At 40.6% G+C, this 144,179-nt stretch overlaps 6 protein-coding genes across 9 annotated transcripts; 4 read left to right on the top strand and 2 right to left on the bottom strand.

Annotated features, from left to right (window-relative positions):
• The first annotated feature begins 7,518 nt into the window (after window positions 1-7,518).
• Window positions 7,519-25,665, top strand: TFAM (transcription factor A, mitochondrial). The gene is made up of 7 exons (XM_059055220.2): window positions 7,519-8,046; window positions 8,616-8,734; window positions 10,006-10,076; window positions 10,487-10,636; window positions 14,733-14,828; window positions 19,981-20,037; window positions 21,810-25,665. The coding sequence occupies exons 1-7, from the start codon at window positions 7,946-7,948 to the stop codon at window positions 21,936-21,938; spliced, it is 723 nt and encodes a 240-aa protein (XP_058911203.1). The 5' UTR covers window positions 7,519-7,945; the 3' UTR covers window positions 21,939-25,665.
• Window positions 25,666-37,921: 12,256 nt separating this feature from the next.
• On the top strand, window positions 37,922-38,621 carry ZNF487 (zinc finger protein 487). The gene is given in 2 exon segments (XM_059052821.2): window positions 37,922-38,238; window positions 38,240-38,621. Coding segments are annotated over 2 exon segments (699 nt in total).
• A 215-nt stretch (window positions 38,622-38,836) lies between these two features.
• Window positions 38,837-39,737, top strand: LOC131750316 (zinc finger protein 300-like; the record flags this gene model as incomplete). The annotated part of the gene is given in 2 exon segments (XM_067022885.1): window positions 38,837-39,186; window positions 39,188-39,737. Coding segments are annotated over 2 exon segments (747 nt in total), but the record flags the coding sequence as incomplete, so codon positions are not given.
• A 6,261-nt stretch (window positions 39,738-45,998) lies between these two features.
• Window positions 45,999-62,499, bottom strand: ZNF239 (zinc finger protein 239). 2 transcript variants are annotated; one of them, XM_067025131.1, is made up of 4 exons: window positions 61,636-62,499; window positions 55,658-55,783; window positions 51,163-51,216; window positions 45,999-48,950 (listed from the first exon to the last, which is right to left on the bottom strand). In XM_067025131.1, exon 4 carries the CDS (start codon window positions 48,691-48,693, stop codon window positions 47,473-47,475), a length of 1,221 nt encoding a protein of 406 aa, XP_066881232.1. In that variant the 5' UTR covers window positions 48,694-48,950; window positions 51,163-51,216; window positions 55,658-55,783; window positions 61,636-62,499; the 3' UTR covers window positions 45,999-47,472. The 2 variants fall into 2 exon arrangements, with proteins under 2 accessions (XP_066881232.1, XP_066881231.1); XM_067025130.1 differs by having other exon boundaries at window positions 51,163-51,299.
• ZNF485 (zinc finger protein 485) lies at window positions 59,890-85,617 on the top strand. The gene is given in 14 exon segments (XM_067022892.1): window positions 59,890-59,944; window positions 62,203-62,782; window positions 64,119-64,146; window positions 76,323-76,409; window positions 78,230-78,322; window positions 78,324-78,357; window positions 78,835-78,874; window positions 78,876-78,925; window positions 82,483-82,524; window positions 82,527-82,816; window positions 82,818-82,896; window positions 82,899-83,157; window positions 83,159-83,336; window positions 83,338-85,617. Coding segments are annotated over 14 exon segments (2,028 nt in total). The 3' UTR covers window positions 83,551-85,617.
• Window positions 85,618-109,998: 24,381 nt separating this feature from the next.
• ZNF32 (zinc finger protein 32) lies at window positions 109,999-114,771 on the bottom strand. Of its 3 annotated transcripts, none has more exons than XM_059055219.2 (3): window positions 114,674-114,771; window positions 112,186-112,325; window positions 109,999-110,939 (listed from the first exon to the last, which is right to left on the bottom strand). In XM_059055219.2, exons 2-3 carry the CDS (start codon window positions 112,253-112,255, stop codon window positions 110,188-110,190), a joined length of 822 nt encoding a protein of 273 aa, XP_058911202.1. In that variant the 5' UTR covers window positions 112,256-112,325; window positions 114,674-114,771; the 3' UTR covers window positions 109,999-110,187. The 3 variants fall into 3 exon arrangements, with proteins under 3 accessions (XP_058911202.1, XP_058911201.1, XP_066881233.1); XM_059055218.2 differs by having other exon boundaries at window positions 109,999-110,981; XM_067025132.1 differs by lacking the exon at window positions 114,674-114,771 and adding an exon at window positions 114,513-114,632 and having other exon boundaries at window positions 109,999-110,981.
• Between the last annotated feature and the right edge of the window lie 29,408 nt (window positions 114,772-144,179).

Consider the following 144,179-nt stretch of genomic DNA (forward strand, 5'->3'; position numbering starts at 1 on the left):
TAAGCTGCCTAAAAGTTATTTGTCCACCTTTTGCTAACAAACTCCTCAGCATATTACACACAGCCCTTCACAACCTAAGGCCACTCAACCTCTTTAGACTCGTCTCATACTACTCCTTTTCACATATGTTTTGTCTTAAGGACACCATGCCCTCATGCATATCTGCGGTTTGCACATACTGTCTCCTTTCTCTGGAAAGCACCTCCACCCTTCCTCACTTGAAAAAAACAGTTCAAATGTCACCTACTCTATGAAGCCATTCCCTACTCTCCCAGCAGATTTAAACAGATGGATCATGCCTTAGTCACCTTTGTATTTTTAGAACTTATTGCAGTATCTAGCATAGTACTGGCTTCTACCAGGAATGGAGTTTTTTTTATATATATTTAAAATGATAAATATTACCATTTTATTTTAGAAAAAAATGTAAAACAATACAGGTCTATATAAAGTAAAAATTGAGTACCATCTACTCATTCCTGCAATACTAAGGTATAAACACCATTAAACCCAATTTTGTGTGTATTATTTTGCACACTTTTTATGCATGCACACACATGCATATGTGTGTGTATAGTTTTAAAAAATTCAAGCCTGAATGACTGAATGAATGAGGAAATAAAGGAACTTCAGATGTTATTTTTAGCAACTCACAAATTAGTTAAATAAGTCAAGAAAGAGTCTTTTTTTTTAACGTTTTTTAAAATTTATTTATTTATTTGCCTGCGCCGGGTCTTTGTTGCAGCATGTGGGATCTTTCAGTTGTGGCATGTGGGATCTTTCAGTTGTGGCATTTGAACTCTTAAGTTGAGGAATGTGGGAAGTAGTTCCCCGACCAGGGATTGAACCCAGGCCCCCTGCATCGGTAGCGTGGAGTGTTTCTTAACCCCTGGACCATGAGGGAAGTCCCAAGAAGGAGTCTTTACAGGGATAGAAAAGAAACAGTAAAATGTAAGGGAATATTAAAAAAAAACAAACAGGGGGCTTCCCTGGTGACACAGTGGTTGAGAATCTGCCTGCCAATGCAGGGGACACGGGTTTGAGCCCTGGTCTGGGAGAATCCCACATGCCGCGGAGCAGCTGGGCCCGTGAACCACAATTACTGAGCCTGCGCGTCTGGAGCCTGTGCTTCGCAACGAGAGGCTGCGATAGTGAGAGGCCCGCGCACCGCGATGAAGAGTGGCCCCCGCTTGCCACAACTAGAGAAAGCCCTCGCACAGAAACGAAGACCCAACACAGCCATAAATAAATAAATAAATAAATTTAAAACAGGGTGGGAAACAGGAGAAAAGCATCAAGTAGGATTTATAAACAAACAAACAAACAAACTAGGAATTCCCTGGCGGTCCAGTGGTTAGGACTCCACGCTTACGCTGCAGGGCCGCACAGATTCTATCCCTGGTCAGGAAACTAAGATCCTGCAAGTCGAAAAGTGCAGCCAGAAAAAAAAATATATATATATATATATATTGCAACCTCATGACTGAATTGCCTATATTACGCTTACATAGAGTCAAATATAATTTCAAAGCTGCAAACTGTGGATTCATAGGTGGAAATTTTTAACAAGATGCAACAAGGAAGATAATCCTTCCTATATATCTCTCTCTGAATACCAGTTTTCATACCTGTACAATACAAATAATTCCACTTTGTAGGATTTATGAAAGGATTAGAAGCAAAATATATTAACATGCTTGCCATGTAGTTGAGTGATAAATTATAATTATTACCATTTGTATTGATCCAGTGTTTTACAATGTGAGGGCAGACAATGTAGGTTATCTTGTTTATTAATAGCATTATTCCCTCAATATAATCATTCTGAATTTCTTCCACTCTTCAAGTTGGCTTTCAGGAATATGCAGCAATATGAATTTGGGTTTTATAATTTGCATAAAATTATAGTTATCCTTTTTACTTGTCCTTCCTCCTGCTGACTCATAGAATCAGCTTTAAAATAGAAAACCTATATTTATTTTGCATAATACTGCTATAGCAATGGCTAAAAATAACTCTGATACCCTCTTAATAATTAAGGTTGCATACCTTGTTCTAATTGAGAAGTAATTCATAAACTAATTTAGATATCTCAGAACTATTAACATGCAATAGATCTTTCTTTAGAATTTTTCTCTCCTTACCATCCTTTTGTATACTGTTGGATTTTTTTGGTTTGGTTTTGTTTTTGCTTTTGTTTTGTTTTTTATGTTTTGGCTGCACTGCGCGGCATGTGTACTGTTTTCAAAGGCAAACTGCTGTGAGATGATAATAGACCCTAAGTGAATGAAAATCGTTTGAAGGAAAAAATTATACATGTAGTTTTTTCACATACTTTATTAAAATCTTGATTTACAGGAAAGATAAGCTAGGAGATATTCAGATTATAATTTTTTTCTTATATTGCTGCAAAGAATTGTTATACTTTTATAATTTGTGTGTGTTTATACTTTATTTCCCCAAACTGTAAACTTGTTGAAAGAGGAACGATGTCTTATCCTTTTTGTACCACTTCCAATGCCTATCACAGTGCTATTTAATTGCTGATGAGTACATTGTCTTTAGATGTGGTGTTTACAGTATAACCTTATTTCTAGAAATATATTTTACTTATGAGTTCAGAATTACATCTATTCCTCATGCTAAACCTACTAGGTGATTGTTCCTGTTGTAGCTGGATTATTTGTCCATTATAATTACAAAAGCAAGACTGCTTTCTCTTAAGAATATTTTTTTCTTCAAGTGATAACTATGGATCTCTTATTCACCAGGGAATTATCGTGGTCTCTGACTGCTGCTGCTGCTATTTATTGGTGCTACTTTCAGCTTTACTAGTGTGCAATATCAATAAACCATGATCATTGCTTTCATATATATGTTCCCAAATTTTACATTGCTCCCATCTACACACATAACTGTCCCTTCTATTGGCAAATGACACTTCTAACAGGTAGCTGCTGTTTTCTGTGGTGCCAAATTTGTATATAAATAATTTGTGTAAAACTAATCTTTTTACATTTTTTAATCTCCCTCTCTCTCTTTCTCTCCCTCCCTCCATCCATCTGTCATGCTCAATGTACTATGCTAGTATTATAGGGGACAGAAAGAAGCATAAGACTTAGTCTTGTCCTCAAGTATAGCTTACTATCTATTGAGGAAAAAAATATGTACACATAAAAAAGATTAACAACCAGAGTGCTATATGATATGTCACAAGTAAATAATATGAGTTCACATAGTCTAGAAGATCCAAAGAAGATACTTGGGGCTGGAATGATGTGGTGTGTTGACTGAGTCTGAGGGATAGTCTGATATAATGGGAAAAGTGCAAGACAATGAACTGGAAGACCAGGTGTTCATTTCCACATCTTATTAATTGTTGTAACATTGTGACATGGGCTTTCTGAACTTAATTTCTCTCATTTGTAAATTGGGAACCATGATCATGACAATACTTGCTCTGTCTACTTCTTCAATTCGTGAATCATATAATCAAATACAGTTATATAAAGATGTTCTGAAAACATTAAAGAACAATTCCAACCTAAGTGTGTGTTGTTTTAATTTTTCATCACCTACCATAGTGTTCATGCTCAAAACATCACTAATAATTAAGAAATGTTAAAAGTTCAATAGGAAGAGAGGAGCAATGCTGGTATATAATTTGTATGTTATTTAATTGGGAGAGAAAATGACAAAATAAAAGACAGGGCTGTGAGGCAAATATGACTTTTTTGTTTGGATACAATCCATACTATACCTATAATTATTTAGAAGCTAATAATAAGTGTTATGAATAATGTAAGGATAATGATAACCATTGTTGGGACTTCCCTGGCAGTCTAGTGGTTAAGACTCTGTGTTCCCAACGCAGGAGGCACAGGTTCCATCCCTGGTCAGGGAACTAGATCCCACCCGCCACATGGCACAGCCAAAAAAATAAAAGATAGCTATTATTTATTGAGCTTTTTACTCTGTGCCAGGGACTGTAGTAAGAACTTTTTATACACTCTCTAATTTAATCTTCATAACAATCCTAAGAATCAACTATCACTGTTCCCATTTCACAGAGGGGAAAACTCTGGGACAGAGAGATTGTCATTTAGCAAGGTCACACAGTAACAAGCACGGGATTTGAACTTGGATCTAACTTCTAAGTCTGTATGCTTGTCCAGTAATTTCCATAATTTTGGCATATCACACAAAATGCAATGGTAAACTCAGAGCCAAATTGAAGTGCTTTGATGTATTTATTAACAGACAAGACATGGATATTTAAATAATAAACTATTTCAGGCAAAAGTGCAGTGAGGAATGAAGCCTCAGAAGAAGGAGAAAGGCCAGTTCATGGAGGACTTGTATGTCATACATGAGAATTTAAACTTGATTCTGTGGGTAATCATGAGTCATTGAAGGTTTCAAGTACAGAAATGTGATCATTGCCTGCCTGGCACAGAGTTGCTGCTCCATTCATAATTCATGAACAAATGAATGAATGGGATTTGCCTTTTAGAAGGACTCACCTGGTGACAGTGTGAAATATGGTTTGGAGGTAAGTAAGACTGAAAGTAGGCAAACTGGGGACTTTCCTGGCAGTCCAGTGGTTAAGAGTCCACACTTCCACTGCAAGGACCATGGGTTCAATCCCTGGTCCGGGAACTAAGATCCCACATGCTGCACAACGCAGCCAAAAAAAAAAAGAAAAGAAAGAAAGTAGGAAAACTACTGTAAGATTTTGGGAAAAGAGAGCAGAGCCGGGCTTCCCTGGTGGCGCAGTGGTTGAGAGTTTGCCTGCGGATGCAGGGGACACGGGTTTGTGCCCCGGTCCAGGAAGATACTACATGCCGCGGAGCGGCTGGGCCCGTGAGCCATGGCTGCTGAGCCTGCGCATCCGGAGCCTGTGCTCTGAAATGGGAGAGGCCACAACAGTGAGAGGCCCGCGTACTGCAAAAAAAAAAAAAAAAAAAAAAGAGATAGAGCCGTTGTGAACCAGTGGCATACAGGAGCTGACTGGTACTGGCTTAAAAAGCCAATTATATATATATCTCTTCCCAACCTCAGGTTCAGTGACATTCAGTTGGTGGTTTGAAATCAGCCATGCGAGTATTTATTTACACCACAGATCTCAGCAAACACTACAAATTAGGGCTCTCTTTTCGGAGAGCTGATCTACCAACACACTACTGGCCTGATCAAAATGTGATGGAAGAGGAGGAAATACTTACTAGAGCGGCTAATGAAATAGAATCAGCAATACTTATCATTAGTTGGTTGATGGGTGAGGAGTGTGAATGAGGGAGATTATATAATAGTTTATCAAGTTATTGGCTTCCATGATTCCAGCGGGATACTGGTGCCTCTTACCAAGAGAAGGAGTTCAAGATAGGGGAAAGATAGTGAATTCTGTTCAGGGAAAACTGAGGTATCTGTGAAACATGATGGTAAGGATGCCAGTGTCTATATATTGGGGTTGGCCAAAAAGTTCATTTGGGTTTGCCGTAAGATTTTTATGGCAACGGAAAAACTCGAACGAACTTCTTGGCCAACCCAATAGATGTGAGAGTAAAAGGAGAGGTCTGGATTCAATATGAAATTGGGAACCATGAGGATGTAACTGATAGTTGAAGTCAGTTGGGACTGAAACACTGGGAGCAGATGAAATTTTAAAACAAAATAAAGGGATAGAACCCTGGAAAAGTCTGGAAAAGTCTTCAAGCTTTATAAAGTAAATATACATGAGGCCATATGCCTTTTTGTTCAAAGACAGTGTTAAGTAGGTAGAATTATATTTTCTGTGTAAATGCTGAGTTTGGAATAAAATGATCACTGCAGTGTATATGAGTTTTAAAGAATATTGGAATCTGATGAAAACAGAAATGTTATAGATCATATTTATAAGAACTTTATAGCAAGATTTATGAAAATGACACATTAAAACAAGTTTTTAAATATCCAAAAGAAGTTTAACTTTATATCAAACATCTGAAAGAATAAAAATACTCTAGAAAAATATAAAGAAAAATTATTTCAGAAATTAGCTAAAATGTAATTATAAGGAATTCTAGCCTATACTTACCTCTATCTTGACACTGTACTGCAACTCTTCCTCTCTTTACCTCTGCCACTAGTTTTCACTGCAGGTGGGGAGAATGCTGTGTCTATCTTTGTTTGGGGCCTTGTACATAGCATGTACTCAGAAAAAAACAAACAATAAAACGCAGCCCTGTTTCTTCCATGACAGGGTGAGAGGTTTGAACAGATGAGCTGGAAGGTCCCTTTCAATGTTGAGAGTCTGTGAAAAGGAAGTGGTGATAGTTGCTTACCACTTAAAAGAAGTGGGCTTAATCTTTTATGGCACCGAAGGACCAATGTTTCAAAGCTACAGACTCTCAGCTCAATATTACACTGGTAAGAATTTTCTAACAAAGATATCCAACAGAGGAAAGGCTGTTTCAGGAGGTGGCTATCTTTGAAATAAATGGAACTTGAGAGCTAGAAGGACCCTTCCATAGCTTTAGTTTAGGTCTTCCCAATCTTCTTCATGCCATTGTACACATGGGAAATGGTTGTACAGCACATCTATCAATATCTCAAGGCAGGACTTCCCTGGTGGCACAGTGCTTAAGAATCCGCCTGCCAATGCAGGGGACACGGGTTCGAGCCCTGGTCCGGGAAGATCCCACATGCTGCGGAGCATATAGGTCCGTGCGTCACAACTACTGAGCCTGCTCTCCAGAGGCCGTGTGAGCCACAACCACTGAGCCCGCGTGCCGCAACTACTGAAGCCCACGCGCTCTAGGGCCTGTGCCTCGCAACGAGAAGCCACTGCAATGAGAAGCACGCGCACCACAACGAAGAGTAACCCCCGCTCACCACTAGAGAAAGCCCACATGCAGCAACAAAGACCCAACACAGCCAAAAGTAAATAAATAAATATTTATTTAAAAAAAGAAAAAATTTCAAGGCATACTTGTCACACGTTCTCAGGGCTTTGGTTGGGAAAACGCTGACTTAGTCCAGCGTCCTCAGCTGCAGTGGGGGAATTAAATCCCAGGGAGGGGATGCGACATTCCCGGATCAAGAAATTAATGCTGAGGCTAGAACTCTAGTCTGCACAACTAACTAGCCAAAGTCTGCTCCCCACAAATCAAGCAGGGGTTGGATGTCAAGCTTGAAGACTGCGTCAGCGGTAGTCACAGTGGATGGGGTGATGGTCCGGATCGGTATTACTTTAATGTGGTCCCATTACCACTGGCATTAGAACTTGTTAAACCTTGAGGAACCTGGGACCCACACAGACATACTGAATCTGCTGCAAGGCCTGGGAATATGCATTTTAAGGTTTGCAACCATGCCTCAACACCCCTCCTCGGCAGCCATTTTGGACTCTGAGCTCCAGCTCCTGCTTGAACTGAGGGACTCTGCTGGGCGCGTAGCACCCAGCAACCTGACCTCAGAGAAGCGTGGGTGGCACAGCTGCACTGTGGTAAAATTGTCTGTTACGTACTAGTCCTTCCCGTCGTCACAGGCCAGCCAGTACCGTGTCCGGGTGAGGCCACCGCCGTGCCTCCATCAGCCTCCTGGGCCAGCGGCTGAACAGTCTGCGGAGGGCGGACTGCGGATGGGGGCAGAGGCGGCTCAGCAGCGCCCCCTCGAGGCACTGCTGAGCAGGGCGGCGGTTTCCCTTCTCCGCCCGCGAGTTCCTCGTACTTCTTCGTAGTCCCGCCCACCAAGGAACCCACTACAGCGCCTGCGCCGTCTTCCTTGCCCCGCCCCCATCCAAACCGGAAGTTAACCGACGTCCCATAGTGCCTTGCGAGTGGCGGGTCTGATAGTAAGTTTGGCGGTTAGCTCGTGGGTTCAAGTCGTCCTTGTTGGGGCTGTTTTATTGTGCCCGGGCGCTGTACGAGATTGGGGCCTGCTCAGTGCTTCGTCTGCGGATGCAATGGCGCTTCTCCGGGGCGTATGGGGTGTGCTGAGTGCTCTGGGAAAGTCAGGAGCGGACCTCTGCGCGGGATGTGGCAGTCGACTGCGCTCTCCTCTCAGGTAGGACTGCTCGCCTGCGCCTCCGGAGGCGGCAGGGCTCAGGACCCCCTGGGGTTGGAATGTAGACGCTTTTCTCCGCTTTCTGCCCCTCCTAAAAGGTCAGGGCCGAGTTGGCCCTGTGATTCAGACCTCGACCTTGCCACGGGGATGGTGGCTTTGAGACCAGGCCTTACTGCATCAGTACCCCGTGCCTTGCTTCCGGCTACCTTTCCCCTCCCAGCCCCTTTTTACTGTCTAACTTTGAAGCACCCGGTTCGGCGTCCCCTACGAAGTCGCTCCAAGAATCTCCTGCCTTCATCTAGGCATTAAGGAAGCGGGGCCCAGGAGCTGGAGTGTACACGCTTTCCTCAGTTGTCTGCCCTTCCTAGGAGATAAGGGCTTTGAGACTTAAGTTTTGCAAGCTTTTGCCTCTGGATAGGACAGGATTTTAAATGTCATTATCGTTCTTGTCGAAGGTGTCAGATATATAGCATCTTGATGACATCTTGTTTGGCATCTGTGTTCAGATCCTTACGAATATGGGCACTTAAATGCTTAACATTGGTTATTTTCTTTTTATTTGTATGTAGTTTTGCGAATGTACCAAGATGGTTTTCATCTAACTTCATTGGTTATCCAAAGAAACCTATGACTTCATACGTTCGATTTTCTAAAGAACAGCTACCCATATTTAAAGCTCAGAACCCAGGTGAGGAATTTGGTCTATATACTCTTCTTTGATGTAATAAAGAGGCCACTGAGCAGTTTAATTGGAAACTTGATTTTCACTACCAAAGTATCCATGAATGCAGAAACATAACCATTCTGTTTGTTGTTCTGTAAAATAGGAGGTATAACATATTTTTTACCAAATAAAAATGCTTTAAATGTAATTGAGAACTAGTGAAAGGTATTTTTAAAATAGCATGCAGAGTGGAAAGCACCCAGGGAAGAGGATGAAAAAGCTGAATTTTGGGCCTTTTTGCCATTGGCCCAGAGGACCATTGATGAATCATTTTACCTTTTGCTTAGCTCCTGCTTCTGCCACTGGCAATTATTAATAAAGTTGCGATGAAATAACTTATGTGGACATGTTATGTAAACTGTAAAGCTCTACACAAATTACTGTTAATTTCAGGAGCTTTTTCACTGAAAGTTAGTTCTTGAGTTCTGAAAGATTTCCAGTTAGGAGGTTTGTTGACTCCCTAGAAAGGGTGTGGGTCTTTATTTAGGTTACAGTGTAAAGATAATGACTAAATTAGTAATTGCTGACCTTTGCTTATGATTTCTAAAGCCTTTTCACATGCAGTACATCACAGGGCACCTGTGAAAATCAAATGAGCTGTTAGTAGTCTTACATTATAAAGAACTGGTTTAAGAGACATGCTTCAGTACTCACATCTTTTAAAATGTAGGAGTTGAAACTAACAAGTGGTTTGTTAAATCATTTTTACCCTGTCATTCCAGTTAAGATGAGGAAGGCAATGGGGAATAATGAATTGGTTTTAGTATAATTTAGTTTGTTTGCAAATGGTATTTCTGTAATTGATATACACAAGGTGGTGGTACATGAATCAAGACTATATTTTGTTGTTTAGTCAGGTTTAATGAACTTGATAATTCCTGAAAGACTTGAAAAAAATGTTTTGATTGAAATGTGAAGTAAAAAACTTGTAGACACTGATTACGCAATGACTTAAGCTAGTAATCAATTTCTGAGGACCATTTTGGTGGTAAGTGATAATCCCTAATTATTAGATAACAGACTTTAACAATGTTAGAAAATATTAAATTATTTATCGTATTTAAATTAGTTGGTTAGAGAAAAGCTAAATCATTGTATTAAGTTATGTGTGGTATAGAGGTATCTGTAAAAATACTTAATTTTAGAGCTAATGGATTATGCTTTCCTGGAAGTCTTTAGAAATTGATCCTGAGACAAAATTGTGACATCAATTTTTACTTTATTTCATTTCATAGATGCAAAAAATTCAGAACTAATTAAAAAAATCGCTGAGATATGGAGGGGACTTCCTGATGCAGAGAAAAAGGTAAGCATATAAGTTTTCAACATTGCTGACCATTTATTCTGTAGTTAAGAACAATTGTCATGTCCTTTAAGGAACCAGATGACCCAGAGTTTTTTTTTTTTTAACATCCATTGTCTACAAAGGAACATACGTTCTGATCCACATAAATGATGAGAATATGGATGTATGGGAGTGGTGATGAAGGGTTGGCAGCAATTTGAAGTTGAAGGCTAATTACTGGACTCTCACCTCGGTAATCATGTGTATGAAAAATATGTGACTTATAAATGTGATCTGAGAGCACATTTTTCACTTGGTGGTTCAGTCTGTCTTTACCAAAAGTCATGCAGTTGTCTTTCCCTGACAGGTGTGCTATGTTTAATTAGTCAACAACAGTTTATTGACTTCTTATATGAGTTTTCTATTTCTAGATATACGAAGATGCTTACAGGACAGACTGGCAGGCATACAAAGAAGAGATAAATAGAATTCGAGAACAACTAACTCCAAGTCAAATGGTATCTTTGGAAAAAGAAATCATGCAGAAACGTTTAAAAAAGAAAGCGTTAATAAGAAAGAGAGTGAGTATCATTGAAATATTCTTTTCCTGTGGCAAATAATTGAAATATATATATCTATGAGTATAGGTGTTTTTGTCTTATTTTGATGATATGGTAGAATGTCATCAAGTATACTCTAGTTAGGAAAAAACAGGATAGTTCCCTTCTGCCACTAGGACCACTTGCCTTTGAGTCTGTTTTGGAAACACTTTTTGCTACTTCTGGATGCATCTGAATTTAAGATATATAGTTAGGACTGGCATGAAAGCTGTATGAAACAGCCAAATTAGGAATAGGAAGAATCTTGCTTCTGGGTCTTGTCTAGAATAACCTACTGATTTGAATTGTTCTGTAGGTAATGGTGAATTTGATTCTGAATATTGCTGAATAGACTGAATTAATTAATTAACTCAGCAATGTTTAAAAAGTGCCTATTGGGGCTTCCCTGATGGCGCAGTGGTTGAGAGTCCACCTGCCGATGCAGGGGACACAGGTTCGTGCCCCGGTCCGGGAAGATCCCACATGCTGCGGAGCAGCTGGGCCCGTGAGCCATGGCTGCTGAGCCTACGCGTCCGGGGTCTGTGCTTCGCAACGGGAGAGGCCACGGCAGTGAGAGGCCCGCGTACTAGAAAAAACAACAACAAAAAAGTGCCTATTGTATCTAATCAAATAAGAAGTGCCTTTAGGATGAAGTCCTGTTTTTCCTCATTAAAAACCCCACGTTTCAAAATTAGTGGTTTCCAGCTTAAGGTATTAATCCATATAAATTCCATTGTTTGATAGTTAAACTACATCTTTCTGTAGTATTAGGTGTCAGGTGGAGAACTTGCTGGTCCAGTACATATACAATAGAAAAGGGTCATCAGAGTTAAAACTATTTCTCTGGAAAAGTAGATTCTAGGGCTTCCCTGGTGGTGCAGTGGTTGAGAGTCCTCCTGCCGATGCAGGGGACATGGGTTTGTGCATCGGTCCAGGAAGATTTCACATGCCGCGGAGCGGCTGGGCCCATGAGCCGTGGCCGCTGAGCCTGCGTGTCCAGAGCCTGTGCTCCGCAACGGGAGAAGCCACGGCAGTGAGAGGCCCGCGTACCACACACACACACAAAAAAGTAGATTCTAGCCTTTAATGTGAGGTGCTAGGATCTCTCTCCCCAACCCTAATGTCTTAAGCCCTCCTAGCACTCGGGTTGAGGACTCAGCCAATTTCATGTCAGTGATAGTAAACTGAGACGGCTGATCAAATTAGTAAAAAGAAGCCAGAAAAGATACTAAGAATGAGAAATAACAGTCTCTGCATAGGGATGGTATTTGGAGGGTTGAGAACTAGGGTTTACTCTCCCTTTTTTGCTCTCCCTTTCTCCTTAATGCACCCAAACCAGTACTTAAGAGTGAGGAGGACCAGAAATGAGGATTGGGCGGATCAAATATTTCTCCTGTTCCTTTCTCTGTTCTCCTCATATACCCTACATGTGTGTTATACCTATTGTAGTTGTCCCATGGTTGTTGGATATTCTGTTATGTTTTCTTTTCAGTCTTTGTTCTTTTTGCTTTTGGGTTTTCGAGGATTTTTTTTTTTTTTTACTGCGCCATGCAGCTTGTTCCCTGACCAGGGATCAAACCCATGCCCCCTGAAGTGGAAGCTCAGAGTCCTAACCGCTGGACTGCCAGGGAATTCCCTCTGTTAGTGTTTTTTATCTCTAGCACTTATTTTTTTAAAAAAATGATTGTGCACTTATTTATTTATTTATTTTTGGCTGCGTTGGGTCTTCGTTGCCGTGTGCAGGCTTTCTCTAGTTGCAGCGAGTGGGGGCTACTCTTCGTTGTGGTGCGCGGGCTTCTCACTGCGGTGGCTTCTCGTTGCGGGGCACCGGCTCTAGGTGCGCGGGCTTCAGTAGTTGTGGCACATGGGCTCTAGAGCGCAGGCTCAGTAGTTGTGGCTCACAGGCTTAGTTGCTTTGCAGCATTCGGTATCTTCCCGGACCAGGGATCGAACCTGTGTCTCCTGCATTGGCGGGTGGATTCTTAACCACTGTGCCACCAGGGAAGTCCCTCTAGCACTTCTTTTTGGTTCTTATGATTTCCATCTCTGCTTACAATGCCCATCTGTTCTTGCAAGCTGTCTAGAATCCTTAGCATATTAATCACAGTTGTTTTAAAATTCTGGTCTAATAAATTACAGCATCCCTGTCATGTCTAGTTCTGAGTATTGCTTTGTCTCTTCAAATTAGGTTTTTGCCTTTTAGTATGCCTTGAAAATTTTTCTTTTTCTTTTTTTTTTTTTCTTTTTTTTTTTTTTGTGGTACGCGGGCCTCTCACTGTTGTGGCCTCACCCGTTTCGGAGCACAGGCTCCGGACACGCAGGCTCAGCGTCCACGGCTCACAGGCCCAGCCGCTCCGCGGCATGTGGGATCTTCCCGGACCAGGGCACGAACCCGTGACCCCTGCATCGGCAGGCAGATTCTCAACCACTGCGCCACCAGGGAAGCCCTGAAATTTTTTCTTGATAGCTGGACATGATGTGCTGGGTAAAAAGAAATGCTGTATATAGGCCTTAGTAATACGGTAGGGCATGGGGATAAGGGAAGCATTCTACAGTCCTGTGCTTAGGTCTTGGTCTTTTAATGAGCCTATGCCTTGGCACTGTGAAGTTTACAAGTGTTTCTCAGTTTTTTCTCCCCTTTGTAGGTGGTACAGGATGGCTAGAATAAGCTGTAGTCAGGTATTTCCTTTCATTGAAGTCAGTTAGGCTCTGATAGTACCAGCAGGTTAGGTTCTGATTAACTAGTTTACCCTGAGGGCAGGCCTTGTTAAGAATAATAAAATGCTCAGGCATTTCAAAATGTTTCCTTTTCCTCTCATCCTGCTGAAAGCAAGAGGGGATTTTTCTTGATATTTACTGTTGGAATCTGGTCAGGTTCCTGGGGATAAACCTCACAATGTGAGGTCCTTCCTATGACTGGGTAACTCTCAGAGTTGTCTGCATGGAGCCTCCAGCAGTTTGTTAACTGCAGTTCAGTTTCCTCCCCAGCACTGGTTTCCATTCCTGAGTCTCTGCTCCGGTAAGCCTCGACTCCCTGTGTTCACCCCTCTGTGTCTGTCTCTTCAATCTTGGGGGCAGCAGTTTGCCATGTGTCCTCTCTTCTGTGCATCCAAGAGGATTTGTTGATTTTCCAGTCTGTTCAGCTTTATACTTGTTAGGATGGAGTGGTGACTTCCAGACTCCTTACATGTGGAACCAGAAACCTGAAGTCTGAGTGTTTCCATTCTTTCTCTCTGTTGGAATTTTTCTTTCCATTAGATTCCCAGTTCCAACTAGTTAGAGAGTGGGTGAGAAGTGTGGGAACCAGGAATTTGCAGGTGAAGCACCCAGGAGAGAAATCCCTAGCAGTAGCTCTAGAAACAAAAGGGGAAATGCATAGTTAAGTTGTAAAATGCCTAGTTTCCTGACTGAGAGGTTCAGGGCCAAGAAAGTGATCTCTGCATGTAAATCAGAGAAGCCCTACTTTTACTTATGAATGAAAGTTGGGTTTGTTATTGACTGTAACCAAATTGCCATTAAAAGCTCCATCATTTTTCAAATTACTATCAAATTCAGCAACTAAATAAGTTAAGATGATGCAGTATCTTTCATTAGATAATGCATGCCACTGACCCCTTTTGATACCTAGTAAAAAGAATTGAAATTAACATATCTGTTGAGGGTTAAAGGTTGAGAGACATGCAAGGAAGGAAATGAAATGAGAGATTATTAAACAGATACTCTAATGTTCTTGAGTTGTGGTGGAGACTTGTAGTGCTTTGGCCAAGGAGATGGTGGTGTACAAAAAGATGTTGTACATATGTGCTCAGTTTTTCAGTTCATGGAGACCATTAAAATAATATGTAAAGGAAATGTTTTTCTATGAAAAATAACTCACAAAATTTATTAGAATTTTCAAAACAGTACTAGAAAAATTCTGACCCCAAGAGGGAACAATCACATACTTTATATAAGAATCATAATGTTCACTTTAAAGAACATTCTGTAATGCATAGTAGTGAATGAAGTTTTTCTGTAGGTGAAATTAAGTCTCATAGAGGTTAAAACTTTATCTCACTCTTCCATTTTTATTACTTAGGAGTTAACAATGCTTGGAAAACCGAAAAGACCTCGCTCAGCTTATAACATTTTTATGGCTGAACGCTTTCAGGAAGCTAAGGATGGTACATCACAGGTAAAACAGAGATGTGTTTATTTTTTAAATTTTTGTTTATTCCAATTTTTAAAATACCTAGACAGGAAATTTTAGGGGTGCCACATGTCACATGGTGAAGAAAAGTGGTAAATTACTGTAAACAAATACTATACAAATAAGGCCCTCTTTCTTGTATCTCTTTTAAAGTAGAATCCTTTTTCTTACCATATACAAGTAATTTGAATATGTAGTTGCCTATATATACATAGAGAGAGAGAGTCAACTTTTAAAATTCAAAAAACATATAAAATTTTCAGCTTTATAGGGTTGTTAAAGTTCTGGAGACTTCTTATCCAGCAGTTCTTAACTGTTTTACAGTCACTGGGAAAGTAGGGTTGAGGTTAATATTTTGTACTGGGATTTGAGTGTAACCTATGGCTTCATGTTATATCCTTTAATAAAATTTTAGTTTTGCCCACAGGAATCTATTACGCATGTGAATGTCATATGAATGTGCAGGAAAAAAAAAAAAGCTTGTCATTCCTTCTGTGGCTTAGTGTTTCGTTTATTTCCTTCTTAGAGGCTCCAAATTGACAATTGTATTTTTCCTTTTATAATAAGCCATGGTAAGAGAAGTTGTCGGTTCAGATTCCTAATTCTTGTTAATCTGAGATGAAGGTTTTTTGCCACTCAGCCTCTTTGGGTTACTTAGATCATTTTACAAATCCTGTTGAACATATGATTAAATAATGTATATATGTGATGTACTTTTTCCTGGCTATATACTTTTACTGATTTACTCCCCTTGGGATTTTAAATTTCGTTTCCATGGCCCTGCATTACTAAAAAAGCAAGCCTATTTATTTTTTTAGTTGGAATTTGCTCAGTCACTAACTTACCTTGGATTTATTGATAGTCTTCTTATTAGTATAAGAAGGTTATATGCTTGAGAATCCTGAATCAGTCGTTTTCAACTCTGACTGCATCTTGGAATCACTTCAGAAGCTTCATGGCTGGGCCTTATCCCTGGAAGTTAAAATTAACTCAATTATATCATTTTTATTCATGTAAAAAATACATCCTCATAGTTTAAAGAATCAAAATAAGGCTTGTTATGAAAGATACTAGTTTTACCGTGCTGTCGTATTCCTTACTCCAGAGTTAATACATTCTGTTTTAGTCGATTCTTGTGGTATTTACCTCCATATCTCTAAATAAGGTTCCGTATCGTTACTTCCTGATTTTTTTTTTTTTTTTTTGCGGTACGCGGGCCTCTCACCGTTGTGGCGTCTCCCATTGCTGAGCACAGGCTCCGGACACACAGGTTCAGTGGCCATGGCTCACGGGCCCAGCCGCTCCGTGGCATGTGGGATCCTCCCGGACCAGGGCACGAACCCATGTCCCCTGCATTGACAGGCGGACTCTCAACCACTGTGCCCCCAGGAAAACCCCCTGATTTTTTTTTTTAAATTCTAAGCATTACATATATTTTAGGCATTACCTCTCACTATTTGATGAACATTTAACTCTTTCTTATTCCAGTGTTCACATTTCGATCATCCTGCCTCCCAATATAGTTATCATAATTTTGTTTAGATCAATATTGAGTACTTAACATTATTATGATAATGTAAACCATATTCATAGCTGAGGTGTTCCATTTGCTATGATTATTTTTCATTTCTTGCAAAACTTTCCCTGAAATTGATTATGTCTTGTTTTTGTATTTGCTTAGTTTTTTATGTACTATCCATAATTCCACCCAAATTCTTCAATATTCACTAGCTTTGAGTACATTTAGATGCATTAAATATTCTGTCAGTTTCAATCTGGGACCTCTGATATGTTCCAGTTTGGTTGTTGCCTTCTATGCTTAGTGCATAGCTGACATCCTGGATCTTCATCATCATCCTTGTGGTGCTTTTGCTTCTTCTGTTGTCTTTCTTGGTTTACTGATTCTATTACAGCATCTCCACCAGTAAGAGTACATGGGAGATTAATTTTTTGAGTTCTTGCATGTCTAAACATGTCTACATTTGTTTGATAGTTTGACTTGACATAGAATTCTAGGAAATCATGTTCTTTGAAAAATTTAAAAATATTGCTTTTTCTGGTAGCTTTTTAAATTGCTTTCGAGAAGTATGAAGCCATTTTGATTGTTGGTCTTTTGACTGTGATCTGTTTTCTTTTTTCTCCCCTTCTCTTTTTTCTTTGTTCTGACTTTCTGGAACTCTTATTATTTGTTTATGCATCTTCTGAACTGGTCCTCTAGTTTTCTTAGCTTTTCTGTATTGTTTTCTCTTGGCCTTTTTTGCTTTTCTTGCTGGGATATACATTTTCACTTAATCTCCCTGTTTTCAACATGTTACCATTGCCCCAACTGTACTGGGTATCCACAGAATAATTATTTTACCCTTTTAAGAGAATGAATATCATAGAATCTGCCCATGGTGGGGATTTAACCTCTTTTTTAAACAGATTTTCAGTCGATCCTCATGTTTTAGCCTAATTTATACCTGTCTGGTGCTGCCAAATTCCTGAGCTACTTGAGAATTCTGCATTGTAAATCAATTTGCCTTTTACTTTTTTGGGTTTAGGTATCATTTCTCCACCTGTTCTTCAACTTCCAAATGCTGTGTTGGTACTGCCCTCTCCTGTTGTCTTTGTTCATGTGGTTTTTATGCCTTAAGAAATTTTAGTTTAATTTTAAAAAATAAGTAAACCACAGAAATTTATTGCTTACAGTTCTGGAGGTTAGGAAATCCAAGATCAAGGCACCATCATGGTGAGGGCCCTTTTCTGGTTCATAGCTGGCACCTTCTCACTGTGTCCTCACATGGTGGAAGGGCTCATTTAATGGGGTTTTAAGAAGCAACAAAAGTAAATGTCTTTCCATCCCTTTAATTTTTTTTCATGATTTATTTTTTTAAGTGAAAATTCATGCAACTTCATAAATTATTGTTTAATGCACTGAGTGTGAAACTTTATGGATTAAATATATTTTTTGAATTTATTTATTTTTGTCTGTGTTGGGTCTTCATTGCTGCACACGGGCTTTCTCTAGATGTGGCGAATGGGGGTTACTCTTTGTTGCAGTGTGCTGGCTTCTCATTGCAGTAGCTTCTCTTGTTGTGAGTGCGGTCTCTAGGTGCGTGGGCTTCAGTAGTTGTGGAGCATGGGCTTAGTTGCTCTGCGGCATTTGGGATCTTCCTGGAGCAGGGCTCGAACCCATGTCCCCTGCATTGTCAGGCAGATTCTTAACCACTGTGTCACCAGGGAAGTCCCTATGGATTAAATATAAGCAAAAATATATGTTATGAAAGAATTGAGAGCATTAAAGCAATTCTTTGCAAAGCTAAGAGAACAGTTATTTAGTAACTGTCCCTGAGTATACTAAATGTGTTTATAAAGGTAAGTTTAAAATATTCAAAACATAGGCTCAGATACTATCTGGTACCTCATTTTTTCTTCATAGGAAAATAAAATTCAGTCAAAGTTCTGGTCAGAATAGTAAAGTTCATTGTTTTAACTCTACTTCTCCTTAAAATCATTGATGATATTCTCCTAGCTTTAAACAGGTACTTTTCAAACCATATCCCTCTTTCCCTCACATTCTCCTTCTCCTATCCCTCTGTCTCTTCTCTGCCCCTTATTCTCCACCCACCCATTTTACCGTTCAGTCTTTGCTCTCTGGTAGCAACAGCACAAGCTGTGTGAAGCGTACTCACTCTCCTCTCTGCCTCTCCTCGCACTATGGAATCCCTGCATCCCTTTAATTTTATAGATGAAGAACTAAGCCTAAGGGAGGTAATATGACTTTTTCCAAGTCACATAGTTAAGTTCAGCTAAGTAGAGTAAGAACTGGTGTTGTATTTTTCCTCTGACTATACCTAAATATGTTGGCACAAATTTTAAAAGAAAACATTAAGCTACAGAGAAGAAATAAAACACTTAGTCTTTGAAGTTCGTTTATGACAGAATGTGGTTTATACTTGAATATTAATGTTTCTGAATCCAAAAAGATAAATATCTGCACAGGAAAAGGAAGCATCAACAAAATGAAAAGTCATCCTACCAAATGGGAGAAGATATTTGCAAATGATTTAAAGAATTCATACAACTCAGCAAAAAAAACCAAAAAATCTGATTAAAAAATGGGCAAAGGATCTGAATAGACATTTTTCCAAAGAAAGACATAGAGATGGCTAACAAGTACCTGAAAAGGTACTTAACGTCACTAACAGGGAAATGTAAATCAGAGCTACAATGAGATATCAACTCATACCTGTTAGAATGGCTATTATGAAAAAACCCAGGAAATAACAAGTGTTGGTAAGGATGTGGTAAAAAGGGAACCCTTGTGCTAAAACACTAACTCAAAAAGATATATACACCCCCGTGTTTACTGAAGTATTACTTACAGTAGCCAAGACATGGAAGCAATCTAAGTGTCCATTGATAGATGAATGGAAAAAGAAAATGTTTATATGCAGTGGAATATTATTCAGCCATCATAAATAGGGAGTCTTGCCATCTGTGACAACGTGAATTGTCCTTGAGAGTATTATGCTAAGTGAAAAAAAATCAGAGAAAGACAATGTATAATCTCATTTATATGTGGAATCTTAAAGAGCTCATAGACACAGATAACAGATTGGTGTTTGCTAGAGTTGGTGGGTGGGGATGGGGGTCAAAATGGGTGAAGGAGGTCAAAAGGTACAAACTTCCAGTTATAAATAAATAAGCCCTGGCAATGTAAGGTACAATATGGTGACTGTAGTAAATACTGTACTGCACATTTGAAAGTTGCTAAGAGAGTAGATCCTAAAAGTTCTCATCACACACAAAAATTTGTAACAATGTAAGGTGATGGATGTTAACGACTTACTCTGATCATTCTGCAATATATACAAATACCTAATCATTATGTTGTACACCTGAAACTAATGTTATGTATCAATTATATCTCAGATTTTTAAAAGATACCTTTTAAAATACCTTCATACCATTAATTTTTGTACATTTTAACAGTTGAATAATTTTTACTTAGAAAAAATGTTAAGAATTGATGAATCTTTGCTTGCGCTTCTTGATATCTGAGTGTTTGTTATTGGAATGAATAATAAAAAAACATTTTTCTTTAATCATTGAAATCCCTATATCTGGTACTTAAAAATATGTTGTTTTACAGGTAAAGCTGAAAACTATAAATGAAAGCTGGAAAAATCTCTCTAGTTCTCAAAAGCAAGTAAGTAGTATGGTTTTAGTTTCAAGTGTCTAGTTAGAATATCTATGAGAATATGTTAGAGCAAGGCTTGATTCATGTGAAAACAGCCTTATATTACACAAAGTATTTTAAAATTATTTTCATATTCTTGGAACCAATATGGCTTTTCTCTTTTGGTAGTTTATTTTTTAATTGGCTTCATTTTATTTTATTTTTTAAAATATTTATTTATTTATTATTATTTTTGGCTGCGTTGTGGCACACGGGATCTTTCATTGAGGCATGGGCTCTTCATTGCAGTGCATGGGCTTCTCTCTACTTGGGGCGTGCTGGCTTCTCTCTAGTTGTGGCACGTGGGCTTAGTTGCCCCGCGGCAAGCACATGAGATCTTAGTTCCCTGACCATGGATTGAAGCCACGTCCCCTGCATTGGAAAGCAGATTCTTTTATTTATTTATATATAAATAAATAAGTAAATAAATACACACATACATACATACATAAATTTAGGCTGCATTGGGTCTTCATTGCTGCCCGTGGGCTTTCTCTAGTTGCGGCGAGCAGGGGCTACTCTTCATTGCGGTGCACAGGCTTCTCATTGCAGTGGCTTCTCCTTGTGGAGCACGGGCTCTAGGCACACAGGCTTCAGTAGTTGTGGCGCACAGGCTCAGTAGTTGCGGCTCGTGGGCTCTAGAGCACAGGCTCAGTAGTTGTGGTGCACGGGTTTAGTTGCTCTGCGGCATGTGGGATCTTCCCAGCCTAGGGCTCGAACCTGTGTCCCTTTGCATTGGCAGGTGGATTCTTAACCACTGTGCCACCAGGGAAGCCCCTGGAAGGCAGATTCTCAACCACTGGACCACCAGGGAAGTCCCTGGTAGGTTTCTTTCTTTTTTTTTTTTTTAAATTAATTAATTTATTTTTGGCTGTGTTGGGTCTTCGTTGCTGTGGAGGCTTTCTCTAGTTGTGGCGAGTGGGGGCTACTCTGTTGTGGTGCATGGGTGTGTCTCATTGCGGTGGCCTCTCATTGCAGAGCAGGGGCTCTAGGGCACAGGCTTCAGTAGTTGTGGCGCATGGGCTCAGTAGTTGTGGCTCGCAGGCACTAGAGTGCAGGCTCGGTAGTTGTGGCACATGGGCTTAGTTGCTCCATGGCATGTGGGATCTTCCCAGACCAGGGATCAAACCCGTGTCCCCTGCATTAGCAGGTGGATTCTTAACCACTGTGCCACCAGGGAAGCCCCCTGGTAGTATTTGACTGCAAATAAAATTGGTATTTAAAATGGTGTCACTCATAACTTAGTGTCGCTGTATCCAGTTATGGTCACACCCTGACCCTGTTCCTTTTCCATACTCCAAGCCCTGAAATTGTAACAACTTCATTAATATTTAAAATCTTTATCTCTTACCTTTTTTCATCTAATTTTTTTTTTTTTTTTTTTTTTTTTGCGGTATGCGGGCCTCTCACTGTTGTGGCCTCTCCCGTTGCGGAGCACAGGCTCCGGACGCGCAGGCCTAGCGGCCATGGCTCACGGGCTTAGTTGCTCCACGGCATGTGGGATCTTCCCGGACCAGGGCACGAACCCGTGTCCCCTGCATCGGCAGGCGGATTCTCAACCACTGCGCCACCAGGGAAGCCCTCATCTAATTTTTTATCTCACGAAAACATTCGTTTCCAATCCCCCTTTATACATGTAGAATAGTAAGGTAATTTCTAGAGTATATATAGGAAAGCATTCCAGAAATTAATTGCAAAAATTCCTCTAAAGAAATCATTTTAACGATTACACTTTTTCTCAGGTATATATTCAACTTGCTAAAGATGATAAAGTTCGTTATTATAACGAAATGAAATCTTGGGAAGAACAAATGGTTGAAGTTGGACGAGATGATCTTGTACGACGCTCAGTGAAATACACAACAAAATAGTGACCCTGAGAAGTATTAAAATAGAAGATTGAATTATGTTCATAATGGATAGACACAAGAAACCAATTAGGTCTCAATATCCAAAGCTGTTGTAAAATTAAAATGGATACAAGTTGGTAAACATTTATATTTAATTTCTTTTCTTTAGCCCATTGACTTCTGCCAGCCAATTCAATACATTTTGTATTGGTGTCTTGCTTTGGAAAACCCAAACAGATAAGAGTTCATGTGGAATGTATTTTGTGTTTAGGAACCACTGAGCATCAAAATAATCCATGAAATGTAACCGTGAATCATTTTACCTTTGATAAAGGTAAATCAGACTGTGAAGTTTTTTTATACTCGATGACTATGGAAAGAATATTCGTGTTTCCTTATATTATGGAGGCAGGAGTTTCCTTTTCAAAAGTGTCTCAAAGTTTGTAGAAACCATAATGTTCTGTGATATAATTGTTCGTTTTTAATAGAGCATCCAGAACTCTTGTTGGCAAATTCCAAATCCTAGGTATAATTCATATTGTAGTCAGAGTTGACGGCTGTACATGCAAGAGATTTCTGGTGTCAGTTGCAACTTTTATAAAAGGGATAGAGAAATTCATAAATGTTTTCCTCATTATCTTTTTTCCTAAATTAAAAACTAAAAAATTATGTACCATATCTATGCATATTGTTTTATATTGCATAGAGTAAACATTTAAGTGTTTCCTAATTATATGTTTTAAGGTGAGACATTCATTTTACAGCTTTCTGGGGTTTTTTTTTTCTTTGTTTTTTTAAAGTAGGAATTTGTATTCTGAATTATTTTTTTCTCTTATGTGAGTATATTTATCCAGAAAGTAGAGAACTTATTTGATATAAGTTTTAAAATGAGAGATCTAAAAAAACATAAGTCTCCTGTCTCTAGATTGGGAGCCTGTAATTTTTAAACATTTTGCATAACGTATAAAAGCCTATGTATGGGACCCAGCTCTGGCCTGTTGGCAAAATCCAGCCTACTGCCTGCTTTTCATGACCTTGTGAGGTAAGAATTGTGTTTACAATTTCAAATGGTTAAAAACAAAGAACATTTCAAGGCACATGAAAATTAATACGAAATTCAGTGTCCATAAATAATGTTTTATTGGAACACAGCCATACTCATTCTTATTGTTTATGGCTGCTTTTGTGCAACAGTGACAGAGTTGACTAGTTGTTACAGAGATGGATAGCCTGCAAAGACTGACCTGTACAGTGTGGAATGAGATGCTCTTAAATTATTTGCTATGGCTCAGTAAAATAAACCTTAAGAATTTGCCAGTTAGCATATAAACCTTACCATCCTTTAGCATTTGTTTATCAGAGAGTCAAGCAAAGGTTTTCAAAATCCTCACCAGCTTTTTGAGCAAAATATTCAACTGTCATCATCAGTTCACAGGAATAAGATAACTCAATTTATATTATACAAAATATTATGCCAAAAAATTGTGTATTTTAGATCTCCAGAAACAAATGAAGATTTTTGTAGTTTGTGGATAGAAAATAAGTTAAAAGTCATGAAAAAATGACTTTTCACATACCGAATTTGGCAAAGGTAGGGACTGTAGAGAAAAATATAGCTTAAGAGAAGCCTAAGATTTAAATATATGAAGCTGAGTGTATTCAAACAACTTTCCCCTGTGGATAGGAATACAGGACAAAGTCCTACCATTAGATAGGTAGATAGGCACCGTGGGTCTGAGGCTAGAGTATTCTGGGGAGTAAGGGTTAGAGAAGAAAAGGACGTGTGCTAGTGTCTGTCACAAGCTTTTCTCAATTAGGTTTCCAGAAGAGAATTAAGCCCTAATTCCCTATGGCATCTAGAATGGTACTGATTTTGTATCATCCTCAGGACAATGGAGAAAATAATCACTCAAATAATTTACTGTGTTCTGTGCTTCAGATGAGCCTAGGGAGCAGATAGGAGTCAGTGTTTGTAATGCATATTATAGAATGGGTGAGGTAGAGAAATGAGTTATGTAAACACCTGCAGGACAAGGGTAGTATAAAACACATCTTCGCAATTACTTTCTGAGCTCTTTTAGCATTTAACTACCTATGTCATTTTATACCAAACACATTCAAATCTTATCTTCCTGAATATCAGTTCAGTGTCTGGTAAGTTCTTAAATATTTACATCTTAATATAGGGAAGAAAAGTATGAAACAGTGAAAGTAGCTAGAGCAAAACCATTTTATGATAATATCATTTTATTTGTTTTTCTTTGTTTCTAAAAGAATGTCATTAATACTTTAAATATTAGGATAATCTGATTTCACACCTTTCTTAATAAACTTCAGTACATGATGAAGACTGGCATGCCATGTATCAAATGCCATCCACTTTAACAATATGTACAAATATTCTATTGTTATAAAGAATAAGAGCTTATATCAATAACCAGTGTCCAGTCATATAACACCTTACTTTTTAGACTTTTCTTAAATTGACCCAACAAATTAAATTGCTGTAAGAGCTAAAGAATAGTGCCAGGGAAAAGATGCTGAGGAAATGAAAGCAGTGTTTATGCTTTTCTGAGCAGTCGGTCATAAAGAGATGTTTATACTTTTGTTCATTAGAGTACCAGTATTAGATTTTTTGAAATAAATTGATGATGGGTATGTGTGTAATTATTTTACTTTCTGATGTTTAAGGGATATTATGTGCAGATTCAGCCTACTGTAATCATGTAATTTTGCTATTGCTTTTGGCTAACTCCTTTTTTGGAAATGCCACTTTCTTTTTTTAAATAGTTGGCTATGAATGTGTATATTTAAATTTCTGAATTAAAATGATATTACTACAAGTAGAGTTAAAGTAACTACAAAACTTTGATTTTTCTGGCATTTACTGTACCTAAAATTAATCACCACCAGGTTGTGCTAAAGCAGCAGGAAGTTCTTATATAGTTAAGTAATCAATATCCATTATTTCTCTTAATTTTATCAATCTTTTTACTATAAGAATTCCCTCAAGAATACTCTTACTTTCCTCTCCTCACAGCCACTCTCCCTCCTTCTTTTCAAAGCTCCAAGCTCTTACAGACAAATTTGAAAATGTTACAAGCACAGACTGCATGTTTTGAAAATTTAAAGCAGTAATACTTTTTTTAATACTTAAAAAAAAATTGAACCTTTGGAAAGAATAAGAAATGAACATATTTATTACTTTGAATTTGTAAAACTTTCCAAACAGAAAGTAAAACTATACAAAGCTAGTATCATCAGTCTCTCACATTGTTCACAAATAAAGTACTTTTGGTAATTGATTAAATCATTGATTATATTTAATGGAAAATACATGAAACTGTTTTCTAGCACATTAAAAAAATACTAAAAAAAATTTTTTTTTATTGGCTAAGAAGCTATATACTTAAAATTGACCCTAAACAAGAATTTTAAATAAGCTAAACATTGAAAAATCACACTAATGTCATTTAAATCATCGTTATATAATGGTGTCTGATTTACATGTGATGTGCAAGAAAATAATTGAATTTACTTTTTTGCCTGTATTAATTTAAGATTTATCCAATTTCATTTCTCCACCCCCACAAGTCATGTATAAGAGGAGAATAAGAAAGGCAGTACAGTTGACCTTTGAACAGTGCAGGAGTTAGGGATGTGGTCAAAAATCCATGTATAACTTATAGTTGGCCCTCTGTATGTGTTTCCTCTATAAACGCAGTTCTGCATCTGTGGATTCAACCAACTGTTATGTAGTACTGTAGTATTATTTACTGTTGAAAAAAATCTGCATATCAGTTAGACTCACACAGTTCAAACCCATTATGTTCAGGGACAATTATACAGCTCTGACATAGTGACTTTTTACTATAGAGACTACCAACCATCAGCCTTCACATTAAAAAGTTGGTTGGTTATACCCAACTCTAAGATTCTGTTTAAATTATTTGTTTGATCTGGAGACAGGGTGGGATCAAGATCGAGTAGGAAGACCTTGAACTCACCTAGCCCAATGAACACATCAAAAATACAACTATGTATAGAGCAATTCTTTGTGAAGGAGACCTGAAGACTAGCAGAACAGCTCTTGTACAACCAAGGCTGTTGTACACAGAGTCTGGTAGGGAGGAGATGCATCCTAGCCAGGATTCGCATCCCTAGCTGGTGATCCAGAAGATTGGGATGTCACAGGCTTGGGATCGTTTCTAAGGAGCAAGGAATTCACACCCCAAATGAAGCATCCCAGTCCTGGGATGCACTAGGAAGACAGCCCTCTTAGTTGGTTTGAAAACCACTGGGGCTTACTGGAGGGCTGTAAGAAACTGAGACTCCACTCTTGAAGAGCACACACAGATTTGCTCCCAGTCCCAGCACAGATCAGCAGATAGAAAACTGTCTGGTGCTCTGGCCAGCCTGCCAGGACACCCCAGGGTACACTCCAGTCTGCACCAGGATCCCACTCCAGTCCCTCCTGAACTGGCACCATTCCCCATTAAGGTGGAGACTGCCATTGTCAACACACATGTATGCACTGGGAAAAAAGAGCCAGCTCAGAGGTGAAACTCCAACACCTTGGCCGCAACCTCACCTCTGACCAAGGCAAAGACTGCCACCACAATTGCACGTGTATGAATGTACTAGGGAAAGAGCAAGCCAGCCTAGAGGTGGGGTTCCAACCCCTTGGGCTCTGACCCCACCTCTGACCAAGGTGGAGCCTGCCATTGCCATCATGCATGTGTGCGTGCACTAGAGAAAAAGCAAAGCCAGCTCAGAAATGATGTTCCAACCTCTCAGCCCCAACACCACCCCTAACCAAGGCAGAGACTGCCATCATGCCAGGAAGAAACTTAACTCCCTTAGGGCTCCTGCTCCAGCCCCTTGGGCTTGGTCCCGCTTTCCAATAGGGTGACAACCACCACTGAGCCTGGGACAAGTCCCAGCTCACATCTGACTCTAGTTCTGTTCCCTTGGACGTTAGCCATACCTCCCATCAAAGCAGTTACCATCAGCACACACCAGGAGAAGACACGGCCTGTGCTCACTTCAGATCCAGTTCCCACCAAAGCCGCTGGGCTAACACAGACTGCATAAGGATGCTCCCACAGAAGGACATGGCTACAAGACCATAATAGGTAACAGTTTCACCTAATTCATAGAGACAAATAGAGAAAGTCAAATGAGAAGACAGAGGAATGTATTTCAAATGAATGGAGGGAAAACCCCAGGGGGGGAAAAATGAAACGTAATTTACCTGATAACGAGTTCAAAGCAATAGTAAAACAAAAGACAGCAATAAAACACACACACACACAACAGAAAACACAACAAACAAAAAACTTGGGAAAAGAATAGAGGAACACAGAAATTCAAAGAACTATGAAACATGAAAAAGAACCAGTCAGAACTGAAGAATAACTGAAACAAAAATACATTAGAAGGAATTAACAGGAGATTAAGTGATAAAGAATAATGTGTAAGCAATCTGGAAGATAGAATACAGGAAATCAAATCAGAACAGCAAAAAGAAAAACTTAAAAATGAGGATATTTCAAGAGACCTCTGGGACAACATCAAGAATACAAACATTCACATTATAGGGGTCACAGAAGGAGAAGAGAAAGGGGTTGAAAATGTATTTGATGAAATTATGGCTGAAAACTTCCCAAACCTGAAGAAGGAAAAAATGTCCAGGTACAGGAATCACAAGGTCCTAAAGAAGATGAATCCAAAAATACCCACACCAAGACATCATAATTGAAATGACAAAAGTTAGAGAATCCTAAAGACAGCGAGAGTAAAACAGAGTCACATACAAGGGAACCCCCACAAGGCTATCAGCTGATTTTTCTGAAGAAACTTTGCAGGCCAGAAGGGAGTGGCATGATATATTTAAAGTGCTGAAAGGGAAAACCTACAACCTAGGATACTCTACCCAGCAAGACTGTCATTCAGAATTGAAGGAGAGAGAACTTCTCAGATAAGCAAAAACTAAAAGAGTTAATCAGTACTAAACTAAGTCTAAAAGAAATGTTAGGGCTTCCCTGGTGGTGCACTGGTTGAGAGTCCGCCTGCTGATGCAGGGGACACAGGTTCGTGCCCTGGTGCGGGAAGATCCCACATGCCGCAGAGCGGAGGGGCCCGTGAGCCATGGCTGCTGAGCCTGCGCATCCGGAGCCTGTGCTCTGCAATGGGAGAGGCCACAACAGTGGGAGGCCCGTGTACCGCAAAAAAAAAAATTAAATGTTAAAGGGTCTTCTCTAAATGGAAAAGAAGAGGCTACAACAAGAATTTATAGGAAAGGATAAATCCCACTAGTAAAGGCAAAATACAGTAAAGATTGAGGATCAAGCTAGTATGAGTAAACTAGTATGAAGATCAAAAAATTGTAAAATCAACTAAACTACAGTAAACATGAAGGGATAAACAAAGATGTAAAATATGACATCAAAAACCAAATGTGGGGGGCTTCCCTGGTGGTGCAGTGGTTGAGAGTCCGCCTGCCGATGCAGGGGACGCGGGTTTGTGCCCTGGTCTGGGAGAATCCCACATGCCGTGGAGCGGCTGGGCCCGTGAGCCATGGCCGCTGAGCCTGCTCGTCCAGAGCCTGTGCTCTGCAACGGGAGAGGCCATGCAGTGGCAGTGAGAGCCCCCCCCCAAAAAAACCAAATGTGGGTACTTCCCTGGCAGTTCAGTGGTTAAGACTCCATGCTTACACTGCAGGGGGCGCAGGTTTGATCCCTAGTCAGGGAACTAAGATCCCACATGCTGCGTGGTGTGGCCAAAAACAAAAACAAAAATACCAAAAACAAATGTGGTGGAGGGGTGTAAAATGTAGATCTTTTAAAATGTCTTTGAACTTAAATAACTATCAGTTTAAAAGCAAGTAGATATAGGACTTCCCCGGTGGCGCAGTGTGTAAGAATCCACCTGCCAATGCAGGGGATATGCGTTCAATCCCTGGTCCGGGAAGATCCCACATGCCGCAGAGCAATGAAGCCCATGTGCCACAACTACTGAGCCTGTGCTCTAGAGCCCAAGTGCTGCAACTACTGAAGCCCATGTGCCTAGAGCCTGTGTTCCGCAACAAGAGAAGCCACTGCAAGAAGCCTGTGCAACCACAACGAAGAGTAGCCCCCACTCACTGCAACTAGAGAAAAGCCTGCGCACAGCAAAGAAAACCCAACAAACAAAAATAAAGAAAATTAAATCTTAAAAAAAAAAGCAAGTAGATATAGTTCAACATATATGAACCCCACGGTAACCACAAATAAAAAACCTACAATAGATACAAAAAAATCTGGAAAGGAACACAAGCATATCCGTAAAGAAAATCATCAAACCACAGGGGAAGAAACTAGAAGAAGAAGAAAAGAACAAAGAACTACAAAAACAACCAGAAAACAAGTAACAAAATGACAATAAGTACATACCTATCAATAATCACTTTATCTATCATCTTTCTATCTATCTACTTCGGCCGTGCCACAAGGCATGTGAGATCTGAGTTCCTTGAACAGCGATTGAACCAGTGTCCCCTGCAGTGGAAGCGCAGAGTCCTAACTACTGGACCACCAGGGAATTCCCTCAATAATCACTTTAAATGTCAATGGACTAAAACTCCAATCAAAAGACATAAGGTGGGGACTTCCCTGGTGGTCCAGTGGGTAAGACCCCATGCTCCCAATGCAGGCAGCCCAGGTTTGATCCCTAGTCAGGGAACTAGATCCTGCATGCATGCTGCAACTAAGAAGTTCACATGGCACAACAAAGACCTGGTGCTGTGTGTGATAAACTGTTTATTTCAGTTTGTGTGTATTTTTACTCATCTAACAATTTTGTGTATTGCAAGCGTCAACTGAAAAAGAATGCACAACCTAAAAGTTGAGAGTTATGTTTTATGAGGCTGACATTCTTAGGACTTCAAGCCGGGGAGGCAGCATCTCAAATAACCCTGAGAAAACTGCTCTGAGGAGGCGAGGGGGAAGCCAGGATATAGAGGAGTTTTGCAATAAAGGGCAGGTAGTCGGAACAAAAGATTACCGTTAATAAAAAAAAAACACTAGGTATCTCAAGTTAAGGAATTTAGCGCTTTTCTACGTATGGGAAGATGCAAGAGTCTGGGCTCACTGAAACCATTCCTTTGATACGCACCTCAGCGATCTGGGGCCAGTATCCTGTGTTTTCTCATGTCTCACTGTGGGGAGTGGCTGCAATCCGATGGCTGCTAGATGGCAGGTATTCTTTGTTTCTTTTCTAAGTTCCCTCAGGGCTCACCGGCTCACCCTCGTAGGTGGCTGCAATGGTTGATGACTATGACATCCTTTGTTCACTGACATGGCAGGCAATATTCCATTTCTCACAAGTAATTTTGAGAAGCTGGCATCATCACACTTTATCATGATGACTACTACCGCCAACACCACCAGCACTGGGCTGCCTTCCTGGGAGAAGCCCTGCTACCACCAGGTTTGTTTTCAAAGTTTGCACTGCGGGTCTCTGGTCTTCTCTTCCACCCGCGTCAGCGTCTGGGCTAGCGCAGCAACCGCCTCACACCAGCTCCCTGGCTGCGATCGCAGTGGCCCAGGTCCCACCCCCAGCTCCGGGGGGGGGGCTCCAGCCGCTAGGCCGGTCTGGGGTAACACCTTCGGGGTCGACAGGCGCTCTGGTGCATGCGCCGCCCCGCGCGCAGCCTCAGTCGGGGTGCGGCGGGCACTGGAGAGCGGTTGGGGCTTGGCCGGTGCGAAAGGCGGCAGAGGTTGCGGGAGGGGCGGGGTTCAGGCCCCTATCCCGGCCAGCGGCAGCTGTTGCGATGGCTTGTTCGAGTCTGGTCCTTGTGCGCATACTGGCGCCTGTGGGTCCCCAGAGAGGCCGCTATAGTGTTGGCGGCCACTGTTCTGAGGCCGCCGCGCACTTGGTGAGGACGGCAGGAAGTCCTCGCCCTCCCACTGTATTAGGCCCGGAAACTGACTCAGAGTGGCTAGCGAGTGCCTCAAGACCGCAGAGCCGGCGGAGGAGGCACGTCCACATCTGCTTCCTCCCTAAAAAACAATTCTGTCTAAACGTTGTGCCCGTCCCTGCACTGAGCCAAAGGACATCGCTGTCAAGTATAACGTGGACCATTTTCTCACGGGGCACTTGTATTTATGGGATTCTTAGTGTCTTTTGGGGGGTCTGGGGTCATAGTTCATAATGCGTAGTTCTGGGGCTGGTATGAACTGTCCAGCCTTTGTGTTTTCAGTGGTTCAGATTTGAGTTTACTGAAGGACCCACCCAAGATTTGGGGGCACAGCGTGTTCCAAGATTTGGGGCGCTCATATAGGTTGCAACTAAAATGATTTTGTCCCTTAGGTTCAGGTCCTGATTCCTAGGAACAAAGCCGATCTTGTGAGGTAAAGAGGAATCCCACCTGGAAGATGGCTCATATGAGTGGAGACCTTCCACCAGGGCTGCAGAACAGAGGAGGATCAAGACCAATCAGACTGTGAGAAGCTGAGGTGTGAGCCAGATTTCAGGAGAGGGGGCTGGGCTAAGGCAAGGGGCAAGTCTGCCCAGGAAATTATACTTCCGACAGAGCGTAGTCTGCGGGAAAGAAATACCACCTACCACTAAGAAAACTTATCTCAGACCTTCCTAACAGCTTTTGACTTCTTTCAGATTCTCTATTCTTTCCAGTGCCTGAGGGGGCCTCACCCTATGCCCTTTATCACACGTGACATTGAGAGACGTGGGTGCTTCCTCCATCCTGACTTCACAGACACAGGAAGTAGTGAAGGAAAGAGCTTCCTGGACTACTTGTTTCTGCCTAGGATGAAAGATGAAAGCCACTGAACCCAAGAGGATGAATGACCAGGTCATCCCATTCTTAGCAACCTAGCCAATAGTCAGATTTTCTGACATAGTTAAGTCAAACCCAGTTTTTATTAAAAGACTGAGAAACTACTGCCAAGGTAGTTCAGGACCAAAAGATGTTCTACAGGAGGACATTTTATCCTGCTAGCGTGTGGAGCTTATACGCAGGAGAATCCAGGAGATGCAAGGCAGATCAGATCTCTTGTGATCTATTCTTTCTTCCTCCAGCCCAACTTTGTAGTTCACTGCATGTTTCCTTGATCCACAGAAAATGAACAGATCTCAGGTAGTTTGTTTATTTTTTCCCTCCTTTGTTTACAGTGTCTTACATGAGACTTTTTAGGGTTAGTAGGTTAGAATGGAAATATAGAAATAGATGAAAGTCAACTTCAGGGATAATATGCAGGAACACATCAGTATCAGGATGAAGTACTATGCAGATATATGCAGGTTATATGCTATTACTAGACTATTCTGTGCTATCGTTGACCAAATTTGTCTGATTTTTCTGATAGTCAGAAAAAATGCAGATGTTCTTTGTTACATGATTTGCATTGGCCCTTAAAGAAATCATCGTGCGAATTCCTCATGAGGCATTAAGAATTCTAAAAAAGATGTTCCTTTCCTAATCTTCCTGTAGGTATCATAGTAAATAATCTTTCAGTGACTATGGGAAATGGGTGCAGCCAGCTGCCTGTAATTGCTCCTCAGGGGAAGCAGGACACTTTGTGCCAAAGGAGAACTCAGTCAATTGAGGTTTCCATGGGCTTCTCATCATGGTCTTGTAGACCTCTTCCTCATGGTCCCGCTTGATCCGGGCATAGAACCAGGGATATCTGCAAGAAAGAATGGATTATGTCACCTTCAGATAATCTTCTGTAGTATTATGTATAGATTGTACAGCCAGTAGGTTAAAGTTGTATTTTCTGGCACATGCTTCCCCAGTGCCCTTTTACGTTTCAAACTGCATCACTTGTTGGATCTGTCTGGTAAGGGCCACTGGTGACCTTGTTATGACAAATGTCATTGATCCTATAGTATTTGCCTTAATTGAGCATTCTATTCAGTTGACACTCATGTTCAGTCCCTCCTAGAAAGTGTCGATTGGTTTCTGATCTCTTCCTCTGTGATTATGTCTTTTCTGTTTTCTCCATGGAGTCTTCTTCCTCTTCTTGCCTCTTATTACTGCTTCTCCCAAGATATCCATTATTGGTCTCCTATTGTCCTCACTCTCCTGGGCTTGCTGAATGATCTCTTTTCCTGTCTGGGGATGCAACATTTGCTGGGATGCTTTTCTGGCTCTCCAGCCCAGACCTCTCCCCTACCTTAGACCCAAATGGCCAACTCTCTGCTGGACATCTCTGTATAGCTCTTCTAAAGGCCCGTCATACTCTGCAATCCAAAAGGAAAGTTGTTATTAACAGCTCCTCCCACTTTCTCCTTTATTTCCCATCAAATGTTATCACCAGCCGGCCCATCATCCAGGTGAAAAACCCAGTATCTATTTCTAAGTGCTGTCCTTTACCTGCTACCCGCACATCTAGTCAGTGATCAAATCTTGTTACATTCAGGTTGTTAATATTTCTTTCTTTTTTTGAAATTGAAATAAAGTGCACACAAATCCTCAGGGTACAACTTGATGAATTTTTCATACACTCTGCAGCTGTATAGCTATCACCCAGCTCAAGATAAAGGCCATTTTCTGTACTGCAGAAGGCTTCTTTTCTCTCTAAGACTGTACTTGCCTCATTCAAAGGTAATTATTATTTTGACTTCTGTTATCATATATTAGTTTTGTCTCATTTTAAACTTCATACAGATAGAATCATGTAATATATAATCTGTTATGTCTGACTTCTTTTACTCAACATTATGTTTGAGGTCATCCATGTGTAGCAGTAGTTTGTTTTTTTTCCCATGGTATGAATATACCAGTTTATCTATTGTATTCTGAAAGGATATTTGGGTTGTTTACAATTCTGGCTTTTGTACACATGTGCACTTGAATCTGAGGGATAGAAACCTAGGAGTGGAATTGATGGGTCATAGCACGCATACATATGTTTAACCTTGATAGATTCAGCCAAACGGATTTTACAAAGTAGTTGTACTGCCTGATACTCCCACCAGCGGTATGTGAGAGGTTCTCTTGTGCCATTGCCTTGTTAGCATTTGGTATTGTTTGTGAAGTTTTCTTTTTCTTTTTTGGTATTTGGTGGGTGAGTGTAGTGGTATCTCATTGTGGTTTTAATTTGCGTTTCTCAGATTGCTGATCATGCTGAGGATCTTTTCATGTTTTCGAACCATTTTGATATCTTTTTCTTTAAAGCGTGTATTCGTTTTGTTTGTTAAAAAAATTGATAGTTTTTCTGTGCTGTACTAACTTGGATGTTTATATGTTCTAGATATGAGTCTTTTGTCAGGTATGTGTTCTACAGATATCTTCTTTAAGTTTGAGACTTGTTCTGAATTTTTTTTTTTTTTTTTTTTTTTTGCGGTACGTGGGCCTCTCACTGTTGTGGTCTCTCCCATTGCGGAGCACAGGCTCTGGACGCGCAGGCTCAGCGACCGTGGCTCACGGGCCCAGCTGCTCTGCGGCATGTGGGATCTTCCCGGACCGGGGCACAAACCCGTGTCCCCTGCATCGGCAGGCGGACGCTCAACCACTGCGCCACCAGGGAAGCCCTGTTCTGAATTTTAATTAAGTCCAGTTTATCAATATTTTCTTTAATGGTTAGTGCTCTTTGTGTCCTGTTTAAAAAAATTTTTGCCCATCCCGAAGTCATAAAGGAATTCTCTTATATTCTCGTCTAAAAATTAGAATTGTTTTAGCTTTCACATTTAAGTCTATGATCTATTTTGAATTGTTAGATACATATACATAAACATGTACATATCTTTTTTTGAGCTATGGCTAGTCAGTTCCCATGGTACCATTTATTGAAAAGACCTTCCTTTCCCCACAGAATTGCAGTGGTGTCTTTTAGAAATCAGGTGACCATATGTGTGTATCTCTTTTTGGATTCTTATTTCTGTTGCAGTTGCCTCTTTGTCTACCCTATGCCAGTACTGCCCTGCCTTATTATTTTAGCGTTATAAAAAGTATTCATATCTCTGGATATAAGTTGTCCACTTTTGTTCTTCAAGATTTACCGCAACTACTTTAAGTCCTTTGTATTTCTTTATTTTTTAAAAATTAATTAATTAATTAATTTGGTTGCACTGGGTCTTAGTTGCGGCAGGCGGGCTCCTTAGTTGCGGCTCCAGGGCTCCTTAGTTGTGGCTTGCTACCTCCTTAATTGTGGCACATGGGCTCCTTAGTTGTGGCATGTGAACTCTTAGTTGCAGCGTGCATGTGGGATCTAGTTCCCTGACCAGGGAATGAACCCAGGCCCCCGGCATTGGGAGCACAGAGTCTTATCCACTGCGCCCCCAGGGAAGTCCCAGTCCTTTGTATTTCTGTATAAACTTTAAAATCATCTTGTCAACACCTGCCCCCCGTCCCATCCCTGCCCTGGGAATCTGCTGGAATTTGGTATTGCATTGGATCTATAGATTGATTTGGGAGTTAGGTTATAATAATATTGACTTGAATTTTCAACTTGTGAACATGGCATTTCTCTTCATTTACTTAGGTCTCCTTTAATTTTTCTCAGGAATGTTTGATAATTTCCATGTGTACATCTTTTACTTCTTTTGTTAGATTTATTCTTAGGTAGCTGAAAAATTTTCTCCCTATTTTGGTGTTGCTAGTATATATAGTCAATTTTTGTATATTGAACTTGTTTTCAGTGACCTTACCATTTATTAACTCTAATATTTTATCTGTAGATTATTTTGGAGTTTCCTTCCACACAATTATGTTATATGGATATTTCTTACTTTTTGTCCCATTTAAAAACTTTAATTTCTTTTTCTTTATTGCTGTGGCTGGGAGCTACTATGGAATAGAATAGTACATACTTGTTTTCATCCCAGTCTCAAGGGAAGCTTTTCGATATTTTATCATTTAGGATGATACTTGCTGTAACATTTTTGGTAGACGTTCTTGGGGAAGTTTCATTCTACTCCTGGTTTGCTGAAAGTTTTTATCATCCAATGGTGTTGAATTTAATTATTGAGTTGATTGTATGGTTTTCTCCTTTATTCTTTTAATGGATTGATATTAACATACTGATTGATGTAATTCTATTAATGTTTTGATTTTTCAAGTGTTAAACCAACCTATTTTTCCAGGAAAAGTTCCCACTTGGTCTTGATATTCTGTCATCTTTGAATGTATTTCATGATAAGTTGTTTAGGATTTTTGTCTTTCTTCATGAGAGAGACTTTTATTTACCTTTTTTATAATGTTTTTGTCATGTTTTGTATCAATTGTATATGGCCTCAAAGAAACATGTTAAGTATTTCCTCATTGTCTATTCTCTGGAAGTGTTTGTTGAAGATTGGTATTATTTATTACTTAGTTGTTTGTAAAAATTCACCAGTGAATTTATATAGGGCCTGGAAAGTTTTTTTTTGTTTTTTTGTTTTTGCGGTACGTGGGTCTCTCACTGTTGTGGCCTCTTCCGTTGCGGAGCACAGGCTCCGGACGCGCAGGCTCAGCGGCCATGGCTCACGGGCCCAGCCGCTCCGCGGCATGTGGGATCCTCCCGGACTGGGGCACGAACCCGTGTCCCCTGCATTGGCAGGCAGACTCAACCACTGCGCCACCAGGGAAGTCCGAAGGCAGGTGGATTCTTAACTGCTGTGCCACCAGGGAAGTCCCCCTTATTTGTTCTTTCTTTCTTTCCTTAGCTTTCATTGAATATAGTTGAGAATTTAGAATTTTTATTTTCTGCCTTTAATAGCAAAGGGCAGAAAATTGACATAAGAAAACTTTCCACAATTATTAGACAAATCAGAAGATGAGTGTAAAGAGATAGGGAGAAGTACTCTAGACTCTAATAACAGTGGATAATTGATTGTATAAGTGAAATTCAGACTAAGTTTTTTAAAAAAAAAATTTATTTATTTATTTAATTTATTTTTGGCTGCATTGGGTCTTCGTTGCTGCACACGGGCTTTCTCTAGGTGTGGCGAGTGGGGGCTACTCTTCGTTGTGGCACACGGCCTTCTCATTGCAGTGGCTTCTCTTGTTGCGGAACACAGGCTCTAGGCGCATGGGCTTCAGTAGTTGTGGCATGCAAGCTTCAGTAGTTGTGGCTTGCAGGTTCTAGAGCGTAGGCTCAGTAGTTGTGGCACACGGGCTTAGTTGCTCCGCAGCATGTGGGATCTTCCTGGACCAGGACTCAAACCTGTGTCCCCTGCATTGGCAGGCAGATTCTTAGCCACTACGCCACCGGGGAAGTCCCCAGAGTGTAAGTTTTAGATGATATGCTAGATGAATAAAGATGTGCCTCTGATCCTGTTGTAAGAATAGCCTGAATGTATACTTCATTTAGGCACTACTATTCATTGTGAATCCCCATGAGAATGCAAATATAGCCTAGGCAATACAGTTTTCCTTTTAACTCTAATGAAAATGAGTACTTTCTGAAATTTAATTTGGTGGTGTTATGTGGAATAGAAAAGAGGAGGATGAGGTTGTAAGCATGTACATTAGTGAGGCTCTTGCTTCAATAATGACTAGGCCCTGATTTAATTGTTCCAAGTCTAATTTTTCCTTGATATCTCCCCTTACCATCATTTGTCTATTAATTTTCCTTGTGATTCTACTTAATATTTATTGAGTTGTTGGGCTGATTCTATTACCTGTGCAGTTCCCTACCCCCAAATTAAGCAGTCATTCAAACATTTTAAATTTATTGTTTGTGTTTATTTCAAATTCCCTAGTTTTGAATGTCACATTTAAAACAAATTGAGGTATAATTGGCATACAACATTTTAGTGTCAGGTGTACAATGTAATGATTTGATATTTGTATATATTGCAAAATGATCACCACAATAAACATTTTTGAGGTGTCAAATTATTGTATTTTGTTGCCAGATTCCCCATTTTTCACTACTGCAAGTTATTTGTTTATTTTTCAAACCTAGAGGAGCAAGGCAGTATGCTCTTGAGATTACTTTCATAGCAAATGACTGGGCTAGAATAAGACATATGAATATGTCTTCTCGTCATAAGAAATATATTAACATGTATAAACTATGGTAAATTATTTTCATTTCTACTTCTGCATAGTTGACCTGATGGAGAAGAGCCAGGGAAAGGAAGACCAGCATTGGTGGAAAGTTGATTTTGTCAACAACAAAACACCGACTAAAGAGAGAAATAGTGTATTAGGAAAAACATTTTCTCTGGATACAAACTCTATTTTATCAAGAAAAATACCTGGTAAATATGACTCATATGGAATGAATTTGGATTCTCTTTCAGAATTAATCATTAGTAATAGACACTCCTTTGTAAGGCAGCTTGATGAATTTAATACACATGGGAAATTACTCCTCTGTACAAAACACAGGTCATTCTAGAGAGAAATCTTCAGAATGTGATAGAACTGGAAAAGCCATTAGTCAAAATGAGGACATATTTCAGCATCAAGATACTCAAACTCTGAAGCTTTCTTCTGAATATAATGAATGTGGGAAAGCCTTCAATGAGGGGGCAACTTTCATTACTCATAAGAGAGCAAGCTCATGGGAGAAGCCCTATGGATGTAATGAACATGTCAAAGCCTTTTCTGATAGACCAACATTCACTGTTCATCAGGGAACTCATACAAGGGAGAATCACTATGAATTGAATGACTGTGAGGGGTGGTCTGTTGGTGAGAAGTCAACTTTAAATAAGCACTATGGAGTTATCATGGGGAAGAGATACTATGAGTATATTGAAAGTGAATAGTTTCAGAAAGAAGTCACTCCTTCAGCGAATTTATAAAGGAGAGAAAACCTTTAACTGTTATGAAGATTGGGAAGTATTCTGCAAGAACCCAAATTTCATTCAGCATCAAGAAACACATATAAGGAAAGAAGTCTATAAAATTAATCAGTGTGCTACTGCATTTTACAAGAAGCCAAAGCTTCCTACATATCAGACAACAGCTGTAAGAGAAAAACTCTGAATGTAGTGAATGTGGGAAAACCTTCAGCCATAAGTCATCTCTCATCCTATATCAGAGGATACACAGAGGGGAGAAATGCTATGAATGCACCAAATGTGGGAAAACCTTTGGGTATAGGTCAGGCCTCGCAGTACATCAGAGAACACACACAGGGGAGAAACCCTATGAATGTAATGAATGTGGAAAAAATTTCTGTGAGAAGTCAAATCTCCATGTACATCAGCAAACACACAGAGGGGAGAAACCCTATGAGAGTAATGAATGTCAGAAAGCCTTCAGTGATACGTCAGCTCTCACAGTACATAAGGGAATACATACTGGGGAGAAACCCTATGAATGTAAGGAATTTCTCCCAGAAGCCAAACTTCATTAATCATCAGAGGACTCACACAGGAGAGAAACCCTATGGATGTCACAAATGTGGAAAATCCTTCTCTGTGAAGTCGAAACTGAGGGAACATCAGAGAACACACACAGGAGAGAAGCCTTATAAATGTAATGAGTGTGGGAAAACTTTCTACCATAAGTCATTCCTCACAGTACATCAGAGAACCCACACAGGGGAGAAACCCTATGAATGTAACCAATGTGGGAAAACCTTCTACCAGAGTCATTCCTCACAACACATCAGAGAACACACTAGGGAGAAACACTACAGGTGTAATGGAACCTTTCACCAGCATCTCAATTTCAGTAAACAGCAGAGAAACAGCACTAAGAAGAAACCGCTGTCATCATCCTGAAACCTTCACACTCTTGTTGGACTCATTGCATAGCAGAAACAACCTGGGGCTGAGATGGGGGACCCAGTATATATGAGAAATCTTTTGCCTAGAAGTGACATTTCATTGAGTAGCAAATAATTAATATTTGATAACTTTATTAATATTTTGAAGATGTTACAGTGTCAAAAAAAGTTTAAAAAGGAGGCCTTTTCTTTTGTAGAATATGTATAAGTATGCTATGTAGAGAAACTTTTCATGATAGGTTTGCTTATTGGAATGCAGCATTGTAGTAGGAAGTATATATATATTTGCTTAATAACTCATAAAGTTTTTATTTCATAATTTTAATATGAATATGAAATGTATAAGTTGTCCCATACTTAATACCTATGTAATTATTTGTTTTAATTGAAATTTTTATTGAGATAATTGTAGATTATAAGATGCAGTTGTAAGAAGTAATACAGACAGACCTCATGTACCCTGTACCCAGTTTCCTCCAGTGGTAACATCTTGTAAAAATATAGTACAACTATCAGCCAGAATAATGCCATTATTGATATAATCCAACAGTTAGTTCAGAATTTCTCAATTTTATTTGTACTCATTTATGTGTAGGTATATTTAGTTCTGTGCAGTTTTATCACGTGTAGGTTTATGTATCCACCATTGGCTGTGGCATCTGTTGACTGTGGTATCTATGACCACAGATATTTCGTGATATTCAGGGGTTATTAGTTTCTCCGGTATTATACTTATGTTTTTCAAAAGAGTATATTTTAGAGATAGAAAAATAACATATGCTGCAGCATTCAGATAATTGAAATACAGGCAACAATACCATGAGCTTGGAGATATATATGTATTTAATTGGATCATCTGTTCTTTCATTTCCAGGATTTGTTTATATAACTTGTATATTTATTTGCTGACTACATTAGGTTACAAATACTTTCTCCTAGACTGTGGCTTATCTTTTAATTTTATTTATGCTATATTATACTGTATAGAAGTTTTAATGCAAATATAACAATCTTTTCTTAGGTCTTTTTGCTCTTTGTTTAAGAAATTATTTTCTAGACTGAGGTTACAAAGATATTCTTCCAAAAGACTGAAGTTTTGCTTTCCATGTTTATATTTTTAAATCTGTCTGGAATTTTTTTTAATGGTATAAATTATTGATCTACTTTCTTTTTTTTTTTTTTGCAAATGGAAAAGTCAGTTGTCTCAGGGCCCCCTTTTTTTTTTTTTTTTTTTTTTTGCGGTATGCGGGCCTCTCACTGTTGTGGCCTCTCCCGTTGCGGAGCACAGGCTCCGGACGCGCAGGCTCAGCGGCCATGGCTCACAGGCCCAGCCGCTCCATGGCATGTGGGATCTTCCCGGACTGGGGCACAAACCCGTGTACCCTGCATCAGCAGGCGGACTCTCAACCACTGCGCCACCAGGGAAGCCCTCAGGGCCACTTTTGAAGGTCTGTATATTCGTTTTCCAGGCTGCAGTAACAAAGTTCCACAAACTGGGTGGCTTAAAATAATAGGAATTATTCTTCCAGTTCTGGTGGCTAGAAGTCTGACATCAAGATGTCAGCAGGGCCATGCAGTCTCTGAAGGCTCTCGGGGAGAATCTCTTCCATGCATTTCTCTCATCTTCTGGTGGTGGCTCTCCATCCTTGGTGTTCTTGGCTTACAGCTGCATAACTCCAATCCCTGTCTCCACTGACACATGCATTCTCCCTTCCTGTGTCTAGATCTCTGTGCCTCTTTTGGAGCCAGCAAGGCCATGGCCCTTAACTGTTTGCTTGCCCAGAACCTCAGGCGCAGTCTAGATGCCTCAAACCTAGCTCCTGCCGGTGCGCAGCACGCACTGGTGGAACTCACCCCCATCCCCCTGCCAAGGACAAAGGACCCTCCATATCCCCTGCCTCTTGTTTATAAAAAAGTACTAGATCTATGGCTAGCACAATTTCAAGAACTTGGCCTTAATAGAATGGGATTAACACTGTTGCTCATAATAATCTATATCTTTGTGGGCATCAAAATAATCGTAGCTTGTTCTGCCCGTATATGTAAATGGCCAACTACAATTGTCAGCAAAGAGATACTACAGACCCAAGTCGACATCTTCCACTCTAAGAATATGGTGCCCTATGTCAGCGTGAAGTCACAGAAGACAGACCTTCGACTATAATCCAATAAAAATGGAACGATGTTCTGACAAGTGGGGATTTGTAAGCAGCTTTTGGCAGGAAAAAGCTCTTTGCAAGAAAGAGCTTTCTGCCGGAGGCCCCTTTTGTCTTGTCACTAACCTTAAACCAGGTGCCCCCATGCTCTACTCATCTCTGGCCCTAGCACACTTTCAAATCTTTTGATCACATAATACCTTGCCTAATCTGTTGGTTCTTTCCATAGATCAAAGAAGTAGAAATGAATAAGTAATTAACACATGACCCGATCTCTTCCCTAGCTTCCCCTTCAGTAATCTTGCGAACGAACTGTGTGAACAAGACAGTATTGAAAGAAAGATCACAAGAAGTCGACAAGCCTGCATGCAGTGGGGGATGGCGATGCCTCTGACCTCCTATCTCAAGGATTAACTGAGATTACTTACTTTTTCCCTTTAAGAACTTCTCATGGCTGAGCAGGATCTTGGGAGGTGGTTTTTGGGGAGTCCACCATCTCCCCAGCATTCTGATTAAAAGCAGCTTTCCTTTCTACCAACATTTGTCTCTCTTGAGTATTGATTTCTGAGCAGCAAGCATCCAGACCTGATTTGGTAACACTGGGACAGCAGCATGAGGTGTGCGGAGGGTGGGGGGTCTTTTTTTTTTTATTGCCTTGTTGCACAGGCTAAACATCTTGGATAACATTGACTACAAGTGGTGAGTAGACATCTTTGCCTTGTTCCCAGTCTTAGGAGGAAATCGCTCTTTATTTCACCATAAAATATGATGTCAGATATATGTTCTTCCATAAATGCCCTTTATTAGATTGAGGATGATTCCTTTAATTCCTAATTAATTGACAGTTTTAAATCATGAATGTGTTGAATTTTTTCAAATGCTTTTTCTACATTATAAAGATATGGTTTTTCTTTTTTAGTATGTTAATAGGATGAAATACATTGATTTTGAATGCTAAGGCAACCTTGCATTTCTAGGATAAATCCTACTCGGGCACGATGCATTACCATCTTTTATAAATTAGAAGTTTCAATTTGCTATTTTTAAAAGAACTTTTGCATCTATGTTCATGAGAGTTATTGATCTATGATTTTCTTTTCTTGTGATGTCTTTGTCTGGCTTTGGCATGTGGGTAATGTTGAGTTGTAAAATAAGTTGGAAAATATTTATTCCTAGAAGAGTTGGTGTACAGTTGTTACTATGTCTTCGTAAATGTTTGGTAGAATTCACTTGTGCCATCTGGCCTGTACTTTTTTTTGTGGGAAAGTTGTCAGCTACAAATCCTTTAATAGGGCTATTCAGGTTTTCTCTTTCTTCTTGAGTGACCTTGGGTAGTTTGTACCTTTCAAGCACTTTTTCTATTTCAATTAAGTTGCTGAATTTATTGGCATAATTATTAATAAAATTCCATGCTGCTTTAGCTGCATCCCACAAATTTTTATATATTCATTCAGTTCAAAATATTTTCAGATTTTCACTGTTACCTCCTCTTTACCCCATGGCGCATTTAGGAGCCATTTATTTCCAAATGTTTGGTGACTCTTCAGATATCAGTTAGCAATTTCTAATTTAATTCTGTTCTGGTGCTAGAATATACCTCGTGTGATTTCCATTCTTTTAAATCATTTGAAACTTGTTTTATAAGCCCATATTATGTGCACTTGAAAAGAATGTGTATTATGCTGTTGTTGGAGTATTCTTTAAATGTTAAGTGAGTTGATAGTCATTTTCTGTCCATTTGTGCTATCAATTACCTGAGTGTTGAAATATCTAACTATAATTGATAAATTGCCTACAGCTATTTCATGTTTTTATTTCATGAATTTTGAAGCCCTGTTATAAATGTATTGGAGCTAGAAGATAACTGCGTTGTTGTTGGATTCACGAAAGTGAAAATACAGGTCTGTCTCCAGGGGCCATTCAGTTTCTACAGAGAAGAAATTTCCCATCTCTTGCTGGAGGGTAAGTCCCTGGTTGACAATGCACAGTGGTTGCAGGGGAGAGCAGGTGTGTATGCAATGGGGGGATCGTCCCGAATAGGACTGGCCGCTAATTTCACTGCTTTCCCTTCATGTCTCACTCCTGTCCTCCACGGAATTAAGCATTTCTGAGTCTGGAGCCAAGCTGGTTCCTTCTTGTCCTTAATGCAAGTAGTATAAATGGTCTCTGCTTCTGCTCTGATACAATAGCTGTCCTCCTTCCATATTTCAAATTTTTATTGAGAACTCCTATTTACTGGTGGTTTTTCATTTGTTCTCTTTATTGCTGTGGTATTATAAATGTAAAAATTTTCTAGGATTGTAATGCTGCCCAGAGAGATGTTTAACAAAAGCACACTTTCTAGTCCTTTCCCCTTAAGCATTTTGCTTAGCTGACCAAACCCTGAATGATTTTCGTAGCCCCTGCCGATCAGTTGCCACACACTCCCTATGTCTTAGCTTTTTCCAGCTCTACCTCTTGAACCTACTTGTTGGTATCACCTGCTCTCAGGTATCAACCCAATGTCAGTTTTACTCTCGCAACTGCTTTGGGCATGTTGCTTTGGACTTTCCCTGGTCCTCATTACCTACAGTTCAGCCTTGCCCTCCATGCTGTTATGTGCCTTTCTCTTAAATGAAAGTACAATGAGAAAGGTCATGGAGCTGCAAAAGTGAACGTCCATATTTCTTTTTATCCCCTAACTCTGGCTATCAGGGTGGGGGATGAGAAAGGAAGAATTTAAAAGGTTATAATTTAGAAGTGTGACTACAGGTAGTGATCACATATTCACCAGTATTTTGACCTTAAGATCTTAAATGATCCACACAGAAAGTAAATAGCACCTACCGAATAGGTAAGAATTTTAAGAATTGTAAAATCTTGTCTCAAGTACTCAACAAGTAATCTGTAACCTAGATTCTTTGCTAAGTTAGTGTTAGAATTATCAATTGAATACAGTTATTGAATTTCCAAACCTCTTTGTTCAAGTACTGGCAAAGGATCAATCCTAGGGCAACCCTTGAATTCTGAAAAGGAAACACTTTGCAACATATCCTTTTTTTTTTTTTTTTTTTTTTTCATTTTCACATCTCTGAAACTGGGGTGTGTCTTAAAAATTAAGTGTTTTCTCTTTCTCAGTCCATTGGCATCTTTAAGATCTGATGAAATGTGACACATCCCCTGTTGTTCTTCCTGCACTTTCATGCAAGTCTCTTTTTCTATTTTTTTCCCCAGACTTCCTTACTACAATCAGTGAAATGCTTCCCAAGGACTCTGATCATGTTTCAGTTGTATTAAGGAAGGTAATGCTTAAAAGAGAACAATAAAAGCTAACCATAATTAAAAACATTGATAACTTAAGGTATGTATAAAAGGAGACTTGGAAAAACAGGCTAATTTATACGCATTTGAAACTGCGACTTCAAATCTACCCTCTGGTCTCAGTGCACACGGATTCTTGTGATCTTATTTGACTCCAAGTCCCAGATAGATTATATAGATCAGCCAATTAGAAGACATATATGATAAATGAGTCAAATCCAGAACAGATGTTCATATATAATCTTACGAGGACAGGAGAAACTGGGAGGCATTCATCATTCTAGAGGTCACTGAAGCAGAGTCACATTACTTGTGATGCCATCTTACAGTATCCAAACAAGTGAGTGTATTACACAGTGCTGAAGGGCAGATGCTGGGTCACCACCCTAACCATTCCATGTGGGCTGCTCTGAGTTGGAGTCAAATATTCTGGGACTATCTCTTGAAGGAAGGCAAGTCTCAATCTGTGGCCCTCCTCCATTCCTTCTTTGAGATTAACTACATTTCTCCTAAGTTAACATGTCACTTCCCTGTTATCTATGTCCAGGTAACTGCTTCAGGTTACCTTTGATCAGGATATACCAGTTACAACCCCACCTTCTCAAGGTAATAAATATTGCATCCATATCCCCCCCACCATTTTTCATGTATGGATATTAGTCATTGGTGGATAATTGAAATATAGGTGACTGGGCAGCCTCCTGAGCACTGCTTGGGGAATCATCAGTCATTGTTTAGAAAATCAGGGCTGCAATTAGGAGTTCATTGTATAGTAAACTTCCACTCTAGTTATGTACTTCCAATCACATTTCTCTCAACTGTTGCACAAGCTTCTTGTTTTAACTTCTTGTTTTAGCTTAACCCTTTGAGGTGTCCTAGCTCCACACCCCAAGTGAATTATATATGTGCATATTTTAAGCCTGGTTATCCCAAACATACTCTCCAAGCCTTCCCAGAGTTCCAAAGAGTAAATTTAATCAGAGAAGAAGTGAGAAAATGCAGAAAGAAAGGAAAACAGTCAAGCAAGACAAAATAACAATAGTTTAGCCATTAAATATAGTCAAGGACCTATAGTTCCTCCTGAAGGGCTATAGATAATATTCTGAGCAATGTCCTTTGAGCTGTTTTGCAGATACTGAATCTGCCACCAGGTGGAAGAAGTTAACTGTATGCTGCCCACAAGCAATTAGACCCCAGACAGGATGGAAACAGAAGGCTGATGATGTTGACTCTTGATTAACTCACCACCAACCAACCAACCAATCAGAAGAATGTCCATGAGCTTATCATGCACCCCACAGTCCCCCCTTCCTCACCCTGTCTTTTAAAATCTTTCCCTGAAAGCCATCAGGGAGTTCAGGCCTTTTGAGCACTAGCTGCTTGGACCCCTTGTCTGGTGCCCTGCAATAAATGGTGCACTTCCTTCACAGCCCAGTGTCAGTAGATTGGCTTTATTGTGCATGGGCAAGCAGACCCAAGTCTGGTTCAGTAACAATGCTGCAAAAACAAATGACTTTTTGGGGGTATATCAAATATTAAGACGAGTTAAGTCTGAAGAGAAAAATATCAGAACTCTCTCTCCAGACTCCTTTATTTGGTTCAGAATGTGGGTGGTGAAGAAAATTAAGGAAATAAGAGAGGTTCAGTGTTGAGAGACAAATTAAATACATTTAAATATATTTCAACTTCATTTAGCATGTTTCAACATGGTGTAGGTACCCTACTTGGCTTTAATTTGGTGGGGGTGTCACCTGAGGTGGCAAGACCTGGAAGCACCCCAACAGACTGGCTGCACCCAGGAAAAAGAACTACGTACGTTCTTGAGCAGTTGCCTTGTGGGGAGGAGGGGGAGGGGGTCCCACATCCTGTAGTGTGTGGGGTGTACTGCATGAGTAGCTCTTCTCCACGTTCTTGTGAGGCCATAGGCTGTAGTACGTGTGTGCAATAACAGATTTCCATGCCCATTATATCTCCAACCACCCCCTCAACCTAAAACTAACATATTCTATAACCAGAATTTAAAGAGGGCTACTCAGGGCTGGAAGGAAATAGGAAAACACAAGGCACGTGATTTGAAGAGAAGCCAAAGTTCCAATTTCTCAGAGAATGTGAACAAAGGAAACATGTTCTGCTTGGACAAATGTAAGGTTCTTGCACTTAAAAATGCTGGGTAGGATACATAGTTCTAGTAACACTGGCTGAACAGCAAAGTACGGACATTTTCACTCTACCCATCTGAGGAACAAGGGCAATCAATTCACTGTGTAGCATAACAAAGTGCTTGGTAGTTAAATACTTTAAATGAATGATTTTCCAGTGAGGGAACTTATCTGAATAACTCTTACTATATCCTGAGAATATAAAAGTAAGAGTGATGTTAAAAATATTTAAGTCTTTAGAGTACAAGCATGCGATTGAAGACCTCATTTAATGGGGATCTTTCCTGTGGACCCGCTGGTGGATGTGCAGGTTGGAGCTCTGGCTGAAGCCCTTCCCACACTTGCTGCACTCGTAGGGCTTCTCTCCAGTGTGGACTCTCTGGTGGATGAGGAGTTTGGAGCTCTGGCTGAATCCCTTCCCGCATTTGCCGCAGTGATAGGGCTTCTCCCCAGTGTGGACTCTGAGGTGGATGCGGAGGTCTGAGCTCTGGCTGAAGCCCTTCCCGCACTCATAGCACTGGTAAGGCTTCTCCCCCGTGTGTGAACACCGGTGGATGTGAAGGTTTGAACTCTGACTGAAGCCCTTCCCACACTCTCCACACTTGTAGGGCCTCTCCCCCGTATGGATGCGCTGGTGGATGTGCAGGTTGGAGCGCTGACTGAAGCTCATACCACACTCCCCGCACTCATAGGGCTTCTCTCCAGTGTGCACTCGCTGGTGGATGTGCAGTTTGGAGCTCTGAGTAAAGCCCTTCCCGCACTTGTCACATTTGTAAGGCTTCTCGCCTGTGTGGACTGAGTGATGAATGAGCAGACTTGAACTCCTCGTGAAGCCCTTCCCACACTTGTCGCACTTATAAGGCTTCTCATCTGCGTGGACTTCGCGGTGGATGAGGAGACTTGAGCTTCTCGTGAAGCCCTTCCCGCACTGATCACATCTGTAGGGCTTTTCTTCTGTGTGGTCCCTCTGATGAAGGACTAGCTCTGAGCGCTCACTGAAGTCCCTACCACACTGACTACATCTGTATAGTTTCTCGGCAGTGTGGATTTTTTCACCTGGGTGACTACCTGGGCTGGTGGTACGTATTTTCCCACAGTCATAATGGGTACAGGGCTTCTCCTCTGTATGAGCTCTCTGATGACTACAACTGATCACCCATGATTTCCAACCACAAATGTCCTTGTGGTTACAGTCAAAGGGATCCAAGGATTCTTTCGACTGGCCAATCTGGCATATTGTCTCACCTCTGAATGAGGGCGAGACCACTTCTTTTACATCAGACACGAGTTTATTTTGAAGGTTCTCTGAACAATGGTTGATGGGAGGACTTTTGCCCTCTGAGATTTTCCTCTCAGTGCTTTCTTCAGTTACAAACAGACTTTTGCTTTCCTGAGGATCTTGGGGCTCATTCTTACAGAACGTCACTGAGGAGTCCTGTGTGGCCATTTGGCTTGGGACTTTCAAAGACAAATATTCTTCACTTTCCATGTTTTTTAAATCATCACTCTGAAGAGTCACCAAACTGTTTTTGTTTCTGGAAATATGAGAAGATGCTTCTCCCCACTTTTGACAAGGGGGAAGATCTAGTTCAGGGTTCCTGTACACTGAAGATTCACAATTTAATCCTGACTCCCAGTTATTGTACTGGCCATCTCTTCCAAAATTTGCCAGGAGGAAAGCTATTCAGGTAAGAGATAACCTAAGTCCTTTCTGTTGATTCTCCACAGGATTTTCATTCAAGTCTCCTAGGGAACAAAGAGAATTCAATGATAACAAAGGGTAGATTTCAAGATTTCAGAACTGCAGTGCCTAAGGTAACTAGCAAAAAGTTCAGTCTTGTCCTTATAGTCATGTCCTTTGGGTTAATGTCAGGAAGGGAGAGGGCTTGGGTACACAAGAAGAAATCTTGTCTCTGCTTTTAAGTAAAGCCAATAAAAGTATTCATATCCCAGCCCTGCAGAAGGCTGTGGATCCCACATCCTTGCCACATTTCATTTCACTTTACTTCATTTTATTTTAATTAAATTTGCATTTAATTGGTAATCTAATAGGTGCTGGGGATACAAAGAAGGAAATAGAAATCCTTTTGCTTGACACACTAGAGTCTACTGGGAAGAAGAACAAATAGGTCAACAATAATACCATGTAAGTGCTACTACAGATGCATGCGCAGCCAGTCATGGGAGCACAGAGTAGGGGCATTCAGCTCAAATCTTGGGGAAGATTTCTGGGAGCAAATGTAAGGAAAAAAAAAAAGTGAAATGTGGAGATAAAATATGACATGTTCGAAGGGCTTGGTGTGTACTCAGAGATCCCCTCTGAGATGTAAAACTATTAAAGGATTACAACTGGGAATGAAACGACTGACTTTGATTATAAACACCATCAGAAATGAGTAAGACTTTAAGGCAGAGAGAGAGAGCTACTGTAGTGAATCAGAAGAAAAGTGATGAGGATAGTTACAGAGAGAAAGGGAGAGATTCATTCTAAATCACATGATGACTAACTAAATTCAAAAGGGAAAGGAGGCACCAAGCATGATCCTCAAGTTCCTTGAGTGACTTTGGTATGGGGGTCCTATACCATAATATAGGGAATCAATCTCCAAGGCTGGAGTGGGGAAGGGTGACAGATAACAAACTCAGAATCTGACTTGTTTAATTTGTGGTGTTGGTGGAACATTCTTGTACTGTTCAGTAAGTAGTGAGATACATTGGTCTGGAACTCCTGGGAGAGAACTGTGCTAGGAATACAGATTTTAGACTTACTATAGACGGTCCCTCCCTGACTTATGATGGCTTGACTTACGATTTTTCGACTTTATGGTGGTGTGAAAGAGATATGCATTTAGTAGAAACGGTACTTTGAATTTTGATCTTTTCCTGGGCTAGCAATATGCTGGAAAATACTCTCTCATGATGCTGGGCAACGGCAGCAGCCACAGCTCCAAGCAATATGCCTATAACCACTCTGTTTTTCATTTTCAGTATAGTATGCAATAGACTTCAGGAGATATTCAACACTATTATAAAATAGGCTTTGAGTTAGATGATTTTGCCCAACTGTAGGCTAATTTAAGTGTTCTGAGCATGATGAAGGTAGGTTAGGCTAAGCTATGGTGTTCGGTAGATTGGGTGTATTAAATGCATTTTTGACTTAACACTATTTGCAATTTACAATGGGATTATGGGAATGTAACCCCATTGTAAGTCAAGGAAGATCTGTGGTATGTATGTTGGTCAAAACAATTAGCGTGAAGATCCTCATATTACACTGAAATGACAAAAAAACAAAAACAAAACTACAACAGTCTTGGAAAAAAAAGAAAGGTTGTCATCACTAGAATACTGGGGAGCTCCTAGTGATAAAGAGCAAATGGATGAGGTCTAATGGAGAAACTAGAAGAAAAACAAATGCACAGCTCAAATTATATACACAAAAAGCCTCCGAAAGAAGTAGGAGAAATTCTCAAGAGGTCCTAGAAATTCCAAGCTCAGAATCAACAATTATGAAGTAAGAGAGGTTTATTCTGGAAAGAGGTTTATCAAATCATGATAGGCATTTCTAAGGGCTCAACTAGTTGCTGCAGCACCACTCTCCCAATGACCCTCTTTCCCACAAAAAAATGAAATACTGGGAGGCTAAGGGTAGCAGCCTCGTATAAAGCTTCAAAAACAAAATAAATTGTCCGCCAAAGAAGGACTCCTAATAGTATTATTTGGGCTGAAGAGGGAAGCAGAAGCTGAGGTAATGCCAAACCTGTACAATGACAGGACTGAAGTACAAAAAGAAGCAACTGACTCCACAAGTACCCAGGATAAAGCCTCAAGAAAACCTGTGAAGTGGAATTTCTGACAAGGAGGACACCCCAGAGCTGGAGGCTGAAGCAGGGCATGTCCCAGATAACTTACTGGCTTAAAGAGGTAACCTCAAAAAAAAAGGGTCTACATCACTCACCATCTGGATTCTTATTACTGGATCCATCCCAAGCCCAGTCAGCAGAGGTGTCCCCTGTAAGTAGAACACACATGCACCAAAAAGGGTTGAGCGTCAGCTGAGGATGTACACTCCAGTATCATACTGTGAACCTAAGACTTTTTTTGGGGGGAAAAAAAAGAGAGACAATTGAGAAAACATAAGGAGACAAAAAAAATGTAGAAAACTAACATCAATAAAGAGAGACACAAACTCAAGAAATAGTAAACAGAGGAAATAGAATTTAAAAGGTTAATTAAAATCCCAGAGATATCTGAGGGGATATCACATCTAAAAAAACGGGACAATCTAATAATAAAATATAAACACATTGCTATGAAGAATAATCAGAATTCTTCTAAATTAATGAAAGGATTGAAAAAGATGATAATCATAGTATTTAATATCTACTATGCTCATCTGAAGCACTCAGACACTGGCTGCATGATCTTATGTGAGAGGAACTATTAGGACACCCATTCTACACCAGAAGAAACCAAGGTTGAAATGATCAAGTAACTTGTGTCATAGCTACCAGGTGTCAGGCAGTCTGATCCTAAGGCCTGCAATCTAGATGGGCTGAAGAGCAAAATGAACATCTGGCTAAGGTGGAAGAAGAGTAAAGGGTAGAGAGATGCAAAGATAAAAGTTAAAAGCCCATCTTGTAGGAGTTTGATGAATATAGTGGAGATAGAATGAAGGGAAAGAAATGTTTTTGAGAATTCAAGATTCAGAGGTCACTAAATGTGAAACCTCAGGACGTCAAGGAAAAAAAACCCAAACAAACCCAGAAAATGCTAAAAGCATCCAGACAAAAAAGCCAGGTTATTTGCAAATATAAATGAGAATTATATTGACAATGAACTACTAAACAGCAATATTGTATACCTGAAGTTAACTGAGCAATATCTTCTAATTTTGGAGGTAAAGTGATTGTGAAATTAGCATTCCATTCTATACCCAGCCAATCAAACATTTCAGTGGGAGGAATAGACACTTTGTCAGATAAGAAAGGATTTAAACAATTACTGAAACAATTATCAGCAATGTACTGTAGCAAAAACTTTTAAAATTACTTTAAGAATAAGATGATATACAGTAAATAGCAGTGAGAAAAGTCAATAAAACACACAAGCTGAATCAATCGTTGATATATAAAAGAAAACAATAATTAACCAAATCAACCAAAACTCTGTAAAACAGAATGGAAAGGAAAAAACCCCAAATAAAATATATTTTAAAAAGCAAGTATTAGTTTTAGGAAAGGGAAAGAACAAACAAAAAAAGGAACTGTAATCATAGTATACTATTTGACTCTGCAGGAACAATTATGAAGTCAAAGCAACTAAGCATTAATCACTGATGAGACTAACAAATTCTTGGAAAGCTGGGCATGTTGGGAGAAATAATGTAAAAGAGCTAAATCCTCATCTATGACGTAAAGAAGTCAATACAAAATATCAAATATTGATAAACTGAAAAAAATTGCAGCATACCATAATATAATAAATTCAAATTAAAACTATAATGAGGCACCATTTTCTACCTGTTAACACTGGAAAAAACCCAAAGCATGATGACACAGCTTGTAAGTGTAAACTGGTATCACCCCCGGACCCCAGAAGGACACTTTAACAATTATGTATCAAAATCACAAATGCATGCACTCAGCAGTCCAACTTGGGGGTTTTATTCTTCAGATTTCCTGGCACAGTTGTGAAGTGATACTTGCTCAAGATTTAGTCACTGCAGACAGTTTGTGACAGCAAATGACCAGAACCTGGGTAAAGTGGAGTTAGGGACATGAAAGAAAGTTTCCACTGTGCACCTTTTAATTTGTTTTTATTTTTATAGTATAACTTTAATCACTTAAAAACATTTAGTACATTTGCAAATCTTTTCTTTGCTACTTATGTATAATTTGTTTTCTGCCCCTCTCCAGCTTGTCCAAAATCCTCAGTGTACATTTTTTTCTGGTTTTTTTAGGCATAACTGCAAGTAACATTGTGCATATTTTAATGCTTCTTTTCTTAACCATGTGAGTGCATTTATTCTTTAAAAAGAGGAAAATAAGTAACTGCATGAACATATTTGTAAATATGAAGGCAAACACCATAAGGAACAAGTGAAAGGATTCAAACTGAGTGCTTTGAGAAGCCACTCTGTGGCATGAAGAGCAGCCGAGCAGGGAGACTGGTTTGTATTATAAGCCTTTCAATAGGATTTGTTTTACTGAGGTGAATGTATTACTTTTTGTGCACAGTTTGCAAAGTTTAAAAGTAGTGGCAAAAAGAAAAAGGAAAAAATAACACTGAGAAAAGCTGCGCAGTTGGAGCAGTTAAATCAGGAGGTGGGCTGAAGTTATTAAATGGTCAAAGGACACTGCTTCAATATCCTTGCTGTACAATACTTGGGAACGGCTGCAGAAATGACAGGTCTATGAAAATCAGTGGAGGAGGAACTGTATTAATGGTAAGTTTTTTTTTTTTTTTTTTTTTTTTGCGGTACGCGGGCCTCTCACCGTCGTGGCCCCTCCCGTTGCAGAGCACAGGCTCCGGACGCGCAGGCTCGGCGGCCATGGCTCACGGGCCCAGCCGCTCCGCGACATGTGGAAGAGATCTTCCCGGACCGGGACACGAACCCGCGTCCCCTGCATCGGCAGGCGGACTCTCAACCACTGCGCCACCGCGGAAGCCCTAATGGTAGGTTTTATAAGTAGTAGTGAAATCTTGTGATAACTGTTTTTTAAAATATTTAAATATTATCAAGAATGAGTATGTAATAGTAGAAGAAAATGCTGACGTAATGAGAAAAGGGGTCCTTTTACAGGGAGTTAATATGACGTAACAAAGATCTCTAAGACATACTATGTAAAACACCCAGTTGAAAAATACATACAGTATAACCTCATAAAATTTTTAACACGTATTTGTAAAACGCATACATGGAGAACACAGAAAAAACGGATACACAAGCTATTATTAGTGATTTTACTTCATAATCTTCATCTGTGTTCTTTGAATTCTGTGATTTTTATATCTTACTTGCATTAAAAAAAGTTGGAAAACTATGTTCAATTTTATATCAAAGAAAAAGGAAAACCTAGAGCAGAGCTTGAAACTGTAAGCACAGATGCTACCTCTTGCCTCTCTGCAAACCAGTCTATAAAGCAGTCCCAGTGATCCTGGGTAAATCAGTTCATACCATTTCATTGTTCTAATGGCTTCTCACTGAATGCAACACAAATTCACATTTTTTACCCATGCCTTTAATGCCATGAATGAGCCAGGCCCCACTCTATTCTTCCCAGATGTTCCCTGTATTCTAGCCACACTCCTTCTTTTAGGTCTTCGGGTCTTCCCTCGCACTATTCTCTTGCCTGGAATATTCTTCCCCTACCCAGTCACCTGTTTAATGCCCATTAATCCTTTGGAACTCAGTTTAAATATCACTTCAGAAGCTTTCCTTGAAACTCTCAACAATACATACTTCACCCTTGTCCCATCCCATGCCTTCATTCTCTCAGAGCACAATTCTCTATCCTTCATAGTACTTACTGAATTTATTTATAGCACATATTGTGTTTACCATAATGTCTCTTTTACAAGACTGTAAGACATATTTCTTTGCTGCTAAACTCTACAGCTGTCAATTTTTAAATCTTGACTATGTACATATAGCAGAAGTATGATACATTGCTTTCCCTCCAGAAACCTGGCTGGAAACGAGAAAATAAATCAGACTTGCAGATCCAATGGTTAAAATAAAAGCATATAAAATAATATGTAATCAGGTCTGAGCCTGTGTGAGATATAAATTGAAAGTTCTGAGAAAAGAAGGAGGTCGAAAGGGAGGGGTGGTCAAAGATTTCACACAGGTAATGGAGTTCAAACAAAATCTTAACGGACAAAATTAACCAGAAACCAGAGCATGGTAATCAAAGGTCCCAGAACAAGGAAGCATGGAGGACCTCAGGGAAACAGGCTTAGCTGGAAAGGAGGGTGACATTGGGGCAGCAGAGAATAATGCTCTATAGGTAGAAGTAGGGCATGAAGGGCCCTGAAAGCCAGGTGGGGAGTTTAGAGGCTTTACACCAGGAACTAAAGGTAATGGGCATGGAGAATTCTCCATTATATAATGATCTTCAACTTGCTCCAACTGAGAGAACACATCTGAGAAACACACAGGGATTGGGTGTCTGTGTGTGGAAAAAAACAAAAAATTTAGCCTCAAACTCTGGCTTGTAAGTGATGGACCAGGTATGGTTTCTTGGACAACTCAGTAAGGCTACCATTCTCCAATTCTTACCAAGTAAAGTTCTTTAGCTGCTTAGAATAATCAGAAACATCCTTTTCTGCCAAAAAGAAATTAGGAAACTGATTCCTGACCTACAGCTCCCAGGGCCCAAGCCCAAATGATATTTAAAATTGAAGAAACAGAGACTCCAGTGCACTGGTGTCCAGATTCATGTTCTTACCCACTGAGACCAAGTGACTGTAGTTTTCCAGCATCACAGCTGTGTGCAGCTTCCTCTGAGCAGGGTCCAGCAACCCCACTTCTCCTTGGTGAAATCCACAGAGACATCCTTGAAGGTTACTGGTTCCTAAAAGATTAAGCACATTCCTCCTCAACTGACAACCATCTGTACAAATGCCCCAGAAGGAAGGTGAGGTTGGGAGCACTGGAAGAGGGGAGAAGGGTACAGAGGAAGTGTGCAGTTCAAGGATCGGGGTGATTCAAGTCAAGTTTGGATGGAAAACCTTTCCTTTCTCATCTCCTTTGCTACTTCCTTCCGAATACTTCCCCTCCTGCCCACAACTCACCCAAGCTCAAGCTATCCAACTAATGAATCTCTCCTTATCAGTGTCATCTCATGGTCACTGCTGAGTTGTCCTTTCCGCCCCATTCCTACTGTTATCCTGACAACCTCAACACTCATGAGAACAAATTACCCAACACGCTAACCTCACATTTCTTAATCTCTCTCTCTCTCTCTCTCTTTTTTGGCTGCGTTGGGTCTTCGTTGCTGCAGGCAGGCTTTCTCTAGTTGCAGCAAGAGGGGGCTACTCTTCGTTGCAGTGCGCGGGCTTCTCATTGCGGTGGCTTCTCTTGTTGCAGAGCATGGGCTCTAGGCACGCAGGCTTCAGTAGTTGTGGCTCGCAGGTTCTAGAGCGCAGGCTCTGTAGTTGTGGCACACAGGCTTAGTTTCTCTGCAGCATGTGGGATCTTCCTGGACCAGGGCTTGAACCCATATCCCCTGCACTGGCAGGTGGATTCTTAACCAGGGCGCCACCAGGGAAGTCCCTCTTAATCTCTTTAATGCCAATGATCTCTGCCTCAACAACCATAATTAGGGCCATTTCACTATTTGGACCACTGTTCTTTTGAAATATTAATACCTCAAGATTCACACCTTAAAAACATCTTCCTATTTTTTCTCCTCTTCCTCCTCCATGACATCTGCTTTATTAAGATCACCATCCTTTGATCCTTCCTCTTTATTCCTCTCAGCCAAAGTACACTTCTGATCTCAATTTTTTCCCTAGTCATATAAATCATATGTCCTTTCTTCTTCTAAACTAAGTAGTTGACCATTCCTGGAAGAAATAAAAATAGCACATTTACACACAACCAAAAAATATTCTCCTTAGGTATTCCCATATACCTCTAGCTCTAACCTTTCTCCTCAACTCCAGGCTCCAATTTCCCACCTACATCTACACTTGGATATCTAAAAAGGCACTTAAGACTCAACAAGCCCCCAAAAGAATTCTTGCTCCCAACAATCTCCATCAGTATCTGGTCTTCCTTTGTTGTCCCCATTTTAGTAAAGAGCCACACGACGTACCCAACTGCTCAAGCCAAAATCCTGGAAGTCATTTTGATTCTCTTCTCACTTCCTCATATTTTATCCATCACCAAGTCCTCTCAACTCTGCCTCTAAAACATATCTGAAGCTACCCATTTCTTTTCACCTTGCACTGTTTATCATTACAAGTCCCAGCCTTCATTAACTCTCCACCTGCACTAACCTCCTAAATTTGTATCTCTTGCTCCCCCACGTGACGGATTTTCCACACAGCAGCCCGGGTGATCTTTCAAAACACATACCACTCAAGGCATGAAACTCCCCAAAGGCGTTTCCATGGACACCAGGTAAAATCCAGGCTCTTCATCTTGGCCTGCAAGGCCTTGCAGACTGGGGTCCTGTCAATTCTCCAATCTCAGCCTGAGTCCCTCCTCCCTCACAAGTCACCTGGCCCCTGTGACCACATCAAACTCATCCCACTTAGTGGCCTTTGCACTGGCTATCCCCTCTGCCCAGAATGTTCTTTCTCTACATCATTCAGATCTCAGTCGAACTGCTGCCACCTCAGAGAAGCATTTCCTGGACTGACTAATCCATGGGAGCGTCCAGTAAATATCACTTCTCGCTGTTTTATTATCTTTGTACTTATGCCTTATCTCATTTTCTAATTTATACATTTTCTTTCTTATTTTCAGTCTGTCTCTCCCTACTAAGTTCCCCAAGAACAGAGGCTGCCTGATTTGTTCATGGCTGCATCCCCAAGGCCTCAAGCAGGGCCTGGCTTGTAAACAGAATCCAAGTATTTATTTAACCTCACAGTGAGTCTGGTTCCCTCCAAGGTTCTATTGATGGAGCAACACTTCTTGAACTACCTCTGGTGAAGGACCAGTTTCTTTTAAGATTTTTCTAACATGTCACAGATGTATTTTTTAAAATACAATTTAAAAAAAGTTACTAGAAAATAAGAATGCAGACATATAAAATACCAATGCCAATTTTTAAAATTAGATTCAATAGATATAAAATTTTAAAAAACTCTCTATTTCTGTCCTTATATCTTTATAGACTGGTAACAAGCAGTTTGTGGGCTGGCACCAGTCTGCACGCCACACCCTGAAAAGCAGAGGATGGAATATACACAAAACAACTGAGCGCCAGTGAAGCCCAAAGCAGTGGTTCAACTTGGGGCCAGGGGAGTACCCAGTAACCTTCAGAAGTGCTGACACCATAGGCCTCAGCCTGAAGGGGCACCACCCACACCCTCCTCAGGAAACTGAGGACAACCAGGTCCCCTGGCAGGAGCGACTCTACCGTACTAGTCACCAAAGGAGAAGCAGCTGTTTCCTCCCAGGCTCTCCTCTAAAGGTCACAGTCTCCACTGTGTCTGAGGAAAAGGGATGAGGTTGGACTAGAGAAGGCTGCAAGGCCCTGCGCAAAGGTGGGACAAAGAAGAAGCAGAAGCAGAGGCTGTGGCCTTAGAGGCATAAACACACCTGTTAGGAAAACAGGGCTGGGGAGTATCAGCAGTCAGATTAGCTACTCCTCTTTTGGAGTTTTTCTTTTCAGAGACAAAAGGTTTCTTTCTGTCCATGGCTAACTTCTTGAACATTCTAGATGGAATCCTTTCTTCCCTTCTGAGATTCAAGTCCATCAATGATCTTTCTTGTCTTTTATTTTTTAATCCATCTTCCACCTTGTCATCTGAGATGTCTAAGACTCCTTTCCTACCTTAACCATAATCAAATCACTTCTTGTCAATTCTATCTCCTAAATCTCCCTCCAGCATGTTACTTCTTCTTATCTCTACTCCTACTATTCTAGGAAAGGCCCTCATTTCTTAGCTAGGCCACAATAACTCGTTACCAGATCTTCAAAATACAAGTTTTGTCATGTTTCAATCCAAGGATCGGACAGTCAAGAGTTATTAATTTTTTAAGATCCCAGAGATAAAGTGGTAGGGAGAATTCCATGCTGAAAACAGAAAGGATATGTTGATGGACCACCAACTTCGTAGTAGGCTGAAAATTCTAAGACGAGAAATGGTATGAGAGTGGACCAAATTAGAGGACTCAGTGTGTCAGGGGAAAGGAAAAAGAGGAAACAGTGGTCTTGCTAAAGCAAGACTAAGTTAGAAATGAAAGAATCTGAATAATGAATAATTTCCCCAGGTACCAATGGAGCTATTCAGTCACCCCAAGGTGGAACTTGTGCTTCCTGTGGGAGAATGGACTCAGTATCCTGAAGGCCAACCAAAGTATAAGGCTACAGGACAGTAGTTTCTGTACTAATGTAAATGTCAAACTCCTTGAAACGACATATATCACATAGCTTAGCACTTCCTTTCCAGAGCCCACCCCTGCTAGATCCAACAATTTACTTAGGGGCAGGAAACAGTGATCCAGAAGGCAGTGATGGGCAGGAGCTGTCATCACCCTGGATTACCTGTAGTCATCCGAATGTCATGCTCTAGTCTAGAAGAGCCCTTTACATGTTGCTCCTGCCCTGACTTGTATTTCTCCCATCCTCCCATCCATTTCAGTTTCAGGACAATCAACAACCTCCTTTCTGAAGCATAAGGATATGTTAAATGTCTCCTTCTCAAAGATCTCACAGTATCTTGCATATACCTCTACTATAGCTATTAAATTTGTCTCCCAAATTGGCTATAAGATTCTCAGGGATAGGAACCACACTCAACTAATCTTTAAATCCTCAGCAACTAGCACAACTGACTCAAAATCTAAATGGTAAATATTTATAAATTCACATTCAATTTAAATAATGAAATAAGAGAAAACTTGAGATCATCAAACTCAGCATTCTCATTTTAAAGATGAGAAAACTAAGGTTCGTAACTGTGAAGTGACTTATCCAACGTCACAGAGGGAGAGGGGGGTTAAATGGGACTCCTGCCTTTCAGCAGACTCAAAGACAATTCCTGGTACACAGAAAACAGTAAGTACTGGTGGAATGAAGTCCTTTCTTTAAACTCAAAAAATTATTAACATATGCCAGAATCTCAAAATTTCACTATACTAGCAATCCCCAACTTCATCACCATGATTAATCTTCATTAGGGAAGAGACAGAAGGAAAATAAAAAGAGCACAGGGTCTTATGTCAATCTTTGTTGACATTCTCAATTATTTTCCAGGCACAGAGATGTCATGCTTTCAGAACCTTGAAGCAGCTTACTGTCCTCTAAACAAACCAATTTTTATAAGAGCTCATGCTGTCTTCCTATGGATGTGAGGATTGTTTTTGCCAAGCAAAAAGATGGTCTTACTGGTGGTGGTGTTAAGAACTAATTTTTTTTTTCCTTAAAATCCAGCCTGTACACCTGAAACATGGTAAATCAACTATACTTCAATTAAAAAAAAAATGTCATCTAACTATGAAAAAAAATCCAGCCTGATATTTTATTCAAATCACTTCTGGTGTGATGACCTGTTTAGTTACAGAGAAGAAACAGCATGGAGTTAGAAAACATGGGGTTTACTTCTCACTTTGCTGCTCTATGCAATAAGAGAAATGGTGCTTCCCCTCAGCTCCCTGAGAATTAGGGCTCTCCTCTGTAAGGGGATGGCACCAAGGCAGAGAAGGGGCTGGCTGACCCTTTCCTTTTCCAACATTCTATAATACTAAGTGTCAGTCTTGACGTAACTTTCTAGAAATGGTTTTGTGGAGACAAATGAAAAACTGTTTTTTAAAAAAGTGCTACTTTTTAAAAGTAATTCAACAGTTTACTGTACCAATTAAACATGTAGATATGTGGGTAAAGGGAACAAAACCACCAGAGCACACAGATGAGCAACCCATCTTATCTACCTTAGTGATGTTCATATCAAGTATATAGAGAAGTATTTCACAATAAATGCAATAAATCTTTGGATGTACAAAAGGTCAAAGGGATAAAAAACTGAAATTCTCCTTTTAGTAGGTCTAGGGGAATGCTGCCTAGGAGCCTTTATTTCTTAAAAGAACACCACGGATAATTCTGATGCACAGCCTGGTTGAGAGCATTTCTGGGAGTGATATGGTAATTACGGTGTTGTTATGTAACAAATTTTCTCATGTCTTTAACTCATTCAGGTTTAATAAATGATTATTGGTAATGTGAATACTTTTTTTCATATACATTACCTGCTCATGAAGAAAAGCACCGTAGTTTATAATTCTATTTGTTTTCCTGAGACCACTTAGCACTGGACTGAGCATATAACAGCTTTGAATGACTTTCAATGTGCGTGAAATGCCTGGCAGGAAAAGGCATGCTTTGAGAGACAGGACCAGACAAGGATGCTGTGTAGTCTTTCAATAAAAGAGCATAGCTCAGTGCTCTGGGGAGTGGGCCAAATTCACGGAAGCAGAGTAGTTCACTGAAAACTGAGGTGGAATTTAAAGTCAGCAGATTGTCTGTGCAGACTCTGGTGACATCATTTGATAGCTATATGCTCTTAGTATCTTAATGTTCCTACACCCATATTTATAAAATACTGTATGTCTCACGCTGAAGCCGGACAATAAATAAAAAAACCACACAACCAAGACAGGACCTGACACCAGATATGCACTCAATTAATGCTGATGTCCTTCCCAAGAAAGAAAGGTTATTTCCATTCTCAGAAAAGAGAAATCCCAACTCACCTGGAACTTGGTCATTTCCTCCTCTCAAGAAGGATAGATTCCTGGAAAAGCAGAGTTAGGGAAAGCGGAAAAAACAATGAAAATCAAGTCCACCTTGCAGGACATAGACTAAGCAGTCCAGCAAGACTGTAGGAAAAAAGTTAATCAGCTCCTGCTACCTTCACACACCCTCTCCTGGGGTGCCTTTCCTGTCTCTCCAAGCTGCACCTCCCTAGCCTCTTTCCACTAGGCTTTGGACAAACAGGCCAAGCGTCCCCCGCAAACCCATGAGGGTAAGAAAATTCCACTGGCCCCAGCAGCTCTAAGATGTGCCCATTTCCCCAGGTTTTGCGATTTTTGTCCTAACGTTCTAGTTAGAGCAGTAGGAGCTCTCCGGTCGGATGTGTCGTCTCTCGGCAGAGATTTCAGCCGCCCGAGACGCCTGAAGGCCTGATTCATTTCTGGGGTGCGGGGGCTCTGACGCAATCTCTTTTCAGCGAAGACAGGGCTGTGGGGACGGAAACTTCGGTATCTCACAGGAACCCCTCTCGATCCCCTAACGTCCACCGAAATCCTCCTTCGAATAAGGCCAGTCACCGGCGCGGAAAAGGCCGGTGTGGCCAACTGCGAAGCTCCCAGGCCGGCCAAGGCCGGAGCTCTGGCAGGCGAGAGGAGGGCCTCTCGGAGCCGCGGCCGGCTTAGCGCTAGGGGCCGCCTGGTCTCAGGTGACCGCGGCCAGGACTGGGGAACGCAGCGGCGGCCGCGGCGAGCGGACACACGTGCGGCCCGTGCTCGCACCTCCGCCAGGATGCGCGCCCTCCCACGGCCGCCCGCCAGGCTTCCGGGCCCCTGTGGCCCAGCGCCTCCCCCGCGGCACTCCCACAACTCGACCGCCAGACGCCTCTCTGCAGGCCGCGCGAATCGCGCGGGCGGCCATGCCGCTCTCACCTCCCACGTGGAATCCGACACCTGGAAGCACAGGATTCGCTATACTGCCCCGTTCCATCGCCTACAGCCCCGAACTACAAGTCCCAGAAAGCAGCGAGTGGGCCACGCCCACTTCCGGCGTCAACCCAGAGGCTTCACGAGGCGCTGCGCCCAAGGGTAGGGTTCCGTCCGACGCGGAGTGCTTTTCACAGTTTATGAGGCCTGCGGTTAGGTCCTTCAGGTTGTTCTCCTGGTTTTCATTGCAAACGCGTAAGAATTATATTAGGAATGCCCATTAAAATGTTTTTCGTTTTGGTAAAGTACTACTGGGGGAAAAGAACGTAAATATCACCCGTAATTTCGTTTTACCTTAAAAAATATTTTGGAATGAGTGTCTCTTTTTCACCTCTGAAGTTCGTTTGGCAAACATTATTTGAGGTCCTGCTATGTTCCAAGAACTGTTCAAGACGCTTAAACAAAAAAAAATCACTGTGGTTGTTAACTTCTAGTGGCATTTCCCACTAGAGCAATACATAATTATGATAAAAGGTATAGTGTGTTATAAGGTTATATGTGTTATGGGAAAAGGAGTTAAGTCGGGGCATTGAGGGTGATGGTGCTGGGGTGTGTCGGTTGGGATATGCTTTGCAATTTTATTTTTTATTTTTATTTTTTTTGGCTGTGTTGGGTCTTCGTTGCTGCCCGCGGGCTTTCAGTAGTTGCAGTGAGCAGGGGCTACTCTTTGTTGTGGTGCGTGGGCGGTGGCTTCTCTTGTTGCAGAGCACGGGCTCTAGGCACGCGGACTTCAGTACTTGTGGCACGTGGGCTCAGTAATTGTGGCTCGGTGGCTCTAGAGCGCGGGCTCAGTAGTTGTGCATGGGCTTAGTTGCTCCGCAGCATGTGGGATCTTCCTGGACCAGGGCTCGAAACCGTGTCCCCTGCATTGGCAGGTGGATTCTTAACCACTGCGCCACGAGAGAAGTTGTTGCCTTGCAATTTTAAACGGGTTATTTAACCAAAGACTGAGGAGATGAGGGAATCAGTCATGTGACACTCAGCAGTCAGAACTGTTTCCTAAATGTACACAGACATAACTATTTATACAAACAGATAAACTTTTAAAACAAAAACGGGGTCATGCCGTGTGTATACAGGCTTGCAGTTTGCTTTTTAAAATTTGATAGTACTGTGTATCACTGATTTACATAGAAACCTTGCTCGCTGAGACCCTTTTAGTTGCTAATGCCTTTAAGGGAGTGGCTCCAAAATTATCCCCAGTGGCTTTTCCATTCACCCTTCACTGAGTGACACAGGGCCACTAGGTCTTTCCAGAATACTTTCCTTGCAGATTTATCCTGGGAGTGAAAGAGATGTTACCTAGACCTCTCCTCTGTATCTTTCCCCTTCTTGGTGTATTAGTTTCCAACTGCTACTGTAATAAATTACCACAAAGTTAGTGACATACAACAAACGCAAATTTATTCTCTTACAGTTCTGGAGATCAGAAGTCTGAAATCAGTTTCACTGGGCTAAAGTCAAGATGTGGGCACTTCTGGTTCCTTTTTGAGGCTCTAAAGGAGGACCTGTTTCCTTGCCTTTTCCAAGGTACGTTCACAACCTGTATTCCTTGGCTTGTGGCCTCTTCGTCCATCTTCAAAGCCCATGACTCCAATCTCTGCTTCCCTCATCACATTACCTTTTCTGGCACTGACTCTTCTTGTGTCCCTCTTTTAATGACTAATGTGATTACATCAGGCCCACCTGGTTAATCCAAGATAATCTCTCAACATCACGACCTTTATTTTAATCACATTTGCACAGTTCCTTTTGCCCTATAAGGTAACATTCACGGTTTCTGGGGATTGGGACATGGACACTTTTGGGGGGCCTAAGACATATCGCTGAGACTCCTCTGCCTTTTGTCTGGGGAACACAAACTGTCTCGCCAGGACCTACTGTTTCTCTATGCATTGATTCTATCACTCTTGCTCTGACTCTCACCCCTTCGCCTATCATTATGATCAGTCTGTTGACCCTAACTTACTTGGTTTTATTCTCCTGATCACACACCAAATCTAGTTGAATCCAGCTCCCTGTCTGTTCCACACCTGTACCTGTGTAGATGTGGCCTGAGAAAAACACATGGCTCTGATGATTGGTCTCACTTTCAATTTATGACTGCTAAGGTCAAGTGGGCCCTTAATGCTGCCCAACTATCCTATTACATTTTCTTAGTCCATCCGTTCTCCTAAATGACTATCTCACAGTTTCTCCTGTTTCTTCAAGCCTCCAACAACTCCTTCCATCTCATTCACAGCTGATGACTTTTGCTTTCTATGAGAAAAGAGAGCTTCTATACCTTTACAAAAGCACATCTGCCCACCTCTCTCCAATGGAGTCTGTATGCTCTACTTTCTATTCTGAATGAACAGCCCCAGTTTCTATTTAAGAAAACCCTCCATTTGTACCCTGAATCTTATCCCCTTTCTCACACATCAGGGCATTCCCATCTCTCTTCTCTGTTATCAATTTTCATTCTATAAAAACCTGGGAGGTCTTCCTTTGGGGCCTACATCTTCTTTGTGTTAAGGTCTTGGGATCTGGTGGCACACTAGTCAGGGAGCACCTGACTCTTTAGGTCTTATCTGGGGAGCCCTTGGGAGACACAGAGAAAGAAAGGTGGAGGCACTTCCATTTCCTCCTGGGTGACCTGCTCTGGGCTCATGGCCCAAAGTTCATCCTTGCCTATGAACAGTACTGTGGAGTAGGGTTCTTCCTCACTATTCTTAAAATGAAGTCACAGAGGATGAGAGAGAGAGGCAGTGACTTGCCTAAGATCCTGCTTCTGGTAAATGGCAGAGCCAGGATCCAAACTCAGCACCTTGGGTATTGAACTGGGATCACTTTCACTATAGCACATCTGCCACTTCATCTTTTCAAGGCATCACAGTTGGAACAGGTCAGGTTAGAGATGAGGAAAGGAGTTTCTGTTGGCCTCCTTGGGCCCTGCCTCCCAGTCCAGCCTACTAGGGATCACTCTGACACAGAAATGCACCTGACCAAGCTGGTTGGTGGCAGATGCAATTCTGGCCGTAGTGGACTTCTAGGAAGCTGGAGAAACCACAGTTGGAGCTGGAAAAGGGAGTCCAGGGCTCCCATGTAGATTTTTTTTTGGCTGCACGCGGGCCTCTCACTCTTGTGGCCTCTCCCGTTGCGGAGCATAGGCTCCGAATGCGCAGGCTCAGCGGCCATGGCTCACGGGCCTAGCCGCTCCGTGGCATGTGGGACCTTCCCGGACTGGGGCATGAACCCGTGTCCCCTGTATCAGCAGGCGGACTCTCAACCACTGCGCCACCAGGGAAGCCCTCCTATGTAGATTTGAGCCCTTTCCGCAACCAGACTGGCTTCTGACTGGAGCAGGGGCACACAGAGCTCCCTTCTTCCAGATCTCTGTGAATTCTAAGAATGTCTCCAGCTCTGTTACCCATACTGGTGCCAAAATGTCCTCAAAAGCCGTGGAAATGGAGAGGGTGATAAGCAGGGTCTCATCCAGCTCTCTTCACTTTTCAGACTGAGAATTGAGGCCCAGAGAAAAGGAGAGAATTGTTCAGGTGCACCCAGGCAAGCAGGAGGGGAGGGAGGAGGGAAGTTAATCTTGCCCAGTAATGAAGGGCTCTTGGTGCTGCCCTGCTAGGGGTTCAGGAAAGATGGCCTCAGGGCTGTAGAAACTCATCATTATAGTTCACATGCTGCTAGAAGCAACTCAGCATCATTCCTGCACTTACTCATTCAAAAGCACTCAGTGAGTATATTCTTTCTACCTTGTCACATGAAATGATGTTTCTCTGCAGGGCTCCACTAGCACTGGGGATGAGAAGGGTTTCAGTGGTTTTCAGTGTTATGAATCCTCTCTTCTCCCCCATCCTCTTCTCCCTTATTGTGCGCTGTTGCTGTGCTTCTCACCTTTATGCACACTCCACATGTTGACTCTCAGAAAGATGTTGGTATAGCCAAATAAGGACTCTAATGAGTAGATAACAACTTAAAGGTTGTCCCCTCAATCCAGGGTTAAATGTATCATAGGATATCCCTAAAGATCTAGAAATCTTTAAACCAAAAAACTGTGGCTTTTTAGATGTTGTATTAGGATAATAGAGATGTTTTAAAACAAAGATCTGTATGGAGTGAAGAGGGTTGGGTTGCCAGATTGAGCAAATGAAAATACAGTATGCCCAGCTAAATTTGAATTTCAGATAAACAATGAATAGTTTTTTAAGAAAATATGTGTCCCCTGCATTGTTTTTCTGAAATTCAGATGTTACTGGGCATGTTGTATTTTATCTGGCAACCCTAGAGGAGGGGTATGCTTCCAAGAACCCTTGAAAGACTCTAAGTGGGTAATTGATCTCTTGTAGGCTAACCCAAAAGATGTGCTAAGCCCTGCCTTCAACTCAGTCACCTGCCACAGAGGAAGAGGCTCTGCAGCTAGCTGCCCAAAACCCTTCAACAGGGAGAGTCCTAACCATCCCCTTCTGGCTCATCCTGTCCTCTGTCCTCTGTCGTTCCTTCATCTTCAGTGAAAACTCACACCTTCTCCATTTCAGAAGCCAAAGCAGAGCAGCTAAAGGTAGGGGCTGTGGATGAAAGTGTCTGGGTTTAAATACAGGTTCTGCCAACAGAAAACTGCACCATTGTGAACAAGTGTATCAGTCACTAAGCCCTGATTTCCTCCTCCATAAAATGAAGCTTACGATACTCTCCCCTTTCAGGCTGTGGTGAGGACTGCATAAAATAATGTGTGAATGGTGCTTATCACCGTGCTGGGCAGTACAAGTTAGCTGTACCATTCTCATTATTGATGTTCGGGTGGCAGCGGTTATTAGGGGCATGCCCTTGGAGACCGAGACACCACAGAGGATGTTTTGCACCTGCTCCAGGTGTGTCTGTCCTTGAGCTTGCTGTCTGCGGCGTCCCTCTCCTTGAATCTCTGACTTTTCATTTCCGTTATCTCGGGTAATTCTCACAGCAGCCCTAGGAAGTAGGCAAGCAGAGATTATTAACTGTTTTGCATGTGAGCAAACTGAGGCTACATTTTTTAGCCTCTCTAAACCTTCCTCATCTAAAACAAACAAACAAACAAAAACAACAACAAAAAATGGGGAGTAGGGAAAGATCCTTATGGCAGCAGAGTTTAAAAAAAATTTATTTTATTGAAGTATAGTTAATTTACAAAGTTTTGTTAATTTCTACTGTACAGCAGAGTGATTCAGTTATACATATGTAAACATATATATATATGCATTCTTTTTCATATTCTTTTCCATTATGGTTTATCACAGGATACTGAATATAGTTCCCTGTGCTATACAGTAGGACCTTGTTGTTTTTCCATTCTATATATAATAGTTTGCATCTGCTAATCCCAATCCATCCCTCCCCCACCCAGCATCCCCCTTGGCAAACACCAATCTGTTCTCTATGTCTGTGAGTCTGTTTTTGCTTTGTAGATATGTTCATGTGTGTTATATTTTATTTTTATTTTTATTTTTATTTATTTATTTATTTATTTGCGGTACGTGGGCCTCTCACTGTTGTGGCTTCTCCCGATGCGGAGCACAGGCTCTGGACGCGCAGGCGCAGCGGCCATGGCTCACGGGCCCAGCCGCTCCGCGGCACGTGGGATCTTCCCAGACTGGGGCACGAACGCGCGTGCCCTGCATCGGCAGGCGGACTCTCAGCCACTGCGCCACCAGGGAAGCCCCATGTGTGTTATATTTTAGATTACACATGTAAGTAATATCATATGGTATTTGTCTTTCTCTTTCTGACTTACTTCACCTAGTATGATAGTCTCTGGGTTCATCCATGTTGCTGGCAGCAGAGTTATTGAATCTCCTCAAGTCACTCATAAAAATGGGCTGAGTCACCAGGATAGCAGAGAAACATCCCACTGGACAATATCTTTAACAAAACCAGAGTCAGGGTCTCCCCTCAAATTCCAGAATGGGGGCTTCCCTGGTGGCGCAGTGGTTGAGAATCCGCCTGCCGATGCAGGAGACATGGGTTCGTGCCCTGGTCCGGGAAGATCCCACATGCCGCGGAGCAACTAAGCCCGTGAGCCGTGGCCGCTGGGCCTGCGCGTCCGGAGCCTGTGCTCCGCAATGGGAGAGGCCACAACAGTGAGAGGCCCGCATACCGCAAAAAAAAAAAAAAAAAAAAAAAAAAAAAATTCCAGAATGGGTCAGGTCAAACCACCACTAGGTTTCAGCAGCTGTGCTGAGATAGTGAGGGTCATGGAACCCAGAATCTCAGAACTGCCAACAAATAGCCTAGCTTCCCATTCTGAGTGGAATCATCAGCAAGAAGCTGAGAACACTGTTGAAACATGGCTAAGGTTGCACAAGCTCCTCCACAAGCTCCAGTTTGTGGACGAATCCACAAAACTGCAGGAAACTGAAGAAGCCAGGGCTCTCTGGAGAAATGGCTGATTCATGGCAAAGCATAGCGTTATCCTGAGACAACTTGTCTTCCAGAGAGTGAGGAAGTGCGAAAGATGAGTACTATCATGTCATAAGGACCCAGGGCCAACCTGAAGTGCTCCCCCATCTGATTCAAACAAACCGGGTAGAAAAATGAGGCACTTAGGGAGATTTGAATATGGGCTGGATATTAGATATTAAAGAATTTGTGGGGAAAATGACCAACCAAATGAGAATAAACAAAGGCTATTTATTCAGAGCTTGCTAATGGCAAGGGAGCTAATGGCAAGGGAGTCAGCCACCATGATTTGCATGTTGGCAGAGACTCAAAGGCAGGCAGCTGAGTTGGAAGGCTTTAGAGTGGAAAAGAGAGAAATGGCTTCAGGTACACCCTGTTTGCCGGTCATTGGCGAAAGGAAACTAGAGGGGGCTGACTACAAGAGGGCATCTTATGTGATTGGTTAGGGGAGTATATTTGGTTTACTCTGGTTGGTCCTAAGTTGGAAGTGGGCGCAAAAATTAGGGATACTGACAGTTGTTAATCAAGACCAGACATTTTGGGGGTGATTGATAGTTTGGCTTCCTGGACTGATTGTGCTAGAGATGGTGATCTGACTTCTTACAAGTCTGACTTACAGCAGGCTGGTTTCCTGGGCTATAGGTAGGTAATGTGGGTAATGGGTTGGTTTGCTGGGCTGGTTGCTGCAGATTGTTTTTTTTATGTGGTCTTGCTATATTGTACATTTGCATATTCAGTCTCTTAAAGTATTTATTTTTTTACAGTGTGACAGTGGTACAATGTAAAAAATAAAATAAAATGCCCTGAGTCAGGTATATACCTCATTATTAAATAAGCCAGAAAACCAGGACTTCACCAGCGGTCCAGTGGTTAAGACTCTGCACTTCCACTGCAGGGGGTGCGGCTTCGATCCCTAGTTGGGGAACTAAGATCCCATGTGCTGCGTGGCATGGCCAAAAAAAAAAAAAAAATCCAGAATACCAAAAGGGAGGGGAGATTGATAGATAAAAGAAAATGGGCATGGGACTTCCCTGGTGGCTCAGTGGTTAAGAATCTGCCTGCCAATGCAGGGGACACGGGTTCGATCCCTGGTCTGGGAAGATCCCACATGCTGTGGAGCAACTAAGCCCGTGTGCCACAACTACTGAGCCTGCACTCTAGAGCCTGTGAGCCACAACTACTGAGCCCGCGTACCACAACTACTGAAGCCCATGCGCCTAGAGCCGTGTTCTGCAACAAGAGAAGCCGCTGCAATGAGAAGCCCGCACACCACAACAAAGAGTAGCCCCCGCTAGCTGCAACTAGAGAAAGCCTGTGCGCAGCAACAAAGACCCAATGCAGCCAAAAATAAAATAAATAAAATTTTTAACAAATTTTAAAAAAAAGAAAATGGGCACAATCTTGATATTTGTTGAATCTGGGTTATGGATACATAGAAGCTTGTTGTATTATTCTATGTTGTATATATTTTGAAATTTATTTTTATTTAATTTTTAAATTAAAAATAATTTAAACTTTTAAAAAGTAATTTATATTGGAGTATGGTTGCTTTACAAGTTGTGTTAGCCTACACTGCACAACGAAATGAATCAGCCATACACATACAGAAATCCCCTCCCTTTTGGACTTGCCTCCCATTTAGGTTACCACAGTGCATTAGGTAGAGTTCCCTGTGCTATACAGTATGTTCCCATCAGTTGTCTATTTTATACATAGTATCAGTAATGTATATGTGTCAATCCCAGTCTCCCTATTCCTCCTGCCCCACCCCTTTCCCCTTGGTATCCATATATTTGTTCTCTATGTCTGTGTCTCTATTTCTGCTTTGCAAATAAGATCATCTATACCATTTTTCTAGAGTCCAGTATCTGCGTTATTATACGATACTTGCTTTTCTCTTTCTGACTTCACTCTGTATGATACTCTCTAGGTCCATCCATGTCTTTAAAAATGACCCAATTTCATTCTTTTTTATGGCTGAGTAATATTCCATTGTATATATGTACCACATATTTATCCATTCCTCTGTTGACGGACATTTAGGTTGCTTCCGTTGTCCTGGCTATTGTAAATAGTGTTGCTATGAATATTGGTGTGCATGTGTTTTTTTGAATTATGGTTTTCTCTGGGTATATGCCCAGTAGTGGGATTGTTGGGTCATATGGTAGTTGTATTTTCAGTTTTTTAAGGAACCTCCATACTGTTTTCCATAGTGGCTGTATCAATTTACATTCCCACCAACAGTGCAGGAGGGTTCCCTTTTCTCCACACCCTCTCCAGCATTTATTGTTTGTAGATTTTTTGGTGATGGCCATTCTCACCGGTGTGAGGTGAAACCTCATTGTAGTTTTGATTTGCATTTCTCTAATGATTAGTAACGTTGAGCATCTTTTCATGTGTTTGTTGGCCATCTGTATGTCTTCTTTGGAGAAATGTCTGTTTAGGTTTTCTGCCCATTTTTTGATTGCATTGTTTGTTTTTTTGATATTGAGCTGTATGAGCTGCTTGTGTATTTTGGAGATTGATCCTTTGTCAGTTGTTTCACTTGCAAATATTTTCTCCCATTTTGAGGGTTGTCTTTTCATCTTGTTTATGGTTTCCTTTGCTGTGCAAAAGCTTTTACGTTTCATTAGGTCCCATTTGTTTATTTTTGTTTTTACTTTCATTACTCTAAGAGGTGGGTCAAAAACATGTTGGTGTGATTTATGTCAAAGAGTGTTCTGCCTATGTTTTCCTCTCAGAGTTTTATAGTGCCTGGCCTTACATCTAGGTCTTTAATCCATTTTGAGTTTATTTTTGTGTAAGGTATTAGGGAGTGTTCTAATTTCGTCCTTTTACATGTAGTTGTTCAGTTTTCCCAGAATACCAAAAGGGAGGGGAGATTGATAGATAAAAGAAAATGGGCACGATCTTGATATTTATTGAATCTGGGTTAGTGGATACATAGTGGCCCATTGTATTATTCTATGTTGTGTATAATTTGAAATTTCTATAACAAAAAGTTTTTGCTATTGAGGATAGTAATAGTACCTACCTCGTAGGCTTGCTTTGAGGATTAAAAGAGATAATTCAAATAGAAGGTTTATCACAGGACTTCACATAGGTTGAGTCATATCTTGCAGGAGATCTTTGCTGAGTACTGTTCTGGCATTTCTCATTATTATGTGAGGTAGTATGTGGGATTAAACTATACAAGCTGTCTTGGAAACTAATTTTTTCACTCAACAATATTTTGTCAGCACATTTATGTAACATGTCTATATCTATGTTGATATTTTTAATGGTTGCCTAGTATTTTGTCATGAATTTACTGTAATATATTTAACCACTCCTTATTAATAGTAAGAGTGTCGAACTTTATCTGAGCCCTTTGCTTCTGTAAAACAGCACAGGTTAAGAAATTCCCACAACTTTTGTTTAGGAGACTGTATAGTGTGACATAAGATAATGATGGCATTTCAATTTAATGGAGGAACAAAAAGACTTTTCAATGAATGGTGCTGAAAAGTTATCTATCAATTTGAGACAAACTTAGATCCTATCTCATAAGATGTGAACTGTAAAGAATACATTACAGAGTATTAAAGGCAAAACATTAAGGAACAAAACACAAAACTAAATTTTATGAGTTGAATTGTGTTCCCACCCGCCTTCATACGTTGACGTTCTAACCCCCACTACTCCAAAATGTGACCTTATTTGGAAATTGGGTTGTTGCAGATGTAATGACGTTAATATGAGGTTGTTAGGTTGGGCTCTAATCCAATATAACTAGCTGTCCTTATAAGAGGAAGTACCACATAAAGACAGAGACACACAGGGAGAATGTAAGCCAAGGATTGATGGCAACCACCAGAACCTAGGAAAAGTCAAGGAAGGATTCTACCCAAAGTCTGAGGAGGAACTAACCCTGCTGACACCTTGGTTTTGTACTTCTGGCCTCCAAAAGTGTGACAAAATTAATTTCTATTATCTGAGTTTGTGGCACTTTGTTACAGCAGCCCTAGGAAACTAATATAATTACTATCTAATTTTACAACATTTCATTACTCCCAAAAGAAGCTCCATACCCGTCAATAATGTCTCTCCATTCCTCCTTTCCTCCATCCGCTAGCAACCATTTTTCTATTTTTGTCTCTATGTAATTTGACATTTTGGACATTTCAGATAAGTGGAATCATACAGTATGTTATATTTTGTGACTGTCTTCTTTCACTTAGGATTATATTTTCAAAGTTCATTGATTATGTAGCATGTATCGTTACTTCATTAACTTTATTGCCAAATATTATTCCATTGTTTGGATATACCATATTTTGTTTATCCTTTCACTGGTTGTTGTACATTTGTGTTGTTGCCAGTGTTAGCTCTAATGAATAACACTGCTATGTACACTTATATATACATTTTTGTGTGGATGTATATTTTCATTGTTCTTTGTTAGGTATCTAGGAATGGAATCACAGAGTGATATGGTAACTCCATATTTATCATTTTGAGGAACTGCCAGGCTTTCCAAAGTGGCTGCACTATTTTGTGATCCTACTAACAACCAATGAAGATTCTGATTTCTCCACATTCTGATGGCTTCTTATTTCAGTTGAAATAAGAGCCAGTGTCTTTATAGTGGACTGAAAGGACCAACATTGTATTAAGCAGAGTTCTCTAGAGAAGCAGAACCAATAGTGTGTGTATTTAATTAATTAATTGGCTTCTGTGGTTATGGAGACTTAGAAGTCCAATGATCTGATGTCTGCAAGCTGGAGAACTAGGAAAGCCTGTATTCTTCTGTAGTTCAGAAGTGGTGTAGTTCAGTCTGTATCTGATGGCCTGAGAATTAGGGGAGCCAATGGTGTAACTCCCAGTTGGAGGTCGAAGGCCTGAGAAGGGAGGAATGGTATGCTGATGTAAGTCCCAGCATCTGAAAGTCTGAGGGCAGGAGAAGATGGATGTCTTAGCTCATGTGGAGAGACCAGTCTCCCTTCCTCTGCTTTTTAAATTCTATTCAGACTCTCAATAGACTGGATGTTGCCCACCCACATTGAGGAGAGCAGTCTGCTTTACTCAGTTCACCATTCATATATTAATCTCTTCTGGAAACACCCTCATAGGTGGGCCCAGAAATAATATTTTATAAGCTATCTGGGCATCCCTTAGCTCAGTCAAGGTGACACATGAAATTAGTCATCACAAACATGATCTGGTCTTTTCTTATGTCTTTAGTATTCCAACCTCATTGACCTGTTTCTGTTCCTCAAATAAACCAAGCATGCTCTCTGTAGTGGCTTTGCGTCTACTGTTTCCTCTGCCTGGACCAGACTTCCCACAGATACACTCCTTCTTGTTACCTTACTTCCTTCGGACTCTGCTTGTATGATCTCTTATCAAAGAGGGCAGTTTATACAGCTCTGTATTGAATAAGAATCCTCCTCCCATCTCCTTACCTTGCTTTTGTTTAATCTCTCTCTTCCTGCCCCCTGTTTGAATGTAAGGTATTTGAGGGGACGAACATTATTTTTTCACTGTGTTAAGAGAAATTATTCTGACACTTGTTGAAACCTGCAAAGAAGACTTCATTCAAGCCTACTGCAATAGGGAGAGAGCTTGAACTTACCCCCAGTACAACAGGGACAAGTGGGGATATATAGCCAACTGGCAGGGTGAGGGAGTAAATGGAAAACTACTAAGAAATTGGTTAGGTATCAGGGGGAGGTAGAAAGGAACTTGATTAGTTACCAAGAGTGGGGGAATTCTTGATGAACTGGCTTAGCAGGATTCTTTATTAAAATTGGATTTAGCAGGCCAAAGACAAGGTCTAGAGAAGAGGATTCACAGGATCCTCACTAAAGTTTGGTGAAGGAGGGAGTCCTTGACAACTGCTTTATCCTTAGCATCTAGAAAAGTGAGTGGCACATACTGGGGCATTGGTTAATCATTGTTAGGTTGGCGAATGAATGCTCCATTCAGAGGAATTTGAATGAAAGATACATTTTTCCTTCCTAAGCTGTCAAATTGCTGGATTTTGTAAGTAGAATTTTTTAATAATACATTTGTTAAAACTGATTCAATCTTGTTCCATCTTGTGTGTCAGTTAATGGTGAGAAACTAATTTTTTTTTTTTCGGTACGCGGGCCTCTCACCGCTGTGGCCTCTCCCGTTGCGGAGCACAGGCTCCGGACGCGCAGGCTCAGCGGCCATGGCTCACGGGCCTAGCCGCTCCACGGCATGTGGGATCTTACCAGACCCGGGGCACAAACTTGCGTCCCCTGCATCGGCAGGCGAACTCTCAACCACTGCGCCACCAGGGAAGCCCGAGAAACTAATTTTTAATGTTCTGGGTGCTATACTTTTCTAACATGCTTTTTCTTTGAGATTAAAACAGGATTACTTGGAAACAAACAAATGAACAAACCATAAATAGCTCCCCCAAAGTAACGTAAAACATGTTTTTCAGATCCAAATCAGTTTCTAGCAGTGGGTGCCAATTTTGGCTGAATATTAAAATCGTATGGGAGCTTTAAAAAATCCCGATGCTAGGACCACACCCAGAGCATTAACGCAAAATCTGTGGAGTTGGGACCAAGGCGTAATTAATTTTTCAAGCTCCCCAGTTCATGCCAACGTGCGCATATAGGATGAAGAACCTAAGACGCCGGACTGTATCCCAGACTACATTTCCCAGAGGCCTTCGCGGTCACTTCCGTTTCCGGCCCTGCCCGCCTCCGTTTGAGTAGAGCGCGGCACCGGCGTGCTCGGCTTGCACCTGTGTCTCGGCTGTAAATACAGTGAGGGTGGTCACGGCTCCTCAGCGTGCGCAGCATTCTGGCCCAACCCTCCCAGCTTGGTGGGGAACGGCTGCCGCCGGACTGGGGCACAGAGACCTGGTGCGCCCCTCCTTTACCCGAGGGGCAGGTTGAGGAAAGAGCGGGCTAGGAGGGGCGGGCAGATGTGAGCGGGGCCCCAACCCCAGGAGCCGTGTTGTCCCAGAAGGTTTAAAGGCTTGCGCTGAGGCCCAGGGATTGAGTCTACGACGAGACTTTACACGTGTGTTGGCGAAGGTGCCCGACTGATTCACAGTCAGAGCTTGGCCTGGAGCTTGCAGCAAGGCCGGACTCCAGGCAGGCGTTCCGTGCCCTTTTTTCCTGCCCTTAACCACCTTCACTTCTCGACCTTTGTGGGGAGTGGGGAGGGTGGCGGACTGTTCTCGTTTAGCGTGCAGAGAGCGAGTTCTAGCTATTACCGAACATGGAGGGACTTCCTCATATTTCCTTTCTTCTTCCCAGGTTGGCGTAGTCAAGATTCTTTGTCCTGGCCTGGGAGAACAGTTCAGGGGACAGACGGCCGCAAGACTACCAAGAACCCAGATCCAGGTAAGTTTGATTTTTCCTTTTCCTGAGAAATCGCTGTTGTTTCAAAATGAAGTTGGGTTTATGCCTCTTGGAAAATGCTCTGACCAGTGTATGGACCAAGCTGCCTGAGCCAATCCTGGAGTGGTGTAGCTCTACAGAGAAGGGGCCCCTCTCCCCACTGTCATCCCTTCATGTCCTTCTTTCTACCCATTACAGAGACATTCACCAAATAGATTATTGGTACTCATGCTTTCTAGAGTGCTAGAAAGTGAAACATACTTTGTAATAAGGTATAGCTGTTACCTCAAAGACATTGCTAACTCAGATAATGGAAAAACAGACATGTAGCATAAAAAGACATAACAGGCTTTACGTTAATCATGAATGATACACATGACACAGCCAATGTAGTGCTCTCTTGACTTTCAGGGGTCAGAGGAGTCTTTAGGGTGGTGTGGTGGTAGTGGTGGTGATCATTACGGTTCTTACTGAAGAATAAATGAAATTTGCATATTTGGAGAGTTTGGGGTGACTAGGGGAAGGCGCTGCAACATGAGTGAAGCAGTTACATCTGAACCATGAATGAGCTAGCCCCAGAGAAAGTTGGAAACGTTCAGTGTCTAGAATGCCAGGTTGGAATTTGCCTTAATCCTGGAGAAAACTGGGTTTTGAAGGACTTTGAGAAGTTGACAGGAGGTAATGAACATTTTGAAGGAAGTAGTAAATAGTTGAGTATTTATTATGCAAACTAAGAGTAACAAAAATTTTTAAAAATTAAAGATTCCCCATATTCCTATCACCCTAGCGAATCAAATTATTTCACTTGAAACACCTTTGCATGTGTATTTTTTAGGCTTACCCATTTTTTCCTTTTAATATGCCATAGCCATTTCTTCTAGTTTGCTCCATAGTTTCATTACCACTTTTTATAGCTCCTTTTTAATACTGTATACTCAACCAGCCTGTGACCTTGAGCAAGTTCTTTCAAATCTCTGAGCCTTAGTATTCTTAGCTGTAAAATAGATTTACTTTATACATTTCTGGTGGAAATACAGAGAGATGTTGTATGTCTTAGGGCTCAGCACTGTGCCTGGTACATATTAGGTTGTTACTGCTATGAATGGCAATTAACAAATACATATTTATTGCTGTAAATTCTAGGATAAAACCAGTATCATTTTGCATGTCTTTCAGTGTTTCTATTCATTTGTTGAATGACACATCCTTGAACATGCCTATGTGTCAGGCAGTGTTTTAGGCTGGGGAGACAGCAGTGACCCAAGTGGTCCCTGCCCTCCTGGAGCTCTCATTATACAGTGTACTGACCATAAATCTAAACCTCTCCTGCCTGGCAGTGAGAAACCCTATGGAAAATAAAAAATAAAGTGGGTCATGGAATAGAAAGTAGTAGAAGATGGGAGAAGAGTAAAGAAGAACTTCCTGACAAAGTGACATTTAAGCAATTTTACTTCATCCCTACAAAGTGAGGGATGAGCAAACACCAGGCCCAGAGGAGCGAGCATGATAGGCATATTGGAAGAACACCAGGAGGGCAGTGTGACTGAAGTATGAGGGGTCACGAATCACTTCACTTTCCAGCCTCTCATCTTTTAGTATTTCGTTCCTCTGAAGCAAGTCTGCTTTTCGAGGATGTCATATATGTTCCTCGTTGGTCCTTTTGTTAACTGTTTCCCACTTTTCTCCTCATAACAATCTGAGCTATCAGAAGCTGACTTTGAACGTCTTGCCTTCCTTCTCCAGTGAGGCCTTCCTGGCTCCCTACCTCAGGGGCAAGGGAGTCAATGGTTCCTGGGTGAACGGAATTGGGTTTGATTTTGCAGAGATCACTGACATTTGGGGATGTGGCTGTGGCCTTTACTCAGATTGAAGGGAGACACCCGGATGCTGCTCAGCAGGCCCTGTACAAGGATGTGATTACTGGAGAACTATGGGAATCTGGTGTTTGTGGGTAAGGATTTTTTTCTCTTTAACTCAAAATTGGTCTGCTGGGCAACTGTGCATTTTCACAGGGTTAATGATTGGGGGTATTTAAACTCTTAAAATGGGAGGTTTTTGGTTGTTTGTTTGTTTTTAACTATGGGCTTAGAGGCTGGAGTTCATGCTCCTTTCACTCAGAAAGGTCAGAGCCATACAGAGTTTAAGATGGGCAGCTTTTTGTGCAGTCTAGCCCAGTTCTCTAAATTTTGCATGTCACCATTCATCTGCCACCAACAATAGGAGTTTCCTGTCCTCAAAGAGGCCTGGTTTTCTAACTGACTTCCACTCCTACATTTCTATGACTGTGACTTGGATGTCCTTGATACCACCCTCTAGGCCTTCCTGACATATCCATGCTCCGTGTAGACCCCCAAGTTGAGACTGAGATTTGGGATAACTCCTTGTGCTCATAACCATAGTCATGTTCCTTTTCTTTCTCTGTGAACAGGGCTTCTCTCTTCCAAACCAAAGCTAATAACCCAGTTGGATGGAAGAGCCACGGATGGAAGTATAAGAGGTTCCATCAGGTACCTATGCAGGTGAGTGAGTCCAGAGCTCAGCACACAGAACAGTGAGGAGGGAGTTCTTGGTCAGAAGACTCATCTTAAGAAAGTCCATGTCCATGCAGAAGGGCTGTGGCAGTTGACACTAGCTGCCTCTTTTTAACATCATCTTCATGTCAAATAACTTGCCATTTTTTTCATTCTTTCTACTTCTGCTCCTTTCACAAGGGCCTCAGGCCTCTGACTTTGCACCCTGAAATCATTCTCTGTATGTGTTGTTTCCCTCCCCATTTTCAGGCACTTGTCAGGCTACACTTTGTTTCTACCTTCTGTCCATTCTCAATGTCTTCCAAATTCTCCTATGGTTAGCTAGACGAATGGCTAGACGATGGTTAGCTAGGCAAATGGCTAGCTTTTTTTTGATCCTTCCTATTTTCATTTTTTTTTAATAATTTCACATGATAATTCACATGATAACTGGTTCCCTGAAGGTTTGGGTGGGTTTTTTTGTTTTTTTTAAAACTTGTTTTTTGTGGTAGGGAGCAGGGGAGAGGAATTGGGGGGTAATTCTTCAGCAGTATTCTCTCTTATATAATAACTTGGCCAACTAGATTTTTGCTCTCTCTTGAAACAGTTTTGGTAATTTACATTTTCCTAAAAAATGTCCAGTAATTAAAGTTCTCAAATTTATCTGCATAGTATTGAAGAAAGTAGACTTTTATGATTCTACATATATCCTTTACATTTATGGTTACTTTTATCCTGTATATTCATGGTTACTTTCTTATGATTTCTTACATTATTTATTTGTTTTTTTTTTCCATTTTTCCCCCCTTCATTAGCTCTGTTTTACTTTTTATAGACTCTTAGATGTATTTACTAGTGTTACTGTTTTCTGTTTTTTAATCTTTAACTCCTTTTTCTTTTTTCCCCTTAGGTTTATTTACTTTTTCTAACCTTTTATAGTTGATTCATGAATCAATTAATTCATTGATTTTTCTTCTTATTTATGTAATATAAATATTTAAAGCTGTAAACTTCTGTTTGTGCAGTGTTTTGGTTGTATTGTAGTTTTTATTGTCATTATTTTTTAGATATTTTGCAGTATGCATTTTGATTTCTCTGATCAAAGTATTGAGAGTCATAAGCTAACCTTCCTTTTTCTTTCTTAAAACCTTTTTAAAAATTTTTTTTTAAACACATGTATAGAAGAGTCGATTTTATGTATATATGGTCTAAATAGGTATTTTTGAAATGAATATTCATGTAACCAGCAGTCAGCTCAAGAAAGAGAACACTGGCAGTACTCTACTAAATCATACCTGATCCCTTCCAATCATTAGCCACACTCTCCTCCTCCCCCTGAACTAACACTGTAATTTATTTTGGCCTGTTTTTTTAACTTTACATGAATGGAACTATATATTTTTTTGATGTGGCTTTTTATGCGTAACATTTTGTGAGATTCATTCATTTTCATGCATTGTCCTTCCTGTGGATCATTAGAATGCATGTTTAAACATAATTGCTAGGCCCCACCCTCAGCACTTTTTATTCATTAGGTCTGAAATGTGGACTGAAAATCTCTACAAGTTCTTAGGTGATGCTGATGCTGTTGTTACTGATCTGGAGACCAGGCTCTTAAAACTACTGCAATAGAGTATTTCATTATCTCATATTTTGGATGGATATTTGGGATGTTTCTAGCTTTTGAGAATTACAAATGGTATGAACATTTCATATATGTTATTGCTTGGTTCATATGTGGATACATATCTTTTGGATTGGGATTTCTAGCTTATAGGATATGCATATATTCAACTTTAGTACATAATGCCAAATAGTTTTTCAAAGTTTTGTACCTATTTATATTTGCATCATCAGTGTGTGAGAGTACTCATTGTTCTTTATCTTTGTCAGCACTTAATACTGTCAGTCCTTTGAAGTTAATTTCCCTTTGGGTGTATCATGTATCTCATAGTGTCTTTCTTTTTTTTTTAGAATTTTATTTTACCTTTATTTATTTGTTTATTTATTTTTGGCTGCATTGGGTCTTTGTTGCTGCGCGCGGGCTTTCTCTAGTTGTGGAGAGCGGGGGCTACTCTTTGTTGCGGTGTACGGGCTTCTCATTGCGGTGGCTTCTCTTGTTGCAAAGTATGGGCTCTAGGTGTGCAGGCTTCAGTAATTGTGGCTCGCAGGCTCTAGAGCACAGGCTCAGTAGTTGTGGTGCATGGGCTTAGTTGTTTCACAGCATGTGGGATCTTCCCAGACCCGGGCTTGAACCCGTGTCCCCTGTGTTGGCAGGCAGATTCTTAACCACTGTGCTACCAGGAAAGTCCCTCATTTTGTCTTCATATCCATATCCCTGATATCTAATGAGGTGGAGGACATTTCAAATGTTTATTGGCCGTTATATGTCATCTTTTACGGAGTGTCTATTAAAAAAAAATTCTTTGTTGATTATATATATGGTATTGCCCTTCTCTCTGTGGTTTGCTTTTCACTAATAGTGGCCTTTTGATGAATAGGAGGTTTTAATTTTAATGAGCTCTATTTTATTAATTTTTTCCTTTCTAGTAATTGTGTTTTGTGTACTGTTTAGTAAATCTTTCCTTTCCTCAAGTTTATAAAGATATTCTTCTGTATTAACTTTTAGAAGCTTTATTGCTTGTCCTTTACATTTAGATTTGCCATCCTGTTAGAATTGATTTTTGTGCATGGTATGAGATAGGGTTCATGTTTACTCCTCCCTCCCCACAGTATGCCACTGTAGTCTTCTTTTCACCTCTGCTCTGCAAAGTTACCTTTGTCATAGAACATGAATCCATGCCTTTCTCTTCATATGACTGATTTACCTCCACTTACCTTTACAATCAGAATCTTGAAATTTTCTGTAGTTTAATCATTACACATTAAATACATATCCCATCAAAGGCCATTTGAAGGATCTGGGCTGTTTATTACCAGACTTCACCTCCAATTTTGCATTAAAAAAATAAGTCTTAGCTCTAGTATCTGATTAATGGAATTTCTCTTCAGGCTAATAAATATAAATGTATATAAAAATAAAGATAAAAATATATGTGTGTGTGTGTGTGTATATATCTTTATCTCGGAGCCATTAAATGTTGGTTCTCTGCTAAATTCGCACAGAGGAATGTTATTCTCAAATTCTTGGACATGTACAGTGTTATATTACAATGTTCTCAAATGTACCTCCCTATAGGAGCCTGTCCTAGTAATCCTGGCTTGCTTTGTGATACTTGGTTTTCTCCCCAAAGTTGTTTTTATCCTCAAATTTTAATCTTTTTTTCTTTTTTGGTGTTTCCTGTGTTACCTTCCTAACTTACCAACTTCTTAGATGCTCCTTGCATTCTTTAAATACAATATTTATAACTTCTGTTTCCTTAGATCCTATTTACTTCTCCCATCTTTAGTCTTGCCATCTTTTCTTAGCAAGAATCACAAGTGGGATGAATTAATTTTACATAACCTTTAGTTGTATAGAATAGAATGTTATTCTTATCCATGTGCAGCTCTCAGTTTCAGTATTTCCACATAGAGAACATTTGAATTAAAAAATTATTTTTCAGTTCAGGAGTACATATTTGAAACAAAGATGTCAACCCTACAGCAAAAACTTCTGAGAGATCTGATTTGGGAGAACAGACAAAAAGTGTCATGATGGAAAGAGGCCTGGATTGGGAAGGCAGAAGTTGCATAGAGAAGACACACTATAAATGCAAGGAATGTGGGAAAGTCTTCAAATATAATTCCTCCTTTATTAGCCACCAGAGAAATCATACTGGTGAGAAACCCCATAAATGTAAAGAATGTGGGATAGCCTTTATGAGCAGCTCATCCCTTTTAAATCATCATAAAATTTCCATAGGCAAGAAATGTTTCAGATGTGTTAAATGTGGGAAATTTCCTCAAGCAGCACTCAACATTTGTTAATCAACAGAAAATTCATTCTAGAGAGGAACTCCATAAATGCAATGAATGTGGAAAACTTTCAGAAATAATTCTATTCTTTTAAGTTACCAGAGACTTCATACTGGTTAGAAACCCTACAAATATGATTGTGGGAAAGCCTTTGCTCAGAATTCAGGCCTTGCTCATTATGTGAAAATACATAGTGGAGAGAAGCCATTTAAATGTAATGAATGTGGGAAAACTTTCAGGGATAACTCATCTGTCTTGTAACATCAGAGAATACATACTGGTGAGAAACTGTATCAGTGTAATGAATGTGTATTTAGGAAAAGCTCAAAGAATGCGTACAGGAGAGAAACCTTATCTCTGTAGTAAATGTGGAAAGTCTTTCAGGTATAGCTCATCCTTTGCTGGACATCAGAAAACTCATAGTGGAAATAAACCCAATCAATAAACCCCATTACATCAATGTAATGACTGTGGGAAAGCCTTTAGGAAGAGCTCAGTCCTTTATTGAACATCAGAGAATTCTTACTGGAGAAAAGCCCTATCGCTGTAAGAAATGTGGGAAATCCTTCAGGCATAGCTCTGGCCTTGCTGAACATCAGAAAATCCATACAGGAGAAAAACCTTATGAATGTAATGAATGTGGGAAGGCTTTTCCTCAGAATTCAAGCCTCAAACAACATTAGAAAATTCATAATAAAGAAAGCCATCAAATGTAGTTAGTTTGGTAAATCATGCAGAGATAGTTTATTCCTTTTTGACCATCAAGGAGGAGACATTCAATAAATTATACACTTAATGAATATATTCTGTGATCCTGTATCTGGAAAACTTCTCACTTGTGAGGATGTTCATTGTAGTATGGTTTGTACTAGTGAAATATTTGAAGAACTTAAATGTAGCAAGAACCTAAATGCTATTATGTAGCAAGTGAAAAGAATGAGGTAGAGCTCTATATACAACCATAGATATATCTCCATGATACCTTGATAAGTTAAAAAAGCAAATTGCCAAGTATTAATATTGTAAAAATGGCCATACTGCCCAGAGCAATCTACAGATTTAATGTCATCTCTATCAAATTACCCATGACATTTTTCACAGAACTAGAACAGATAATCCTGAAATTTACAGGAACCACAAAAGACCCAGAATTGTGAAAGCAATCCTGAGAGAAAAGAACAAAGCTAGAGGCCTAACATGACATTTTTCACAGAACTAGAACAGATAATCCTGAAATTTACAGGAACCACAAAAGACCCAGAATTGTGAAAGCAATCCTGAGAGAAAAGAACAAAGCTAGAGGCCTAACCCTCCCAGACTTCAGACAATACTACAAAGCTACAGTAATCAAAACAGCATTGTATTGGCACAAAAACAGACACCTGGCTCAATGGAACAGAATAGAGAGCCCAGAAATAAACCCAAACACCTATGGGCAATTAATCTTTGACAAAGGAGGTGAGAATATACAATGGAGAAAAGACAGTCTCTTCAGCAAGTGGTGTTGGGAAAGCTGGACAGCTGCATGTAATAAATCAATGAAGGTAGAACATGCCCTCACACCATACACAAAAATAAATTCAAAATTGCTTAAAGACTTAAATGTAAGACACCATAAAACTCCTAGAAGAGAACATAGGCAAAACATTCTCTGACATAAGTCATAGCAGTGTTTTCTTAGGTCAGTCTCCTGAGGAAAAAGAAATAAAAGCAAAAACAAACAAATGGGACCTAATCAAACTTTGCACAGCAAAGGAAACCATAAATGAAGCAAAAAGACAGCCGGTGGACCAGGAGAAAATATTTGCAAACAATGTGACTGAGAAGGGCTTAATTTCCATAATCTACAAACAGCTCATACAGCTCAATTAAAAAGAATAAAAATGAAATCCCAATCAAAAAATGGGCAGAAAACCTAAATCGACATTTCTCCAGAGAGGACATTCAGATGGCCAATAGGCACATGAAAAGATGCTCAGGATTGCTAATTAATAGAGAAATGCAAATCAAAACTGCAGTGAGATATGTCATCACACCGGTCAGAATGTCCATGATCAAGAAGTCTACAAACAATAAATGCTGGAGAGGGTGTGGAGAAAAGGGAACCCTCCTACACTGTTGGTGGGAATGTAAATTGATACAGTCACTATGGAGAACAGTATGGAGGCTCCTTAAAAACCAAAAATAGATACCATATGATCCAGCAGTCCCTAATTTAAAAAGATAAATGCACCCTAATGTTCATTGCAGCATTATTTACAATAGCCAAGACATGGAAGCCACTTAAGTGTCTGCTGACAGATGAATGGATGAAGAAGAGGTGGTATATAGATACACATATATATGATAGAGTATTACCCAGCCATAAAAAAGAATGAAATAACGCTATTTACAGCAACATGGATGGACCTAGAGATGATCATATTTAGTGAAGTAGAGAAAGACAAATATATCACTTATTTGTGGAATCTAAAAGAATAATACAAATGAACTTATTTACAAAACAGAAGCAGACTCACAGGCACAGAAAACAAACCTATGGTTACTAAAGGGGATAGCTGAGGCAGGGATGGGGGGGAGATAAATTGGGAATTTGGGATTAGCAGATACACACTACTATATATAAAATAGATAAACAACAAGGACCTACTGTACAGCACAGTGAACTATATTGAATATCTTACAATAACCTATAATGGAAAAGAATCTGAAGAAGAATATGTATTTATATGATGACTGCATCACATTGTTGTACACCTGAAACTAACACAACGTTGTAAATAAACTTTAAAAAAAGCAAGTTGTTTTTATATATTATGGTCTTAATTATATTTTTAAAAATGCAGCTATTTTTTGTTAATATATACATTGGTGCACCTGCACACGCACGCACGCACACACACACACACACACAGAGAAAGAGATCTGGAAAAGTAAAGGCCAAAACAGTTGTTATCTTTGAGAAGACTGTGATATTGATTTGATGAAGTGAAATTTTGACTTTGGCTGTGTTTTTTGAAATATTTAATCAAGCATACATTCGTGTAGTTTCTATCATTTAATATAATTGTCTTTCTTTTTTTATTATTTTTAAATTTTTGGCTGTGTTGGTTCTTCGTTTCTGTGCAAGGGCTTTCTCCAGTTGCAGCGAGCAGGGGCCACTCTTCATCGTGGTGCGTGGGCCTCTTACTGTCACGGCCTCTCCCGTTCCGGAGCACAGGCTCCAGACGCGCAGGCTCAGTAGTTGTGGCTCACGGGCTTAGTTGCTCTGCGGCATGTGGGATCTTCCCGGACCAGGGCCCAAACCCGTGTCCCCTGCATTGGCAGGCAGATTCTCAACCACTGTGCCACCAGGGAAGCCCCATAGTTGTCTTTCTAAATTAGAAACCTCAGAAGCCATAAAAAAACACATAAATATTAAAAAAATTTGTATGACCAGTGGCTTCACAGTGTTAAAATACAAAGAACCAGACTTGGAGACAATGTTACCACCATTGTATGTAACAAATAATACTTAGAATATCTAAAGAGTTCTTAAAAATCTATAAGAAAAATATAAAAATCTCAGGGGAGAAGTTGTGTGGGATATGATTGTACAGTTGTCAAAAACAACCCCCAAATGGTCAAATTTAAAAGTAGATGACCGGCTTTAGAGAGATGTGAATTAAAGTGATCACAATTTTTTTTTGCCTATTGGACAAAAGTTAATAAGATATTTGGTGCTTAAAAAAATTTTTTTTTTGGCTGTGTCGGGTCTTTTTTGCAGCATGTGGAATCTTTCATTGTGGCATATGGGCTTCTCTCTAGTTGTGGCATGCAGGTTTTCTCTCTCTAGTTGTGGCCCATGGGCTCCATAGTGCATGGGCTCTATAATTTGCAGCACGTGGGCTCTCTAGTTGAGGCATGGCCTCAGTAACCCCATGGCATGTGGACTCAGTTTCCCAACCAGGGATCGAACCTGCATTGGAAGGCAGATTCTCCACCAGGGAAGTCCCTTTGGTGCTTTTGAAGGTGCAAGAAAACAGGCACACTTACATGTTGAAAGAATTCTGAATTAACAGTGTGATGGTGAGAAGCATAAATTTTACTATATCCACCAACTTTTAAAAAGCTTTTACTCTTTGACCTAACATTTCTATTTCTAAAATTGTATAAATAGTAAAACGGTCTTTAGATAATTATAGTAATGAAAAGTTGAAGTCACTGAAGTATCTATCACCAGGGCAATGTTTAAAATACAGCCCATACATTCTTTGGGCTGTCATGCAGTCATTTAATTAATCAATTAACATTTAATGAGTTAAACTTTATGAACTGACAGGGAAGGATGTCTAAGACATTAAGGGGAAAAAAAAGCCAGATCGTTCAATAATGATACCACTTTTATATAGTTTACACATTACTTGAATCTTTTACAATAAAAATATGTCACTGGTAGTTTAAAATATAAAATAAAGCGATATTATAGAGGAATAGCAAAGAAAGGAACTAAGCATTCAACTCAAGAACCTAGAAAAGGGCCAGAATAAATCAGAAGAAGCACAGTTGGGCATATGTGCATTATTGTTAGTGTGAAAACTGGTTAATCCTTGGATACCAGTTTCACAATATGAATGAAAGTCTACTAAATGTATGTTCCCATTGACCCAGAAAAACCACTCTCAGACTGTTTAAGGAAATAGACTAGCTTAAAGAGATTGTATTGCTCACCATAGCATTGTTTGTAATAAAATCCTGGAAAGAGATGGAAAAAACATCCAAGTAGGGAAATGTTTATAGGATTTTCATAGCCTGATATCCTAGTTACTATTGATGCATAATAACCCCAAACTTAGTTATCATTTTGTTAGGCCCATAGATTTTGTGGATCAAGAACTCAGAAAGGGTATTTCCCAGCAGTCCAGTGATTAAGACTCTGACTTCCAATGTAGGATTTTATCCCTGTTTGGGGAATTAAGATCCCACATTCTGCATGGTGTGTGTGTGTGTGTGTGTGTTGGGGCGGGAAGGAGAATTCAGAAAGAGTATAGCAGGAACAACTTTATAACTCTATGATTGTGTCTCTGCTGGAAGAACTCTAGGCTGGAATTGACAGGTGGTGGAATAATCTGAAGCAGCCACAGCACAGTAGCCTGAAGTGGCTATTGAGCAGCTGAAAAGAGGCTAGTCTGAATTGAGAAGTGCTGTAACTGTAAAACATATACCAGATTCAAAGACTTAGTATGACAAAGAGAAACCAATATCTCAATTTAAAAATGATTGATTACATGTCAAATTTATTTATATAGATATATGTATTTATATACATTTTGGATATGTTGGGTTAAATTAAATATATTTATATTATTTAAATTGATTTTAATGTGGCTGCTAGAAAATTTTAAGTTACATCTGTGACCCACATTTGGGGTTCACATAATATTTTTAATTGGTTGATAGTGATACCAAGATGTTTTCACAAATTTGGTGGTAGATGCTATTGGCTGGGGTCTCAGCTAAGGCTGTTTGCAGGAATGTCTACACATGGTCTTTTCATGTGGCTGCTTGAGCTTCCTCATGGCATGATGGCCAAGATTCCAAGCGAGTATTCCAAGGGAATCAGGCAGAGAACCAATATTATCTGTTGTGAACTAACCTTGAAATAACTGTTACTTCCTCTGTAATCAAACTGACCCAAATTCAAAGGGGGAGGGAACACAAACCACACTTGGTCATGGGAGGAGTGTTAGAATCACATTGCAAGAAGAGCACGTTAGAAGAGAGACATTGTTGTGTCCATATTGGAAAATACCACCGGAATATGATACAGCCAGTAAAAAAGATGGAGTAGGTATGTTGAGTGAAAAAAGTAGGTTACAGAATAGTATCTAAAAGCTGTGTGACAGCAATTAGGAACATAAACTTTGAAGTCAGGGTGCAAAATTTAGCTCACTTCTGTTTACTTTGTAAGACCATTTCAAGTTATGTAGCCTATCAAAGTATCTACCTTGTGTAGGTAAAACAAAACAAAAGAAAACAAAACACCTTTCTTGGCTTAGCTTAAAGGAGAAACTTTTAAAATGCTTAACTGAATGCCAGGTTCATAGTAAGCCTAAGGTAAATGTTAGCTGGTGCCATGTTAGGGATAATTATTGTCCTTTTTTTTTTTTTTTGGTGTATGTGTGTATGTATTTATTTAAATATATACGTACACATACATATATTCACACATACATATATGTATAACGTGTGTTCATATGAATATATAAAATGTATCTGAGTTGGTTAAAAGCCTCAGAAGGGTATGCTCTACCATTACCTACATCATGTACACAGTTCAGTGGAAGCAAGTGGTCAAGCACCATGAACATAGCCTGGGTACTGGCTTATCTTCTTGAGGTAACCTAATTTAGCATATGAAAAATAATAAAATCTTACAAAATGGTAATAGTAATTATTATTATTATTATTTTTGTGGTATGCGGGCCTCTCACTGTTGTGGCCTCTCCTGCTGCGGAGCACAGGCTCCGGACGCGCAGGCTCAGTGGCCATGCCTCATGGGCCTAGTCGCCCCGCGGCATGTGAGATCCTCCCGGACCGGGGCACGAACCCGTGTCCCCTGCATCGGCAGGCAGACTCTCAACCACTGCGCCACCAGGGAAGCCCGATAATAGTAATTATTGGATTTTTAAAATAATTCTGTATTTGAATTTCAAAGATTTTTCAGTTTTAAAAGTGTGGCATTTATCCAAATTAAGACGAGACAGGACAATAAAATAAAACTGACCAATGTTTCTCATGAGCATAGAAGCAAAATATCCTCAACAGAATATTAGCAAATCAAATCCAGAAGAATATGGAAAGAATAATACACTGTGACCAAGTGGGGTTTATCTGAAGAATTTAAGGCTGGTTCCAAATTTGAAAATCAGACAATGTAATCTACATTAAAGAAGATTAAAGGTTGAAGAAGAAAAACCATGTGATCATACCAATTGATGCAGAAAAAGCACTTGACAATATAACATCCAGTTGTAACAAAAGTTTTCAGAAAACCAGGAAGAGAAGGGAACTGTCTCAAGGTAATAAAGGGCAACTACAACCCCCCTAGAGTTGGCATCATACTTAATGGTGAAAGAATTCTTTCCTTCTAAGATTGAAACAAGGTAAGGATGTCTGCTCTCACCACAGTTAATCAGCTTAGTACTGGCAGTTTTAACCAGTCCAACAAAGCAAGAAAAGGAAATTGGAAAGGAAGGAATGTAACTGTCCCTATTTGCATATGATTGAATATGTAGAAAATCCTAAGGAATCTACAAAAACAAAAGAAAAAACCAAAACAACTGCTAGAAATAATAAGTGAGTTTAACAGGTTATAGGATACAAAGTCAACACACAAAGATCATCTCAATTTCTGTATACTAGCAATATATAGTTGAAAGCTGAACTTAAAATACAATATACAACAGCTTAAAAAATTCTTAAGTATAGGGAGGGGATATCTGTACGTGTATGGCTGATTCATTTTGTTGTGTAGTGCAGGCTAACCCGACATTGTAAAGCAACCATACTCCAATAAAAATTAATAAAAAATTCTCATGTATAAATCTAAGAAAGATGTACAGGGTCTGTACACTGAGAACTACAAAATGCTGATGAAAGAAGACCTAAATAAATGATCATGGATGGGAACAGTCAACATAATCAAGATGTCAGTTCTTCACAAAATGATCTATAGATTTAACAAAATCCAAAAAGAAAGTTCTAGCAGACTTGTTTTGTAGATCTAGATAAGTTGATCCTAATTTATATGAAAGGGCAAAGTAACTAAGAATAGTTAAAACAGTTTTCAAAAAAAAAAACGATGAAGAAGAAGAAACTTGGAGTACTTACATTATACAACTTAAGAGTTACTCTAAAAGATGCAGTAATTTAGAAGACTGGTGAAGACATAGAAACAGATCAGTGGAACAGAATAGAGAACCTAGAAATAGATCCACACAAATGCAGCCAATTAATTTCTTTTTTACAAAAGTGCAAAAGCAATTCATTACAGAAAGCATAGCCCTTTCAAAAATTGATATTGGAGCTGTTGGACATTTCATTAAAAAAAAAATCCATGACCTAAATCTCACATCTTAAACATAAATTAGAAAGGATTATGGATCTGAATGTAAAGCACAAAACTATAAAACTTCTGGAAGTATAGGAGAAAATCTTCATGATTTGGGGTTAGGTAAAGACTTCTTAGACATGACACCAAAAGCACAATCCATGCAAGAAAAATTTTTATAAATTGCACTTCATCCAAATTAACAACTTTTGCTCTAGACAAGAAAAATGAAAAGACAGCCTATAGATGGAGGATCACATATCTGCTAAAGGGCTCATATGCAGAATATAAAATGAATTTTAAAGCTGAAGAAAACAAGGGAATTCCCTGGGGGTCCAGTGGTTAGGAGCCTGCGCTTTCACTGCCAAACAGTGCAGGTTCAATTCCTGGTCAGGGAACTAAGATCCTGCAAGCTGCGTGGCATGACCGAAAAAAAAGAAAAAAAAAAAAAAAAACCCAACCAAAAACAAAACAGAAACCCCCACAAACAAACAAAAAACCCCAAACTGAACAAAACAAAATGAAACCCAAGCAACCCAATTTAAAAATGGGTAAAAGATATTCATACAAAGGAGTTTTCACCAAAGAGAATATAAAGATGGTAAGCATGTACATGAAAAGTTGTTCAATGTTATTAGCCATTAGTGAAATGGAAATTGAAATAAGGAGACCACTACACAATTAGTAGAACAACCAAAATAAAAAATATGCTAATGATACCAAGTGCTGATGAGAATACAGAGAAACCGAAACTCTCTTATGGTGCTGATAGGAATGCAGGATGATATGGTCACTCTGGAAAATGATTCGTCAATTAGTCAGAAAGAGAAAAACATATTGTATATTAACACATATATGTGGAATCTGAAAAATTTGGTATAGACAATCTTATTTACAAAGCAGAAATAGAGACACAGACGTAGAGAACATAGGTATGGATACCAAGGGGGGAAAAAGGGGGTGGGATGAGTGGGGAGATTGGGATTGACATATATACACTATTGATACTATGTATAAAATAGATAACTAATGAGAACCTACTGTATAGCATAGGGAACTCTAGTCAGTGCTCTGTGGTGACCTAAATGAGAAGGAAATCCAAAAAAGAGGGGATGTATGTATAAATATAGCTGATTGACTTTGCTGTACAGTATAAACTAACACAATATTTTAAAGCGACTATACTCCCATAAAAATATAACATACAAAATTTTTTCTTATAAAGTTAAGCATGGCAACCCCAGTGCTATGTATCTGCCTTAGAAAAAACAAATTTATACTTACATAAAAACCTGTGCAACAGTATTAGTAGCAGCTTTATTTATAGTAGTAAAAAAACTGGAAACAATCCACATGTCCTTCAACAGGTGAATTATAAACTGGTAAATCCATGCAATATAAAAGTACATTAAACAGGAAGAAACTAGGGGACTTCCCTGCTGGTGCAGTGGTTGAGAGTCCCCACTCCCAATGCAGGGGGCCTGGGTTTGATCCCTGGCCAGGGAACTAGATCCCGCATGCATGCTGCAACTAAGAGTTTGCAAGCCACAACTAAGACCTGGCACAACCAAATAAATAAATATTAAAAAATAAATAAAAAGGAAGGAACTGTTGATCCACACAGCAGCTTGGGAGAATCTCGAAGGCATTATATTGGATGAAAGAAGCCACTGTGGAAAGGTTATATACTGCATGATTCCATTTACATGACATTCTCTAAAAGCAAACTATAGGAATGAAGAACAGATCAGCAGTTTCTAGGGATTATTGGTGGAGAGATGAGGTGACTGTCATGGGAGTTCAGTGGAAATGTCCTGATTAGAAATATAATCTTGAGATACCTCACTATAGAGTTGATTTTTTTTTTTTTTTGCACATGGCTTTGCAATGGTTACAGATCCTGAATTACAGTTCTTTTTTTTAATAAGTATGTTTTTTCTATTTTTTTTATACAGCAGGTTTTTATTAGTCATCAATTTTATACACATCAGTGTATACATGTCAATCCCAATTGCCCAATTCATCACACCACCACTCGCAAACCCTGCGGTTTTCCCCTCTTGGTGTCCATACGTTTGTTCTCTACATCTGTGTCTCAATTTCTGCCCTGCAAACTGGTTCATCTGAACATTTTTCTAGGTTCCACATATATGCGTTAATATACGATATTTGTTTTTCTCTTTCTGACTTACTTCACTCTGTATGAGTCTCTAGATTCATCCACATCTCAACAAATGACCCAATTTCGTTCCTTTTTATGGCTGAGTAATATTCCATTCTATATATGTACAACATCTTCTTTATCAATTCGTCTGTCTGTCGATGGGCATTTAGGTTGCTTCCATGACCTGGCTATTGTAAATAGTGCTGCAGTGAACATTGGGGGGTACATGTGTCTTTGAATTGTAGTTTTCTCTGGGTATATGCCCAGTAGTGGGATAGCTGAATCATATGGTAATTCTATTTTTAGTTTTTTAAGGAACCCTCCATACTGTTCTCCATAGTGGCTGTATCAGTTTACATTCCCACCAACAGTGCAAGAGGGTTCCCTTTTCTCCACACCCTCTCCAGCATTTGTTGTTTGTAGATTTTCTGATGAAGCCCATTCTAACTGGTGTGAGGTGATACCTCATTGTAGTTTTAATTTGCATTTCTCTAATAATTAGTGATGCTGAGCATCTTTTCATGTGTTTGTTGGCCATCTGTGTGTCTTCTTTGGAGAAATGTCTATTTAGGTCTTCCGCCCATTTTTTGATTTTGTTGTTTGTTTTTTTGATATTGAGCTGCATGAGCTGCTTGTATATTTTGGAGATTAGTCCTGTGTCCATTGCTTTGTTTGCAAATATTTTCTCCCATTCTGAGGTTTTTTTGTCTTGTTTATGGTTTCCTTTGCTGTGCAAAAGCTTTTAAGTTTCATTAGGTCCCATTTGTTTATTTTTGTTTTTATTTCCATATCCCTAGGAGGTGGATCAAAAAGATGTTTCTATGATTTCTGTCAAAGAGCTTTCTTTCTATGTTTTCCTCTAAGAGTTTTACAGTATCCGGTCTTACGTTTAGGTCTTTAATCCATTTTGAGTTTATTTTTCTGTACGGTGTTAGGTAGTATTCTAATTTCATTCTTTTACATGTAGCTGTCCAGTTTTCCCAGCACCACTTATTGAAGAGACTGTCTTTTCTCCACTGACCATAGGTGTGTGGGTTTATCTCTGGGCTTTCTATCCTGTACCACTGATCTATATTTCTTTTTTCGTGTCAGTACCATACTGTCTTGATTACTGTAGCTTTGTGTATAGTCTGAAGTTGGGGAGCCTGATTCCTCCAGCTCCATTTTTCTTTCTCAAGATTGCTTTGGCTATTTGGGGTCTTTTGTGTTTCCATACAAATTGTAAAATTTTTTGTTCTAATTTTCTGAAAAATGCCATTGGTAATTTGATAGGGACTGCATTGAATCTGTAGATTGCTTTGGGTAGTATAGTCATTTTCACAATATTGACTATTCCAATCCAAAAACATGGCATATCTCTAAATCTGTTTGTGTCATCTTTGATTTCTTTCATCAGTGTTTTATAGTTTTCTGTGTACAGGTCTTTTGCCTCCTCAGATAGGTTTTTTCCTAGGTATTTTATTCTTCTTGTTGCAATGGAAAATGGGATTGTTTCCTTAATTTCTGTTTCTGATCTATTGTTGTTAGGGTATAGGAATGGAAGAGATTTAAAAAAATACATATATATTTACTTATTTATTTTTGGCTGTGTTGGGTCTTAGTTGCAGTGTGCAGGCTCTTTATTGTGGCACACGGGCTCTTTGTTGCAGTGCGCAGGCTTCTTTCTGTGGTGCACAGGCTCCAGAGCACATGGGTTCAGTAATTTTCAGCACATGGGCTCACTAGTTGAGGCACGCTGGCTCAGTAGTTGCAGCGTGCAGGCTTAGGTGCCCTGTGGCATGTGGGATCTTAGTTCCCCAACCAGGGATTGAACCTGTGTCCCCTGCATTAGATGGTGGATTCTTAACCACTGGACCCCCCAGGGAGATCCCAATGCAAGAGATTTCTGGGTATTAATTTTGTACCCTGCAACTTAACAAAATTCATTGATTAGTTCTAGTAGTTTTTTGGTGTCATCTTTAGGATTTTCTATGTATATTGTAGTGTCATCTGCAAACAGTGACAGTTTTACTTCTTTTCCGATTTGTATTCTTTTTATTTCTTTTTCTTCTCTGATTGCCATGGCTAGGACTTCCAAAACTACGTTGAATAATAGTGGCAAGAGTGGACATCCTTGTCTTGTTCCTGATCTTAGTGGAAATGCTTTAACTTTTTCACTGAGAATTGAGAATGATGTTTGCTGTGTGTTTGTCATATATGGCCTTTATTATGTTGAGGTAGGTTCCTTCTATGCCCACTTTCTGGAGAGTTTTTAATCATAAATGGGTGTTGAAGTTTGTCAAAAGCTTTTTCTGCATCTATTGAGATAATCATATGGTTTTTATATTAATTTTTTAAAAAAATGTTTTATTTTATTTGGCTGTGTGGGATTTTAGTTGAGGCATGTGGGATTTAGTTCCCTGACCAGGGTCCCCTGCATTGGGAGTGTGGAGTCTTTTTTTTTTTTTTTTTTTTTTTTGTGGTACGTGGGCCTCTCACTGTTGTGGCCTCTCCCGTTGCGGAGCGCAGGCTCCGGACGCGCAGGCTCAGCGGCCATGGCTCACGGGCCCAGCCACTCCGTGGCATGTGGGATCTTCCCGGACCGGGGCACGAACCCGCGTCCCCTGCATCGGCAGGCGGATTCTCAACCACTGCGCCACCAGGGAAGCCCAGGAGTGTGGAGTCTTAACCACTGGACCACCAGTGAAGTCCCGGAGTTTAGTTTTTAATTTGTTAATATGGTATATCACATTGGTTGATTTGCATATATTGAAGAATCTTTGCATCCCTGGGATCAATCCTACATGATCATGGTGTATGATCCATGTGTTGGATTCTGTTTGCTAGTATTTTGTTGAGGATTTTTGAGTCTATGTTCATCAGTGATAATGGTCAGTAATTTTCTTTTTTTTGTGATACCTTTGTCTGGTTTTGGTATCAGGGTGATAGTGGCCTCATAGAATGAGTTTGGGAGTGTTCCACCATCTGAAATTTTTTGGAAGAGTTTGAGAAGGATGGATGTTAGCTCTTTCTCTAAATGTTTGATAGAATTCGCCTCTTGGGCTTCCCTGGTGGTGCAGTGGTTAAGAGCCTGCCTGCCAATTCAGGGAAAATGGGTTCGAGCCCTGGTCTGGGAAGATCCCACATGCTGCGGAGCAGCTAAGCCCATGCGCCACAACTACTGACTCTGCGCTCTGGAGCCTGCGAGCCACAACTACTGAGCCCGTGTGCCACAACTACTGAAGCCCGTGTGCCTAGAGCCTGTGCTCCTCAATAAGTGAAGCCACCACAGTGAGAAGCCCACGCACCGCAATGAAGAGTAGCCCCTGCTTGCCTCCACTAGAGAAAGCCTGCACGCAGCAACGAAGACCCAATGCAGCCCCCAAAAATGAATAAATCAAATAAATTAAAAAAAAAAAAGAATTCACCTCTGAAGCCATCTGGTCCTAGACTTTTGTTTGTTGGAAGATTTTTAATTTCAGTTTCAATTTCATTACTTGTGAGTGGACTGCTTATATTTTCTATTTCTTCCTGGTTTCATCTTGGACGGTTGTACCTTTGCCAGAATTTGTCCATTTCTTCAAGGTTGTCCATTTTATTGGCATATAGTTGCTTGTAGTAGTCTCTTATGATGCTTTGTATTTCTGTGGTGTCAGTTGTAATTTCTCCTTTTTCATTTCTAATTTTACTGATTTCAGTCCTCTCCCCCTTTTTTTTTTTTTGATGAGTCTGGCTAAAGGTTTCTCAATTTTTTTTAATTTTAAAATTTTTATATATTTTTTAACATCTTTATTGGAGTATAATTGCTTTACAATGGTGTGTTAGTTTCTGTTTTATAACAAAGTGAATCAGTTATACATATACATATGTTCCCATATCTCTTCCCTCTTGCATCTCCCTCCCTCCCTGCCTCCCTCCCACCCTCCCTATCCCAACCCTCTAGGTGGTCACAAAGCACCAGCTGATCTCCCTGTGCTATCAATTTTGTTTATCTTCTTAAAGAACCAACTTTTAGTTTTATTGATCTTTGCTATTGTTTTCTTTGTTTGTAGTTCATTTATTTCTTCCCTGATCTTTATGATTTCTTTCCTTCTACTAACTTTGGGGTTTCTTTGTTCTTCTTTCTCTAGTTGCTTTAGGTATAAGGTTAGATTTTTTATTTGAGATTTTTCTTGTTTCTTGAGGTGAGATTGAATTGCTCTAAACTTCCCTCTTAGAACTGCTTTTGTTGTGTCCCATAGGTTTTGGGTTGTTTTGTTTTCATTGTCATTTGTTTCTGTGTATTTTTTATTTCCTCTGATTTCTTCAGTGATCTCTTGGTTATTTAGCACAGCACTGTTTAGCTTCCATGTGTTTGTGTTTTTACAGGTTTTTTTTTTTCCTGTAATTGATTTCTAATCTCATAGCATGTGGTCGCAAAAGATGATTGATATGATTTCAGTTTTCTTAAATTTTCTGATGCTTGATTTGTGACCCAAAATGTGATCTATCTTGGAGATACTTCTGTGTGCACCTGAGAAGAAAATGTATTCTGCCACTTTCAGGTGGAATGTCCTATTAATCTCAGTTAAGTCTGTGTGGCCCATTGTCTCATTTAAAGCTTGTATTTTTCCTTATTTATTTTCTGTCTTGATGATCTGTCCATTGGTGTAAGTGGGGTGTTAACTCTTCCCCCACTCTTATTGTGTTACTGTTGATTTCCCCTTTCATGGCTGCTAGCATTTGCCTTATATATTGAGGTACTCCTATGTTGGGTGCATAAGTATTTATAATTGTTATATCTTCTTTTTTGGATTGATCCCTTGATCATTATGTAGTGTCCTTCCTTGTCTCTTGTAACATTCTTTATTTTAAAGTCTATTTTATCTGATATGAGTATTGCTCCTCCAGCTTTCTTTTGATTTCCATTTGTATGGAATATCTTTTTCCATCCCCTCACTTTCAGTCTTTATGTGTCCCTAGGTCTGAAGTGGGTCTCTTGTAGACAGCATATATATGGGTCTTGTTTTTGTATCCATTCAGCCAGTCTGTGTCTTTTGCCTGGAGCATTTAATCTATTTACGTTCAAGGTGATTATTGATATGTATGTTCCTCTTACCATTTTCTTAATTGTTTTAGGTTTGTTTTTTGGGGTCTTTTTCTTCTCTTGTGTTTCCTGCCTAGAGAAGTTCCTTTAGCATTTGTTGTAAGGCTGAGTTGGTGGTGCTGAATTCTCTTAGCTTTCGCTTGTATTTCTTAGTCAAATCTGAATGAGATCCTTACTGGATAGAGTAATCTTTTTTGTAGGTTTTTCCCTTTCATCACTTTAAATGTATCCTGCCACTCCCTTCTGTCATGAAGAGTTGTTGCTGAAAAATCAGCTGATAACCTTATGGGGATTCCCTTGTATCTTATTTGTCACTTTTTCCTTGCAGCTTTTAATATTTTTCCTTTGAATTTAAATTTGTTAGTTTGTTAGTGTCTTTGTGTGTTTCTCCTAGGGATTATCATGTATGGGACTCTCTGCAATTCCTGGACTTGGGTGGCTGTTTCCTTTCCCATGATAGGGAAATTTTTGACTATAATCTCTTCAAATATTTTTTCAGGTCCTTTTTCTCTTTCTTTTCTTTTGTGACCCCTATAATTTGAATGTTTGTGCATTTAATGTTGTCCCAGAGGTCTCTGGGACTGTCCTTAATTCTTTTCATTCTTTTTTCTTAATTCTCCTCCTTGGCAGTTATTTCCACCATTCTATTTCCAGCTTACTTATTCGTTCTTCTGCCTCAGTTATTCTGCTATTGATTACTTCTAGAGTATTTTTCATTTCAGTTTTTGTGTTGTTCATTACTGTTTGTTTGTTCCTTAGTTCTTCTAGGTCTTTCTCAAACATTTCTTGTATTTTCTCCCTCTGTACCTCCATTTTATATTTGAGATTTTGGATCATCTTTACTATCGTTACTCTGAATTCGTTTTCAGGTAGGTTGCCTATTTCCTCTTCATTTATTTGGTCTTATAGTTTTTACCTTGCGCCTTCATTTGTAACATATTTTTTTGTCATCTTAATTTTTTTTTTTTAATGGGTGAGTCTGTGTTCCTGTCTTAGAGGTTGTTTGGCCTGAGGCATACAGTACTGGCGGTTGCAGGCAGTTAGGTAAACCTGGGTCTTGGTGCTGAGATGAGGATCTCTGGGAGACCTCACTCTGATTAATATTCCCTGGGGTCTGAGATTCTCTGTTAGTCCAGAGGTTTGGACTCAACACTCCCACCACAGGAGCTCAGACTTGACCCCCGGCCTGGGAGCCAAGATCCTGCAAGCCACATGGTGTGGAAAAAAAAAGGGAGGGAACAAACAAAAAGTAGCAGAAGAATAACAAAGAATAAAAAATGAAGTTAGAAATATAAAATATTTATTAGAAAAAATAAAAATATAAATGAAATAACAAGATAAAACTGAACCACAACAGCAAAAAAAAAAAAAAAAGGCAGAAGAGGCCTTGGTTGTGGGGATGGGGCTTAGGCGGGGGGCAGGGCCTAGGCTTGATGCTGCCAGAGGGTGCCTCAGCAGGCTCCTGGGGCCCGAGTGGGCGGGGAAATGCTGGCCTGTTCCGGATCCTCCTATTCCGCGAGGGTCTCTCTTCATTCCCGCTGATCTCACCATGAGTGGGCCCCTCCCTAGCTTGGGAACCCTTCCTCTCCCCCAGCCACCCCTCAAGGGTACCTGTCCTGTCTGCCCTCCATTTCCCTTTCCCCCTTCCTCCCTCCACGTCCTAGTTGATCACTTGGTGGTTCCTCCTGTCCCCTTATGTGTCTAAGGTCCCCCACAAGCTCCTGGTAGGTGCCCTAGTTGTCTAGAAACATTTTGATCATCACGATAAGTCTAATTATCATCTGTAGGTATATAAGTTTTTACAATATTATTGACTATATTCCCTATGCTGTACATTACATTCCCATGGCTTATTTAACTTATAACTGGAAGTTTGTACCCCTCCATCCCCTTCATCTATTTTGCTCACTCCCTAATTTTCTCCCCTCTGGCAACTACCAGTTTTTTGTTTGTTTGTTTCTGTTTTGTTTTGTTCATTTATTTTGTGTTTTAGATGCCATATATAAGTGAAATCATTTGGTAATATTTTTTTCTATCTGACTTGTTTTATTTAGCATAATACTCTTTAGGTTCATCCATGTTGTCACAAATGTCAAGTCGTGATTCTTTTTTATGGCTGAATAATATTCCATTGTGTGTACGTGTGTGTGTGTGTATCACATCTTCTTTATTCATTCATCTATTAATGGACACTTAAGTTGTTTCCATATTTTAAATACTGCTGCAATGAACTTAGGAATGTATATATCTTTTCAAGTAAGTGTTTTTGTTTTTCTTGGATAAATATCCAGAAGTGGAGTTCCTTGGTTGTACAGTAATTCTATTTCTATTTTCTTCACGCTTTGGCATCTTTTAGTACCCAGTCCTTACTCATGTTTACTTGATTTTCTCGAGAAAAAATATGTTTATTTCTTTTAGGTAATAATTGGTTTATAACACTGTATGTTTCATGTATACAATATTACATTTCCACTTCTGTATACATTGCAGCATGCTCACCACCAAAAATTTAGTTTCCATCTGTCATCATCAAGTTGCCCCTCCCTTACCCATTTAGCGCTCTCCTCTCATTCCTTCCCCTGTAATAACCACTACTCTGTTCTTGGCACCTATATGTTTGTTTTTGTTTGGTTTGGTTTGTTCATTTTGTTTGTTTGTTCATTTTCTATATTCCATAATATGAGTGACATTTTACAGTATTTGTCTTACTCCATCTGGCTTATTTCACCTAGCATAATACTCTCAAGGTCCATCCATGTTGCAAATTGCAAGATTTCATCTTTTAAATGACTGAATAGTATTCCATTGTTTGTATATTACCACATCTTCATCCATTCATCTGTTGATGGAACTTAGGTTTTTTCCATATCTTGGCTGTTGTAATATAATGCTGTGATGAACATAGGGGTGCATATATCTTTTTGAATTAGTGTTTTCATATTCTTTGGATAAATAACCAAATGTGGAATACCTGGATCATATGGTAGTTCCATTCTTATTTTTTTGAGGAATCTCCATACTGTTTTCCATAGTGGTTGAACCAATTTACATTCCCACCAACAATGTATGAGGGTTCCCTTTTCTCCACATGCTTGCCAACACTTGTTATTTCCTGCCTTTTTGATAATAGCCATTCTAAGAGGCATGAAGTGATATATCTCATTGTGGTTTTGATTTGCATTTCCCTGATGATTAGTGATGTTGAACACCTTTTCATGTTCCAGTTGGCCATCTGTATGTCTTCTGGAAAAATGCCTATTCACATCCTTTGCCCATTTTTAAGTTGGATTTTTTTTTTTTTTTTTTTTTTTTTTTTTTGCTGTTGAGTTGTATGAGTTCTTTATATATTTTGGATATTAAACCCTTATCAAATATATAATTTGAAAATATATTTTCCTGTTCAGTAGATTGACTTTTCACTTTGTTGATGGTTTCTTTTGCTATGCAGAAACTTATTTTGATGTAGTCCCACTTGTTTATTTTTGCTTTTGTTGCCTTTGTTTTTGGTGTCAGATCCAAAAGAATCATCCCCAGGACCACCGTCAGGAGCTTACCACCTGTTTTCTTCTAGGAATTTTATAATTTCAGGTCTTAAGTTCAATTCTTTCATCTATTTTGAATTAAGTTTTTGTGAGTGGTATAATCTAGTGGTCCAGTTTTATTGTTTTGCATGTGGTTGTCCAGTTTGCCAGCAGCATTTATTGACTAGACTTTCTTATCCCCATTGTATGTTATTCCTGGCTCCTTTGTCATAAATTAGTTGACTACATGTGTGGGTTTATTTCTGGTTTCTCTATTCCGTTCCATTGATTGATGTGTCTGTTTTTATTGTATAGTATTTACATCTGTATCATTGATTACTATAGCTTTAAAATATAGTTTGAAATGAGAGAATGTGGTGCCTCCAGCTTTGGTGTTCTTCTCAGGATTGCTTTGGCTAGTTGGGGTCTTCTGTGGTTCGATATAGATTTTAGGATTGTTTGTACTATTTTTGTGAAAAATGCCATTGGGATTTTGATAGAGATTGCATTGAATCTGTACATCGCTTGGGGTAACATGGCTCTTTTAACAATATCAATTCTTGCAGTCTATGAGCATGATGTATTTTTTCATTTATTTGTGTTGTCTTCAGTTTCATTCATCAAAGTGTTATAGTTTTCATGGTATAGTTTTTTCACCTCCTTGGTTAAGTTTATTCCTTGGTATTTTTTAAATGCAATTGTAAATGGGTTATTTTCTTAATTTCTCTGATAGTTTATTATTAGCTTACAGAAGTGCAACAGATTTTTTGTGTATTGATTTTGTATCCTGCAACTTTACTGAATTTTAAAATTAATTCTATCATGTTTTTTGGTGGAGTATTTATGGTTTTCTACATATAATATTATGTCATCTGTAAGTAGTTACAGTGTTCTTCCTTCCTTTCACATTTAGATGCCTGTTATTTATTTTTCTTGCCTAATTTCTCTGGCTAGGACTTCCAATATGTTAAATAAGGGTGGTGAGAGTGAGCACCCTTGTCTTGTTCTTTATCCTAAAGGAAAAGCTTTCAGTTCTTCACCATTGAGTATGATGTTAACTGTGGAATTTCATATATGGTTTTTATTATGCTGAACTCTGTTCCCTGTACACCCACATTCTAGAGTTTTTATCATAAAAGGATGTTGAATTTTGTCAAATGCTTTTTCTGCATCTATTGAGATGATCCTATAATTTTTATGTTTTACTTGTTAATATGATTAATGATGTTGATTTCACTCAGTAGATGTTGCTTAATCAGGACATATTTGTGGATTTTCCAGTTTTTTTTTTTTGTAACTGATTTTTTTGTTTGTTTTTATTTCATACCATTGTGATTGGAAAAGATGCTTGACATTTCTGTCTTTTACAATTTATTAGGACTTGTTTTGTGGTCTAACATGTGATCTGTCCTGGAGAGTGTTTCATGTGCGTTTGAGAAGAATGTGTATTTTGCTGCTGTTGGATGGCATGTTCTGTATATGTCTGTTAAGTTCATTTGGTCTAATGTGTCATTTAAGACTGATGTTTCCTTATTGATTTTCTGTCTGGATGACCTATCCATTGATGATGGTGGGATATTAAAGCCTCCAACTGTTATTGTACTGCTGTTTCTTTCTCCTTTTAGATCAGTGTTAATATTTGCTTTATATATTTCAGATGCTCCTATGTTGGGTACATAAATATTTACAGATGTTATATTGTCTTGTGAATTGATCCCTTTACCACTATGTCATGCCCTTCTTTGTCTCTTATTACGGTCAAGTCTGTTTTGTGTTATATAATTAGCTACCCTAGCTTTCTTTTGGTTTCCATTTGCATGGAATATCTTTTTCTATCCTTTGATCTTCAGTGTGATGTGAGTCTCTTGTTGGCAGTATATCATAGGTCCTTTAAAAAAAAATCCATTTAGTCACTCTATGTCTTTTCATTGGCAAATTTAGTCCATTTATGTTTAAAGTAATTAATGATCAGTATGTACTTACTGCCATTTTGTTAATTATTTTCTGGCTGTTTTGTAATTTTTTTTCTTCTTCTCTTGCTCTCTTCCTTTGTGATTTGATTATTTTCTTTAGTGGTATGTTTAGATTCCTTTCATTTATCTTTTGTGTACTACCATAGGTTTTTGTTTTGTGTTTACCATGAGGCTTATATATAACAACTTTTATTTATAACAGTCTATTCTAAGTTGATAACAATTTATGTTTGAATGCATTCTAAAGCTCTGCATTTTTACTCTCCCCAGGCCCATTTTGTTTTTGATGTCATATTTAAATTTTTTACTCTTGTATATTTCTTAACTAATTGTTGTCGTTATAGTTATTTTTGCTACTTTTGTCTTTTAACCTTTATACTAGCTTTCTAAGTGATTAATGGACAGCATTTGATTATTCTACATTTTACCATATATTTACCTGTATCATTGAGATTTATACTTTCATATGTTTTCCTGTACTAATTAGCACCCTTTCTTTTTAGCTTAAAGAAGTCCCTTTCATTCCTTGTAAGGCCGGTTTAGTCGTTATGCACTCCTTTAGCTTTTGCTTGTCTGGAAAACTCTTTATCTCTCCTCAATTCTGAAAGACAACGTTGCAAATTAGGATATCCTTAGTTGCCAGTTTCTTTTCCAGACTTTAAATATATTATGCCATTCCCTTTTGCCTTCAAAGTCTCTGCTGAAAAATCTGCTCATAGTATTATGGGAGGCCCTTTGTATATACCAAGTCATTTTGTTCTTGCTGCTTTTAAGACTCTCTCCTTGTCTTTAACTTTTGACATTTAAATTTTAATGTATCTTTGTGTGTGTCTCTTTTGGTCCATCGTATTTGGAACTCTCTGGACTTCCTGAATATGGATATCTGTTCCTTCCTTAGGTTAGGAATGTGTTCAGCCATTGTATCTTCACATAAGTTTTCTGCCCCTTGCTTTCTCTCTTCTCCTTCTAGGACTCCTACAGTGTGAATGTTGGTTCACTTGATGTTGTCTTGTAAGTCCCTTAAGCTATCTTCCCTTTTATTCATTCTTTTTTTTTTTCCTGTTCTGATTGGGTGAGTTGCATTGTCCTGTCTTCAAGTTCATTGATCCTTTCTTCTGCTTCATTTAGTCTGCTGTTGAACCCCTCTAGTGTATTTTTTAGTTCAATTACTGTATTCTTTAACTCTGTAACTTCTATTTGATAATTTATGTTTTTTTTACCTCTCTGTTGAAATTCTCACTGTGGCTCTATCTGTTTTTCTTTCAAGTTCAGTGAACATCTTTATATCCTTATGACCATTATTTTGAGCTCTTAATTAGGTAAATCCCTTGTCTCCATTTCATTTTGGACTTTTTCTGAAGTTTTATCTTTTTTTTTCATTTGGAACATATTCCTCTTTTTCATTTTCCTTGAGTGTCTGTGTTACTTTCTATGTATTAGATAAAACAGCTATCTCTCCCAGTCTTGAAGGCCTTGTGTAGTAGGTACATCTTTTTGTTCAACCCTGCCTTAGCTATTGGTTTTTTCTCCAACTTTTGTGATTCTCTAAGCAGACTTTACTTTTAGTGGCTCTCAGTAATAGAGGATGTGACATTACCTGTCAGTGTTCCAAAGCGGGGAGGATCTCAGTTAGCTCCTACATGCAAGTTGATTAGAAGTTAGACTCTCAGCAGCTTTTAAAGTATACAACTATATACAGTCTTTTGGGACTGCCTGCCCATTATAGCCAGGCAATTTAGAGTTGTCCCCTTTACAACAGTCTCAAAAGTTGGAGTGCTAGATGAATGTACAAGTTCCTTTCTGGGAGATACAGCAACCTATAGCAGGGCAGAGGTAGAGCCCAAACATGGCATCCTTTGGCCTCCATCCTTGGATGTGTGCCAAACAGAAGCCTGTACCTCAGGCTGAAGCTCAAGCATATCGGCCTCTTTCACAGAAAGACTGGGGTGTGTTTTTTTAGTCTGCTTTCTGTGCAGTGCTTTGGGGATGGTAGCTGGCCAATAATTGTCTCTCCATTTGTTACAGTCACCTGGGACCCATGAACAAAGCCCTGCTGGCCACCAGAGCAAGGGGATCAAGGAATGTCCCCTGGGTAGCACCCACATAAATTGGGGTATCAGACACATGTATAATCTCCTCTCCAGAAGACACTGGCACTGTGGATTATGGCAGAGAGAGAGCATAAAAATAGCACTTGACCTCTGAGGTCTCTGGAGAGGATTAAAGTTTGCCCTTACATGTGTGTTTAGATAGAAGTTTGCCACTCAGGCCATAGCTATGAAGATAAGCTAATATGCCTCTTTCACAGAAAGACTGGGTACCTTGGTCTGTTGCCTCTTATGCTCTGGGGGTGGTAGCTGCTTAAGAACTCTTTCTCCTTTGGTTGGAGACCTGTGGGACCTTGAAGTGCAAGCCCCATTTGTCACCAGAACCAGGCAACCTAGATTTGTCCCATGGGCCTCAGCTGGAAGAATTGGTGTTCCAGATGAGGGTATATGTTCCTTTTCAGGAGTTACTGGTGAGCTGGAGCATGGCAGAGGGAGAGCATGAAGATGGCACCTGCCAGCTTACATCCCTGAGAGCACCCCTGTAGGCTCCTATATGTGTATTAAGTTAGATGCCTGCTCCTTGGGCTTACACTTTAACATAAGCAAATATGCCTCTTTCACATAAAATCTGGGCACCTCTCAGTTGGCTGCTTCTGTGCTGGACCCTGGTGTGAATCAATCTGAGCATGTGAGCCATTTAAGAGCCATTTCTCATTTCTTTTTTTTTTTTTTTTTTTAATTTCTCATTTCTTTATAGCCTCGTGGGTGTCATGAATGCAAGCCCTATTGGTTTTCAAAGCTAGATGTTTTAGGGGGTTTGTCTCTCAGGTGCAGGTCTTAAATGTTGGGGTGCCTGATGTGGGGTTCAAGCCCTTCACTCCTCAGGGAGAAGCTCCGGGTTTTGAGTTCACTGCCAATTGCGGGTTGCCTTGCTGGCAGTGGGTTTATGGTGAGATTGTGTCTCAGCCTCTTCTACCTGCTTCAGTGTGGTTTTTTTTGGTTTTTGTTTTTTTTTCATTTTCCCAGTGTGTAGGAGTTGCTCAGCTAGTTTTTAGGTCCCCCCCCACCCCCCGAGGAAATTGTTCTACATGTAGATGTAGATTCTGTGTGTCCATGGGAGGAAGTGAGTTCAGGATCTTCCTACTTTGCCATCTGGAACCAGAACTCTCTTTTGTTACTATTTTAATATAAGCAGCCAACAATCTTTAAAGAAAGTTAATAATATACATATAGAAAATAGGAATTATATTTTTAAAGATACTTTATATTTTCTGATCTATTTGCTCTTTATTTACGGATTCTTTTCTGCAGAACCAGGATTCTAAGATACACACACACACATACACATACATACATACATACATACATACATACATACATACATTTCTCATAGTCCGGGACTATGGAGACCCACATCTACTTTATTTTGTAACTTGGATTGCATCTGGCTTAACTAATCTACACCTTGCCTCCTATTTTGTCAAAGGGAATGCTTATTTTTATACCTTAAGCTTTCTTGTGAACCATAAATCCTAATTTCCTGTTTTTATTTATTCAGAATTAATATCAAGTTGCTTCCCAGATTTTTCATTTTTTTTGAAAGTAGCTTATCCTTAAAATGTATATATATTTTAACTAATACTGTTGTATAGCAAGCAACCTGAAAATTTAGTAGTATAAAGTCATAACCTTTAACTTTTCTCATGATTTTGTGTGTTAGGAATTTGGGAAGGCAGTTCTAACTTGTGGGTTTCTCATAGTTTTCATCAGATGTCATCTGGGGCTATAGTTATCTGAAGGTTCTACTGGGCAATGCATCTACAATGGTTCACTCACATGGCTGAGAGTTGATGCTATCTGTTGGGAGCTCAGGTGAACCTGTCAACTGGAGCACTTACATGCTGTTTGTCCAGCAGAGTGGCCTTGAGATAGTTGGATTTTTTACTTGGCAGCTGGTTTTCTCCAGGGCAAGTGTCCTGAGAATCATGCAGAAACTTTTCAGACTTGTAAAGTGATTTTTAGACCTATTCTTGGAAGTCATGTAGCATCACTTCTACTATGTTTCATTGTTTGAAGCAGACACAAGCCTACCCAGATTCAAGGTGAGGTGACATAGAACACATGATGAGTGTTGAACTTGTGGGCAATATTTTAAAACTACCTCATTGTTATTTAAACTTTACATATACTATTCTTTATATATAAAATGTACTTTACATATAACAAGCATAGATTTTAAGTGTTGAGTTCAATCAGTTTTGACAGTTGTATAGACCCATGCATCTACCACCTGAAGAAAGGAAGAGACTTTTTTTTTTTTTTGCAGTACACGGGCCTCTCACTGTTGTGGTCTCTCCCGTTGCAGAGCACAGGCTCTGGACACGCAGGCTCAGCGGCCATGGCTCACGGGCCCAGCCACTCCGCGGCATGTGGGATCTTCCCGGACCGGGGCATGAACCCGCGTCCCCTGCATCAGCAGGCAGACTCTCAACCACTACGCCACCAGGGAAGCCCCAGAGAACATTTTTTCTCTCTGTAAAGTTTCCTTGTGCTTCTTTCAAGTCAGTCCCCTCCCCCCTCTTCCACAGAGGCAACCACTGTTTGACATCATTTACCGCAGATTAGTTTTTCCTGTTCTGTGAAGTTATATAAATTATGTACTATATTTGTGTGTGTGTGTGTGTGTGTGTGTGTGTGTGTGTGTGTGTGTGTGTGTGTGTGTGTGTTTGGGTTCTTCACTCAACACAGATCTTTGAAATTCATTCAGGTTATTGCATGTATCAGTTGTTATTTTTTATTGCTGAGTTGTATTTTATTATATGACTCTACCACAGTTTATTACCTTGCCTGTTATTGGACATTTGGGTTATTTCCAGTTTATGACTATTATAAATGAGGATGATATGAACATTCTGGTATGCATCTTCAAATATTATCAGGGTAGGGCTTCCCTGGTGGTGCAGTGGTTAAGAATCCACCTGCCAATGTGGGGGACATGGGTTCAATACCTGGCCCGGGAAGATCCCACATGCTGCGGAGCAACTAAGCCCGTGTGCCACAACTACTGAGCCTGCGCTCTAGAGCCCACAAACCACAACTGCTGAGCTCACGTGCCTAGAGCCCGTGCTCCGCAACAAGAGAAGCCACCACAATGAGAAGCCCACATATCGCAACAATGAGTACCTCCGCTCGCTGCAACTAGAGGAAGCCTGCATGCAGCATTAAAAACCCAACTCAGCCAAAAATAAAGAACAAACAAATAAATTTATAAAAAAATATTATCAGGGTATCTTTAGGAGTATTATTGTATTATTATTCAAACTCATAGTGTTTCTAAAGTGTTTCTATGCCCAAAGATCTTTGATAAAATCTACCTCTCAAGATTTTCTGTTAAGCTTCTTGGATTAAGGAGCCTACAGCCTATAGGATCTACTAGAGGGAGCCTATAGTCTATAGGAACCTACAGCTTATAGGGTAAAGAAAGAATGGAATGGTATCATCAAGAAAACCACTCTATCTACATCATTCATCATTTTAATTATATAAAAGCTCAGAATGAAAATTTAGGGATGGCTAAAGTTAAAAAAATTGGAAATTCCCCCTCAAAACCAACTTCTCTTCTCCACTATTCCTCAAATCTCATCCACTAGAGGTAAAAAACTATTACTTTCCAAATTTCTTGTGTGTGTGCATGCATGTGTCTGTGTAGGAGGAAGATGATTGTGTTGTTGGACTGGAACTTCATTATTGACTACAAATTGGAGCTCAGTAATGAGGACACTTAAGCCCTTACTAGGTGACTCTAACTCTGAGATATTGCTACTGTTGCCAAAAGGGAGTGATAGTCATTGTGTCAACTATTGTAGATAGTTGTCTGCTCTTTGGCTATAGGCAAGTTATCTCTATCCCAGTTAGGAGTGGAAGACTGAAGTAAACCACAGTGCAGGCTTGGAGAGGATCCTATTTTTGTAAGGAAAGGCTAGGGCCTCTGCTATGAACATGGGTGATTTGTTAGAATATGCTGTTGAGACTATAATTCAGATAATATTCAATATGATTATTAGATTTGCCTCATGAATTCTGCCCAGTGGTCTTGAATGCAAAACAAGATTAATTTGAATATGTAGAGAAGAAAATAATCTTGGGATTGGTAAGGGGCTGACTTTTTAAAACAGGCTGATGGTGTCAACTGCAAATTTAAAATCTGTTATCTGCTACAAAAATCTCCAATTGTGTACTAGATTAATGGAGGTACCTTGGGAAATTAGGTCAAAAGTGGACAAATTATGAATCATACGTGATAACGATAATAAACAAGACATTTATTTTTGATATTCATTTGGGGGAAGGGAGAAAAGTCAGTTTGCTCTACCCAATGATGGTCTTTCTGAAAGAGTCTCCATTCATTCCGTAAAATTGAATAGGTTGTTTAATCTCAGGGGATTTTTATGCTGTTAATTCATAAAGAGAACTTCCTTTGATGACAGTGATTATAGGGTGAGCCTTTGTGAGCAGCTTCGCTGGTGCACAGCCAGACTCCCTCTCTGAGTGAAGCTTTTCCCACACTGGCCACACAGATAGGGTGTCTCTCCTGTGTGGATTTTGCCATGCAGGATACAATTCCCTCTGGTGTGGAAACTCTTCCTGCATTGTGTGCAGGCATAGGGTTTCAGGCCTGTGTGGACTCTGATATGAACAATTAAGCTTCCTTTCTGACTGAAGGCTTTTCCACACTGATCACATCTATAGGGCTTCTCACCACTATGAACTCTTCTATGAACAGCGAGGTTACTTTGATTCCTGAAGCTTCTCTGACAAATAGCACACTCATAGGGTTTCTGTCCAGTGTGGAGTCTTTCGTGAACAGCCAGACTACCTCGTTGACTAAAGCTTTTCCCACACTCCTTGCACTGATAGGGCTTCTCTCCTGTGTGTATTCGTTGATGTGTAACAAGATTGCCTTTGGCCCTAAAGCTTTTTCCACAGTGGGTACACTCAAAGGGCTTCTGACCAGTGTGGATTCTCTCATGTAACGTTAGACTACCCTTTTGCCTGAAGGATTTTCCACATTCCTGGCACTCATAGACCCTCTGTCTCACTCCAGGTGAATCTTCCTGTCGTGTCTTAGAATCTGGGGATTTTTGTTCCAGCTTCTCTCTTCTGAAAGAATTCTGGAAATCCCAGCTTGAGGATCCTGTGGCCTCAGAGTGATCGTATTTGTGGTGGGCTTCTGTCATCACATCTGGTAAAATGAGAGGGAAGTCATGTAAGAGGCACCAATATGCTGAGTGAGAAGAACAAGGAAAAAAGAAACAATGCTTTGAGTGCTTATAATGTGCCAGATATTATACTATAAACTTTGCATAGATAATTTAATCCTGAAAACAATCTATTGCTACAGTTAAGGAAGTGAAAGTATAGGGAGGTTGTCAAAGATTGTGCAGCTAGGTAAGCATAGGCTTGGGATTTAGGCATGCTCCATAGCAGTGTACTGCCTCTAAATTTAATTTAGTTTAGCCTCCCAAATAGTATTGTGTATAGACATGGTTATTTCCATTTTACAGATAAGAAAACAGGCTCAGAAAAATTAAGAAAACTATATATGATCAATTGAGTGCCATACCCAAGTTCTGACACCAAAACAGGTGTGGATCCAGGTTGTGTAGGGCCTAAAGCTTTAACATTTTGGACGGATTCCATTAAGAAACAGTATAAAAGTAGGGGACAAGGCCTTGAAGAGACCAGTGTAAGGGAAAGATCCTGAACCTTGTTTCATTAGTTTTGTGAGAAATCCACTTCTGCTCTAGTCTGCTCTCCTAACAGTGGAGTAAGCTCCATGATATCAGAATATATGTAGCAGAATCCTTGGTACTTTACATATATTAATTTGAATTCCTGCACCCTGCAAGATAGAGTTTATTGTCCCATTTTACAAATGAAGAGGCTGGAGCTCAAGAAAGTTAAATAACTTGTCTGATACCACAGATCAAGTCAGGGCTATCACAGAATCTGATCTAAGGAATTTTTCCTTTTAAAATCCGTGCTATTTCAATCTGCTAAGCTATGGTGGAACTAAAGTCTATTTTGGTTTGGAAGTTATTCTCAACACTTCCTATGTAGATATTGACAGTACTGTCCAGTATTGCCCTGCATATGACCCTTCTACTGCACTTTAAATATGGGTCCATTCATCACTAATAATAGTTTTCTTGGAGTCATCCTAGGGAGATTTCAACTTGTTATTCAATGATTGTGCTGAGATTTAAAACTGCTCATTCATTCTCTCAGAGACTACCTCCATATCAAGACTGTTCTGCTCTGTTTCTACTATTTCTAACTCCAGTTTGTAGGCTTTCCCTGTAATCCCTAGAAATGGTGAGCTCCACCAAAGGAACATCTTCTCTGCATCCTCAGCCTGTTGACTAGTGCTGAGAACAGGGACACTGATTATTGTGAGTTGAGGGCATCCCAGCAATCAACTGACTCACTGAAAAATGCTACATTCTGGGCATATCTTCCATGACAGTCCAGCAGAGTAGCTGTTGGAAATCCAAACATGTCCACTCCTGCTGTATGACCTTAATCACCACCTCTTCATATGATTCTTCCATGGGCTGTTCTTGAGTACCTGGGGAGGGAAAAACAAACAAACAAAAACAAAACAGAACAATAAAAACAAACAGGAAAGGACAGGAGAATTGATAAATGAGAATAAAGTCAACAGGAGCTCCAGTTTGGGGTATGAGTGAATGGAGGAAATCTTGATTGCCCGATGTAATGTCAGTCACCTACAATTTAACTGCAAAATGAGCCAAAAGGTACCATGACCACTTATAAATGAGTCCAGGAGGAAGCAGGAGGTGGGAAAGCGGAGAAGACATAAAGCAAACAAGTATCTCTTCTTGCCAGTGCCAAGATAATGGTCCGTCCTATTTGTAACTTAGCTTAGCCTTAGCATGTGACTGGAATCGTCCACCTCCTTTCCCCACCTAATAGCCTGCTATTTTATCCTCCAAGCCTCCAAAGGAATTCAGAATATAAAAAAATTTCAGCCTTCATGATTGGTTCTATGAATGAAATGGCTCCAGCTCTCCTCTCCAGTTCTCTCTAGGTTATTAGGACAGAACAAAAGATTTCATATTTCCTTTTGGCACTTCTTAGGAGGCTCCAGACTCTTCAAGGTATGAGAATACCAGTTCTGAGGAAGTATAAATACTTGGCAATTCTTGGGAAAAAAAAGACCTACTTCAGACTCCAAAACCAAGCCCAAGGCACACTGATTAAGGTAAGTAACTTGCCGCTATTCCCAGAGCCAGTAAGGAGTCAAGGTGAGGCAAAGGCTCAAATCCAAGACTTTTTGGATCCAAAGCCTATGTCCAGACAATTCTCTACTTCCTCATTACTAAAAAGCTGGTGAGAATTCTTATAAAGTGAAATAGAATGGAACAGAGCTTGACCAAACCTTACTATTCTTCTAGATCCTAGGAATCCTCTTGTTCCATATTATCCTTTTGTATTTTGGGGGGGATATTCTTCTTATTTCAGGACCCTAATTACTGAATACTTTATTTATTCAGTGGTTCAGTGTATAACCTTTGTTTCCCTCTACTATGTCCCATGAAAATGCTGGCCTCCTGATTTAATGAAATAGCAGTGTGATACTACAATTCTTTGTTAACCCAAACACCTGGTCTTCTTGACAACTGCCCTTTCTGCTACATGTTGTGATGACTGGAGAGGCATTTAAACTCTTTATTTGGAGGACTCAGCTCCAATTTGCAGTACAAGCCGCAAAGCGATGCCCTGTCAGAGTGTCAGGACACTACAACACCGTTCACTTGGAAGTGGAAGGTGTTACTGCTCAACCGCACATCCACCAAGAGTCAGTGGAAAGTATATGGGTACCTACTACCTGAGGTTGGACTCTGTCTCTGGTTAGTCCAGCAAATAGTTTGGTCAGAACACGTGGGCAGCACTTACAGCTGTGCCTCTCCACATGTTGTGAGATATTCAACAAGAAACAGCTCAGCTGTGTCTCAGGAACCTCCTTGATTAATAAAGGGAAATTGTATTTTTCTCCCTAGATTCCACAAATCTGAGGAATCAATTTCCTGAAGATTTTGGAGAAAGTCACTTTATAGTAGAAAATACTGCTTTTCCTATCAGAAAGGCCATTATATCCTGTGGAAAGAGCTCAGAATTAGGCCATGAGAGACTTGGATTACCCTTCTCTCCCCTTAAATGACACTGGGCAAGTAACCAAACAGCCCTGACCCTATTTCCTCACTTACTAAATAGTCTAATAACACTGTACTATCAAGTAGCTCTTGGGAGAATAAAAGAACAAAATGTGAAGGGCCTCAGACATGACCTACAGATTTAAGGCCTAAAGTTGAGAGTCCACAGCAGAGGACTAGAATAGTTGCTTTCTTGAGGGATAGTTTCAGGATTAGGAGATTCTGGGGAGGGTTGATTATTTTCTCTGCACACCTGAATCTACTTTGTCCTTTCGTATTCTCCACCCAACGAAGTTTGTCCTTTCTCCCTTTCATCCACCTCAGAGAGACTTCACTTTCTCCTGTCCATCTTCTTAAACCCTCCCCGCGGGCCCCGGGGCACAACTGCCTGTGGTCTCCCCCTCCCGCGTCTCGGGGTGCAGGGCCTTGCCCCACACCCGGCCGTGCCGTGCGGCGGAGGGACCCCTGCTCCTCCCGACGGATTGTCCCTTCCCGCTTCAGGTCTGCCCCCGCCCCCAAATCCCCGGGCCGGCCCTGCGCGCTGGGCCTCAGCATCCCTTTCTCTGGTCCAGCTGGACCTTTTCCTGCGGGCCGCAGACCTCTCCCTTCGCAGCTGGCTGCCCTGGGGAGTCCAAGCTGGCCAGGCCTACTCAGGGCCGCAGGGGGCTCGGGGACCGCGGCCTGCAGGCGGGGCCCCGCCTCGCCCGGGCGTACGGACCCGGCCGGCGGCCTCACTCACCGCAGCGGCGCGCGCCCGCAGACAGACAAAGGCCGACAGCGAGCCCTCAGCAGCGCCGGCGCGAGCGGCCAGGACTACAACTCCCAGGAGGCTCCGCGCGAGCCTGAGCGGGGGTGGGCCGCGCCTCGGCGGCCCCGGCTTCCCCGAGCACTGTGGGAAACGTAGTTCGGCGATGCGACCGGCCGCTCGGGCTCTGCGGGTCTAGGTGCGTGCTGGGCGCTCAGGTCCCTCTTGTTTAGCCCCAAGCCAGAGACGCCGACTTGTTCGCGGATGTAGAGCGAGGGCCAAGAGCACCAAACGGCCATTCAGATTAGCCAGGCGTGGGATGGCAGGTTGGTGAAGCCGTCCGCTGAGCCAGGACATGGGGAATCCAGGGTTCTGAAGCAAAGTGTTGGGAAGAAATGAGTTGATAAAGCCTCGGGTGTTTAGGGGTTTTGCGTTAGTCGCTGCATGAGCAGAGACTAAATGTGTAATTAGAGTTCTGAGCCAAGGAACAAATATTTCAAGTGAAGGCTGTGGGTAAAGAGGGCTTGGAACACCACAGGAAAATTTCGAGAGCCTGGAGAGGAGAGCTATGCCCTACCGATCACGTCAGTAAGAATTTGCCCCCTAAATAATGGGTAAGAGATCAGGTTTGGAATTGTCCTGAATTTGCTTGTTGGCTCCATCATAGCAGGCTGGAGCCAACAAGCAAATTGACTAGCTACAGGATTTTGGACAGGCTTCTTACCTGGTGGAGAGCCCAGGATAGGCTCAGGTGAAGGCTTCTTGAAAGGGCCAGAGTCCAGGCCAGGCCACCCCGCTATCCTGTTGCTTCAGAGCGAAGGCAGGTATGTGAGTGAACTCAGAAAAAAATCGTTCGGTATGTACTCTATGAATTATGGAGAGAAAACAGTATTTTCTAGGGTAATAAGTTAGATTTTTTTTTTTAACCGACCGTGTGTCTGAAGCATTGAGAAATTGTAAGCCCTGAAAATCGCTCAGTTCAGGGGGCAAGAGCTGTTTTTCATGGGGCTTCTCTGAAGAGCCACTGAAGCACAGGCAGTCAAATCCTTGGCCCTGTTGTATGATACTGGGAAGGGACAAAGGTTGATTTTGAGCATCCATGAGTTAAAGGCTCTCTAAATGCCTCAAGCCACCTTCAAATGCATTGTTATAGGATCCTGGCCTCTGAGAGGGAATTTGGTCAGGGAAGACTGGCATTAAAGTTCCTGGGGGCTTAGGCTTCTTGGGCTTCCTCCCCCCCCCTTGGAATCACCTTTGTTTTCCTTTATCCTGGAGCTCTCAGTGTACTTCTCTCCAGGCTCCCTGCTCCAGAGCTCCCACTCAGAGACTAGTCTACCCTATTGAATGAGGAGTTTCACAAGGAATGTTTCCGCTTGTTATGTCCTTGTCCTCTACACCAAAGCCACCTGTTAAACAAAACAAAACAAAACATTTAATTTCACACAGTGTACAAAGTGTAAGTTATAAGTTGATTCCTAAGTGTCTGTTATTACTATTACTAACAACACATCGGTACTTAAGTTTGTTGAACCTTTATGTCCTGAGCCCATTTTAAATGTCAGGAACTGTGCTGGGTTTGGGGGACCCAAATGTCAACAAGATACACTCTCTTCTCCTAGAAAGGGAGCTGACAGTCTAGTTGAGAAGGCAAAATGAACGCTCTTCCTCAAAACCTGGGCCAACAGCTGTCTCACAGAAAAGTCCCTGAGTGTGCAGGGGAAACTGCCCTGAAGGCCCCACTCCTGAAAGGCCCCTCAGCACAAATGCAGGGCTCCCTGTGGTGCCTCCTTCATTGTTTGTTCCAGAGTCAGAAAGAGAAAGGGGTAGGGCATTAAGGGATGGGCACAGTCACTGCTCTTTCTTTCCTTTTACAGCAGCCACAGACAAATTTCAAAGCCCAGGTGGCACCAAGCAAGGACCAGTCCTTGCACCTGATTGGGTGGTGCTGTACGAGTATCTCTGCTCCTTTCTCTCCCAAAGCGGTGTCAGTAAGGCTGAGTGTGTCACCTCAGGGCCTGAAGTCATTTCCCCTGCTGATAAACAGCACCATGCCCTAGAAGTCCTATCAGTTCTGTTGGGGTCATGATCAGCTGTGGTTGTTAGGACGTTTCAGATCCCATTGTGAAAGTAGATGAAATGCTTTGGTGGGAGAAGGTAACTATAAAGGGGGAATGTTGTCACCTTTTTCCACAAATCTTAAGGTGTCTCAGGAAAGTGGACACATTGAATGGAAAGTGGAGGAGAAAGCGGTTAGGAATGGAGTTGATGAGACCCAGATGAGACCCACTCACCCCTCCCTTGACAGACACTTAGCAGTCTTTACCCAGATCCTATGTGGGGCCCAGTCCTCAACCACTGCCTGCATCTTAACACACACTCAGCAGGAAAGAGGGGAGCTGGGCGAGGGTGTCAGGAGTGTCAATTTGAAAAATTGCCAAAAAACTAATACTTTACTTCACATGCATTTCAGAACATCACAGAAGGATAGATAATTCAATAACTTGTTATGACAAAAGGCGAACCATTTGGCCAAAAAATAAAGGTAAATGTTTATCTAACTCCTATGCCAAGATAGCCTCCAGGTGGATTACATGTAAAACGTAAAACCCAGATCCATAAAAGGCCCAGAAGAAAGTATGGTTTAATAATTTTATAGTTTTGGCCTAGGAAACGTTTACCTAACCATGGTAATAACAAAGACAGAAACAATAAAGAATAAGATTGCTGGATTTGATTGCATTAAAATCTAATACTTCTGTGTCAAAAACACCGTTAACTGAAGTTAACACGTGACAAGCTAAGAAAATATTAATAATTGTCATATTTAAAGAGACCATACAAATCAATAAGAGAAAGAAAATATTTCAATGGAAATTTGGCAAAGGATAGCAACTCACACACAAAAAAAATAGAATTAAGGAAAAGTACTTAGACTTACTAATTTTTTAAAAGTGCTAATGGAAACAAAGAAAATTTTTCCCTAGCTAGTGAATGGCAAAATATTGCAATGGGGACTAGGGAAATGAACGTTTTCATCCGTGTGTAAATTGAGACAGTCATTCTGATTAGACATTTGCTAATACGTTTCAAAAAGTCCTAAAAATGTACATTTGACTTCCACAGTTTTTTTCCTCAGGAAAAGAAAAAATGAGGTAAGTGAATCCTAAATGTGGAGTGAAAGCTGCAGAATTCTGCAGTAAATTCTAAAATGAATTACTGACTTGGGAAGGACTCTTGGTTCCTTTGAAGGGAGGGGCTGCCCCAGAGCTTGCATGAGATGGCATGATGCTCAAGGGCTTCATTTTCTGCCATAATCTCAACAGAGTCTTTGGATCTAGAGTGGTAGAATGAGGATCTGCCCTCCTGGAAGAGTTTATCAGAATAATTTCCATTATGCCTCAAGTCTGTGTTTACTGCCCTCATCAGAAATGCAAGCCCCTTTAGTCATCTCTTAAGAACTGTGTTTTATGAACCCCCATCCCATCCCACTACTCTGTACATTCACTGAACTAACCAGTCTTCCCATCCCTCAAAACCATTGTACTATTTCCAACATGGAGGCCAGTGCTTGGGAGAAAGCTGGCTTTCTTTCAGGTCCCTCCTGCTCAGTGGCCATGCTTGAGTAGCTGGACCTACCAGAAAGAAAGGGGTCTGTGCTTTAGTGCAATTCTCTGGAAAGGTTGTTGATCCCTCGGCTAGAGCCTCAAGTGTCTCTTGACTTGCCAGCTATTTCTCAGGGCTGGAAGTCATCTTGGCCTCTCCTTGGACAAGCCAGTCCTGTTATCTGCAGCTATTTCTGTCTCTTTGCACAATTATGTCTTGTGTTTGATCTCACTATTCTAACCTGATTTATAAATTTAGGATACTAGTAATTTGGGCTTAATAATGCTTAGTATATGTGTCTTAGCTTTTGTAACCTCAAAATTCCCTCAACTATTCAAATATAAATTATTTATCCTTAAGGGATCTATTTTTGCAGGCTTCAGCTGTTTTAAAATTCTTGCCATTTATTTCTACCATGTAACTAGCTGTGCCTTTCTTCATTTAGCATCTTGAGGGAGTTGCTTATAAACCAGAAGATGGGAAGGAAAGTTTGGGGGGTGGGGACTGATGCCCCGCACTTAGTATATATTTTCTTCTATTTCCAGGGCTGTTGGGCCCGGCCATCATTTCCTGCTGAGCTTCTCATGCCCAGAGCTGATTATTCTGTTTGGTATCATTTAGTGGGGCTGCTTTAAGGTCCCTTTAGGATATATGTAGGGGCTGCTTGGCCCAGAAAGAGGAAGTGCCTTTTGTTGTGTGGGTGAGTGTTGTCCTTTCATAATGACCTTCTGAGGAAATGTCATGGGGGAGCACAGCCCATTTTGTAGGAAGACCTCCCATTTGGTAGGAAGTCCCAAGCATGAATGTGACTGCAGGTGGGAGCTAGAAGTTTCTCCTGCTCAGGTTATTTGTTGGATGTTACTTACTACCACACCCAAGTCCTGAGCTGTGTGGTCTTTTGAGCCAGGGTTCTTCATCTGGGGCCCATGGTTGGGCTCCATGTGGGTCTGTGAACATGCAAAATGGCAAAAGTGGACTTGGAGGCTTTTTAGGGCAGATAGTACATACTTTTCAAAGAGTTGGTCAACCTCCAAAAAGATTAAAATGATTGTTTTAGAGAATCCTTGAATAAGCAGAGATAGATCATTTTAAACCTTTTTCTTCTAACTTTTTATTTTGAAATAATTTTAGACTTACAGAAAAGCTGCAAAAACTAGACAGAGAGTTTTCACATTCATCTTTCACTCAGCTTTCCCAATACTAACAGCTCACAGAATTATAATATGATAGTCAAAACCAGGAAATTAACACTGGTATAATATGCAATGGTACAGCTTAACAGTAAGTGACTGACCTTATTTAAATTTCATCAGTTTTCCCCCTACTGTTCATTTTCTGTTCCTGGATCCAGTCCAGGATACCACATTACACATAGATGTTGTGTCTCCTTAAATTCCTCCTATATGTGGCATTTCCTTATTTAAGAGAAAAAAATAAAATCTGTTGGTAACGGTAATATTAAAATGCAAGATAAATGTAGGGACATACAAATTGTCTGCCTCACTGTCTTTTTTCCTTCTTATTCATTTTCCTTTCCAAGCAAAACTTAAAAAAATAAGCTTTAATATATTTGGTATAACTGAAGTAAAAAAAAAGAGTAATGATTTTTATTTTAAAGTATGTAAAAAATACAGTTGATGGTTGTAAAGGCTTTTAAAGCTTCAAAAGTGTTTTGGATTAGTCAGACACATTTTGAAATATAAAATACACAATTGTAGTAATCATACAACTGATTTTACTGTGTAGTAAATAATTTACCCTTGCCCAAAAGAGGTCTGACATTTGTCTTTGGTTTCTGGGAGGTGATCTCTCGGCCCTTGGAATGTCATGCTTGATAGCGAGTATCTTCATCTGGGGCCTTGGGTCATACTGGATAGTCTAAAAATGTGATTTAGGGTGAAGGCTGCCATATTAGATAGTCTTAGGTTGAGATGTGGACACTCCAGGTAGTAACAGTGTGATGTAGGGTGGGGACTTTGGGTCATGTGGTATCTACTAGTCAACCTCCAGAGGTGATGGAGACTGGAGACTAAGTCCAGCCACATGCGTGATTAATCATGTCTATGTGATGGAGCCCAGTAAACACTCTGGACTCCAAGGCTCTAGGGAGCTTCCCTGGTTGGCAATACTCTGTGCATATGATCACACATTAATATTTGGCGAGCATTGCTGACCTGACTCCATGGCAAGAAGACAACCAGAAGCTCCATGTTTGGTGCTTTCCCTCAACTCTGCCCTATGAGCTTCTTCCTGTGGCTGATTTTAGTCTCTATCCTCTCCCTGTAAAAAACCATAACCCCGAGCACAACAGCTTTCAGTGAGTTCTGTGAGTCTTTCTAGCAAGTTATCAAAGCTGAAGGTGGTATGGGGAGACCCCCAAACTTGAAATTGATGTCAGAAATGAGGGTGGTTTTGTTGACTATTCCCCCAGCTTTGCAATTGGCCTAATTTGCAATGACTTTAAAAGTTGAATCTGAAACCCACGAGTCTTTGCACTTGAAGATAAAAATCATTCTTCTTGGGGCTTCCCTGGTGGCGCAGTGGTTAAGAATCCTCCTGCCAATGCAGGGGATGCGGGTTCGAGCCCTGGTCTGGGAGGATCCCACATGCTGCAGAGCAACTGGGCTGGTGCACCACAACTGCTGAGCCTGTGCTCTGGGGCCCACGAGCCACAATTACTGAGGCCTGTGCGCCTAGAGCCCGTTCTCTGCAACGGGAGAGGCCGCCACAATGAGAAGCCTGCACACCGCAATGAGGAGTGGCTCCCGCTCACCGCAACTAGAGAAAGTTGCATGCAGCAACGAAGTCCCAACACAGCCAAAAATTAAAAAAAAAAAAAAATTCTCCCAATACAAGAGATTATTACCAGTAAAGTGTCATTTTATATTTAGCAGATACATTTCAACTAAAGTTTCCTTCCTTATATTTCAGTGTGTTTCATTTGTGAGAATACAACAGAATAGAACTGGTCAGTTTCAGACCTGAAGTTATCTCACTTTTAATGAGGGCTTATAAAAAATATTAGAGTTCTTCTAAATACAGTGGAGATTAAACCCAGCATAGAACCACTATTTTGAAAGACTCTGATCATGACCTGTGGCAGCCTTTTATTGGAGGCCACAAATGTATCTGTCTAGACTCTGGAACTTTAAAATATGTCTTGTCTGTTTTACCACTATCTAAGTTCCTCAGGACTGAAGAACAGCTTTGTAGACTTGTTTCGTTTTAGAAATTTTAGTGCTACGTACATTTATATAATTCCAGAGGAGGGGTTGGTGGCACATAGTTTGGCAACAAGAGTATCTTTCCAAATACTGAAATCTGATAGAATTGAGTTGAGCGCGTCTTCTCATTATGGGAACCAGGTACCTCCAAGTGCAGAGTATTTTTCAGGCACTGAAGTTTACCTTGATGGTTATGAAGTTTCTGAAGACAGAAGTCCCAGTGTTTACTTAAAAAGAGAAAAGATAAATTATAGGGTGAATGCTGAACTGATGCTTCACATTTTCAAAGACTGCTGTTTTCAGAGCACTGTGAAAATGGACTTTAACTGAGGAGATGATTTATGTTATGGCATTTTGGAACATATTTGTCATTTTAAAAGTTTAAATATATGCAAATATATCAATGGGCACATACTAACACATCACTTTTTGTGCTCTTGCCCTTTTTATTTCTGAAATCCTTCCAACTGTTTAAAAGTTTCAACTTTAAAAAAATACTGTAGTCTTAGCATTTCAAATGTTGGTAATCTTTTATTTATGACTTTCCCAGTATTTGAGTTTGAACCTGCCAGTTTATTAATTAGAATGCTTTAAAAATAAAATGTGTTGCATTAGGAGTTGAAATGAGTTGTTTTTAACCCATAAAACAAGATGCTGGGCACGATTTTCCTATGTTTTTCTGAATAACATTTTTAGAATTGTCCTCAGTGATAAAACTTTAAAATATTTAATTGGAAAATACTTTCCATTTAAAAGTGCTTGCTGATAAATTAGTGATACAATATTTTTCTGTAATCTTTCTACAACTGAAGGAAAAGTTGCTATAATTTGGGGACCTCATTTGTATTCACATGTGGTTCTCATGGCGGAGGCTCCAAAGATGCCTGTGAAGCAGCACTGTGATGCAGTCGCTCTCAAATACATTCACTTGGCAGAGCCCCTGATGCTCTTTGTGGGATTTTATAAAATAAACATATTTAGCAGATGCTCTTGGTGCCCCTCTCATCTCTCCTGAGCTCGCCTTAAGCTTCAGTGGACAATGTTTCCATGTGTGGAAGGCTCTCACCTCAAAAACTTGAGTTCCTTGCCTGAGGACTTTCTTTGGCCATAGGAATTTGCCTGGCCCTCTGAGTGTGGCAGGCCTCAAGGGGATTAATGCTTTCGGGAGCCACCTCAACCAGTGAGGTCTAGGAATTCATGGAGAAATAGCTCATCTTGCCCCCTTCTCAGCAGGACAGTTCTGAAGTGTGTTCCATGTTCTCTCAGAGGGCCCCAGTGGGCTTGCCCACAGTGGTAACCTACCCTTTCATGCACACTGGATTGATTTTTCCTTCCATCTCTGGTTCATTTTCCTACTGCCTGATTGTGCTTCCCAAATGACTTGCCCTCCAGTCTTTGTCTCAGGGTGTACTTCCTGGGGAACCCAACAGAAAACAGCAAAGCAGAACCATCTGTCTTACTGGGAGGTAAAAAGCTCTTCAAAACTACTTGAAGGAATGTGGGATTAAAAGAAATCAGTAACCCCCAATAGGAGAGAGGACATATTACTAACAAATCTGATGGACCAAGAGAAATGGATTCAACACCACAAACACACACACACACACACACACACACACACACACACACACACACGGAGAGAAGACAGTATCATTTTAAACGAACATTTATGATCACAGACTGAATAGTAAAAGAATAGGAAGGGATGGGAAAGTGGGCTGAGAGAAGTTCCAAATCATTAAAGTCTTAGCACTTCCGTAAAGAGCAAATAATTTTGGTGTGTTTATTGCTAGTTTTAGATGTCTTTAAAATGAGGCCAGTACTGTTTTAGGATGACAGCCATAGCATCAAAACTGGGTTGTCTCCCTGCTTAACCATAGTAAAAGATGGAAGCAAATGGGAATACATTCACTCATCTAAAGACAAGACAAGGAAGAATAAAAAGTTGGGCTTGGATTGCCAGAGTCTACAGTATGTGTCCTCTGAGGGCGAAGAATTCCCTCTCCCCTCCCATGTTCTGTCAAACACTTGCCCTTCTAGTTTTACTCCTAACTATTTATTGGCTCTGCCTCCTCCACTCTTCCCTCTCCATCATTCCACTAGATGTGAGCTTTTTTTCTTCTTCTGGATTTCTAGGATAGGTTCCTAAATGTTGATTTGTCTAAAAAATACTATTCATTGTGCATTTTAGGTACCTGATAAATACTAAGTCACAGTGAATACACAGAAGTGCCCAAGAATGGACTTGGGAACAGTTCCAAGTCTGATGCTCTTAGGTATAGATGCGTTTGTGCATTTATGTTTATTACATAAAATTTAATCCTAACAACAATCTGATGTAGCAGACATTGCCATTCCCTCCACCTTAGAGAGGTGTCTATCTTGTGCCCAGGGTCTCACAACTATTAAGTGGGCAATCTGGGATTCTGCTCAGGTCTGACTCCAAACTCCCTTATTCCTTCCAACTCACTGGGCTGTCTTCATGGGACGTGCATTGACTGCACCTGGAACAAAGTAACTCGGAAAAGGCTTTATCAAATATGAACAGAGGCACTGACATTAATATTAATATTAAAAAGCAATTTTTGGGTCAACAACAAGTGACTATATATATGCGCAGCATTTAACAAAAATTATGATCAATATTAAATACACTGTTTTAAAAACTTTATGAATTTTGTTATAGTTGACATAAAGACAAAACATTTAGAGTTAAGGAATATTTGACAAACTATGCTCTTTAGAAACTTGAATTTGCTATTATCAGTTTATATTAAGTCAAAAGGTAGGTATAGATTACAAAACAATAAAATAGAATTAATTGATAGAGCCTAGAGCCTTTCCAGAGTTTGAAATCTTTACAAAGTATTATAATTCATTATGATATGAAGGGAATCAATACCTTATAAAAAATGAAGGCTTACAGGCAATAACGTCTTTCCCAATTTAGCAAAACTACTAACAATGGATGTTTCTATAGTTATCACAAAATTGTGCCACTTAAAACTTGCTCAATTCTTCCTTAAATAATAATTGGCTAAAGTGGGAAACTAAAGAATATAGCAAGATACTATTTATTAAATGACAACACTACATATAAAATTCTGTAATATTTATCAAAGCAATACTCAAAAGCAAATTCATAGAAAGTGTTTTATCATCAATAAAGAAAAAAAAAAACATTCAATTTACATTTCTTGGAAAGGGTGACTCAGAGACATAAGACAAAAATAATATTAATAAAAGGAGAAATAAATTAGAAAACACAAAAACTGAAAATTATAAACCTCAAAAAACACAACTCACTAAAAAATCTGATCAAGAAAAACAGATCAATATGTACAAACAATCCTATAATTAAGAAAGCATTTGGCAAATAAGTTAAAAAAGTGTGGCAAAGATATACTTTATTTTGTAAAATTATAAGGAAATATTATGATTAATTGTAACTCAAGTACTTTTGGGAAATTTAATAGATATTTTGGTGTCTTTGTTTTCACTTATGACCACCAGAGGGCACAGTAACTTTAAAATTTCTTTTTCCTTCCCTTTTCTTTTCTGGGAAGTCCTGGATGAGTTCTGGGCTGTTTATTTTAGCAGCAGTCCTGGGGTGGGGGGGGGTGGTTGGTGGTGGCGGGGGTGGGCTGGAGGAGGAGCCAGGCTGCTTGAAACTTAAGTGTTAGTTTCGGAAGGGATCAAAGAGATTCGGGTTTGCCCACCTTGTTTTGGAGGGAACATCAAAATGAAGATCCTAGGGCCCTGGTGGGAAAAGAAAAAGACATGGAATTTATAGCATGAATTGGTAGATTCATATAGTTTCCAGGAAAAAAATAATGGATTTCTGAACAGGAAGAAAATGCTAGCTCAGGTTGCTGTTAAAGTCCACTCCAGGAGCACTGTAGAGTGAGGGACTTTGCCTCTCTTCTTCGTGTTGAAAGTGCTTCGGAAACTCAGAAGGGCAGAATTAACTGGCCCCTAACTTGTCCATGCCCCAAGAGGGCAAGCAATCCTTCCAGAATAGCCGCGCTAAATTAGAGAAGACGTTTGTCAAAGTTTCTTTCCAGCCCAAAGATTTTTTTTTTGTCATTAAATAACTTCCAAGGGCCATCTTTGGCCTCATGGTGGAAAGTGTACAAATATAAAAATCACACACCTGGCACAAACCCATCCTTCTGCGACTTTGGGGAGATCACTTTAAATGACTCAAATAATGACAACGATCTTGCCTATGCCATGGAGCTGCAAAGGTTAATTCTGGTAGTAATGTTTCACTTTTTGAAAACATAAGACTGTGTGTGTGTAAGGGTTTCATGTTACCCAGTGGTCCTAGAACTAGTCTGTCTCCCTTAGACCTCCCACAGCGCTGTCAGTATGCAGTTTGTGATCCTCGCACATTTCTGTGCTACATTAGCAATAGTTAAATACACGTGTCCTGTTGACTGCGAGAGCAAGATCTTGACCCAGTGCATCTGTGAACCCTCCTCATTACTGAGCAGTGTCATACATGTAGCAGATTGTCAAAGAATTTAGTAAGGGAATACATGAATATTTGTTCAGTAAATCCCAATGCCTCCCATCTTCATTCTAACCCCCAGAGTAACCAAAGCATACAGATTGGAAAAAAAATGGTGGAACTGTCATTAGTCACTGTCATGGTTGTGTATGTAGAAAATCCTATGGAACATAAAAATAAAACCACTAGAAAAATACCTGAATTTTGTATGGTCACAGGACACAGTCAATAAATAATTGTATTCATAGATAATGGCAATGAAGAATTAGAAAGTGAAATAAAAGTACTTTCCATAATAGTGTCAAAAACATCAAATATCTAGGAAGAAATTTAACAAAATACAAACAAGATCTCTATGCTAAAAGCTGTAAAATATTGCTGAGAAAAATTAAGGCAGACCTAAATAAGTGGAGATGTATATGATGTTTATGGATTATAAGATTTATTTAAGGTGGCATTTCTCCTGAAATGGATTTATAGACTCATTGGAAGTCCCAGCAAAACTTTTTTAGACATAGACAGCTGATTCTAAAATTTATAGAGAATGGCAAAGAATCTAGAATAGCTAAAACAATCTTTAAAAAGAGGAACAAAGTTAGAGAAATTACCTAACCTGATTTCAAGAATTATTATAAACTAAGTAATAAGGACAGTGCTTATTAGCACAAGAACAGGCAAACCAGTGGGACAGAATAGAGAGTCAAGAAATAGACTCACACAGTCAACTGGTTTTCTACAAAGGTACCAAATGAACCCAACTGGAAAAGAAGGTCTAACAAGTAGCGTTCAAACACTGACTAATCATACTGAAAAAAAAGAAAACTCAACCCCTATCTTACTACATACACAAAAATTAAGATGAATCATAGCCCTAAAAATAAAAACTAGGATCACAAAGCCTCTAGAAGATTACATAGGAGATTATTTTTGTGATTTTGGAGTAGGCAAAGTTTTCTTAGGTGGGACACAAAAACCACTAATCATTAAAAACTAATAAATTAGCTTTCATAAAATATTTCTATTAAAATGGACAAAGGACTTAAATAGACATTTCTCCGAAGATGGTATACAGATGGCCAATAAGCACATAAAGATGCCCACATCACTAATCATTAGGGAAATTAAAATCAAAACCACATTGAGATATTAATTCACATCCAATAGGATGGCCATTATATATATATTTATCTCAAGTGTTTTGGTGAGGATGTGGAGAAATTGGAACCCTTGTGCACTGTTGGTGGCAAGGTAAAATGGCACTGCCACTGTGGAAACAGTATGGCAGCTCCTCAAAAAATTAAATATAGCAGTTCCACCTCTGGGTATATACCCAAAAGAATCAGAGCATGGACTTGAACAGACATTTGAATATCAATGTTTATAGCAGCATTATTCACGATTGCCAAAAGGAGAAACAACCCAAATGTCCATCCATGGATGAATGGATAAAATGTTTATATACCTGCAAAGGAATATTATTCAGCCTTAAACAGGAAGGAGTTCTAATACATGCTGCAACATAGATAAAAACCTTGAAGACATTATGCTAACTGAAATAGCCAGTCACAGGATAAATATTGTATGATTCCACTTACGTGAGGTACCTGGAGTAGTCAGATTCATAGAGACAGAAATTTGAATGGTGGTTTCCAGTAGCTGCAGGGAGGGGAGAGTTGGAAGTTATTGTTCAGTGGGTACAGAGTTTCAGTTTGGGATGATGAAACAATTCTGGAGACTGATAGTGCTGATGGTTGCACAACAATGTGGATGTATTTCATGCCACTGAGCTGTATAAAAATGGTTAAAATGGTAAATTTTATGTTATGTATATTTTACTGCAATAACAAAAAGGAGTAAAAAAAATTTTTTTTCGTTACCACTGTGTATAGATTTGCCATCACAGAAGTTGTGAAGGCAAAGGCAAGCCACAACTTCTGTGATGCACCTAAAGGACACAGCAGAGGTTAATGCTTTTCTTTTCTTTTTTAAAAATAAATTTATTTATTTATTTATTTTTTGGCTGCCTTGGGTCTTTGTTGCTGCGCGTGGGCTTTTTCTAGTTGCAGCAAGCAGGGGCTACTCTTTGTTGCGGTGCATGGGCTTCTCATTGCAGTGGCTTCTTTTTTTGCAGAGCACGGGCTCTAGGCATGAGGTCTTCAGTAGTTGTGGCACGCGAGCTCAGTAGTTGTGTCTTGCAGGCTCTAGAGTGCAGGCTCAGTAGTTGTGGCACACGGGCTTATTTGCTCCGCGGCATGTGGGATCTTCCTGGCAGGCGGATTCTTAACCACTGCACCACCAGGGAAGTCCCTGCTTTTCTTAAATGGCACACCCCCAGCTTGTTCCAAAGTCCCTCAGAGGTGCCTGCAAATAAACACAGTCATCCAACACTTTCTGGGTGCTTGCTCCGTGTGTGGACCCTCTTCCAAGTGCTATATATGAGTGTCGATTTGTGTACCCTCTCCACAGCTTTAGGAGGGAGGTAACCGTTCTCACCCTCCTGAGAGAGGGGGTTAGTCAGGGGAGCCATGGTGATGAGCTTGTCTATGGCCCCAAAGGCAGGAAGTGGAGCCACCAGCCCCCATGGTCCAGGCCCAGGTTCATACCTCTGACCACTAGACTCCCTGTCCTCTGTACATCCCCTTTCAGGTTCTGCCACTTCTCAGGCTCTCCTTTCAGGTATTTGCTGTCCTCTTCTCACGCATAGCCCTTTCCACAGCAGACAGAATTCAGTCCTGTTTTGAGGAAGTGATCACATTAGGTCTGAGCCCCTAGCACTTCTGTGCCACTGCTGCCAAAGCAGCCCTCATGGGGCCACCTGACACTTCTTTTGGAAGCAGATAGACGGTCAAGCACTCTAGCCTGCTTGTCTTCTTGGGAAACTTGTTCTTTCATATAGCCTCTCTTGTTTCCAAATGTTCTTTCTTTTTTAAACAAAAGATGTTTTGGGATAAGAACAATACAACTTGTAATATAAGAATACAGAAAAATAAAAAGAGGAAGAATTTCTTACTAATTCTATCAGAAAAAAATCACTGTGAACATTTCTGGGGTTTTTTGGATGCATTTTAAAGGCACAAAGTTGTCATAATAGTAAATAAAAATTGTTCCCTCAGTTAAATGGATATTATTAATTGTAACATAACCATTCCCACACTGTTGGGCATATAGGAAGTTTCAAATTTGAAATTTAATGTTGTGTGGTGTTGTAAAGGTTTTTTTTTTTTTTTTTCCTGATTAGGATAATTTTACACTCTTCTCTTTTGTTGGGCAGCTTCAGCTGCTGCCCCTCCCCTCCGGAGCTCCTTCAGAGGTACTCCTGACCATTTAGAGATTTTGGATCCCCACGGTAAGCTGGTCGCAAAGACTTCCTGGGGCTCAGAAGTCACATCGGACCCCCTCCTCTGCCATGGAAGGCTCTTCTACTCATATGCCAGTGGATGGCAGAGGGGACAGCCACAGGAGACCCCAGCAGCAGTAGACCACGTGTCGCCACATAGGGACACATGTCACCTCCTTGAGCAGTCTCTTGGCTCAGATTTGGGGCCCACAGTTTGCGGGTTGGTCTGCCCTCTGGGCATCTCATGGTCCACAGGCCCTGTGGAGGGTCCTGGGGAGCTCGCTGCGCCCAAGTCAGCGTCTGTCACGCAGTGATTTACAAGAATTAAGAACGATGTGACTTGCAAGTTCGCCTAGCGAGTGTTTTATGTAGACAGATACGTTAGCAGTGGAAGCGCGGACGCCAGGCAGGCTCTGAGAGCTCGCTGATCGCTGCAGGAGGGCCCGCGTCGGACCGAGGCGTGTCGCTGCGGGAAGCTTCCAGCAGGGGGCAGTGCGGGCACGCTCTTTCCTGACTGCACCAGGCTTTACACTGCAAAAGCGTTGAAAAGTTTGGAAGGCTTAGTCTTTGTTTATAATCTGAAGTTTACTGACTTCTACTCCAAACGGGATCATCCCATCTTTTTAAAATGCAACAGCATATGTTACAATCAAGTGGAACCGATGGAGCTTGCTTTCTCACCTGGCTTTGGACTTTCATCACACTGGTGTGACAACCCGACCGTAGGTGGGGTCAGGCAGTGGGGAGCGGCGGGGGAGGTGGATTCCACCTGATGCAGACCCTAGGTGGAGACTGAGGGTGTTGGTTAAACAGACTCGAAGATTAAGGGAAATGCCTTTGTAGTGGTTCAGAGGTCCCAGTTAGATTTGGGTAGGAAAGAAATGTAACAATATTTTCCATAATTCCAGTCTAATTTATTTTCATTTTATGCCTGATAGAGATAAGTCAGCCACTTCTTGGTTAATTCTGCTGAGTTAGTGATGGCTCAGCCATTTTAAGTTTAAAACTGGCTGGCTCCCCCTTACCTCACCCTTAGGTTGATTCTAGGTAGGGAGAACAGGGCTGGGTACCACTGCATACCTGGTAGCATGGGGCGGCTGGCCCCTTCTAAGGCCTTAGTCTTTCCTGGGCCTCTGCTGCCCTCTGCCTGTTCCCAGTGTATGTTTCATGTCCTCTGGGGCCATCTGCAGAAGGACCAGGGAGGGCTCCAGGAGTGGCATCTGTGATCCCTGGGCTCCCTGGGATAGTAGCAGAATCTCTAGGCAGGGCCTCACTGGAGACTGTCCAAGTGGTTTCCTTTGATGCAGTTTCCCACATTCCAGTTTCAAGACTGAGTAGATCCACCTGGGTTATTTAACTTCCAGGTCCCACTTGGGCTGTTGGGAACTTAGGGATGCCCTCCCATGCCTTTCAGGTGGGGGACAGGTGGGGCTTTCATGGGTCCTCTATTGCTTAGGTACACCCAGACCCACTACTCCCTGAGACACAGGCCTTTCTAAGAGGCTCGCTGCTGTGTGTTGCAGGCTGTTGCCTGGTCTCAATTCTAGATCAGACTCTCAGACTTCAAGGTAGAGTCCACTGTTTGTCCATCCCCCAATCCTCATGTACTCAGCCTGAGGTGGGAGGGGGAGGGAGCATGGCCTTGGTGCTGGGCCTAAGCCCCATGCTTCCTGTCCCAACGGTTCCTTCCTCTACCCAGCTTGGAGGGTACACACACACTCACACAGAGACACACTGACATATGCATTAGACGATATATATTAGCTTCTCACTTCACATATATTGGTATGTTGTGAATGAGGATGGTAGTGGTGGTGGATGACAAACCTCTGTATTTTTCTGTTTCATCACCTTTCAAGTCTTTGGTCTCACACCTAGATGGTACTTTTTTTTTTTTTTTGCGGTACGTGGGGCTGTCAACGCTGTGGCCTCTCCCGTTGCAGAGCACAGGCTCTGGACGCGCAGGCTCAGCGGCCATGGCTCACGGGCCCACTTCACGGCATGTGGGATCCTCCCAGACCGGGGCACGAACCCATGTCCCCTGCATCGGCAGGCGGACTTGCAACCACTGTGCCACCAGGGAAGCCCCTGGATGGTACTTTTTGAAATGAGAAAGTAAAGATGTATCTTTTTTATTTTCTGATTCCACAGTGACTCCCTTTCCCCAAAGCATCGGGTGAGTCTGTGTCTACCTGTCTGGGGAAGAGAAAGGGCCTCGGGGCAGAAGGAACACTGCAGAGAAGAGAGGTGGCAGGCCAGCATCATCATCCATATCTGTACTCCATCCTCTGTGCCTCATGGGGTGTTGTCAGGTCAAGACCCCAAGACCTGACCACTTCCTGAGTGGAGGGGTTTCTCTTAAAGGGAACGGGTCTTTGTTGTCAGTCATTCTGAAAAATAGTGGATCCTAGAGTGGGACATGGGACTTGGGATGTGTTGGGGTCTCTGAGCAGATTCAGTAAATAAATACCCAAATATCTGAGTTCTGAACAAATTGAGAAATATTCCATAAAAGTGTCAGATGGAGGCCTTACTAATGCTGGTAGGTGGTCACCTCTGGCCATGCCATGCTTATCTCCAGTGAGGTAAGCAGTTAGTCAGTCAGGGGCTTCCTGGACAGATCTGGGGCCTGTTCCTAAATTATCCTCTGTTACACTTCCCTTAGCTCACCCCCAGGTCTTCAGGAAATCCCCGCTAAAAGCTACAGTCTGAGCTCCGATTGTGGTGGGGTGGAGAGGATCCTGTGCCTGTGGCTTCGGTGAGCAGCACTGAGCACAGCACCCACTCCCTGAGGAGAGCTGTGCCTGCACGGAGGACAAGGGCAGCTGTGCCTTGTGGACCCGCTCGTGGGGTTCCTGTGGGAAGGACGGGAGCATGGCGAAGGGAAGGGGAGGAGGGCCTGAGAGTCCCGCTCTGGAACCTTCTGAGGTAGTTGGAGAAAGTGCTGGTGGGTGGGCCGGTGGGGCTCCTGCCTTCCTAATTTGGGTCAGAATGGATTCAAACATTGGCCTATGTTTTCTGTGCCAGAGGTGTTATGCCAGGTGCCCTTCTGTGCTTGAAGAAGGCAGTCTCCACAGCATGCCTTCCCAGAGATACCTCTTGTTGCTGGCTAGAAGCTTCCACATTGAAGTTTAGTCATGAGATGAGGAGATGGAAACTGGTTTTTAAAGCTGATCGAGGGCCTTGTCAGTTCATGGGGGACACAGGGTTGGGTTAGCCATAATACTCAGCCCTTCCCATGCAGCATTCCCCTCCGGGGGTCCTAGAGTGTGCTGAGGACCCCCCTTGACCCCCACACTGCACTCCCCACGCCCACCTTGCACCCACAAAGGACCCATTGTCTCTACACAGGCGTCCTGGTGCCGAACTGCCCCTGTGCAGCTGTCATAACACTGGGATCCGCTGGCTCTTCCTTGGACAGTTTCGTAACCAGATCTGGGTCTGATGTTTGCACTTCATGCTCGACCCCCACTCCTAGCCTGACAAGGGGCTCTTTGCATCCCAGGTCCCCTGAGTTCCAGCTGACGTGCACCTTAGGCTTCCCAAGCCTTTGCTGTGCCCACACCTGTTTGGCTGTGGGAACTCGTGAACTGGATTCTCAACCTGGCTGGGAGTGCTGGAAATGTCGGGAGACTTGGGGACAGGGAGAAACAGATCACCCCCTGTTTCTTTTTTCCCTGCTTCCCTAGAGTAAATAGCAAAGGTTTTGGTTTTAAATTGGAGATGGTGGACCTTACAGTCTTTGCAAATATCCCATGATCTCATTCTCTGACCCTTTTCCTTTTTCATTTTGACACCTGGGGATTTGTTGCTGAGTCCTGAAAGCCTGGAGCCGTGTTATCGACTGTCTTCTAGTGTTTCATGGTTTTCCTATTATACTTTACATGAGTAGAACCAGCCCTTTTTCTTTCACCTCCTGTTCTCACTGCAGCCTTTTGGTCAGAGGATTGCACATTCTAATTGTAATGCTGTGCAGAAGGTGTTCATTTCACTGTCACACAACCTCTATGGCGTAGCAACATCTTGTAGTGTTCTCATCAAAGGAACAGAGAAACCGAGGCAGGAGGAGACCAGTTGTTGGCCCAAGGTCAAAGTGGAAAAGCTGAGCCTCACTCAAGTTCTGGCTCACAGCTCTGAGTCCTTTCAGAATTAATAGAGCCACAGTGCTGTGTGGACTGACGGCAGCTTAGAAGGGCTGTCATGCCACGTGCTCGAGTGGGCAGGTGTTGATGACCTCTTCCCCTCTCTGTCTCTCCAGGGTCTCTTGAGGCAAGTTGGTGGGACTCCCATTTACCTGAGAAAGGCTTTCTGTTTGTAGAACACCTTCAGCATATGTGAATCCTTCAGAGACTGGATGAGAACAAAGATGAGATCTCCTCCTTCCCTCCTTCCTTCCTCCTCCCCTCCCCCAAATTCTAGGAAGTTGTGGAAGAGAGATCTTTTTGTTGTTTGTGTGACATCTCTGGGACTCCTGTGAGTTAGTTGCTTCTCCTTCTATATTTCCCAAACCCAGGGCCACTGCTTAAATTGAGATGATCATTTCAGAACTTCACGTGAGCACTATTCTAATTCATAGTCTGGGTGGATCTGTTTATCATTATAACAGTTTTCCAGCAGATGGCAGGGAAGTGTCATGAAGAGCAGGTGCCTTGTTGTCACTTGTGTGGTATCTCTGAGTTAGCAGCAGACCTGCCCTTGGCACATCTCACTGAGCTGGTGCCACTGCAGAAAGATGGCCACGCTGAGCATGACCTCAGACCTTGGTGCCCAGCGGGGCCGCACCTGAGGGAGCAGGGTGCAGGGGCCTCCCTTCCACTGCAGCCAGCTGGGGCACTGGGCATTGAGGCCTGGCACTCAGGACTGTCCTGGTGGCCATGAGGGCTCTTCTAAGACACATGATTTAGTCCAGAGGTCCTCAAACTATGGCTGGTGGGCCAGTCCAGCCACTGTCTGTTTTTGTTTGGCCAGAAAGGCAGGAATGGTTTTTATATTTATAACTGGTTAGAAGAAAAATCAAAAGAAAATAATACTTTGAGACATATGAAAGCTATACAAAATTCAAATTTCAGTGTCCACAAATGAAACTTTGTTGGGACACAGCCATGCTCATTTGCTTACATATGACTCTAGCTGCTTCTGACCTACAACAGCAGAGCTGAGAAGTTGTGACAGATGCCACAAAGCCTAAAATATTTACTCTCTGGCCCTTTACAGAAAAGTGTTGCCAACCCCTGGATTAGTCCTTTGGGACTTGCATTGGCTCCAAACTATCATGATATTTTGAGGTATGCATACCTAAGCAGAGGGTGAGCTAGGGCCAGGATGGAGTGGAAGACCCAGGGGCTGCTGATGGCACAGTGAGTTCTTGAGAACCCTGGGAGTTGGTGGTTACGGATGCCTATTCTAGGCCATAGCACCCTAATCAGAGGGTGCAGTGCTTTGGGGAAAAGTGATCTTCTCTCAGCCCCAGGCCTGGCCCCAGTCACTGCAGCCCTAGTTGCAAAGATGCATTTTTGCTTCAGTATCCCTGTCTGTCCATGTACCAGCTATGACCCCTGGACCTAGCAGAAGGCTTCCAGCCTTTTAAACTCCTTTGGTGACAATTTGAGCATCTATTGATATCCTAACCCTGCTTAAACTCCCAGCTGATTTCTACCAATGTGTAAGGGAAATCTTTCATGACCTTCTGGATAATGGGGTGGTGTTGGATGTAGACAAAGGTAAAAAAAACTAAACTTGCAGCCCCTGGGTTCCCTGTAGAAACATCTTCAACAGATCAATGTAGCAAAAGTAATTTCCACAGCCCAGTGGTTGACTTCCTGGGCCACGTTCTGTTCAAAAAAGATATGCTTATAATATCTGATCAAATATCTGCCATCTATCAGGAAGTCTGGCTCTTTTCACTTTAAAAAGATGTCCAAATTTCAGTTTTGCAAGATGAAAAGAGTTTGGGAATAGATGGTGGTGATAGTTGCACAACAATATTTTATTTGAATGTTTTTAATGACACTGAACTGTACACTTAAAAAGGTTAAGATGGTAAATTTTATGGTATGTGTATTTTACCACAGTAAAAAAAAATGCAAAACAAAAGTCCAGAATGCAACCACTTACCTCCTTCTCTGCTGTCACTTAGTCCAAGACACTGACTGCTACTTCATTCCTAAGGATTATTCTAAGACCTTCTAAAGATTCCCCTCCTTCACCCTTGCTGTATTGTAGCCTACTCTCAATGAAGCAACTGGAATGATCCTTTTAAAATGTCAGAGTGCTCAAGGCCCTCTTCTGTTCAAAATCCTGCAATGCCTCTCAGCTCACTGAGAGCAGAGGCTAAAATTCATCCAGTTGTCCTCAGGTCCCTGCACAGTCTGGCACCCATATCTCTCTGACCTTCTATCCCTCCCTCATTCCAATCTGTCCTCCATGGCCTCCTTGCTATTCCTCTGGGGCACCAGGCACTTATCTATCGAGAACATTCACACGGCAGGGTAACTCTGGCTGGAATATTCCTTCCCAGATGTTGTCCTTGAAACTTTTGCTCAGATGTTATTTTCTCAATGAGGTCTAGCTTGACTCTCCTTAATACTCAACTTATCTCCCCACTTCCTTCGTGCTGCTCTTTTTCTTACACTGTAGTACTTACTTATCCCGTCGGGCACAGTGTATGATTTGATATTTGTTATCTACTGCTTATTCTTCCTGGGATGTAAACTGCATGAGTTTAGGCATGTTTTGTGCATTGGCTTAGAATAATATCTGGCACATTGCAGGTGCTCAACACATATTTTTTGACTGATATATAAACGAATCCTTAAGAAGCAAGCCTTCCCAAGTACTGAAGCTTGTGTTTGAACTATAGGTACCTCCTCCGCTAACAAATTATCTGAAAAATGTTGGGTATTGTCTTAATGGGGCTCCTGGTCAGGATCCATGAGGCAGCTTCTTTAAGTGAGGTAGATACTCTTATTCTCCTTGTTAAACAGAAGAGGAAACCAAGGCAGCCATAGGTGTTGAACCCAGGGTGTTGGCTTGAGAGTCTGTTTTTAACACTATACTGTACTACCTTTCCTGTAGTGCACTGGAATTTGAACTCGTCTTCTCTCCAGACAAGGTCACTTCTTGCCTCTGCCCTATTTGGCTTTTTTTCTTAGTTGAACCCTTCCTGTATCCCCACTTTTCTGGGAGGGAGCACAGAGAATTTTCTACTTTACAAGTGGGGAAACCAAGGCCTGGCTGTTTTCTGTAACGTGATTCTAATCACAGCGTTAGTAGGTGGCAGAACTGACCCTGGAACCTAGGAATTCCACACCCCACAGCTGAGTACACGTGCCGTGCTGCCTTGCGTTCTGCTCCTTGTTCTTGTCGATAAATTGGGTAAAGATATGGAGTGGATGCCAGTTAGATCAAGAATAGTAGAAATTGGTGTGGAGGGTGGGATGTGAGTGGGGAAAGCTCACTGGAAAATGACTGGGATCAAGAAAGGGTTCAGAATCGTGGGGAATGCTGGAAGGAGCAGAGGGTTTTTAGTCTTGAGAGAATTCAGGGTGAGGGTAGGGGCATATGAAAACTCTTTTGATATTTGGGTGTCTATGTGGAGGTCTTAAGAGGTGGCATGGGATCTGGAGAGATGCCATTTTAGGCTGGGCAGAAGTCTCTGAACTTGAGTTTTCCTATCAGTGCAACGAGGGCCCATTAAGACCCACTTTTCAGAGTTTTGTTGGAAAGTCATTATGAAAGGCACCCAGCAGAATTCCTTACACCCCGTGAATGCTTTCTACCATGAATGTGGTGGTGAGGAAATAGTGATAAAGACGACAATCTACAAGTCTGGAAAACCACTTTGGCAACTTAATTGGGATGGTTTCAAGGACTTAGGTTAGAGGACGTGGCATGTGCCATCATTCCAGTCTTAGCTGTTTTATTTCATTAAAGCCAACTTAGTTTTTGTATAGCACAGGGAACTATACTCTATGTTTTGTAATAACCTGTAATGGAAAGAATCTGAAAAAGAATATATATGTATGTAAGATGTTTCTGTAAGATGTTATGGAAAAACCCGAACGAACTTTTTGGCCAACCCAATATAGCTGAATCACTGTGCTCCACAAGTGAAACTAACATGACATTGTAAAGCAACTATGCTTCAATTAAAAAAAAAAAAGAGATTAAAAAAACCCCAATTTTGTTTAGCATGACAACCACGACAGCTGCAATATTTTGCACAATTTCATTTAATTTGAAACATAGAATGGAAGTAATGCTATTTTCTATTTGACAGAGGATGTAGTTAGGATACTTGGAACAGAAATATTTGTTGTGCATTTAGATGGTGATTTTAATTATAATATACTCACCTTGTGTGTATATTCTGTGGCTTACATATAATCAGTAAATATTCTATCATTGGTTCTTCTTCAGAAACATGAGGAAAAATGAACAAAAAACAACCATGACATTACAGCATGAGAGGGTCAGGGAATTTTAGAAATGGAAAGGATGTTAGAAATGGGGTTATGGTGAAATTCAACATCTAGAGGAAGGATTTAGCAGTCTCAACGGAGGCCCTTTCTGGCGGTGTGCAGCAGTCTCCCGTCTTGCTAAAGTGTCACATTTGGCATACGCTCCTGGAAAACTAGCAAAGTTTTCAGTCTTTTTCAATTAAATTCCATGATGGTGTCCCTCTTGCCATCCGATGTTAATTTGCCTCTCATTGCTGCACCTTCAGTGGTTTCCTATTTCCTTCAGGATAGACTCCAAAGAAATTCACAATCTGGCACCAATATACCTAAGGCTGTTACTTCCCTTCATGTGTCCTCTGTTCCAGTGCTGGCCTCAGATTTCTGAGCTCAAATTTCTGAGACGGGGCACAGTGTGCTGGGTCTCCGGAGCCAAGAGGCCAGATGTATCAATGGAGGCATTGCCTTATCTTATGTGCTCTGGGGTTCTACTCTTTCCTCTTTTCACACTTCAGTGCAGTGGAGGTGATGATGAGCAGGGAGGGAAAGTCAATGTTACTAAACAACGGTGAGCCTCTGTGAATCCAGCCAAGATTAGAGAAGCTTGCATGTAGCAGGCATTCAGTAACCAGCAAATTCCACATTGGATGATGTTTTGTAATGTAGGAGATGCCTCATGTATGCTGGTCTATTTGATCTTCACATGAGAACCCCTCCTGTAGGTAAAACAAGTCCTTCCATGTCACCTGCCTGCCAGTCCAAATATACTTGCCTCCACTGTCCTTCATATGACAACACTGTCCCCCTTCCTTGGGGTTCAGGCTGGAACAACGTGCTTTTAAGGTGATTATTTTCACTACCTCCTTCTGTATTATTTTTTTCACAAGGAGGCTATTGACTTAAATCAGGAAAGAAACACAAAACAATTCATTTCAGAGTCAGATAGGTCTAGACTAGCACTGTCCAGTAGAAATTTAATGTGAGCTACATATACAATTAAAAATTTCTAGTAGTTAAAATTAATTTAAAAAAATATGTTTTTGGGGCTTCCCTGGTGGTGCAGTGGTTATGAATCCTCCTGCCATCGCAGGGGACACGGGTTCGAGCCCTGGTCTGGGAAGATCCCACATGCCGCAGAGCAACTAAGCCCATGTGGCACAGCTACTGAGCCTGTGCTCTAGAGCCTGTGAGCCACAACTACTGAGCCCACCTACCACAACTACTGAAGCCCATGTGCCTAAGCCACCGCAATGAGAAGCTCACGCACTGCAATGAAGAGTAGCCCCCGCTCGCTGCAACTGGAGAAAGCCCGCACATAGCAACAAAGATCCTATGCTGCCAAAAATAAATAAATAAAATAAATGTACTAAAAAAAATAAATAAAAATAAAAAATAACGTTTTGTTTAAACCGATATATACAAAATATTATTTCAACACATAACATTAAAAATGATCAGAAAGGGCTTCCCTGGTGGCGCAGTAGTTGAGAGTCCGCCTGCCGATGCAGAGGACACGGGTTTGTGCCCCAGTCCGGGAAGATCCCACATGCCGCGGAGCGGCTGGGCCCGTGAGCCATGGCCGCTGAGCCTGCGTGTCTGGAGCCTGTGCTCCGCAACGGAAGAGGCCACAACAGTAAGAGGCCCGCGTACTGCCAAAAGAAAAAGATCAGAAATATTTTATTTTCTTTTTTCTGTTCCAAGTCTTAGAAAGCTGGTGCATCTTTTATACTCTGAGCACATGTCAATTCAGACTTATTCCGTTTCTGGTGCTCAGCAGCTGCTTGTAGCTAGTGGCTGCTGTATTGACACAGCAGGTCTGCAGAGTCTATGCCTGAATGATGTTAGTCATAGAGTCACGTGGATCTGAGTGTGAATCCTGGCTCTGCCACTGATAGGCTGTCCAGACTTAGAAAATCTTCACTTTTATGAGCCTCAGTTTTCTCACCTATAAAATGGTGATATTAGTTATTACCTCATGGGGCTGTCGTGAAGATAAAAATGAGATAATACATGTTTACAGAGTAAACATTAAATAAGTGTTAATTACTGATATTATTCTAGCTAGATTTTAAATTTGAGTGTTTATATGCAGGACAGTGATGTTACATTTTCTTGCATCAGTTTCATTCTGTAATATCTGTGGGTGATGAAGACAAGTTAACTTGCTTTGAGGACTTTAGCTGGTGGCCATTCTTAAAGCACACACCTTTGAAGTTGGTTTTAAAATTTTGTTTCTTTTGAACATTTTATTATGAAAATGTTCAAACAGAAAAGTTGAAAAAATTATACAGTGAACACCTGCATATAAACCACCTAGAGTCTACAGTGAACATTTTGCTGTACTTGCTTTATTAAAACTTATCCATCTTTCTACTGTCCATCTATAAATCCATCTTATTTAACTTTTTTGCATTTTTATAATTATTGGGGCCATTGTTCATATTGCAGAAGTTAAAAAACCTATTAAAATGCATTAATCATGAGTGTTTTTGCACATCTTTCAGAAAATTGCCAGAATAGTGACAACAAATATGTAAGAAGTCAAATAGTTTGAATAATATAATTAATATTATTGATGTACTATAGTATTTAATAAACAAGATACACGCATGTTCTTTTCCAGTGTCATGTTCTTTATCAGCTCATTTTGTTGTTGATAAAATGTCCCTATTCAGAGGTTTCATATGGTCCAATTTGTTTATTTTTCCTTTTGTTTCCCTTACCTGAGGAGACATATCCAAAAAAAATATTACTAAGACCAGTGTCACAGAGTGCACTACCTATGTTTTCTTCTAGAAGTTTTATGGTTTCAGATCTTATATTTGAGTCTTTAATTCATTTTGAGTTTATCTTTGTAGATGGTGTGAGAAAGTAGTCCACTTCGTTTTTTTCTGCATGTGGCTGTCCAGTTTTCCCAACACCATTTATTGAAGAGGCTGCCTTTTCCCCATTGTATATTCTTGCTCCTGTGTCATAGATTAATTAACCATATAAGTATGGGTTCATTTCTGGGTATTGTGTATCCCTTAATTATTACGTAGATGATCTTACTACTTTGTCTTTTAACCTTCCTACTAACTATTAAGGTTACCCTATGTTTGCCTTTACCAATAAAATTTGTTCTTTTGTAATTTTTATATTTTTAGTTGTGGCCTTCTCTTTTCCACATAGAGAAGTCCCTTTAACATTTCTTGTTAAGCTGCTTTAGTGGTGTTGAGTTCTTTTAGTTTTTTTCTTGTCTGTAAAACTCTTTCTCCTTCAAATCTGAATGAAAGCCTTGCTGGGTAGAGTATCCTTGTTTGTAGGTTGTTTCTTTCATCACTTTGAATGTATTGTGGCACTCCCTTCTGGCCTGCAACATTTCTGCTGAAAAGTCAGGGGACAGTTTTATGGGAATTCCTGTGTATGTAACTAGTTGCTTTTCTCTTGCTACATTTAAGCTTCTCTCTTTATCTTAAAGTTTTGCCATTTTAATTATAATGTGTCTTGGTGAGGGCCCCTTTGGGTTCACCTTGTTTGGGACTCTCTGTGTTTCCTGGACCTGGATGTCTGTTCTGTTTCCCAGGTTTGGGGATTTTTTAGCTATTATTTCTTCAGCTAAGTTCTCTGCCTCTTTCTCTATCTCTTCTCCTTCTGAGACCCCTGTAATGTGAATATTAGTATGCTTGATGTTGTCCCAGAGGTCTCTTAAATGATCTTCATTTTCTAAAATTCCTTTTTCTTTTTTCTGTTCTGCTTGAGTGATTTCCACTACTCTGTTTTCCAGTTTGCTGATCTCTGTATCATCTAACCTACTTAATACCTTCTTGTGTATTTTTGATTTCAGTTATTATATTCATGAGCTCTCTTTGGTTCTTCTTTCTCTTTTCTTTTCTCTCTTTTCTTTTTTTAATTGAAGTATAGTTGATTTACAATGTTGTGCCAATCTCTGCTGTACAGCAAAGTGAATCAGTTATACACATAGAGACATTCTTTTTTATATTCTTTTTTTTTTTTTTTTTTTTTTTTTTTTGCGGTATGCGGGCCTCTCACTGCTGTGGCCTCTCCCGTTGCGGAGCACAGGCTCCGGACGCACAGGCTCAGCGGCCGTGGCTCACGGGCCCAGTTGCTCCGCGGCATGTGGGATCTTCCCGGACCAGGGCACGAACCCGTGTCTCCTGCATCGGCAGGCGGATTCTCAACCACTGCGCCACCAGGGAAGCCCTCTTTTTTATATTCTTTTCCATTATGGTTTATCACAGGATATTGAGTATAATTCCCTGTACTGTACATTAAGACCTTGTTGTTTATCCATTCTAAATGTAATAGTTTGCATCTTCCAACCCCAAACTCTGAGTCCATCCCTCTTCCCTCCCCTCTTCCCCCTTGGCAACCACAAGTCTGTTCTCTGTGTCTATGAATCTGTTTCTGTTTTGTAAATAAGTTCATTTGTGCCACATTTTATTATTTTTAAATAAATTTATTTATTTATTTTGGGCTGCATTGGGTCTTTGTTGCTGCATGCGGGCTTTCTCTAGCTGCGGTGAGCAGGAGCTACTCTTCATTGTGGTGCGTGGGCTTCTCATTGCAGTGGCTTCTCTTGTTGCAGAGCATGGGCTCTAGGTATGCGGGCTTCAGTAGTTGTTGTGCCATATTTTAGATTCCACATAAAGTGATATCATATGCTATTTGTCTTTCTCTTTCTGACTTACTTCACTTAGTATGCTGATCTCTAGTTGCATCCATGTTGCAGCAAATGGCATTATTTCATTCTTTTTTATGGCTGAGTAGTATTCCATTATATATATGTATCTTCCTTCTGTTTTCTAACTCTTTGTTAAACTTCTCTCTGTGTTCATCCACTCTTCTCCCAAGTTTGTTGGGCATCTTTATGATCATTACCTTGAACTATTTTTGGGTACATTTCTTATCTCCACTTCCCATAGTTCTTCTTCTGAGGTTTTATCTTGTTCTTTCCTTTGGAGCATATTCCTCTGTTGCCTCATTTTGCCTAATTCTTTGGGTTTATTACTGTATATTACGTGGGTTGGTTATGTTTCCTGATCTTGGAGAAGTGGTCTTATTTAGGAGACTTCTTATGGGGCTCAGTAGCGTACTCCAGTCTGGTCACCAGAGCCATATTCTCTAGCAGTTCCCCTGTGTGGGCTGTGTGGTCCCTTCTGTTATGGTGGGGCCAACTACTGTTTGTGTACTGGTAGGCGGGGCTGGCCCCTGGCTCGGTTGCTTGCCAGGCCTTGTCTCATGTGGTGGCTGCTGGCCCACTGATGGACAGGGCTAGGTCCTAGGGTGGCTTGCTGCAGGGCCAGGGGGATCCTGGGGCTGGTGCTGGTCCACTGGTGGGAGGATCCTTGTCCCAGGGTGGTTGGCTGTGGGACTTGGGGAGCCCGAGTCTAGTGCTGGCCTGCTGGTGAATGGGACCAGCTCTTGGGGTGGCTAGCTGCAGGGCTCTGGGGTCCCAGGGCTGGTACTGGCCCACTGGTAGAAGGGGCCAGGTCCCTGAGAGGCTGGCTCCTTGGCCTGGGGATTCTGGGACTGGTGCCGGCCCTCTGGTGCAAATAGGCTAGAGAGAAGACTCCAAAATGGCCCTTGTCAACACCAGTATCCTTGTGGTAGAATAAGTTCCCCCAGATGGCTGCCACAATGTATCCACAGGGTGTGTCCCAGTGGTTTCCTGCCTCTCCGAGAGGCTCTCCAAGATCAGCAAGTGGATCTGACCCAGGCACCTTTTAAATGACTGCCTCTGCACTGGGATTTGGTGTGTGAGATTTTTGTGTGTGCTCTTTGGGAGCAGAGTCTCTGTTTCCTATAGCCCTCTGGCTGTCTCATATACAAGCCCTGCGGGTCTTCAAATCCAGACATTCTGGGGGCTCGTATTGCTGGTGCAGGAGCCCCAGGCTTGGGGAACCTGACGTGAAGCTTAGACTCTTTGCTACTTGGGGAGAACCTGTGCAATTGTGATTATCTCCCATATGTGGGTCACCCACCCAGGGGTATGATTCTTGACTATACCACATCTCTGCCCCCTTTACTCTTCTAGTTGTAGTTCCTTCTTTATATCTTTAATTGTGGAAAATCTTTTCTGCTAGTCTTCAGATTGTTCTCATAAATAGTAGCTCTGTAAACAGTTGTGATTTTGGTGTGCTTGTAGGAGGTGAACTCAGGTTTTTTCTACTCTGCCATCTTAGCCACACCTCTAAACAACTCTTGACTATAGAGAATATCAATTAGAAAGTACAGAGCATTTAAAAGTGAAAACTACCAACGACATGACATGTTGTGTCTAAATGTAACTCAGAAGAGTGTTCCTGCCTTTATTTTTATCTTTAGTTTTTATGTATGTACTTATGTATGTATATATTTATTTATT

Source organism: Kogia breviceps, chromosome 2 (assembly GCF_026419965.1).
Source record: "Kogia breviceps isolate mKogBre1 chromosome 2, mKogBre1 haplotype 1, whole genome shotgun sequence".
Lineage (NCBI taxonomy): Eukaryota > Metazoa > Chordata > Mammalia > Artiodactyla > Physeteridae > Kogia > Kogia breviceps.

What these genes read in the sequence shown, in the direction of transcription:
- ZNF32 (XM_059055218.2), bottom strand. Translation starts at nt 112,255, where the DNA reads ATGTTTGGATTTCCAACAGCTACTCTGCTGGACTGTCATGGAAGATAT. An exon ending in CCAGAATGTAGCATTTTTCA is followed by an intron (nt 110,982 to 112,185) that starts GTGAGTCAGTTG and finishes CTTCTCACTCAG; the next exon opens with CATATTGGTGCCTCTTACAT.
- ZNF239 (XM_067025131.1), bottom strand. Translation starts at nt 48,693, where the DNA reads ATGGAAAGTGAAGAATATTTGTCTTTGAAAGTCCCAAGCCAAATGGCC.
- TFAM (XM_059055220.2), top strand. Translation starts at nt 7,946, where the DNA reads ATGGCGCTTCTCCGGGGCGTATGGGGTGTGCTGAGTGCTCTGGGAAAG. An exon ending in TTCCTGATGCAGAGAAAAAG is followed by an intron (nt 10,077 to 10,486) that starts GTAAGCATATAA and finishes TTCTATTTCTAG; the next exon opens with ATATACGAAGATGCTTACAG. An exon ending in CTAAGGATGGTACATCACAG is followed by an intron (nt 14,829 to 19,980) that starts GTAAAACAGAGA and finishes GTTGTTTTACAG; the next exon opens with GTAAAGCTGAAAACTATAAA.